The following is a 121,041-nucleotide window of genomic DNA, read 5'->3' on the forward strand; positions in this document are numbered from 1 at the left end:
GACAGAGAAGGCAATAAAAAGTAGGTAAGTCATAGTATCCACTGATCAATTTTATGTTTAAGATGGCTATTATCACACAGATCTCACTACCAGATGTATGATAGTATCCACTTATCGTAACCAACCATATCTAAAGCTTGAAATTATTTAATTTTTAAAGAAATTGTAGCATAGCGTCCATCCTACATTGTACATTCAAGTTGTTTTCTCTAAGCTCCTTCACTGCACTTGTGACATTAGTTTTACTCAAATGTATAATTATACTCAAATGTATAATTAAATGTACATAAGTCTGGGTTTGATGCTGTACAAAAATTGTTGTACATTTGTACAATAGATTATTCATCTTCTGTTAGTCTTGCCTCTGCAGCAGAGCCAATACACAAAAGTTTGTTGAAGGGGGATCCACATAAACCCAATTTCCATTCCCCCATGCTGTTATACTTCCACTTGTTAAGCACCTGTACAATGGCGTGACTTAACATTGCATAGGGGAGAGGGCCCCAGCAAAGAACTCTCCCTCCCTATAAAAACTCGCCTTGGTTGTCCCGCTGTCCAGTGAAACTGCCTCAGTTCTACTGCTTTTAGAACTCTGTGCACAGAGAGGTGAGACAGGATGCAACTAATTCCACTGCTGATCTCTGACCCAGAATAGAATTCAGCTCACTTCTGGACCTCTGCAGTGCTGGAAGACAAAAGTACCATAAAAGCTTAGTCAATAAAATAAACAAAATGCACACAGAGCATCTGTCGATGAAGTGGAATGGCCACTTCTGACTACAAGTGCACCTTAACAGACCAACTTTTAAACTTACTGCCATACCTTTTTCCTCCCCTGACAGTTATGCCAGGAACATTTAGCTATGATGGCTATGTTCAGTGTGGGTGGATGGTCCATTTACTTGACCCAGCACTGAAATCCTAATTTTTTAACAACTAGATAGATCTCACAAACAGATGTATTTTGGAACCCCATCTTAACTTTAACAAAGTGTCCCTTTAAAGGGGGTGGGGAGTAAAAACTGTCAAATACAAAAGGAATGATTCACAGGAGATAATAAAGCAATATTGAAAGTAAAACTGTTACTATTTAGCCAGTTGAACTACAGCACTCAAGTCATCCTTGGCAGCCTTTGTATACTGCAGTCATTACACATTCAGTATTATATTTCATTTCAGAATCGTAAGGCAACATTATGGAACTTTAGCTTTTGCATTCAAATTCAATGTTACATTACAACGCAAGATTACTGAAGTTGTGCAAGTGGTTCCATTTAGAAGTAACTGAGTTCTGCACATACGCAATGAAGAATTTACAGTTAGTCATTTTTTAATTTGACAGTATTTCAAAGTGATTTGAAGATCAATGAACATGTACTATTATGCATATAAAAGAATCTTCTTTAATGAAGGCACTTTTACAAAATCTGAGGTGCACCATCTACCACTGGAGCTTTCTCCATTCCTAGAAACGTGATTTTTTTTTTTTAACGTATTAACAACAAACCTGTAACAAGCACTTCTGTACGAACAAGAGACATTCAAATATATTTTTAAGGGGGATTCTAGCTTAAGTTTTTTGTTTGTTTTTTTTAAAAAATTCACTCTTCATTTTATCCTAGAAAAGCAGTATTAAAAGGAACTACTTTATTCACCATGTAAAATGTCATGCATACACATTTCATTGAAGTGACAGAAAACAGAGCTTCACTCAAATTCCATAACAGCCTTAAATTGAAAGTGTTACTCAGCAATGAATGTCTTTTGCTGAGATGTACTGTGTCAATTTAGTGCTATGCCAAGCTTGAAAAGAATCTGCTACACATATGACAAGTAACTAGGTAGCAAACAACTCTGCTCCATCTTTCTATTGGTTTCTTATAAGTCTTACCTTGAGAAAGTGTCAAAGCCTCACATTTGGTACTGACGTTAATTTCAAGTTTCACTATTCCTGAACTGTATTTTGGATACTGAATAGAGAGCCTAATTCTGACAAGAGAAAACGAAAAGTTGTCTATGGAACATTCAAGGTTTATATTTGATAAGCTTAAAAACAACAACTAATTTTTGTAATTTAACTTATTTGCAATATTCTTTGCACCTTTTCTTTTCCCACAAGGACTGTACTGATTTCCTGACACACCTATTTCAAATAGAGACTAAGTACTGACATCTGATTTACTCACCAAACTTAAATTTATAATGTCTTATGCCTATTTATTATTTGTGTACCAGCATCAGTAGTATCATAGCTCTAGAAACAGCCTTGTCTTTGCCACTAGACACCCAGCAGAAGAAGGCAAGACATAAAAAAAAAAATGGCTAATTTGTTCAAATTAAAAAATTCACAAAAATTTCTTCCCACCATAACATTCTAAAAGATGTAATAAGTAATGTGTATCTGAACCTAGAGGTTTTGACTGTCCCTTTAGCACAGAAAAGCTGGAAATGCAGTTTTTTAAACAAGTGAACCTGTTCACTTTACAAAAATGCAAATAGGGAGAATATACTTCCTGGAAGGAGAGTCAGCATGACAATTAGCCCAACTGAGCAGGAATATATCATACAGCAGATTTTGGGTAGCATTATCTTTGTCACAAAAATTACTCACCAGTCAAAATGGCAGCAGTGCTTAAATAACCTTAAATTTCTTATAACATTGCAAATGCAGTGAAGAAAAGTGGCTACTCAACATCAAATATAAAAACCATTTATAAAAACACATCAGAATTTTATTGCTTGAAGAATACAGCATATGAAAAAAGCACAAGAACTTCCAAAGAAAAGGTCACAAGGAACCAAACATACTATCCCATACATACCAGATGCAGTAAAATGTTAACCTGAATTCTGCATCAGAAAAAACAAGTGTGAAATACCTAATTTTGTTTACTTAAAAGAAAAAGACTAATTTAAAATATAAAGTGTAAGGTGTTACAGTACAAATTAGAAAAGCCAACACTGCACATTAACATTGTTTCACTAGACTAGATTTACTACCTTTGGTACTGAAGTCTTTACAGAAAACCACTTCCTTAGTCAAATCTTGTCCAACATATTTCATGAAAGTTTTTCGACTTAACATTCAACAAACTAATCTTTACTTTTTGAACCATCACTGCAAGGATGCATTTAGAAAATGTGCAAGTTTATTCAATATGTAACCTAACTTCTCTAAAATTTAAATCAAAAGCCACTGGGCGATCCTTGGAGATCTGAATATATGCCAACTGTACTTGTTCAGATCTCTACTTAAAATGGGCACACTGTTTTCTATTTATTTCGCTATGTGAACAGGCTGCTGCACGCAAAGCTTTTAGTCCAAAAATTTTTTCCAGAGAAACTTGTCAAGAGCATACTAAAAGAAAAGACAGTGCATTCTTACACAGCTATCTGATCTGATCGTCTGCACTAGAATGCAAGTGGCTTTTCCATTCTGCTGGAAACAAGAGTACCAGAACATTGGCCAACATTTCTTCATTCAACATTAAAATTCTATAACGGACACAACTATGGTCTATTTCAACACAAAGAACAGCTGCCCATCCATTTATATAAACAGAATTTTCCAATTGTCAAAAAGACTTCTTTTTCTTTCCTTATCCTGATTTTCTTTCCTGATTACTCGTGGGGCATACTTTAACTAAACTTGTACAGAAACATTTGCACCTACTAACCTGTTTGAATGAAGAAAATGTTATTGTATCACAAGGTAGCTGAGGAATCCATTGGTAACCTAGTCTGGAAAATGTTAACATTATGCTGACAACAATAACTAACAAATCAGGGTTAAATAAAAATCCCTCTTTACTGAAAGCATGTTCATTAACTTCAATTTTTGCTTTTGTAGGCTTGAACATTTAATAATTCCCAGTTAAGTCAATGGAACTAATACAATTGCATTTCACCAAGTTCCAGCTTTACATGTGAACAATATGAACATATCTGGACTATGCAAGTAATACCATCAACAACAGTTAACATTAAATTGGAGTGAAATAATAAGAATTATTAGTTCTCTACACTGGTCAGTCTTTGAAATGAAATATTCATTGATTCAGGACTCTTCATAGATATAATAAAATCATGGGTTTATTTTTTCACCCCATACAAAAAAAATGACCGAATTTCTACAACTCCTATTAAACATACCTTTTCCTATCTTAGTGAAAATGTATCTTTTCAAATTTGTAACAAATGTGGTATTTGAGCACATATAATATTTACTGCCATATATATATATCCTCATTTTTAAAAGGACAAAGAATTCAGACTTTACTATGCTGACCTCTTTGCTTTTTTCCATTATGCAGATTAAGTGTTTACTGAACCACTCCCACCCAAAAAAAAACCAATTAAAAATTCTTTATGTAAGATTTTATAGTTTAGTTAAAAGGGAAGAGAAATGCAAATGTGGATTTAGAGCTTCTGTATAAATCTCACTATTTTATAAACTTGTTGTTTATTTTAACACTGTTTATTGATCAAATAAATGACGCACTGCTATCTAAAATTTCCATATACACCATTAAAAATCCAAAGTTGATATGATATTGAACCTTAAATCTTTAAGAGTTCAAAAAAAGACAGTTTTTACATGTACAGCACACAACAGCAGACATCCCTAGAATACCAATGGCCAGTCCAAGATGCATACAAAATTACAGGTAAGCATTCATATCACTGTTTTCATTGTGCAGGAAAGATATTTCTCAGTGGGAATAGAATCTCAGCTGGTGAATTTCAGATATCATCTTCATCATCTTCATCCTGAGAGGATCCTGCCTGATTGGATGCACTGGCTGATGCAGCAGCAAGCTGTGCTTGTTGGGCCGCTTGTTGCATCTGTAGCCACTCCTGCTGGGCCAGTTCTGCTTGCTGCTGTCTAGCCTGAAAACAGACAAAATTGTTAACAAAACCCAATTTCCAATAACCTTTTAAGGAATTAGTATAGCACACTGGCAAAGATTACATTAATGGTCTAGCAGAAACTGCAGGTGCAAAGTACAAGATTTATACCTAAAAATAATCACTGTACATAAAGGGTGTTCAAAATATTGCAATGCTTTGTATTGATATTAACATTTAGTTATTCTTTCCCTCTCATCCACACTCTAAACGCCTTACTATTAATACAGTACCTTTTTTTCTTCATGTTGGCATAACCTATTTTGATGGTATGCAGTTCAACCATCATCTGGAACATTTATGCTCAGAAAACCAAAGAGGTTGAGGTAAATAAAAATGTACTTGAAAAAAAGTCAATTTTGGGGGTTGCACAGGGTCATAGAGGCAACACTTTCAAATGAAAAATTAACCAGGAACGTTGCAGAGTGGCTAGAAGTGCAACAAGTACAATTAGCATTAACAAGTCCCTCCACCACTTACCCAAACTGCCTAGGAAATACTGATCAGGAAGTCCAGGCCGTACTTTAAGCAAGAATTAAATTAATTAAATTAAATGGAAAAATGGAGGGTAAGTAAAGTGAAACATGTGCAATGTGTTATAGTTTGAAAGTGTCAGAACTAGAGTAGTGATGTAACAATATTCTTATTCAATAAGGGCCTAACCTTTGCAGCTGAACCTAAATTCAGCCCTATCATCCTCCACCTCCCAACATCATTTTTGCTTCTTTCCCCATCTCCAAAAAATTGCTTGTTTTTGTTACATAAATATCAGGAATGTTAAGTCTGCTTTTGCTACATGAATTTTCAAGATTTTCAGCAGTTTATTGTGAGTTTATCTTCCTCAATTCAAGGAGAGAGGATGTTTGACATTTGATAGGAAGCCTTTGTTAAGTGATTGTTAGGTACTGAAGTTGAGAGTATAAAAAGTGCAAACAAACTAAAAAGAGTTTGATTAGAAGTCCCTTCTCCTCTCAATTGTCAGCTTTCATTTGCTTGTCATGTCATATTTTTTCTAGTACTTTAGTCACTATAGTCGCCTCCAGGATAGTTAAAACTAGGGATGGGCATTTGCCCAGACCAAAAATAATTGGTCAACTGACCAGTCAAACATTGGCCAAATACTTTAAAGCACTAATTTATTAGAATAGTAATAACAGTAAGAAAACAAAGTAAGCCTTTATGGTCTCCAATCAGCCTAACCTTAGATAGACATTTATTCCTAATTACAACAACGACAAAAGTTCTTAACTGAGCTATTTTAACTCAGAAAAATGTGGAACACAAATAAATGGAAGTTCTAAAAACTGAAAGAATGGTATAATGGTGCAATCAAAAAGGTAGGCCATTGCCTAAATCAGGGTATTCTTGAAGAAATATTTGAGACTATTTGACAGTGGTTATATAGGTGATTACTTGAACAGCTTGTTAAGTCCACTTAAAACCTGAATTTGCACTGTAAAAAAAACACCCAGCAGAAAAAAAAAACCAAAACCTTTGAAACAAAAATATCAGGTCTTCTTTATATATAAAGCAAAAGAGAACAAAAGCTTGTTTCCCCCCTCTATATAGGACACCTTTAAAGTTAAGTGCACATTTCTATTAAAATCCCCTTTTCATTTTGAATTTTCCATAACTGACCTATCAGGAAAAAATTTTCTGAACCTACTATCTACCTAAGGATGATATTTTGGAACATTTCATCAAGGACAATTCAGTCAGTCAATAAGAGTACAAAAAGATACTGTCCCTATTCCAAGAGTTGTGGCAACTCTTTGGAAAGCTCTAGCACAAATGTGCTGGATTAAAAAAAAGTTGACATCTGCAAAGGAAATAGCCCTCACTGAAAAGAGAATTTCAGTTAAAAGTATTCATATGCAGTCACTAGGGTTTGAAATAGAATCAAAATTTGTTCAGTGTCAATACTTGGTACACTTTTAGCCATTTTAACCAAAGTTCTAAACAAATGAAAGCAACACGTGAACACATTAGTAGTGGACATGCATGTCTAAGATACACATTCAATGTGTCAGTGCTCCATAAGAGTCAGTGGCTCTACAGTAGTTTCTCTCAACCTTTCAGATACCAGGGACCAGCTTGCTATCTTCCTAAACTGTGTTAGGGAGATCTCAGGGACGAGAAACACTGCTCCAAGGGACTGTGCACCTTCTGCTGGACAGATAATTCTGGAAATATTAGGTGCCACCAGATTATATAACCACTTCTTCACATCTTTTTTCTTTTGAAAATACTAGGAAACTCCCTAAGGTTGCATGGCTAAGAACTCAGAGTTAGAACTTAAGGTGTCCTCAATCTTAAATCTGCCTCTTCATGCCATAATGCAGTATGCCAGTCTTTAATTGCACAATCAAGTCACTTCTCAAATACTACAACATAGAATTTTTCCTACAAACTTCAGCCTAATGTTCACAACAAATTAGGATGCCTCTTGATTTGGATTTATTCATTCATTAAGGAAGTTATCTTTGTAAATGACGGAAAACTAGGGCCCTGATCTTACCAACACTTATACGCATACATAATTTCTCAGGTGTGTAGATGAATATTTTAAGAAGTGTGATTGTCATTTAAGCAGCCAGTATTCCTTCTGCATATAACCACTGGTAAATTCTGGATCATCTATAGGATTAATCACATGCAAGAGTTATGCACATGTATAAGTATTTGCAGGACTGGAGTGCAAGTACAGCACTTGTTCCAACAATACATCCACAAACTACTTTCATAAATTGTGGAATAAAATAAAAATGCACTGTTTTAGAATCTGATCAGAGATTTTTGTACAATATCAAATGAGGACCATTTTAAGTTTCATTTACTGATCGAATACACAGACTAGTGCAACTTGCATGTGCTAACAATTTTATAATGCATTTTTTATTAAACTCTAATAATTAAAAAATTAAATGCATACCTTCAGAGGACAGTGTCTTCTAGATTAAACAATTTTAAAGTAGGTAAAAACAAATCAGGTCTAAGTTGATAATACCTCTTTAAATGAAATGTCAATTGTTTTAATTCCCCATTGTTTATAATACTCTATAATATCCCTATCCCACCCCTCCTCTGCTGCTTTTGACCCGTGTAGAGTGCAGCTTTTATTTAAGTTATCCACATTAAACTTCATTGCATTAAGCTTAAAAGAACATAAAAACTTAAACTAACCAGTTTGTTATAAAACCAAACACTGCTTCTGCAGCAGCCACATTGGCTTTTTTAATCTTAGCATGAAGGGGAAAAAAGTATCTATGCATTAATTTGTCACAGAACTACACCATTACATGTATTAGCCATGTGATAAATTTCCAAACCTGGTGAAAACCTCAACTGTCTCATCATCATCATCATCATCTATTTAGCTATAATGTACTTGGCACTTTACAACATACAAAAATAAAGTTTATCTGGGTTTTGGCATTACATGAGTTTCAGTAAGGTCAGCGAGGAGGAGGTTGCAACTAAGATGTAAGATCACCAGGAACCTGAATAAGCATTTTCACCATGGGAACAGAAAGAAAGGAAAGAGACATGTTAGAGATTTAGCATTCTTGTGACAAAAACTATTAGAGAGATAGAAATTACTCTTTTCCCCCATGAAGTGATGGAACCAAAACCAAGACAGATATTTAAACTGAAATGATTAGGACACAAAATGAGTTACACCTAGCAAGGGTCATAAAAGGCAATAAAAAGGTTCTACAAATACACAGGGAGAAAGAGATGAAGGAAGATGTAGGTTCTCACTTAGTGGGGAAGGAGAGCTAATAACAGATGACATCCCCATTTTGCTTCAGTCTTGGCTAAAATATTAAATTGTGACTCGATAATTAATATTAACCAGAATGGGAAAGGAACAAGCTAGAACAAGGAAAGAAAGGGTTAAAATATTTCGATAAGTTAGATGTGCTTAAATCAGCAGGGGCCAATGAAACTCACCTGTGGATACCTAAAAACTAGCTGAAAATCTCAACCATTAGCAATTATTTGTGAGAACTCATGGAAGATGGTGAGGTCCCAAAGGACTGGAGAAGGAAAAACATAGTTCCTATCTTTAAAATGAGGAACAAAGAGGACATGGGGAATTATAAACCGGTCAGCCTAACTTTGAGACCTGAGGGATACTGGAACAAATTATCAAACGAGAATTTGCAAGTATGTAGAGGATAAGGTTATAAGTAAAACTGAATATAAATTTGTCATGAACAAATCATGACAAATCAACCTAATTTCCTTCTTTTATGGGATTACTGGCCTAATGAATGGGTGGAAGCCATAGATGTGACAGATCTTGATTTTAGTAAGGCTTTTGACACAGTCCACCTGACATTCTTATAAGCAAATTAGCAAAATGTGGGCTAAATGTAATTACTATAAGGTGTGTGAACAACTGGTTGAAAGACCCTACTCAAAGAGTAATTGTCAACCATTTGCTATCAGACTGGGGGGACATTTCTAGTGGGGTCTCGCAGAGGTTTGTCCTGGGTCTTGTAGTATTCAACATTTTCACCAATGACTTGGATAATGGACTGAAGAGTATGTTTATAAAATGTGTAGAGGACACTAAACTGGGAGGGGTTGCTAGCACTTTGGAGGACAGGATTAGAATACAGAACAACCTTGACAAATTGAAGAATTGGTCTGAAATCAACAAGATAAAATTCAATAAAGATAAGTGAAAAGTACTACACCTAGGAAGGAAAAAAGCAAATGCACAACTACAAAATGGGAAATAACTGGCTAGGTGGTAGCACTCCTGAAAAGGATCAGGGGTTATAATGGATCACAAATTAAACATGAGTCAACAACGCGATGCAGTTGCAAAAAAAGGTATGTTAACACAGTGTCATATGCAAAAGACAGAAGGTAACTGTCCTGCTTTACTTAGCAGTAGGAGGCCTCAGCTGGAGTACTCTGTCCAGTTCTCGGTGCCATGCTTTAGGAAAGAAATGGATAAATTGGAGAGAGTGTAGAGTAGAGCAACAAAACGATAGCAGGTTTAAGACCTACGAGGAAAGGTAAAAAAAAATTGGGCATGTTTAGTCTTGAGAAAAGATGACTCAGAGGGGACCTTATAACGGTCCTCAAATATGTTACGGGCTATTTTAAAAGTTGTTCTAAAGACTGGACAAGAAGTAACGGACTAATCTGCAGCAAAAGATATTTAGGTTAGATATTAAGAAAAACTTTCTAGTTATAAGAGTAGTTAAGCTCTGGAATACGTTTCTAAGAGAGGTTGTGGAATCCTTGTCATTGGTGGTTTCTTAGGACAGGTTAGATAAAAACATGTCTGAGATGGCCTATGTATACATGACCCTGCCGCAGCACAGGGCGATAGGATTAGATGATCTCTCAAAATCTCTTCCAGCACTACATTTCTATGATTATAGTTTAAAGAAAGTGATCATTTTCTAATATATTAGTTGGCATTTCCCTTCATATATACAGTTGGACTAAAGACAACCTCGTAATACACGTAAAGGAATACAAAAAGTAGTTGAAAATAACTTTTTAAAACTCAAACATTTGTAAAAGTTTCTGTAAAATAGGAATACATGATTGAGTGGCACGGCTTTGATATCACCAGTGGTAAAGTAATACATTCATTTAAAACTCAGACTAATAAAACTTACACATTTCTATACAATCTCTCTGGCATGTCAGATCACAGAATTAACAAAGAAAAGTCAGCATCTTATTTATCCATTTGCATTTCTTGCCCTGACTTTGCAAGGTCAGATTCAGTAAAATCTTTCATGGCCATGCAATCCATAAAACAGGGGATTCTTCTGGACTTATGCATGTTTCTATGGCACTAAATCAGGGAGTGTCTAGTTCATTCAACCTCACTGATAGATTTTTGCAATTAACAGGAAAAAAATCCACATTAGATTTCTTAGTCAGAAACATTGCCTCACTCACTTTTGCAAATAACTCCTGTTGCTGCCTTAGAAGTTCTTCTTCAGGAATGCCAAGATTTTCCAAACGAGAACTGGCCTTTCTTCTTTTTAGTGCTACTGTTTTGCACTCTTGTAAGACTTCTTTTACCTCACTGATATAGGAGCCAAAACCCAAGCTTTCTAGTGCTGGAAAAAAGAAAACATGATCAATTAGCATAACTAAAATTTGTAGTCACATCAAAACAATTTCCTGTAATAAGACACCAAGTTGTTCTGTCCTATAGATTGCTTATTTAAAGTGACCCACAACAGTTTTTTTTTAAAATGTGCATCTTTTTACTCTTGTAGTATATAAAGGCCTAAACGAGAGATTTTCAAACTGAGGGGCACAGAGGAACATTCGGGGGGCGAGTGGTGTCCCCAGGAGGCTGGGGCTTGGGGAGGGAGCACCACCTCCACCCCCCTGACTCACTTCAACAGACCATCCAGCCTGTGGGTCAGTGTCAATATCCACTGATGCTCTGCTGATTTCTGCTCCTGGAAGCTTCCAAGCCCAGTGCTGGCTATGTACCCAGAGACTGTCACATGTGCCTTCCCACACCCTGAAAACCTGAGGGGCAGGTGTTGTATCTATATTTGTATGCGTTGGGGCAGCACAACCAATACTTTTAACTCAAGAGGGGTGGGGGGGGCACCTCAGCTCCAAAAGGTTGAACACCACTGGCTTAAGTCATATTTCCCTACTCCCTTCCTGCACCAAAAGTGCACTATCTTCAAAACTTGAGACTATCAAGTGTGCTCTTCTTGGTTTTGCTGGTACTTTTAAATTTCTTAGCTGTATTTCATAAAGGTGAGGGAACTAGTCAGAGAAAAACAGCAAGACAAGGAGACAGTTTAATTTCTTAGTTATACATTTAAAATAATTTCATATAAACCAGACCAATGAATGGAACCAGTGCCATATTTCCCATATTTGCTTAAGAACAGATATATAGTAACATGTACCATACACACCACACATGCCCAAAGTCCCCTCCTTCCACTATTTAAGCATAATGGACCAACCAGAAAAGCACATTTTCTTAATGGGCTGAAGTCAGCACTGATATGCAACAACTTGGCCATTTCAGGAGAGAAAGGATTGCTAATTTAAGTCCCTACTCGCAATGTAAATAATAGTGTGTTGCATACCTAGTTGCAATTCAGTAACTGTCCTCCAACCCTCCCTAAAATGCTAAGACACTATTCCAATTTGTAACATAGCTGGCACCTAATCATGGTATTAATAATCTCCACAAAAGATACAACAGGGTTGGACAGAGCATTAGGGAACAACTGTTGTAACCAAGTTCCTAAAAGTTGTTTTACTGTAGATAGGATCCAACTTTTGTTTATACTGAGCTTTGAACCATGCTTTAAAGTAGTTTGAACTACTGGAAAAAAGGGGTTCTGGATACACTGGTTTCAAACATTATTCAGGTAGCCACTGAAAATAGGACGAAAGCTACAGAAATACTTTGAAAAACTTGCCTCTGTACTACAGAGAGCATCTGCGTTTAGATTGCCAAATTGGTCAGCAGCCATGGGCTTAAGGACTCTTCAATGCTATTAGATGCCCAAACAGCAGCAGTAACAACCATCTGTTACTAGCCAGTAAATTACACCCCATCTTAACAGATAGAGACCTGTCCACAGTGATTGATTCATCAGTGACCTCTATGCTGGATTATTGCACCTCATATCTAAGAATGAAGTCAAACCCAGAAAAAGCTCCGTGTGGTACAAAATACATCTGCTTAACAGAGGCCCTCCCAGTTATCACCCCCACCCGAGCATTCTAGTCTCAGACTCTATTCTGGATCCTAGTCTGTCTTGGTACTCAAAGCCCTCATTGGAACTAGTCTAAGGGCATGTCTACACTTACCTCCGGAGTGATCAATCCAGCGGGGGTCGATTTATCACATCTAGTGAAGATGCAATAAATTGACTATCGAGCACTCTCCTGTCGACTCCGTTACTCCACCGAAGCTAGACGCACAGGCGGAGTCGACGGGGGAGCATCAGCAGTTGACCTACCGCAGTGAAGACACCACAGTAAGTAGATCTAATTACGTCAACTTCAGCTGCATTATTCACGTAGCTGAAGTTGCATAACTTAGATCGATCCCCCCACCCAGTGTAGACTAGGCGATACCTGAGAGATTGCCTCTCAGCTCCATGAGCATCTACAACAGCAACATTCCCCTGAACAAAGAAACAGACGACAAATGAAGAGCGAGCTTGGGAGTGAGACAGATAGACCAGCTGCTGGTAAAGATCTTAGATTTGACGAGAAGGATGACTATGGACCTCTCCACTTTCAAAAGTCAGTGTAAAACTAATTTCTTCAACTTACTGAGCGAAAGCTTAGTTCTTCACACACGAAAAAGGTCTCAAATTAAACTAGGAAGACAGATTATCTGTTTTTAAATATACTTTGGAAGTACTACAAAACTAATGTGATGGTAGCCACATAAGTACCTGGATAAATAGCCCCGGCTCGAATTTGATTTATAAAAGAATAATAAGAGGAAGAGGTTTGGTCCTTTCTTCACCAGCCAAAAAGTGTTTGAAAACTAATTTTAAGCAACAGTGAACTTAATAAGACAAACAAGTACATTTCTTTATTAGTAAAATCTTTGATTATTAAAAATGAAAACTGTAAAAATAGAATTTCCTTGTCACAATTCATGTTCTAGTTATTTTGTACATTTTGCTAATCTTAGACAATGAAAATCTATAAAGACAGTCTTCCTTTTGTTTATTGTCAGTTTCACTTTTAAACTGGCAAATTTAGTTGACAGCATCTTTTATCTAAATTTAATTTTTTAATTAAGTTTATATTCTGTTTTCAAAATTAGTTTTAAAGCCTATTGTAGATAAGGCCAACTGACATACCAGTATTACTTTATTACTGACAAATATTTTCTGATTAAGTTAATGGCACAACCTTCAACAGCTTTGTTATTACTATTTGCACACGTAGATATCAACGTTCTGATCTATTTGGTTTACTTTAAATGCTACAGGTTTAACATCCACCAGATGTCTTAGTTTCAAAGCCAAGCAAACAGGTTTGATATTCTATTTCTAACAAATAATAAAAAGTTTCCATAAATCACTAGATTTAAAAATCTGAATGCATTAATTTTAGTTTATTACTTATCCTTAGTATTTGTATTGCACTAACACCTACAGACTGAGGTCCAATTGTAATTAGGCACTGTACAAACAGTGAGACACAGTCAGGGTACATCTACACAGCACTTTGGAGAAAGTCCAGGTTGACAGACTTGGGTTAGAGGGGCTCACACTAATGCTCTAAAAACACCTGCTACAGCACTTTGAAGTTGCAGCTCAGGCTGGAGCTCAGGCTCTGAAGCCCATTACCTAGGTTTTGAATTTGCCAAAGAAACCTTGGTTCCCCATCATGAAAAACTATGCAACCAAGACAGGACAGGTAACATGCATGAGTTTTTGATTTTGTGATGCCAGTTTTGGTCTGAATATGCAATGTGTGACTTCATGTTTCTCTTAGTAGTATGTTCCAGATCTGGTTAACATACCGAGACCTGGAGGAAGCTTTAGACCCAGTTTTGGCATGACTGACTAATACAAATTACAGTCAGACATCATAAATACCTCACCATAGGGAGAATGCCTGCTATTCTTAAACAAGCGTAAAGGTCAGTATCTTCAAAAAGCCATGTCTGTAGGCTAGAGTTTTTGTCAATTAAAGCCCATTCTCACACTTTGCTTTCTTTTACGGGAATATGATTCAGAAGGCTGTGGTTTTGACGTTTCAAGTGCACTTGAACAACAGTGGTAGCCTATGTAGACTCCAGTCTGACTTAAGAATTATCTACTGGTTTTAGAGTGGTGTCTAATGGCCATTTGGGGTCAGCTTTTAAGTGACCAAAGCTTGTTGTTTCAGTGACTAAGATTACTGGTGTGTCCAGATCTGCCCTCCAGTCATATACAGAAAATAGCAGTCAATCTGCAGTGATCATAGACAATTTAGACCGCGTCCCCTTCAAAGATTTATCAGGTGACTCATTTTATTGAATTATACAAAAAAAGCCTCGGAGAGAGCTCATTTCTGAACAGGTAGGGTATCAGTAAACTGAAAACTAACTCTCGCCCCTGTGGCCTTTAAGTTTGGCCTCTGCTCCACAGGTACAATTGAATTGCTCTGTCAACTAGAGGGGTAAGAGATGTCTCAGAATCAACCCTGGAATCTTGCTGTTGATTAGAGATAGTGTATGTAAAAGGTTCACTCTTAGTCTCTTCTGTTCCTACACGTTGAAAGAACTCTTTCAGAAGAGTGAGTTTGAGAGTCTTGGCATCCATTTTGAACAGCTGGGATCTGAGGCAACTTTAGTTGAGAAGCCTTATTCTTTATGGTGGTTTTTATTTTACAGTTGTATTATGTAATGGGTAGAATATGTGATAATGCAAGCTGCCTTGTGCATAGTGGCCTGGCTGAAAGTTTGTATTTTATTTTTAAAATATTAAATATTTTGTATTTTAATCAATGTACAGAATGTTCCAGTCTTAAGTATTTTATTAAATCTAAAGAAATACAATAAGGAATACATCATCATGGGTGGGCTTGCATTTTACATACTACCTATGCAATGCATTATTTAGAATAAGAAATACAATGATGAAATCTTCCAAATAAGTGTTTTTTCCTAGGATAGGTAGAGACTTGAATACTTTTGAACGTATCCTGTTATTCAGCAAAACAACAGAATTTTACCACAGCATATTGAAATTAAGAAAGATTATACTGTCAATATTGAGTACAATAGTGTGTAAAGCAAATAGCACATCTGCCACTGACTTCAGAGGGCTCTGAGCAACTACAGGGATCAGCCCACATAGATCCAGTTGCACAGGGGTTCTCAAGCTTCCTTGCACCTTGACCCCCCTTCTCAAAACAAAAACTACTACATGACCCCAGCGGCTGGGGGACTAAAGCCGGAGTCCACCTGAGCCCCACGTGGGGGGCCCAAAGCCCAAGGGCTTCAGCCCCAGGCAAGGGGCCTGTAACCTGAGCCCCACTTCCCAGGGCCGAAGGCCTTGGGCTTTGGCTTCAGCCACGCGTGGTGGGGCTCAGGCTTCAGCCCCAGGCGCCAGCAAGTCTAAGCCAGCCCTGGTGGCCCCATTAAAATGGGGTCGTGACCCAATTTGGGGTCCCAAGCCACAGTTTGAGAACCGCTGCAGTTGCAGGATCTTACTTTAAAAACTAAATCAGAACTTCCATTAATTGAAGGAAACAGATTAAATTTGCTTGGGCAAGAAATCATACCAAAATCTAGTAGTGTTCCATTAAACTTCAGAAAGGAGACTTCAAAAAGAGAAGGAAACTAATTAAAAAGACATTAAAATTGAAAGTAAATATATTAGACTCCTTAGACTCAATGGAGGCCACTTAAAACATACCATAACAAAGTCACAGACATCTAAACAGAAAGGACCTAAACAAAAAAACAGTTCAATTACAAGATGGCAATGCACAAGATGTTACCTGAACCAAACAGAAAAGGAGTACTTGTGGGCACTCCTTAGCGACTAACCAATTTATTTGAGCATAAGCTTTCATGAGCTACAGCTCACTTCATCGGATGCATCACGAAAGCTTATGCTCATGAAAGCTTATGCTCAAATAAACTGGTTAGTCTCTAAGGTGCCCCAAGTACTCCTTTTCTTTTTGCGAATACAGACTAACACGTTTGTTACTCTTGAACCAAATAGGTATCTTTTGAGAAAATGACAATCTAACTCCAGCGAAGCCAACAGAAAGAAAGTATGAACTATGGCAGGGAAAATTAGTAGGGTATAAGGGATTTTGAAGAGCAAATAGTCAAAGTCATAAAAAAAGCTACAAGGAATTATTTAAATATATATGAACCAGAAAGGTTACAGAAGAAATGGTAAAAAGAAAAGGAGTACTTGTGGCACCTTAGAGACTAACCAATTTATTTGAGCATGAGCTTTGTGATCTTCTAAAATAGCATATAGCAATTTGGATTTAAAAAAAAAATAGAGACGCTAAATTATTTCTTTTTTTCCAATTTTTCCCCACAAAGAATGTTGGTGATACCTACCCTAAACCTACTCTTTTCAGGTATTCAACTGACATATTGATGTGTCAAAAAAGGTAGTGCAGGAACAAGAGCCATATAGTATGGACCATGATATCTGAAAGAATGAATGAAGTGGTTGAGCTGCCAATAAAGAGATACAATCTCTCATTAAGATTAGCTGCTATACTGGTGCTCTGGAGAGTAGCAAATTTTGAACAAGTAGGGGTGATCCTGGGAATAATCAACCAGTAAGCCTCATTTATGTACCAAGTAAACTGGTTTAAGTGATTATAAAAATCTAGATGACTATGACAGAAAGAGCAAACTGCAGCTTACTTACTAAAAATTTGAGCAGATCAATGAAATATTTCCTTTAGTATGTTGATAAAATAGTAGGCAAAGAAGAACTTACTAAAATGTATTTGAACTTTCAGGAAGCTTTTGACAAAAAGTCAGTCATTGTAGACAACTTAAAGATAGTAGTCAAAAAAAGCAAAATAAGTTTTACAATACAGAATGGGATAGAAATATTTAAATTATATGTACCACATACAACTTAAATAATTTTCTTTAAAATAGTAATATTAACCCTCATGCTTCAAGGAATCACGTGACAGGTTAGGAAGGAATTAGTACCATATGTATTTCTGAAGGATAATGAGGATAGCAATGAAGGTAGATGCAGAATATAAAATTTTATGACTATAACATCCTCCCTATCACATTTGACCATATAAATGGGTAAACATCAACATTCATTTAACAAAATTTCAAGAAGAGCTTTATAACAAAAATTAGAACTTTGAACACACTAGCAATTATAACTTGACAAAATATTTGTTAGTAGACAACACGCTGCAGATACAGTCTGTATGTGGTAATCATTTCACTTCAGCTTCCAACCACATACAAATTTTCTTAATCCGCATTATGAAAAATAATCCACTGGACTAATCAGGACAGTGTTAAGTGAAATCTGCATTTAGAATCATTTATCATAGGCAACCAGTCTTTCATCACTAAATTATTTCTTCCCACTAACACTGGGTTTCCAATATAACTTTGTTCTACTTTTCTTTTGAGATAATCTCTATTAACCTAAAAACTTGTACTGATACTTTTGGTGGCAACTTTATGTATTTAACCAGCACAACATTTCATTCACAATGCAAGTCTGGGTTTTACTTTTTCAAGTCTGAGTTTGAGAGGATTTTTAAGAATCAATTTTACTGCAAGGCACCATTTTCTTAAAATGTTAACTATAACAAAAGTTGCTACATGGTTCATATTTTCTTATATTGCTCTTTATTATAAGTCGTCATAATCAAAGCTTGAAAAATTCACTTCTATATTGCAAACAGGAAACTTTTTCTGTTAAGTGGAGTTATCATACCCCATCATAGTCTGCAGAATCTAATTAATTGAGCATTTAGTACTTATAGTTTCAAAAACAACTTTCCATGTGAACTGATACAAACCAATACTGGATTGTTTTCCTGAGCCTGAAGTTCTACTGCTTATGCCACTATTCACTGACTTGCCAAGTAGCTGAGTAAAACCAAAACTCTGATCACTTTCACTACTACCTTAGTTCACAACTTTGTGGGCAGCAATGAAACTGTCAAGAATTGTGGTAGCTTTCTCAAGTATCTGAGTAAAATTAACATGATTCTTGATCGGAGCAGCCCATGTGGCTTTCAAAAGCAGCTGTGGAAGTAACCCAAGTCATTAGTTTCATTTTGTTACTGCTTGAGAAAGCTATGAGCAGCAGTAGCAGGCACTGGTTCTATTCATAATGAACAAACTCAAAAAAATGCAGGCTGGAGAAGACTAGAACAGCAGATACTCACAAAAATCAGGAGGCTCCGAGATTCGAGAGAGAACAAAAGAAGAATCAGAAAACTTTTCCACCCTGCAGCCATAGAAGGTGGGAGCCAACAGCCAGAATAGGGTGCAACGGCATATTTTTAAGTGTACCCACTTATTACAGTAGAACTGATACAAAAGATGAAGCCACAAAGAAAGTCCAGGGACAGTATGGTAGGAATCCCAGTATCTTTCTTTTTACATCAGCTAGGGGATTGGTTAGAGATCATCAGGGGCAAGAGCCTGGAACTCTCTCGTAAAGCCCACCTCCCATCCCCAACTGTTATACAGTGTCAGCCTCTGGTTTGCAAGTGCTTAATATTTTATTTTATTTTATTTCTGTAACAAACAGGGAAGTAATCTGCACAACCACCCTGAGAGATAGTTCTCTTTTCACAGGTATGGAAACTGAAGCACAGAAATATAAGTGACTCACCCAAAGTCACACAGGAAAAGAACAAGGGGAGGAACTGAAAACTCCTGCCCCCTTCACCACAAAAGTAGCCTCCCTCTTGCAATGCAAGGCAACAAATAACCTTACTCATATTCTTTAAAATATTGACTTTTTCTGCCAGTACTTTTGGAGAAGTCAGTTGTAGGGTCCTAGACCTGAAGAAGAGCTCTGTATTGTTGGAAAGCTTGCCTCTCTCACCACCACCAGCTAGTCAACTAAAAAAAATTATCTCACCCATCCTGTTTCTCCATTATCCCGAGATCGACATGGCTACAACAGCACTGCATTAAACGAAACGGTCTGTCATCTAGCAGATGACTGCCCCCGAGGAACTCACCTTGTATGACATGCTCTGGGGAGATGGTTTTCTTCTCAGACTTATTACAGATCTCATTGGCCTCCGAGGAGATGAGGTGGATGAATTCAGTGCAGCAGTTCACCACCAGCTCCCGGGCATCATTAGCCACCCGGACATTGGGGAGAGTTTCTTTGATCATTTTGTTAATAGCAGCTCTTGGGATGGTGAGGTCGTCGTCGTTTCCAGACGACGAAGCCATTATATTTCACACACACTCTCCGAGACTCTTTGAACTCAAATCTTGAGACCCAGAGCAAGACACGCAGAGCACCAGAGACCCGCTGCTCAGGGAGTCCCGAGGCGGTGTTGCCGGGGCAGGTCCAAGCAGGGGATGAGAGCAGGTGCCGTGAGTCTGCGGGCGGGAGGACGCTGGGTGCGGGGCGGGTGCTGAGGGGACCGCGCGCTGGGGGAGAAAGGGAGGGATCAGATTCACTCCCGAAGGCGGGAGAGCGCTAGCGGGGGCCGGCGCGGGGCCCGCTGCCAGCTCCCCTGAGCCGGTGCCAGCAGCTTGGGAGCAGCCGCGGGAGGCGCTGCCCGGAGTTCAGGGCTCCCTCGGCTACAGCCTCTGCCACATCCTTCACGCGCCGCCGCCGGGTATTCGTGCCATGCCGGCCGCCGCCTTGTGAACGGGAGCCGCAGGAAACCGTCCGAAAAGCCCGCGCACGGCTCGGCTCCGGCTCTGCACTCACCCAGCGGCGGCCGTTCCCTCGGAACCGAGGGCGGCCGGGAGGAGGAAACGAGCCAGCGAGGAGCACAGCCAACGACCAGCGCCACTTCCGCCGGAAGCCGTCCTCGGACACTTCCGCTTCCGGGACCCCATCCCCCGGAAAGAGCTCTGGCGCAAGCCCCGCGCCCACCCTGGGGCGCTCGGCTCCGCGGTCCCCCCGCCCCGAGCCGGGCTCCGGAAGCTGAAGTGGGGCAGCAGCGGGCGGACGGTGGCGGAGGAAAGGGGCCAGGCTGGACCCACGTGCTCAGTAGCCTCGGGGCGCTGCTGGGTGCGCCGCCCGGGGCAAGGCGGGGGCGGAGGCGGCGCCCACACGTGCAGACGGCGCGATGCGCCCTGTGCGGCTGTGCTACCTCTGGGGCCTTTTTTCTCTAGCAGCAAAGGTGGGTTTTAATGTGGTGGACAAGACGTGCTGAAGGCCCCTGTGCACCAGGCGGGGTAGTTTAACCCGCATGAGCAAGAACAACCGCTGCCTTGTCTGCATGCGGATTCTGTTCGGTTAGTTACTACTTCCATGTGAGCTAACACGTGCTAAAACCCATCTTTTTTCCTAGTGGGGGGCACACCTTTACCCCTTAACAGTGCCCCTCGCTCGGGCTCCAGCAGGCCCTACTTCACCGGCTGCAGTGCGTCCCCAATGGATGACAAGGCGTGATCATTTGTTTTCGTTGCATTGAGCGTTGTGACCTGACTAGGAGCCCAGTGTACACGGTCGATACCTTCAGAATAGTTTTGAGTACTTTACAGGCATCAACAAGACCTTGATTTTACTATAGTTTTTCAGGATTTACAAATTTCAAAATAAATCATCTTAAAAATAACCCATTTTGATATCTATACTAATAGTTTCAAAGTTGTATTCTGATGTAGCACACAGACAGTAGCACACAGTATATCATGTCTAAGTTAGGGTTATTTGACTTAACTCACACTGCTGCACAATCTAAATTTAAGCCAGTGGTTTGATTGGAGTTCTGCTTTTAGTCCCACAGCTCCAACATTTATTTTTATTCCCAATGTGATACCATCAGCAATTCCATATTTTAGGTCTACTATTTTAGCAAACAGGAGAGAGTTTCTCAGCCTGTAATATCTGATGTATTGCTTATAAATAGTTAATCAGAAATGACTATTCTGCAATAACTCCCCAGCTAACAAGCCCTTAACTGTAGACCTTTTGGTGGATTCATCAGCAGGTACTACAGTAAACCTAGATTTCTAAATGCATTTCCGGGACATTTTGCAGTTGTCTTTATAAAGCTTTTCAGCCAGTGCTAATACAGTTTGACCCATCTTTAAGACAATTTTTAGCCATCAAGTTGCAGAGTATTCTACGTTAGATAAATGATATGTCGACTTCAGAAAGCTGAATAAGATGGCAATTTCTGGATCTCTTTATGTTACATTTTATTGAGTAATCTAATAATAGGAGCATCTTGTAGACAAAGTGACACTTTTCTCCCATATATTTCACAGATGTAGCAGCATGGTCACATAGAGGTAGGGAATCTATTCCAGATGTCTTACACCCTCCAAGAGGGGTTGGGAACCAGGAGTTGATGAAGGAAAGGAAATGAAGAAAAAACAGAGGAGTGACAAAAACATTAAAGGGGGAAAGAAACAAAAATGAAGACCGGGAAGAAAGAAACGAAGGGCAGAAGTAATAGTGGTCTTCAAGGTGAACGTTTGCCCCACTGGATGATGCTGAATGTAATAATTAGGTACAGAATAAATAAGTTCAGTTATTAGATAAAGGCCACATTCCCCTCATGAGCACTATGCAAACTGCCCATTGACATAGATGGGAGAGCTGTGGATTTTGGGGGAGTACTTAGTCCTAAACATATAGGCTGGGTAAAAACCATAATTAAAAATAAAATTCAGACCTCTCCCCAGAATGAATGTGATACATGTGTGTGCATACTAGAATCATTTAATGTTTTTTTTCCCTATAATCTTGCTAAGTATCAGAAGTAATTGTGTGAACATCAGTGCAACAATACTTAGCATAGAATATTTCAGCAATTTCTTGGAGCTGCTTTTTCTGGACCCGACAAGGAGAGAGGGAATTCTTGATTTAGTCCTAAGTGAAATACAGGATCTGGTTCAAGAGGTGAATATAGCTGAACCAGTAGATAATAGGATTAATGTAATACAATTTAACACTGTTGTAGGGGAAAAAATACCAAAGAAAGTCACCACAGTAGCATTTAACTTCAAAAAGGGGAACTACACAAAAATGAGGAAGCTAGTTAATTGGAAATAAAAAAGAACAGGCACAAGGATGAAATGCCTGCAAACTGCATGGAGGCTATTTAAAAACACCATAATAGCATCTCAAACTAAATGCATACCTTAGCCCAAAAAATTCAACAATGGTCAAACAGCAGAGTAAAAGAAGCAGTTAGATTAAAAAATACAGTCTTTAAAAATTAGAAGCCCAATCTTTGTGAGGAAAATAGAAACTGGTAAGTCAAGTGTAAAACTATAATAGGGCAGGCCAAGAAAGACTTTGAAAAGCAACTAGTTAAGGACACAAAAACCAGCAAAAAATTGTTTTTTAAGGACATCAGAAGCAGGAAGCCTGCCAAACAGTCAGTGGTGGCACTGGATAATTGAGGTGCTAATGGAGCACTCAGGATGAGGTTTTTGCAGAGAAGCTAAATGAATTCTTTGCATCAGTCTTCACTGCAGAGGGTATGGGGGAGAGCCACATCCGAGCCATTCTTTTTAGGGGACAAATCTGAGAAACTGTTCCAGATTGAAATTGATTAAACAAACAGTAATAAGGCACCAGGCCAGATGGTATTCACCCAAGAATTCAGAAGTAGCTCATATTAAGTTGTAGAACTACTAATTGTTATATATTAACCTACTGTTTAAATTTGCTTGTGTGCTAGAGGGTAGCTAGCATAATGCCTGTTTTTAAAAAAGGCTCCAGAGCTGCTCCTGGCAATTAGGGGGCAATTACAGCTTACTTCATTACCAGGCAAATTAATTTAAACTATAATAAAATTATCAGATATAGTTGGGGAAAAGTCAGTATGGCTTTTTTAAAGTGAAAGCATGCTTCAAACTATTAGAATAGTTGAATAGGTGTACCAAGCTATTAGAATTTTTTGAGTGAGTCAGCAGGCATGTGGATATAGTGTACTTGTCAAAAGCTTTCTGAAAGTCCAAGATTCCTCACTAAAGGATCTTAAGCAAACTAAGCAGTCACAGGATAAGACAGTAGGTCCTGTCATAAATCAGCAACCGTTATGTAAGCTAGGAAACGGTAGGAATAAATATTTTCACAATGGAGAGAGGTAAATAGCAGGGTCCCTCAAGTATCTGTACTGGGACCTGTGCTGTTCAACATACTCATAAATGATCTGGAAAAAAGGATGACTAGTAAGGTGTCAAAATTTGCAGATGATACAAAGTTACTCAAGAGAGATTAAAATTGGAAAAAGTGCAGGGAAGGGCAATGAGAATGATTAGGGGTGTGGAGCAGCTTCCATGAGGAGATTAAAACGACCTGCACTGCTCAGCTAAGAAAAGAGGCAACTAAGGGGTACTATGATAGAGGTCTATAAAATCATAAATGGTATGGAGAAAGTAAGTGTTATTTACCCCATCACCTAAAACAAGAACTAGGTGTCACCTCATGAAATTAATAGGCAGTAGGTTTAAAACAAACAAAAGGAAGTAGTACTTCACACGACTTTGTGGTACTTGTTGCCATGGGATGTTGTGACTGTCAAAAGCATAACTGGCTTAAAAAAAAAAAATACGTTCATGGAGGACAGGTCCATCAACGGCTATTAGCCAAGATGGTCAGGGATGCAACCCTACACCTCCAACTGCCAGAAGCTATGACTGGACGATAGAGGATGGATCAGTCAATAATCACCCCATCTGGCACTGGCCACTGTCAGAGATAAGATACGGGGCTATATTGGTCTGACTATTGGTCTGACCCTTTATGGCCATTCTTATGTTCGGTTTTTGACTTTGTTTATATAGTTAAAGTTCTTCAAAAAAGCAGGACCTTATAAAAAGCAAGTGTTATAATAGCATTTCTTGATCTTAAATATGTAATTTGTATGTTTAAATTCTGTTATGATTAATTGATTCTGTTATGTGAAAACCAAATTTTTCATACCCATTTCAGTAAAGCAACATGAAATTTAAAGGAATACTATTGCATTCAGTTTAAACTTTAATTTAGCTTTAAAATTATTCTGTTTGATGACAAATATTCTTTGAATTCTAAATATTAAAAAAAATGCTGTGTAGCTAAGATATTTTAAAAAATCCTACTATGTATAACCAAAGCATGTTATATAGCACAGTCAGCAAATCCTATTCCCAAGAACACTGCCAACCTTATCAAAGCTACTGGTACATCTATGTATGTACATACATACAAACACCCATGCTTCAGACACTCAAACATAGCTGTAAATGAAGTGGAGCTACAAGCCAACATTTTCAAACCTGAAAGCCTAAAGACATTTAGATGTCTAGTCAACTCCTATGAAATTTTCAAATGTGAGTGCCTAAAGCCAGTGTCTTAAATCCACATTTTGACATTTAGATCAGTGGTGGGCAACCTGTGGCCCACAGGCCGCACGCAGCCCATCAGGGTAATCCACTGGCGGGCCACCAGACAGTTTGTTTACATTTGTATGGCCACCCGCAGCTCCCAGTGGCCGTGGTTCACCGTTCCCGGCCAATGGGAGGTGCGTGAAGCAGTGCGGGCCACAGGGATGTGTTGGCCACTGCTTCACACAGCTCCCATTGGCCAGGAACAGTGAACCACGGTCACTTGGAGCTGCGGGCGACCATGCAAATGTAAACAAACTGTCTGGCAGCCTGCCAGCGGATTACCCTGATGGGCTGCAGGTTGCCCACCACTGATTTAGATAGTGCTCTGATTTTCAAAGGTGCTGAACACATGTAACTCACACTGACTTCAATGGGAGCTGCAGGTGCACAGCGCCACTGAAAATCAGATCTCTTCTATCTAGATGTCTAAATCTGGATTTAGGGGCCTAGCTTTAGGCCCTCAGGTTTGAAAATTTTGAGTATATTGATTTGTGTTCCCTAAGAAAGCACAGAAATTATCATAAGCCATTCACCACTATCATAGAAGTTGACTAGAAGATGCCTAAAATATGGATATACATATTAAATACATTTTAAAAACTATAAAAATGCTTGCACTTCTTAGGTTTCTAACAAGTAGTTTATTCTAATCCTTTTAAATAGAAGTATAGCACTATAGAATAAGGTGTTAAGTGATTTAAAAATCACTAGAACATGAGCAAAGCAATTCAATATGTTTTACAATACTAACAAATCAGGTTTTCTACAAATAAGATATACACATAGTACTAATCTTAGTATCTTTTCTTTTTAATTCTAATAAATGCTGAAGGGAGCTGTCTGATAATGGATTTGTTGATGTTCAGAAAAAATAGTGGTCATACATTTCTACCAGGATCAACTCTGGAAATAGAATATATGGCCAAGATTACTGACAATAACTGACGTGGGTGAAACAGTTTACTTCCAAAGCACTGGAAACTTGAAGTTCAAAATAAAAGTTAATCAACATTAATACCTCAATTAAGCTCACTAACCAAACATTTTGAATGTCTTTTTGTAATCAGTTATATTGAAAAGATATTTTTCAAAACAATATGTCAGCAGTGACTAGAACCAGTGATCCAGATGCACACAATAGCATACATATATTCATTGTGAAGGGTTTCCCAAATCAAAGCTTTTTCTGCTTCTCCACCTTAGCAGTTTGATGAAGTTAAGACTTGCACTGAAGATTTTATCATGCTGAAAAACCATTTTGTAGAAGGTATCAATAGGTAGATCTCCATTTGGATCTGCGTATTTCAAGGTTGTCATTGGTGTGTACAGGGTGTTGGTCTGATGGCGAAAAGGTGGATTTTCTGCAAGAATTATCTTTACTGTATGCTGTTAGAATGAGAAATGGGATCTTTAGAGAACATCATTCATCCAAATAGATGTACAAGAATCAACAAACAGAATGACAGAGCAAAGTACCAAAGGTAGCTTTGTAAAATCCTTTAGGAAATATGACCACATTTTAATCAGGCAGTTAATCCATTAAGACTTCCTTAGGATAATTTAGAAACCTCAAAAAACATGTTTCTCTTTAAGACTAATCAGCATAATTTTATTTTCCAACTTTATTAGAAAATATAGCGGAAGTTTATATTAAACAAAAGTAATATATTTACTATTTAGAACATTTGAGTTTGAGATAAGTGGTGGAATGTGTGATTACAAAGCCAGAAATCTGTTTTTTACTCCCACAGGGATTTTTCTCTAAAACTTGCTGTTTGCATCAATAAGACAAGGTAGGTAAAATGGTATCTTTTATTAAACCAACTTCTGCTGGTGGAAGATACAAGCTTTGGAGCTATACAGACATGTATCAGTGACATTTTCAGAGCATCTTTAATACTAATACTGCATCTAGTGCCAACATCAGTCCTATTTCTGAGTACAATCATTTCCTGCTCTTGGAAGTATTGGGCAAGCAGGAATGGGAATTGGGTGCAGTATGTTTGCTTGACCCTTTTATCCTTTAAAAAGCATCATAGTGATTAAATTCTGGCCCAAATGTCTCCTGTTTGGTATTATGAAAGACTTAAGCTTCATTGGGGGTCCAAGGGCTGCATTTTGGTTTTTCATTTTTATTTGAAATGTGTATTGAGGGAACTTCAGCACAGAGTGGTTTCTTAACTAAAGCTAAAAACTACCATATAAACTACCAAAAAAGGCTCTAATACTAATTCCCAATTTGGTGCAAAACAATATTAAAAAAAATACAAAATAAAAATTGCTAGCTGGCTCCAATCTACTGCAGCACTGAACTTGGAAAGGAATAAAGGTAGGAGACCCATCTCTTTGATAGCCTTGTATAGGGTTCCATATGTAAGGGGTTTGTGGCTCCAAGGATCACTGCTGGTTAGCAGTTCTGTGCTCATGCCCAAAGGGTTGTGTCTCTGTATTCTTTAAACCTGTACGTAGTGCTGTATGATATGCAATGCATGCTGAACAAATGACAAGTTCTGTCTAAGACCTTAAGAGTCTTAAAACAAAAGAAAAGCAGAGTAAGCAAGTGGTGACTAAAGCAGGAGCACTTCATGGAGCAGATTTTCAGGATATTTTTGAGGGTCAAGGAGAACCTTCTCAAACATCAGTTGAGAACATATGGAGGTGGTAAGAAAGAGGACATGAAATTACATGTAGGCAAAGGAGAGAAAGGAGGTGGTCAGATAAGCATGGGTGAAGCAAAGAAAGTGCAGGGTGAGATTCAGGGTGCATCTTCACTGCAGGGTTAACTTGGGCTCTCGCTTGGGTTTTGCCCCTATCCCATCTCTCTCTCTCTCTCTCTCTCTCTCTCTCTCACACATGCACCCCTCTCACCCAAGTTTGGTTGTGCTTTGCACCCAAGATACCTGGCTCATCTGGCGCTATACACTAAAGCCGGAGTGGTATGTTCACTCAGGCTGGTAAGCTGCCCACTTTGCAGTGAGGATACACACTGAATCCCTCAAGTGCTGATAAATGTCCAAAAAGAAAAGAAGTACTTGTGGCACCTTAGAGACTAACCAACCAATTTATTTGAGCATAAGCTTTCGTGAGCTACAGCTCACTTCATCGGATGCATTCAGTGGAAAATACAGTGGGGAGATTTATATACATAGAGAACATGAAAGAATAAATCTCCCCACTGTATTTTCCACTGAATGCATCCACTAAAGTGAACTGTAGCTTACGAAAGCTTATGCTCAAATAAATTGGTTAGTCTCTAAGGTGCCACAAGTACTCCTTTTCTTTTTGAGAATACAGACTAACACAGCTGCTATTCTGAAACCTGAAATGCACTATTCCAGTGCACTATAAATGCACTATTCCAGTGCTTTCCCACAATTCCCCCTGTGTGCCCAAAAGGACAGACAAGTTTTCCCACAATTCACTCAGAGAGAATCAGACTGGCTTAGTGTACTGCAGTGCTAAGAACCATGGGATATAATCCCAGAAGTTTTAGCATCTCAAACAAGTGAGTATAACACTAACTCAACGCAAGCGTGGCTTTGCAGCGTGGCCACTCACACCCAAGCTAGGCAAACTTGCATGTTGATCCACTGGGTAAATTCTGCAGTGAAGACATATTATGCAGGTTGAAGTTAGGGCAGGAGTCTGATTCTGATTTAGAAGCTCTTGCTTAGAAGAACTCAGCCTAAAGGAAGGGTCTCTGCTGATTTGTTGTTTGTTCAAACTACAAGCGTTTGACAGAGATATATTTTCAACTTGGCATGCAAAGAGTGAGTTAGCTCTATTTCAGTTGGAGTAACACACACACCCTTATACATCAAGATCAGAATGTAGCTGTAAAGTTCTAGCTGCACTCACTTATCTGGAAGAATTAATTGCATGCATCTAAGTTTTCCAACTGTATATTGCTGTAAAAGCTACTAAAGTGCTTCATCATTTAGAAGTGATTAACTGTGGAATTATTAAAAATAAAATACTAAATACAGAACAAGACTGAATTCACAGATATGGTATCAAATGTGTGAATCAGGATGTTTCATATTTACCAGTTTACAAACAACATGAGATTCAGGAGCCTGACACTATTTAAATCAAATTCAAATTAAAAAAATACATTGTATGGGATTTTCAAAAGTGCACAGTGTTGGCCTAACTTTGCTCCCATTGAAGTCAGCGGTAAAGCTCTCATTAACTTCAGTGGGAGCAGTGTTATGCCAATGCTGAGGGTGTTAAGAATCACACCCTATAGATCTAAGGTAAGACACGAACAAAATCACTGGGACTCTATGTAAGTTTCCCAGTCCTGCACAGGCAGATCCTTATGCCAGGGCAGAGTCTTATTGAAGTGAATATGGCTGTGTAAATGCATACAAATCTGTGTACACAAAACCAGTTGCAGGATCAGAGCCTTACCTAGTATTTCATATATTGGAGGTGGACTGTGTGTCCGACCTTCACTAATGCTGCTCGTAAACATTTAGAATCCATTTCTGCTCTTAGATTCCAAGATGCCCTTAATCACACACTGTCCTTTTTAACTTATGGTTGATCTGAAGGCTGCAAACTTTCCTGTATTTCAACCTCTCCACAGTGATTCAGGCCCTTGTAACCTCAAGCATTCATTTACCCTAGAGTTCTACTTTGGCCTACTTTTGAAGAGCATGTCAGCTGGCACAATGCAACAACTTAAATTTGAGAGGTGAGTCTGTAAGACTGATGTTCCATACTCTACGTTGTCTACCTACTTGCTTCTAGAAGCAGTTCATGGTGTTGGTTGTGCTCTATAAAGTCTCAAATATCAGAGATTGCCTCCAGCTATGTTCTGCTGTGACCTGCTGCTGCATTTCTGTTGTTGGTTCCTGGGATAGTCTGCTGGATTTCACATGGGGGTAGGGGTTTGCAATAGTGGAATCTGAGCAAGAGAGGGGCCATAAACAATGGTAGTAACCCATCTAGATTTCTGGTGGCCGTGCACACTAGTGTCATTCTGACTTCACTGGGTGATTAGATCACATTGCAACTATCCACTCAATGGTATTACAGATTAAGATTCACAGTTGCCTTTTAAAACTGGGAGAACATGATCTTTCTAAATTCTAGATCCAGTAAATGCTTGAGGTTGTGCTTAATGAAGTCTAGTGGGTCAACAACCAAACAGAGCATTCTAAGACTGCACAAAATAGTTTGACTAATTACCTCTGCTATGTCCTCTGCACTCTGTCCCAGGCTTTGGAAAATCTGTTTGTAATTTTTAAGGTAAATATTAGTAAACATGTCAGCAGTTTCTTCATCAGCAGCCGAAAGATCCATTTTCATTCCATCTTCAAACACCTTTTTTTCAAATTCTGTGATCACTGGGCCTGGCTCAATCAGACTTAGCCTGTTACAAGAACAATAACATATTGGTGATTTGTCCTTCTATATGGGAAATGTGTAAAGCTATCCTTTATATAGGTAGTGACTGGCTGCAAATAAATGAGCACTTGTTAACATTTTTTAAACAATAAATTCTTTAAGGGGGAGATCCATACCACAGCTCTTGCCCTGAGTATCTCAGACAGGCACTGGGGGTTTCCATGGGAGAAAGTGGGAGAACAACACTGGCTGCACTGCTGGGGAGCAATGGAACTATCAGTCTAGGGCAGAAGTGGGAGCAGGAGACAAAGCCTCAGCTGCTGGCTCACAGCTGTAGATCTCTGTAACAAAACTTAAAAATGATCGTAAACCTCACTGCCTTTTGGACAAAAGTGCTAAATGGATCTCTTTGCTATCTCTCCTACATAGTAGTAAGAGTAGAAGTATTTAAAAGAGAGAGAGAGAGATCACCCAAAGATTCTCTTTGGTTACCTCTTGGGTGTATATAATTCTGGAAGGCACTCTTATTCTGTGGTACCCACAAAGTACAGTACAAATGCTTAGGCAGAAAGTACAGCTGCCCAGACTTTTGCTGCTGTTGGGCTCGCTGGACCTATGGAGGAGGAGCAGGATTTGCCCAGAAGTGCATAATAGTAAAGCTAAGAAATACTTAAGGTCCCTGCACCAGTTCCTTCTCCAGCTCCATTCTCAAGTTTTAAGTATGAAAAGTCCTTCCTGTTTACAACCATAGTTATCTATTGAACAAGGTTTTTATACAAAAGATTTTTGGCCAGTTCTGTGGCTGGGTTAAACTGTTAACGAATGTCTGTACTTTGCCCCTTATTCCTAAGGGCTATACCAGGCTATTGATTTTTAAGCAGAACTTCCAAATTAAAACTTCTGCACAGTGCTGCCTTTGCTTACATTATCGCTGGTCACTATCATTATCGCAGTTCCACATTTCTCCATGCAACCTTTTTCTTCTTCCTTCTTTCATGCTGCCTCCTATGCCTTTAATGTCCTCTAACCCTATATGCCACAAAGATTTCTTGTCTCCTTTAAACCCCTTCTCAGAGCCCACCTATTTACACATACAGTAATTCTCTACTAAATTCTCATTAGAAACTAATACATTTTAAGTAATGATAATAAAAAAAGTTATGAACTACCATGTAAACTACCTCACAATCTTATTTTGTGCATCCCTTTTGCTCATGCTCTGTTCACTTAGACTGTAGGCATCTCCTCTTTCTGTCTTGCTTTGATTGATTTCCATTGTAAACTCTTTGAGGCAAGGCCCCATTTTTATTCACTATTGAAAGTGCTACATAACCACTATGTTATATAAACGTCTCCAATAATCATTATAATGAAAGTCATTATTGATCATTTTCACTAATGTATCTGGGTACTACAGATTAGAGAAAACATTCTCTTTGAGGTACATGTATTACATGACCACATCCCCATAGTACAGTAGATGAGAGTCCAGGTTTCCAGGGATGTATATGAAAGCTATACATATTTTTTCAAAGCTAAACTTACTCCTAATCTGAATGCTGTAGGTCATGTTTATTTTGTCATTTAAATGTTTGCAGTACTTTGGTAGGGAGGGCAAGGGAACTTCTATAAGAAGGTTTCAATGGCTTCTTGTGAATGTATAGCTTCAATTCAAGAGGAAAAATTCTTCATCCTCTTTCTCCGGGACAGCAGCCTGCTATATAAGGGTTGTACGACTCCTACTAGCTCAAGATATATTTTAAAGCACAGTCTGATATGTACCTCACACCTTTGGGTCAACACTTACTGAAGTTTAAACTTGAGTGCTTGTATGGCTAAACTTTCACAGAATCCTTCCACAGCAAATTTAGATGCAGCATAAACATCATTGAACAAAATACCTGAAGGCAAAAACAAAATAGTTACAGATCATGTTAAGATCATTTTAAGTTTTTGAGGGGCTTATATTTCCTAAAATATAAGCTGTTTGTGGTTATGAGAGCATGAAAAAAAATCCTCATGATTTATGTTGCGCTAATTCAAGTTATGAAGATGTTAAAACCACTCCTATTAAATGCACTGGGGTGACCAAGCCTTTTTTTTTTTTTTTTTGCATACCTGCTGAGCAGCGATTTTCTCCTTTGCACCCTGACTATTATGATCCCTAGGTGCCATTGGCAACTGGCACAGGTTAGAGCAGCCTTCAAGCTGTTCCTTGGCCAAAGCAGAGGATCTAGTGCATGGTATTTATGCTAGATATTTTGTGGTCTAATACAGCGATCTACATGTGTAATACAATCTGCAGCATTTGGCATGGCAGCTGTGTTGCAATGCAAGCAAGAGATCTAAGATTTAAAAGATTTGGATTTTTCACTTCTTGGTGACTCGGAGGAGGCAGTATACAACCCTCTAAGATGGATGGTGAGCATCATGTTGCTCATTAGCAACTCTTAGTAGCCAAGGCCTTGACCCTATAACTGCCCACTCACATGAATAATCCATATGTGAGAGGCCTATTAAAGTTATTGAGAAGATGCATACAAGTAAGTTTATGCAGGGTGGAGCACCAAATTAAGAGCAACATTATCTGGCTCTAAAGTGAGGTCCATTTGATGTTTCCCCTTTGGGGGTTAGTGGCAACACCTGGGTGTCTAGTAAGAGGGAAAGCCTTACAGAAAGGAAATACTGATTTGATAGTCTGGGATATGGAGGACTTGGGACATGGAGGACTCCAATGGAGGTGGGAAAGGACCTACTGATCAAACAATTAGAATATTTCAGTGTAGAACTGTTGATTCCATCTTTTTGTTCTGTTTTTTTTTTGTGGGGGGGGGCAGATAGAGAGAGAGAGCGGTGTTGGAAGACCAACTTTGTACATACTGCTTGGAATATTTTCCTGTGTCAAATATGTGAATTACTAACAGACTGCATATGTACTAAATCTTTTTAAGGCAGAGCTTTTTTTAAAGCTAGTTTCACAAAATACCTGTGCATAAAAAAAGTGTATTAAAATGTGTTGGTCTTTCCTGCATAGTCCCTTCAAGCAAGACACAGAGACAAGTTTCCACATGAAATCACTTTGTGAAAAGAGCAAAGTGCTAACTTTCCAGAAAACTCAGACACCGTTATTATGGTCCTAAATCTGCCAGCTTTACTCACAAGCAGTAGTACTTTACTCTGCAAGTAGTCCCATTAAAATTAAATGAGAGTACTGACATAATATATTACTCAGTGTGAGTAAGAATGTAGAACTGAAGCCCATGTTTGTAAATTGGAAACAGTAACTTCATATACTAGATCGCATTCACATTTTTCTGAACTGAAAAATGTGAGTTTTAAATTACAAATAATTAGTACATAATAATACTTTGCCTTGTATTCCCATTACACTGCTTATTATAACTATATGTCCACTCTTTCTCTTCTTCATATCAGGTAAAATCTCCTTCAAAAGGCGAACCAATCCGAAGAAGTTTGTGTCCATCACAGTTCTCATCTCATCTATGGTCTGGCATTCAATAGGTCCAATGAGCCCCATTCCAGCATTGCTAACTGTACAGATGCAAAACACAATAGTGAGTAGTAAAGGCAATAAATATTAACTTAGCACTTTCACTGGAAAACACACGGTGGTATAAATGAGTGACTGGAATAAGGAATTAAAACACACAAGAGCAATTAGTTATTCAGCTTTTCACTGAAACCTTGAGATTACATTTGACATGGAATGTCTTTGCTTTTACTCAAATACATTTTAAAATATCTGCTATTCTGAAGTTTTTCTTGTTTATTTCTGATTTATGCCTTACTTTTTTTCTTTAAATCAGGAAAAGGTAAGGGAAAAAATGAGCAAAAACTTCCCTATAATATTTGCTTATAATTCAGTATTCAATCAAGTCAAATGGCATCTCAGTTTACTTCACTGGGTATTGGATCAGGCCTTAGTATGTTTGTTTGATATTTTTGGTCTACTTTGTGTTTAGCGCCTCATAATGTCAGTTTATTTTTTTTAAAAATGAACTGGCATTGGTTGAGAACTTTGTCACTATGTGGGGGTCAAAAGAAGATTCCATTTTAGTGCTTGTGGTTTCAAAAATCCAGAATGGTCATGCCATAATATGAACACTTGTTAGTAAGAAGTGGAATGTCAAATTGGAGCATAGTGCAATTTGCAGAAAATCATGTTAATTTTTACCTTGCTGTTCTGCTGCTCCCCTATCATCTCCCCCCAAAAGGCAGGCTCTGCTTCCTCTTAGCCAAGATTTAAAAGCTGAGGGTGTAGTTAGTTGCCATATTATGTTATAATTTATTTTTACAAAATATATTACAGAAAATTTACTAGTAAAGTATAAAATAAAATGGAACTATAACTGTTATTAGAAATTAACCATGTGCATTTGATGATGCATTAGTCTTTTAATTATTTATTCACTTACTTGCTAATTCACAAAGGATCACCCTATTGTTAGAGCTAATAAATAGGGGTCTACTGTGTTCAGAGGGTAGAGGTGGTCTTAGGTCTCAAGTGCAGGATGGAGAATCAGGAGATCCAAGTTCTGTTCTCAACCTTGCCACAGACCTACTGGATGATTTTGTAGAAGTCATTTGATCTCTTTGTGCCTGAATTCAATTAATTAGTATTTGTAAAATGGCTTGAGAACCTTGAATGGAAGACGTTATAGAAGTGTACAATATTATTGGTTTTATTCATATATTTATGTTTAAATCCATAAACATTTTTAGAAAGAATAATATGTTACTGAAACATCTCTGAAATATTTAAAAGGACCCTTCAATTAAATCTTGTATTCTGACTTCTTGTCCATCTTTCATTTGTGTTCATTACTTGCCTAATATATCAATCCTTCTGTCAGGGATGCTACTGACGCAAGTTTTAATAGACTCTTCATTGCAGACATCCAGTTGTTTAATTTCCAGGGTTTTACCCAAGGTTCTGCCTGCAGCTTCTGCAAGTTTGTCCTTCCTGGTCAGATTCCTCATGGTAGCATACACTGTAAATTATTATAAATAAGTAATCAGAAATGTAACTACAGAGAAAGCTTTTCCTTTGAGAATGACAGGAGACACAAGTTACAGTGCATACAACCTTTAAGTCCGTATTTTAGTGCTTAGATATCTTGGTGATAGGGCCTTGATAACAACCTAAAACAGAATGTATTTTAAATTTTTATATAGTGCTTCTAACTTTCCTAAATCAGATTTTGGGAAGGAGCGAATGGAGAAATAAACCACTTATACAGCCACGTTCATAGCTATGTGTTTTTATTTCTATATCAATTAGGGAAGATATGGTAGAAAAACTAAGCCCAAGATTTTAAATAACGGGTGCCAAAGTTAGGCTCCTAAGTCCACATTTAGGCACCTAAATAATGAGTTAGAAGTCTATCTTTAGGCACTCATTTTTGAACATCACAGCCAGTGTATTTAGAAAAGCAGCCAGGATTTTACATGGGAGTGAAACAAATGATTCCTCAGACTGCAGAATTGTTTTGCAAGATATTTATCATCGTATAGATCAGCTTTAATATTACTGTGACTTAATTACTCTAAATTCCATAAATCCATACAATTGTTCCCTGGTGAATAAGACACTTACAGAGAGTAAACCTGATCTGAATTGCTAAATTTATTTAGTCAGCTACATACAATTGCAGCAAATATTTCTGTTTTGTAAGGCAGACAGTGGAACCAAGTTTTCCCTCTCCTCCCTCATGGGAGTAAATGCAAGGAAGAAATACTGAATCCTGCCTCTCAGAAACAAATTGCTAATTTAATTAAGGGCTCCCAGACATAATGTTTCTCCTCCTAAAATTAGGAATTGCATTTACACCAACAAAACTTTGCTAAGTGCCAAGTAAAGCTATCTGCAGTTGTGTGAAGGACTAACCTGTAAAAAGGTACATTTATTTAGTGTGCTGCAAATGCATTTCTGTTTTTTTAATTTAAAAAGTTTCCATTTTTATACCACTGCTACATTTATCATCTGTTAATTCAGATAAACATTTTATTTGAATACAGTTACAGAACTGCCATCTGTTCGCAGAAATTAGTACATTTGATTGCATTGTATCTTCCTGTCAGGAAAGGGAAAATTAATAAGAGTGGCGGAGAAGGGAAGCTAAACAGAATTCAGGTACAGACTGGTGAAAATCTATCCATAAGACGGTGAGACACTCAGCACTTAGTACAGTCCACTCTGTCACATCACAAAATGAAAGTGACTAACAACATGGAAGATGCAGTACTGTGTGATATTAATTTCAGAAATATCATTACCTTTAAATCTTTTCTGTTCATCTCTGGCCATTTTTACAGCCAAGGCCAGTCCGATTCCTGAGGAGCAACCTGTGATGAGTACAGTTTTCTGAGCCATTATTTTCAGCTGGACGGCAGCAGATATAGTGGGAAGCCTTGCTACTCTGATGAACAATCACCTAAATGTTGTGGCTACAACTGAGTATTACTGACCCTTTATGCTTTATTTACAGCTTCACTGAGCCAACAAAACTGAAAATGCACACCTGGACATTGTATGATTAGGGGGATAATCTCCAACTGGACACTAATAAATAGGAGCAGATGCTTCTGCATGTATACATAATCTGGATCAGAGGCTACTCTATGTACAGGCAAACTAGGCAGCTGCCAAGGGCAGTAGATTTGGTGTGGCCACTCCTCTGTCAGGATGCAGGGGCAACTGGGCCAAATTTGGGTGGCACGGAAGAAGGCACACTGACATTTACCTAGGGTGGAAAATTGTCTTGAACCGCCTCTGATGGGGATCTTCAATGTACAGTACATTCAACACAATTACAACATCCATTTTAAAATCTTGCAAAACATTTGTGCCAAAAAGTTTTAGATAGTTGAATAATTAGGCCATGCCTATCGGGGGAGGGAGGTGGAGTCACCATCTCCTCCTGTCATACTCCGCTGCCTCTATCACAGCCCCCATGGGGGAGTACCCACAAGTCATGCACAAGAGAGTGATCTATGCAGTCACAGATAAACTATCCACCCCTACTTTACCCTCCACATTGGGGTACGAAGGGTGCACATGGAGCATAGCTCCCTGCTGTTCCGGCCTAGCTTCCTCCCTGTTTGTTTGTGTAACAGGACAACACTTATCCAAATTATAGTCCAATCTCTCCACAGCCACAGTGGCGGGGTCAGATTTTGTCCCTCAAAGAGGCACACAAGGATTTAACCACACAATGCCAATTGACGATATATTATTGAATGTTTGCAACTAAAAGTCCTAATAGAACATCTGGAAGAAGTGAAATGGAAAAAGGAGTGTGGCTTTGAAGAGAGAGACAGAAAGATGACTGAACGCTCTTGAGAGTTTTCCCAGTGTTCCACTTGCCTCTGCTCCAATCCAAAACATTTTATGTTTTTTTCCCTATTTTTGCAGCTTTCCCTTGTTATTTGCAGTTTGCCTCCTTTCCCGTTAGAGTTTCCAATGCTTTTACCTTTCCTTTTTAGTAAATTTTTATATTACTATTCATTTATAACAAAACATGATAGTCATATGGAGAAAAGCTTAATTTACATGTATAGTCACATATTTAAGTCTTTTACTAAAATATAAAGGTTACTCACCTGTAACCAGAGTTGTTTGAGATGGACTCTGCCTATTTATGCTCATGGGATGTGCCAATTGCGTGCAGTTTAGACAGTGGAATTTAAGCAATGATTGTTGCAACACTCCTCTGCCCTCTTTCTTACTCCCGCCAACGTTTGCAAACATACTGAGGGCAGTTATAAGAAGGGGCATAGAGCTCCAACCACCTCAGTTCCTTCCACCACTCAGTCAGGTTCCATTTAGAAATTAGGACTCCAAGGAAGAGGGTAAGGTGGGCAGGGAATGTGAATACGCATAGCAGATCTCACAGTTCCAGGTAAGTAACCTTCATTTCTTCCTCTAGTGAGCGACTTCTGCATATTCTCACTCATGGAATAGTTTAAAAAACCGTAAGCTCGTAAGGAAGGATATGGAGTCCTAATTAAACAGAGACTGCAGAACTGCTCTGCCAAATCTAGCATTTTATTTGGATACCAAGTCTAGAGAAAGTACGAACAGAACCCAAGGTTGCTGCCTTTCATATAGTAATAGCCATGTTTTACAAACTAGTCGGGGATTGAGGAATTTAAAATGGAAAAGTTCATAAAATTGAACATCTCAAAGTTACAGTAAATGTGCATAAGTTGCAGTATAGTGCACTGCAGCACTTTGTCTTTCAAATCACAGTGAAGCCATTTCCAATACACTGAAGGCATAGGAATGTGAAGCAGTGTTGACTTGTTCTTCATCAACATCACTTTCATATGATTTTTTTATCCCTGCTTTGAAAAATAGTTTGTCACTGGTCTTTTGTAAGACTGGCATTTGTAAAATTAAATCTGTAAGGTATTTCAATGAGTGGGGCATAGATGCTGCTTTGGTTGTAGTGGAATGGGCTCTAATCCCTTAAGGGAGAGAGACTGGTGCTAAATTATAAAACTTGTGGATATATAATTAAACCCATTTAGAAATTATTTGGCCCTTTTTTCTGCCTAAATAAGGGAGAGTACACTAAGATTTTTTAAAATGTACCAAAACTATCTAAAACCCATTGAAGTGTTGGTCTGAAAGGCACTGAAGAGAAGGTTGATGGATTGAGCATTTTCTGAACTGTCAGCTGGATGTGATAGAATAGAACGGAGGGAGCTCAGCTAGAGTGCCACACTCCCTTTTTATAACATAGCTCTCAAAACATTCACAAATGGTGAGTAGAGGGGCACATTAGATATTTTAACTGCTAGTTCCACAGTCTAAACCACACCTGGCCAGCACATCCCATGAGTGGAAATATGTAGAGGCCACTCAAAGTGCTATTAAGTGAATTGAGGCAGTGAATAAACAGCAATTAAGCAAATAAAGACACCATTTCAGAGGGCATTGTAAGAAAGGGAATTCGTAATGCACCAGGTCTAACACAAGTAGTTGTTGGGTATTTGATTAGGAGAGTGATAGTTCCCCAACAGCAGCCGAATCAGAGAGGGGGAAGTAACTCCCTGGTTGATTTCCCTCCATCTTCATCAGTGAAAGAAGAGAAGAGCCACACCCAGAAGAAGTGAAAATAAATAGATATCCTAAGGCGGTTACAAGACAAGCACTGTAGCAGAACAGTTCTAACCGTCACTCAGATGCAAAAGCCCTTTGCGTTTTGCTTCCTGAACAGGCTGAAGGAACTCGCATGCCTTGAGATCTTACTACCAAAAACAAAAAAACTTACACACAAACAGGTTTGGCTGAAAAGTTTGGATTAGATCTGAATTCCTCCAAAATTTGGGGGCATTTAGAGCTGGGAATTTAGTATGGGTCTCCCCTTAATGTTACAATATGTCCATATACATGGTTAACAAATAGATAAATTACAAGTCAGTAAGAAATATTTGAGTGGGTCTCTTGTAACTTTAGAGCTACATAAAATGATACTAACAGTTACACTTCTAAATAGCATTCAGGATGACAATGCTGTCCAGGATACACAGAACAAGAATATTTTCCAAGAATCAATAATCCCATATTATCTAATACAGTTTGGAAAAGTGCACTCAATGTTCCAGTATCGTTAATAACCATTTTATATAGGCATATAAAGAAATGACTTGTTTAGATCCCTACTGAAGTGAAATTATGGTTTGGCACAAAGGCTTTCCCTACTTTCCAAACTAATAAAAATACATTTGCTAATGTAACAAGCAGAATAACTAGCTTTTCAAATAAGGCACAAGATGACATCTAAAATGAATGAGCTAAATGTAATTATAATTTAACCTTGGCTATCGGGTTTGATCCTGACTTCACTAGGGAAAGCAAATGGCCAGATAAAAAATTTCAGCTCACACTGTATTTAGCTGATTCAGCTATTAGACAAAATGCTTCCGCTGTTCATGCACATTTATATTTAGCACCTGTAAGAGGGGCAACCTAGGCTTTATACAACCTATGATGATGAAATTCCAATGATGTGGTAATGCAACTCTAATTAAGGGCTGGTTAAGCTTTCCATTTGAAATCCTGGTTTGAGAGATCTAACGTTTAAAGTTCTATTGTTTTAAAAGATCTGTCTGAAACGTGGCACACACGTTATTAGCCTAGAGGCCTATTGATTTGTTTAGAGGAAAAAAAATGGTTTAAATCTTCTGAACTGTTTTTCTGTTATTACACTGGCCAAGACAGTTCTAATAGATTTTATTGTTGTTATTCTGTAGGGAAGCAAATGGCTTGATGAAAAAAATTTAAAATGTGGTTATTTCCAAAAGTAAACTAAGTCCTTCTGTTACAGTGCATAAATCTTTCCAAACAGCCAAGAACATGTACCTTGTGTATTTAGGCCTTCTCTATATGAGCAAAATCTGTACCTGTATTTCAGGAGCTGCCAGCACCAGTGGAGCAGGTTTTCCTGACACTGGTAAAAATGCCTGAGCTCTGTGTCTGTACAGCAATTTCATTTGCACAGCTGCTGAAATACAAGTGCTAGTTTTACTGGTTGAGATGCACCCTTCATGATTTCTAAATATGCACATTTGGGCCTTAAATTCTTAACTGCATTACACTATTATTTTCTGTTCTTCTGAAACACTTTCATTGCTAATAGCTTTGCTGATGCGTTTTTCACGCAAGTACATTTTTAGCATGGCTCATTCTGAGTGATTTAATACTATAAAGCTTTGGAATCTCAACTGTGTAGATTCAGGATTTCATAGGGGATTCAGACTTCATGCCCTTAAGTCCACCTAGTTCCTGGATTTGTTGTATATGATCCCTATACATCTGTTTGTTTGTTTGTTAACTTTAGAGACTGGGGGCGTAGAGAAGACATTTTTAAGGGCTAAATTGAGTGAAATTTTTGTGAAGTTAAAAACCAAATGACAACTTCATGTATTAATTTACAACTTAAAATAAGACAACTTAAATGCACAATTCTGCTTCCACTGAAGCACATGGGAACTTGTCCATGGACCTCAAAAAGAGCAGGATTAGGCCTTGAATTTCCTTCCCCTAACAGTGAATGAAACTACTTGTGGGAGTGAGACAAGCAAGAGTTTGTTTAAAGTCTTGACTCAATATTATGCTCACCCTATATTCTAAATTGCCTTATATTTGATGGTTTGAAGAAAAGCCTGGTCAGCAACAGTATATTTTTACTACACTAAAGATAAAACGTTCTCAACAAAAATTGCTAATGAAGCAGTGATTCAGGATCACTTTTAGGTAGTATTTAGATATAAAGATTAAGGACTCTGATTTTAAAAATCCTAGTCACAAAGGAGCAGCCAAATTTATCCCTATAATTTAAGGAATTTTTTTTTTAAAAAAAAACAACCCTTTATTTCCAAAACAAAGTTACCATACAAATTATTTCAAAGCAATAATATTAAAACAAAATTGGAAAAACAAGAGGGTTGGGATTTACAATCAATATAAATATATTTAACTGTGTACATCACGACTGAATTAAAAATGTCTTCTTTGAATGCAATGCTGTGTTAAAACAATTTCACTTATGTTTTATTGCTTGTCAGACGGCAATAGTCTTTCTTCACAATCTTTGTCCCTGAAATAGATATGTATGCTAGTTAAAGTAGTATTTGTAGTCAGAATCTTACTTTCAACTTCCTTGTTTAATTTGCCAGATCAAAATCCATTTGCATTGAGGGTGGTCTTGCAGTAATATCTCTTTATAGTTTCTCTTAAATAAGCTCTCTCTTATGGAACTGATCAGACATGAAAATAAACTAGTTACAGCATGTTTGATAGCCACACAGTCTCTGTCTCACATCCCGCAGCCTGGCCTAGAAACATTAATAGGTGTTGCTTTATAATAGTTTCTACCACAGTAAGAGACAACTTCTCTGGAAATCCATAAATGCCAGCATTTAGATACATAATATAGTACAAAAGGCCCACAGACTAAAATATTTCAATATTTAATAAATAAATATATTATAATGTAGTCTACAGATATCCAACAGTTGCTCAGACTCCACACTGACTTATGCAGTACTTTGATAAGAATACAAAAATCTTGTAAATAAGAAAACAGATTAAGCAGAATAATTTGTGAATACTCATATTTATAATCCAATTAAATCCATAACTAATATACATTTAAAAGGAATAATGTCATTAGCAACATTACTGTAACTATCAAAACTGTAAGAATTTTAAAAATCAGATTTTTCTCCAGTTGTGCCATTTGTATTCTGCACTTCACTCAGCTTCAATAGTGAAAGTGAACTAGTCAGTTTCATTTGGTTTATATATCTATTTCACTTTCCATAAGGAAGTGTTGGCTGCTAAGAGTCACTACTAGGAATAGTTATGTTGTGGAAGACTTTAAAGGCACCAAAGTAAAGGCAAACAAAAACTTCACCTCAAAGAGTGTTGTGTTCAAGTCCCCAGTATTGTAGGGGAATTTTTTTAAAAAAATTCTTTATTGAAATGCTAATAAAATATGAATTATGAAATATTTCTGTTGACACAGGGGAAATATCTGCTGTCATTTATGCCAATATAAACTGGGAGCAGTCCCATTAAAGTTAGTGGAATTATTCTGGTGCAACTGAGAGGAGAAGTTGGCCTATTATGTTTTGTGAATGTTTTAAACAAAAAGTTAAATTTTGGGCCTTAGTTACTTGACAGTGTATCTTTAATAAAAAAAACAAAATAACGTGGGTGATCTATGAAATGGCTTCACTAAAATGTGATCCACACCCTGGATAAATCTGGGAACTCGCTGCCATAAATAGATACAAATGTTAATGAACCATCCCTATATAAAAAGTCACAATTAAATTAAGAATTACTGTACCACAAACCACATTCTTGATTCTCCTTTGAGTTTATACTACATGATATTTGTACAGAAGCATTTTCAGCCTGCCTCATTTCTTTGTTGATATATTTTAGCATTCCACTAAGTGTCTGGAAGTCATTACTGTCTGATGTCACATCATCTACAGTGTATGTGAGGGGATCGAATGAAGATTCATTCAAACTGTTTGGTGGAGTATGAAGAAAATCCTTTCGACTCTCTGGAATCATTGAGGGCTGTAACGTAAGCATTTGTTTGAAGTCTTTTAACATGTTTTTTGATAGATCTAGGGAATCATCTTTAACACCTAAGTCACTAGCACTTATAGAACGACGCAGTTTTCTATGTTTGAAGTATGACGTATGAGAATGTTTGAAAGAATCCTGTTCTTGAACATCGAAGAGCATATGATCTGATAATATAAGTGGGATTGGTAGCTTCTTGATGCCTTCTGTTCTCTCATGCCCAGCAATTCTCGTTTGTAATCTCGTTACTTCAGATTCCTACAGTGCAATAAAACAAATATTTTTCATTTTTTTAAATGCTAATGTTCATTAGAACTATCCTCTGTATTCTGTGCCATGTGTAAATATATTTCCCACTACCTCCTTAATGACTGTGGAATCATCATCATCTTGCCTCTCTCTCAATCCTGGACATCATCTTTGACTTGGAGCTCTCTCTAGGTCTTCATGCCCAAGCTAGATCTAAATCTTGCCTATTCTTTCTGCATAGCATCTACATCAGTGGTTCTCAAAGCAGATCTGCCGCATGTTTAGGGAAAGCCCCTGGCTGGCCGGACCAGCTTGTTTACCTGCCACGTCTGCAGGTTCAGCCAATCGCGGCTCCCACTGGCCGCGGTTTGCCGCTCCAGGCCAATGGGGGCTACGGAAAGCAGCGCGGGCCAAGGGACGTGCTGGCCGCCCTTCCCACAGCCCCCATTGGCCTGGAGCGGCAAACCGCGGCCAGTGGGAGCCGCGATTGGCTGAACCTGCAGACATGGCAGGTAAACAAGCCAGTCCGGCCAGCCAGGGGCTTCCTCTGAACAAGTGGCAGACCGGCTTTGAGAACCACGGATCTACAGGGCTAAAACTGTCATCCAGGTTCTGACCTCATGTCTCAATTATTGCAATATCCTTTTCTCTGTCCTTGACAACTAGAGTCTTGCCCTGCTCATATACATTCAGAATGCTGCTGCAAAGATAATTTTCTCAGTCCATCATTAACATCTCCTCTTTGCATCCCCTTCTCTATTACATCAAACACAAGGTACCTGACCTCACTTTCAAGGCCCTTCCTGGCCTATCCCACCCTACCTATCATCTCTCACTCACTATAGAGATGTCAAATCTTGCCTCTGACTGGCAAATGATGCCAGCCATCATCATCCACTGGTCACATTTTCAAACAAGCACCTTCATGCTTTCTCCCATGTTGCCCCTCATGCTTTTAAGGAGCTCCCCTGCAAACATTGACGAAGCTACCTCATTATCTTTCTTCTAATCCAGTGGTTCTCAAGCTTTTGTACTGGTGACCCCTTTCACATAGCAAGCCTCTGAGTGCGACCCCCCCCGGTTATTAATTAAAACCACTTTTTTATATATTTAACACCATTATAAATGCTGGAGGCAAAGCAGGGTTTGGGGTGGAGACTGACAGCTCATGACCCCCATGTAATAACCTCACAACCCCCTATGGGGTCCTGACCCCCAGTTTGAGAACCCCTGTTCTAAGCCCTCCTTAGAGCTCTCCATTGCCCTGATGTCTACAAAAAACAAAACAAAAACTGACAGTGCTTAGGCCACTAATGTGCTGAGACCACTGCCATTCATGCTGACCAATACAGTCTCATTTCCTTGTACTCCTCCAGCCAACAGTCTGTTGCATCTTGGCATGTACTTAGATTGTAAGCTTTCTGGGGCACGCACTGTCTTTTTATTCTGTTTGTACAGCGCATAACACAATTGGTCCTGGTTATAATGTGCTCTCTTAGGCACTATCATTATACAAACAAAATGATGATTCACCTGCAAAGTCCCTTAGTACCAACATCAGGGTCAATTTTTATTTGGTGCCAAACAGAAATCAGCAACAATATGATCATAATCATACAAAGGGCAGAGTTATGATATTTCCAACATATACAAATGCCTGGAATACCATGTGGAAGGCAGTCTCACTGTAAGCATCTCTCATTAGAAAACTGCGCTTCCATTTTTCTGGTTTCAAAGACCCGCCCTTTGAAAAAAATCAATTTCCAAAATGAAGGACATTAGAAAAACTGGAGAACAATTGCCATCTTAAATCTACAGAACAAGAGATTCACACTAAGATGGCCCATTTGGGACATGCTATAAAACAGTGGAAAAAAGACTGATACCCAGACTGGGGGGGAGGGGAATTAACTGCCACCCACGCTCAGCACTTCCATGAAGGAAGCCCTCAGCTAGCGTTGGAGTGTACAAGAGGAGACAGAAGTAACGTTTGCCATAAAAACAGAAATTTTATTAGAGTTGACAATCCTCAGTGACACCAACAGTTCATCAATAAAATTTCTAAGGGAAAAAGAGGACTACTGGGACAGAAAAACCTCCATATCTATCTAGCACAATGTGAATACTTGTGGAGAGAAAAGTCTGAAAAACTCATAATGCTGCATTTTTAAAGAGATATTATGGGCAGTGAAAATCAGTATAAAAGATGAGTCTCTTGCCAGCAGTCACTGCAAAAATTTTAATAAAGAAAATCAAAATCATAAGTTTGAGGGAGTTGGGAAAATTAAGATGAATATAGAAGTAGAATCTGAAAAGCAGTGAAGCAATACCTCAAATGTCAATAGACTTGAACAGGGAAGTGAAACGTGGCTCTTCTCCTTTCAAAGTTGTACCTAGTGGAGTGGGCAGTGTACTAGCAATAAGCATTAGCAGTAAAGTACCATCTTCTCTCTCAAGGGTTTTACACTGCCATCCACCACTAGAGTATCTGAGTGCCTTCTACACAAACTAGATTTAGCAACAGTTATGTTCTTACTAGGCTTCATGGAGTCTCTGGCTTTCCTCCCTTACTGAGGAATGGGAACTCTGCTTGGGGTAGGTTTTCTATTTCTTTCCTGCGAAGAGGAAAAGCAGATGATTGATGTTGTGAATGTCATTCTGTTTATGGTGGAAAAGCTATATCAAAAAGTAACTGTGGAATTATCTTTGAGAAATCATGGAGGATGGGTGAGGTCCCAGAGGACTAGCGAAGGACAAACAGTACCTATCTTTAAAAAGGGGAACAAAAAGGACCTATGGAATTATAGACCAGTCAGCCTAACTTTGATACATGGAAAGATACCAAAACAAATTATTAACAAATCAGTTTGTGAGTATCTAGAGGATAATGGGGTTATAAGGACTAGCCAAGCATGGATTTGTCAAGAACAAATCATGCCAAACCAACCTAATTCATTCTTTGACAGGGTTACTGGACTAGTGGATAGGGTGCAAGCAGATAACGTATTATGTCTTGATTGTAGTATTGCTTTTGACACAATCCATATGACATTTTCATCTACAAACTAGGGAAACATGGTAGACAAAATTACTAGGTGGGGTCAAAATTGATTGAAAGACCATACTTAAAGAGCAGTTATCAATGATTTGCTGACAAACTGGGTGGAGGGTAGGTGGAAGATGGAAGGGTCCTATCTAATAGGATCCTGCAGGAGTCAGTCCTGGGTCCAGTACTATTCAATATTTTCATTAACGATTTGGATAACGGAGTAGAGAGCAGGCTTATAAAATTTGCGGATGACACCAAATTGGGAGGGGTTGTTAACACTTTGGAGGACAGGATTAGAATTCAAAACAACTTTAAACAAATTGATTTCAGACCAATTCTCGAACCAGATGAAATTCAATAAAGAGAAATGCAAAAGTACTATGCTTATGAGGGAAAAAAAATGAAATGCACAACTACAAAAAGGGGAATAACTGGCTAGGCAGTAGTACTGCTGAAAAGGATCTGGCAGGGTTATACTGGATCACCAGATTGAATATGAGTCAACAACGTGATGCATTTGCAAAAAATTCTGGGGGTGTATTAACTGGAGTGTTGTATTTTAAGACATGGGAGGTCATTGTCCTGCTCTTCTCAGGACTGGAAAGGCCTCAGCTGAAGTATTGTATCCCATTGGGCAACACACTTCAGGAAAGATGGGCAGAGAGTCCCGGGAAGAAAACAAAAACAGTAAAAGATTTAGAAAAAACTTGACCTAAAAGGAAAAAAGTTAAAAAAGTTTAATCTTGAGAAAAGAAGACTGAGTGGGATCCGATAACAGTCTTCAAATATGTTAAGGGCTATTATAAAGAGGATGGTGATCAATTGTCGTCCATATCCACTGAAAGTAGGACTAAAAGAAATGGGCTTAATCTGCAGAAATGGAGATTTATATTAGATATTAGGAAAAATTTTCTAACTCTAAGGGTAGTTAAGCTCTGGAAAAGAGTTCCAAGGGCTGCTGTGGAATTCCTGTCAAAGAAGGTTTTTAAGAACAGGTTGAACCAACATCTGTCAGGGATGGTCTTGATTTAGTAGGTCCTGCCTCAGCACATGGGGCTGTACTTGGTGATCTCTCAAGATCCCTTCCAACCCTACATTTCTACGATTTCCTAAAGGTAATCAGATTAATCTAACCTCCTCTGAAAATTCATTCTACAGCTGGATCCCTTCAACTGAGAATGGTTTGTCCTGATTTCTTAAGCACTTTATTCTGGGCTTTATGATCTGCATTGTCCTAGAGAAGCAGAACTGTTTACCTGTAAATTAGAACATCTACTGAAGAAACTTTTATCTAACCTAGCACATTAGAAAAAAGAAACCTGTTAAAGAAGTGTTAGACATCACCATACAGAGCTACTCCTGCTAGTTATACACTAGGTGGTAACACTGGAATTTTGACATTCTGACACCTGTTGTATTTTAGCTTTTCCCTTTAAAAAGAGGGGGGCCATCTAGCTGTTTACATCCTGCACCTATATCTGTATGATCTTTTTACATCTAATTAAAATAAATGGGGTTTGTGATGTGACACCAGCCCATAAGGGGTTAATGGAGCCCTTGGGAGGCTGCACAGGAGGCAGCCAATCAGAGAGGGGCTGCGAGGAGCAGCCAATCAGGGCCAGGCTGGCCCATATAAGGAGAACTGTAGAACAGAGCAGCTTCAGTAGCTCAAGGAGGGAGGACTGGCTGCCTTGCAAGAGGAAGAAAGCTAACACCTTGGACAGAGCAGTGCTGGTCAGGGGAGCAAGAGTGAATTCCCGGCTGACTGCTAGCATGCTGAGGCCAGAGACAACAGCAGATAAGGTGCTGGGGCTGTGGGGAAGTGACCCAGAGAAGTAGACAGAGTCCTATTTAGAGGGGATGCAGCACGTAGCTGTCATCTACAGGATGACATCAGCCAGGACCTGGAGTAGTGGGCTGGCCTGTCTCCACTCACCACTTAGGAAGTGGCTGCACAACGAACTGCCTTTCCCCCAGAAGTGGGGGAGAACCAAGTGCAGCACAGCCAGAGAGCTGTGTCATGAAGAGGATGCCGCGGTCCTGAGAGTCATGTGGGTCCCCGTAGCAGAAGTGACGGCAGCAAGACACCACCAGAAGAGGACACAGAGCTAATTCCCAAGACAGCCAGCAGGAGACGCTGCAGTGGTGAGTCGCACGCTGTCACAGGGTTACATGGACTATTATTATTACAGTATATATTCACAATAGTGTATTTCCTTAAGAATTTTTACATTTGTAAAACACAAAATTGGTCTTTTGTAAAGACATTTTTGCATAAAACAAAATGGCTAAGTTATCAGGTGTATAGATGTATATTAACTCATTGTGGACTGAACGGCTCTCACACAATCCACTCATACAGCATGTGTAATCCTCTGCTGCTCTCAAATCCAGTTCTTCCACATGGCAGAGTAAAACTCAGGCCTATACAGTAACTCTTCCAGGTACTTCTCATTCCTTGTAAAAACAAACATGAGGTAAAACAGGGTAATTAATTTGTTGGCATAAGGGAGCCTTTGTTTTTGCCCTCAGACACCTTAAATGTCTCATGTACAACACATTGCTGTGTTAACTTACCTTCACAAGCAGTGCTTCATTTGCAGCTTGAACCATTTCATTTCTGGCCTCAAGTTGTTGCTGAAGATTATTGACAGTGTCCTGAGCCTCTTCTAACTCCTGCTGCAGCTGCTGCAATTGTCCACTTAGATGATGAGAGCCAGATTTCTGGCTGTCTGTGGACATCTGCCACCTTTCCTGATTGGTCTGATGTGCAAGCTTCTAGAAGTTTTAAGAAATAAAGTGAAAAAAATTATACAGATTTTGTTTTATGCCAACTTTCCTAAATACTATTCTTTCTCATTTCACATAATATATGTATAGACTGGAAGGGGTGCAAGTAACAAATTTCAAAACTCATCACCATTAACACATCCGGGGGTTCTGACTAAGAAAAAATGGTTACTAACCTTTTCCTTAACTGTTGTTGTTCGAAATGTGTTGTACATGTTCATTCCACACTAAGTGTGTGCATGCCCTGAGTAGTCGCCAGAAATTTTTTCCCCCTCAGTGGTACTGGTCAGGGTGGCTTGAGCACCTTCTGCTGATGCGCACTGATAGTGCCAGAATAAAGCACCCAGCTGACCCCGCGCCCCCTCCGTTCCTTCTTTCCAGAAAACACTAATGTAGAGGGGCAGAAGGGCAGGTCGTGGAATGGGCATGTGGAAGACATCTTGAAAAACAGTTACGGAAGTTTAGTAACTTTTTTTTCCTCTTCGAGTGACTGCACGTGCATTTCACGCCAAGCGTCTCCCAAGCAATTGAATAGGTGAAGGAGTTCATGTATACACACACCCACTGCAGAACAGCTTGGCAAAATCTGGCATCATCTCTGGAATGCTGAGTAATGGCATACTGGGAGGAGAATGTGTACACACCAATAACCAGGTCACTGCTTTACAAGTGTCCTGAATAGGAATCTGCACTATGAATGCTGCGGAGGATGCTTGAGACCTTGTGGAATGAGCAGTCAGAGTAGCTGTTGGCGAAACATCTGCCTGATCGTAACAAGTGCAAATACATGAAATAATCCAGGATGAAATTCTCTCTAAAGAGATTGGGATGCCTTTCATCCTGTCAGCCAAAGTTATGAACAGTTGGGTAGACTTTTGGAATGGTGTAGTTCTTTTTATGTAGAATGCTAAGGCTTGTCTAATGTCCAGCTTCGGGTAGAATCAGTAGGCAGACTGCCGGATTGCTAAGAAATTGCAAAAACAGTTTTGGAGGGGAAACTGGGGTGAGGGCAAAAACATCTTATCTTTAAAAGAAGACTGTGTACAGAAGTTCTGAAGTGAGGGCACAGAGCTTTGGCTGAAGTGTTGGCCACTAAGGAAACCACTTTTCAGGAGAGGTATAATAAGGAGCACGTTGCCAAAAGGTTCAAATGGCAGTCCCAAAAGCTTCGATGAGACCAAGTTCAGGTCCCAGGGAAGAACTGCTTCTCTTACTTGGGGGTATGACCTTCCTAGGCCTTTGAGGAATCAGACAGACATGTCATTTGGGGAAGGAAAAAAAAAAAAAAAAACCCACGAGTTACACACCTGCAGGTGGAAAGCTATTATTCCTGCAAGGTGAGCCTTGATTAAGGAGATTGCTAAACCTTGCTGTTTCAGGTGCAGTAGATACTCAAATATGTCTTGTATGGACGAACATGTGGGTGAGACTCCACACTGGGACGCCCAAACAGAGAATAGTTTCCACTTAAAGAGGTAAGTAGCTCTGTTGGAGGGCTTTCTACTACCAAGTAGGACCTGACAAACTTGCTCTGAGCAATCCTGCTCTCTGGGATTTAGCCATGAAGCTTTCAAGCCATTAGATGAAGGGAGTTCAGGTTCGGGTGGAGCAGCTGATCATGGTCCTGGGAAATCAGATCCAGATGCAACGGAAGCGTGATTGGAGTTGCCTCAGAGATCTAGAAGAGTGGAGAACCAGTGTTGACAAGCCCATGTTGGGGCTATTAGAATAACCTGGTCTAGCTTGATCTTTAGCAGCACTCTGTGCACCATAAAGATGTTCCAGCTATGGTAGTAGAAAGGTATCTGTGATAGAACCCAGACTGTGCTCCTTACAGGAACACAACTGGTGACAACTCTGGTTGTACATATTTGCAAATAGGTCTGTCTTAGTCCCCCACTGCTGGAAAATGTCTCTTGCCATATCTGGGCACAGGGACCACATGTAGTGACTGGAAAAGACCTACTGAGGTGATCTGCCAACTCATTTTGCATTCCCGGAAGGTAAGATGCTTCAAGGTTGATTGACTGGGCTATGCAAAAGTCCCATAACTACATTGCTTCATGATAAGAGGGAGGAACAAGCTCCTCCTGGCCAGCTGAGTTAAAACATGGCTGCAGTGTTGTCCGTGAGAACAGCCAAGTTTCTGCCCATAATGTGCGGCAGGAAGACCTGACAGGCCAGGCAAACTGCTTTCAGTTCCCTGATGTTGATGTGGAGAGAAAGTTCCACAAGAAACCAGAGGCCGAGTTTTGAGAGCCTCAGGTGAGCTCCCCACCCTAGCACTGACACATATGAGACCAAGGTCATTAATGGTTGAGGGTGTACAAAGAAAACACTTACACAAAGCGTAAGTGGATCCAGCCACCAATTGAGAGAGATGAGGGCCTGCTGAGGTACCGTGAGTACAGTGTCCAGATGGTGGTGGTCTGGCAAGTACATTGAGCCCAGCCACGACTGGAAGTATCTGAGGTGCAGCCTTGTATGTTGTACCAGGTAATGCACGAGGCCTCGTGACCTAAAAGTCTAATACAATTTCGAGCTGTTGTGAATGGATGACCTTTGAGTGCATTATCATCAGGGATCCAACTGAATGGAAATTTCCCTCTGGGAGGTAGATCCTGGTTTGAGTAGGGTCAAACACTGTCCCAGTTAACTCTATCCTCTGCATCGGAGTGAAGGCAGATTTTTCTGCATTTATCAGAAGGCATACAGCCTTGAATGTTCATAGAATCATAGGAGATTAGAGTTGAGAGAGACCTCAGGAAGTCATCTAGTCCAACCCCAACTAAATCATCCCAGCCAGGGCTTTCTCAAGACAAGCCTTAAAAACCTCTAAGGATGGAGATTCCACCACCTCCCTAAGTAACCCATTCCAGTGCTTCACCACCCTCCTAATGAAAGTGCTTCCTAATATGCAATCTAGACTGCCCCACTGCAACTTGGGACCATTGCTCCTTGTTGTTATCTGCCACCACTCAGAACAGCCTAGCTCCATCCTCTTTGGAACGCCCTTTCAGGTAGTTGAAGGCTGCTATCAAATCCCCCCTCACTCTTCTGCTGACTAAATAAGCCCAGTTCCCTCAGCTTCTCCTCATAAGTCATGTGTCCCAGCCTCCTAATCATTTCCATTGCCCTCCGCTGGACTCCCTCCAAGTTGTCCACATCCTTTCTGTAGTGGGGGGCCCAAAACTGGAAGCAATACTCCAGATGTGGCCTCACCAGTGCCAAATAGAGGGGAATAATCACTTCCCTCAATCTGCTGGCAATACTCTTAATGCAGCCCAATATGCTGTTAGCCTTTTTGGCAACAAGGGCACACTGCTGATTCTCATTCAACTTCTTGTCCACCGTAATCCCCAGGTCCTTTTCTGCAGCCAGTCGGTCCCCAGCCTGTAGCAGTGCATGGGATTCTTCCATCTTAAGTGCAGGACTCTGCACTTATCCTTGCTGAACCTCATCAGATTTCTTTTGGCCCAATCCTCCAATTTGTCTAGGGCACTCTTGACTCCATCCCTACCCTCCAGCGAATCTACCACTCCCCCTAGTTTAGTGTCATTCGTGAACTTGCTGAGAGTGCAATCCATCCCATCATCCAGATCAGTAATGAAGATGTTGAACAAAACCAGCCCCAGGAGTGACCCCTGGGGCACTCCACTTGATACCGACTGTCAACTAGACATGGAGCCATTGATCACTACCCATTGAGCCAGGTGATCTAGCCAGCTTTCTATCCATTTTATAGTCCATTCATCCAATCCATACTTTTTTAAACTTGCTGGCAATACTGTGGGAGACCATATCAAAAGCTTTGATAAAGTCAAGGGATATCTCGTCTACCACTTCCCCCATATCCACAGAGCCAGTTATCTCATCATAGAAGGCAATCAGGTTGGTCAGGCATGACTTGCCCTTGGTGAATCTATGTTGACTGTTCCTGATCACCTTCTTCTCCTCCAAGTGCTTCAAAATGGATTCGTTGAGGACCTGCTCCATGATTTTTCCCGGGACTGAAAGTTGACTGGATGAGTTGAATGTTGGACACTACCTGAGCCCTGGACTGGCCCTTAGCTAGCCAATCATCCAGATAAGGGTAGACATGCACCCCTAACCTCCAGAGAAAAGTGGACACGACTGCCGTGCATTTTGTGAACACCTGCTGAACCGAAGACAGACCGAGAACTGTGGGAGAACTGTGAGTGGCTCACTATGAATCTGAGGAACATTGTGTCCTTGGAATATCAATTTATGAAAATAGGCATCTCCTAAGAGTGGCGTACAAACCCCGGGATCCAGGGAGGGGATAATGGATACCAGGGTGACCATGCAGAACTTTATTTTCTTGAGATAGTTGTTAAGCTGCCGCAGGTCTAAAATGGGTTTGAGCCCACCCTTGGCTTTTGGGATTAGGAAATAACGGGAATACAACCCCTTTACTCTTAAATTCTATGGAACCTCAGCCACCCAAAGGAGAGCTTGAACCTCCCAGACAACAAGTTCTTCGTGAGGGGTCCCTGAAGAGACACGGACGGAAGGTGGGAAGGAAGGGTAGAAATAAACTGGAAGGTGCATCACAGTTTCACAGTGCTCAACACCCAATGGTCCGGGGTGATACGGGACCACACACTGAGAAAGGGGAAAAGGCGATTTACAAATAAAGGCGAAAGAGTCTGGCATCACAGGAACTGGTAGAAAGTCCTCAAGCATCCCATCAAAATACCTGCTTAGAACCCCCTGGATGACTGGGGGGGCAGGTAGTGATATAGAGGTAAAAGTGGGGGGTGGCCTATGCCTAAAACCTCTGCTTCTCTCTCTCTCTCTGCAGATCCTGACAGCCAGACAGGGCAGAATACCAGATGGCTTTTGAGGTCTGTAGGGCTTCCTTGAAAGGAGCAGGTGTGTATAATCCAAGGGATTTAAGGGTCGCCCTGGAGTCTTTTAGGCCATGCAGTTTCGCATCAATGTGTTCTGAAAAGAGTGAAGCTCCTTCAGAAGATAGGTCCCGTTGGAGTCGAGAGGACTGTAGCCACGAACTCCTGCACACGACCACTGCCAAAGCCAGGGACTTGGCTACAGAGTCAGCCGCATCCAAAGCGGCTTGCAACAAGGTCCTCACCACTGATTTTTTTTCCCCTTGTCCACCCATGAGAACTGTTGCATAGTCTCTTGTGGGAGCAAGTTCTTGAACTTCTGCATGGAGTCCTACATATTAAAATAATACCTGCCCAGCAGCACCTGCTAGTTTGCAATTCTGAGTTGGAAACTCCCAGTAGAATAAACTTTCCTACTGAACAAGTTTAATTTGAGTCTTTTGATTTTTGGGGTTTCATCCTGATGACCCTGCCTTTCTCTCTCATTGGCAGCAGCTACCAGCAGGGATCCTGGGCGGAGGATGGGGGTACAGGAACTCATAACCCTGGGCAGGAACAAAGTATTTTTGTTCAGCCCTTTTAGACGTGGGGGGAAGGGACATGGGGGTCTGCCACCAGGTCTTAACAGGGTCATCATAATGGCCTCACTGAGAGGCAGAGCTACTTTTGAGGGGTCCACAGTGGCTAAAATGTCAACCAGGCTATGGGAGGACTTTCTCTACCTCCACCTGTACGCCCAGATTTAAGGCCACCCTCTTCAACAACTCTTGGTAAGCCTTATCATCTGGGGGAGGCAACACTACCCCTCCTGAGACTGCCTCATCGGGAAGGAGGCCAGCACCAGCTGTGGAAGCTCTTCTCTTTCTTCCTCAGCAGGATCTGGTTGAGCTGGTTCATGCAGTTCGGCTCTGGGGTCAGTACCAGAGTCCAGACCAGGCTATGTCCAAGAGGACAATAACGCCTTTCTTTTTAGGTCACCCAATAGGCACACCTGGAACAAGCCCTGGAAACTGGGGAAAACCCCAGGGGTTCCAAAAGGACCACTGGACTGGCATAGGTCCCCAGTGACCTCCTGACCATGCACTCGATGGTACTCCTGTGTCTGGATGCACTGAAGGGTGGAAATGCCTGGAGGAGTAGCTAGAGAGAGGCTCCTTGGATGGGAGGAGTAAGACCCAACCTCCAATTCAGTCTCTCTCCAATGTCCATGGTGGTTCCATTCCTACCAGTGCCAGAGACCGGTACCATGGTTTCCCTTTTGACAGTACCGAAGGCATAGTACCAAACAATGACAGGATCCAGTGGATTCCCTCCTGTCCATTACGCACCAATAACACTGAATCTTGTATTGCCAGTAATACCAGTACCAACAGCAAAAGAAATTATCTAGCAGCAGCAAACGCCATGTGATTGGTACCAATATAGTATCAGTACTGTGCTGTGTGCAGATGTTAACAGCTCTTCCAGTCCTGGACTCGACAGTGCCTGCATAGGCGTCAGAGTCAACGGTGCCAACTTTTGCAGTACCAAGACAGAAGAGTAGAGTGCAATCTAAACCAATCTGATCTCCAGGCCTGGCCATCTTCAGTGCCAGGGATCACCCCCTCTCAGCCATGTGGGATGGTAAATCGGTGCCAGGACTCCAATACAGTAGGAGGAGCACTCCTTACTGATGGCAAGGCACTTGGTGACAAGTCTGACCGGCCTGGCTCTGATGGAGGTCTCAGTGCTGCCTCCATAAGCAAAAATTTTAGCCTGGTCTCATGGTCCTTCTTTGTGCGAGGCTTAAAGTCCCTCCAGATCCGGCAATGGTTCCCAACATGAGCTTTTCCCAGGCACTTCAGGCAGCTTGAGTAAGGGTTGGGCAGGGGCATAGCCTAGTTGCAGGAGGCGCAGAGCATAAAGCCTGGTCATCAAAGCATGCCTCGGCACAGGGGAATGGACAAAACTCTTCTAAAACACGAAGTTACGGAACTTCACTAAAATTAGCTAAAACTGACTAAAAACTAACAAACTAGACAGAGAAGAAAAGACAACTGAGAAAGCTTGCAAAAGCAAGGATAGCAGTTCTAGCGACCGTCATGGGCAGTAAGAAGAAACTGAGGGGGGCGCAAGGGGTGTCAGCTGGGCGCTTTATACCAGTGCTATCAGCGTGCAGCAGCGGGCACTCAAACTGCCTCAAAGGGTATCAAATCAGTTTGCAGTATCTGACAGACATGTTAATGGAGGTATTAATTGATTTCTTTTATGGTAGTTGATGTTCTTTCAGACCAAGCAACAGCCATAGAAAGTTTTGAAGGGGATCAGATCCTCTCTAGAATAGCTTTCCCTATATCTGAGAATGTTTCTGTAATGCCATATTTTATCCATCTTGAAACAGTGGAATTAAATTTTTTTTAAAATAGAGACATTTGTGATGAAAGGACACAGAGGATGATTTCCTAAATTGTTTTTTTCACTTCAAGTATATCTTCATTGCTTTCCTCACATCAATCTTGTGCCATGTTTTCTCTTTCTGGTGTTGGGGTTTGGGCAAAAGTGTGGCAATGCAATGTCCTATGTGGTATGAAAGGCTGTACTGCCTCCATATAAGAATGATTTGTGAATATGAAACACAATCTTGTCCTTATGGAATATGTAGCAGGGTTTACATCTTAGTAAGACAGATTTCTGAGACTTGTCTTGTTGATGTGATTCCTACTAAGAAGCAGATTTTATTAGGTACAAATGATAGAGCCTGATGTCTCTAGTTAAAAGGGGTGAGGTGCAAGGGCTTGTAGTCGGGGGGTGAAGTCCAGAAACATAGATCTGACTGATGTTTTGGATAGGTACACTGCCTTTACAAAACTAGACCCCCAGAGATGGTCCACTAGTGATTTGAATAAGCATGTATTTATAACACCTTCAAATCTCAGGACCTGAGACATCACGATGAAGCAATTAAGACAAGTCCAGACTATCATAAAGAAAATCTAAATGAACTGAAGTGCCTGGTTTCTTTGAGTTAATTTCTGTTTCTTAACAACTACCAAGAGCACTCTGTCCAGACTTGTATAGACAGACCAGGTGGATGGGCTGCAGGAGAGGACAACAGTATTTAATCACCTTGGAAGAGTATTCATCCAGGTTAGATTTTTAATACACAGGCTGTCTGGGTCAATTAATTTGGGTTTGGATATCGGAGCAGACCCTGTGATGGGAGATCCTGCTGGCAGGGAAGATGTACTGGGTAAGCCCTGTAAAGAGAAAAACAGCCTTCCCTGACAATTAGGAGTGAGGAGTATTATCTGGTTTTTATACCATGGTTCCCAAAAGAGAGAATAGGAGGAAAGGGAGAGAGGACCTGGTTGGTCTCTTGGACATTTTCTTTGGTTTTTTTTTTTTGTTTCTTTGTTTGTTTTTTCCTCTCTCCTTTTCTCTTCTGTGCTTTGGATTCTTTACTTTTCTTTGGACTTTTGGAGGGATCTTCCTTTCTGGAAACAGTATCCCCTTTTTCTGGTTAAGGCTTTTCAGTAAGGTCTAGTCTAAGTGAGTGTCTTTAAGTCTTCCCCTTTATCAAAAATATAATTTGAGATATATTGCAAGCAAATGTCTTCATAAGGATTCCCTTCTTATTCCCAAAAGTTCTGGAAGTCTGACAGTATATGTTGGATTATTTCACCAATGACTCAATTACTCATTAAAGCATGTGAGAGGGGATCCCTTCAGATTTCCCTTTTAGACCAGGGTTTGCAGGGATATCCTGACTACCCGTGAAGACTTCCTTGGGAACTTAGATAGACCAGCCTGTTGAGTAGTAAGGAGGCTTTTGGAGGCATCTCCAGGGGAGTCTCAGCTCATAGACCAAGGAACAAAGGCCAAAACCTGCGTTCCAGACTCAGAACCTCTACCCCGGCTGGGCAAGGATAACCAGATTGGGAGCAGTTGTTGGCAAAGTTCCCCATCTGCAGCTCCAGAGAATGTTTATTCTCTAATGGAATACTATTTTAGCTTAGGCTTTTCTTTTGCTTGCTCCACGATGAGGAGGAGGAAGTGGCTAGTCAGCAGTTCCATAAGTGGTACCATTCAGAAAATGCTCCAAGATGGACAGAAAAAGTTGCATTGGTGGGTAGATGATTATTCACTACTGTTCCAAAATAAGCTGTTGAGCACAAGTACCATGGGAGCGCTAAATTGCTGCTCTATCTGCACTGCTGGATGCAGAACACTGACAGAACGGACGTGGCCAAGCCAGAGAGTCTTGGGACAAATTTCAGCTGCCTTTGATATCTGCATGGAAAGGTGTGCAGTTGGTCTGGACTGAGTGGAGGAGAAAACACATGTAGCACAATACAGTAAAAATGCTAGGGTCAGTTCAGTTTTATCTTTTACCTCCTGCTCATAAGCCTCCTTCAATGAGTCTATTTCTGATGAAAGCTTTTTTATCTTGGCTTGCATTTTTGCTTGTAACTGAGCTTCACGTGCTTGGGCAGCACCCAGTTCTTCTGCCAAATGGTTTGCACGAGCTTCCTATAAGATAGTATATAATAAATGTTAGTGGCACTTTGCACTTATATGGCACCTTACATCCAAACATATTAATTAAGACTGAACTTTTTTTTCCCATTTTATGCAGTGGCAACGATTAAACATTTACCTCAGTTGTCCACACTGAGTCAGTAGCAGAGCAAGAAACAGAACCAGAAGCCAGTAAGCCACAACCAGTTTCTTTTTAGGTAGTTTCTAAAGCAAATCCAAGCCAATTGAATAGCACCAGAATATATTTATATTCATTTGACTAGGATTTATTTGTAATAAACATGGTACTGGCCATTGTGTCACCATGGCCAGTACCCCCAAATGATTATTAAATCATTAGAAACAAGGTTTTATTTATTATTCAAATCAGTTTCTTTAAACACAATTTTTTTTTTAAAGTTAATTTGTACTGTTCATCCAAAGCAGTTCTAATAGATTCAGCTAAAACAGTGTGGCTATGCAAGTAGGTATTGCCAGAGACTAATGACTGGCACAGGAGTAAATTAAATTAAATGTCACGTTCATTGAAAATATTTCATCATGACCTGTAAGGTTCACTCTCTCTTGGTATTTCTATGGCCATTATCACTGTAGTATCTGAGCACCTCTCAAACACTGATATATTTATCTTCACAACATCCTTGAGGTAGGTAAACATTATACTCATTTTACAAATGGGGGAGAGAGGCAGAGAGATGAAGTTCACAGGCAAGAGTCAGGACCAGAATCCAGACCTCCTGAATCTCAGCACAGTGTCTCAAGCATAAGAGCCTCCTTCGCCTCTTTAATCATTGGGTCTTGCTTTGCAATAAAGTTACAAAACCCCCTACTGTATACCCAAGGCTCAGTTATAGCTTTTAGAATAATCCCTTCCTGAATTGTCCTCAGTGTGAGGCAGAGGCTAGAAGTTATAACTCAGCCTCATGCACATACAGTAAGGGTTTTTTTTAAAATAGTTTCATTGCAAAGCAAGACAGTGATTAAGGAGCAGAAGGATGCTAATGTGTTTAAGTGAAGCACAATACCTCTGGAGCATGGTGGGAGTGAGGTAGGGGAATATACATGGTGCATGACTACCTCTTAGGAGGATACAGCATGCATGCCCCTCCTCCCCACCCTCTTTGGAGGTGGCTAATACTCTCGGGGCACTAAGAGGGACCAGTATTTTGTTCAGCAGAGCTCAGGAACTGAATCTGAGTTTGACCCCGTGCAGGGAGAAGAAGAAAGAAAGAAAAAAAAAAAAGAAAAAAAAAAGAGGAAGATTGGTTGAAGGCGCCCCTGCAAGAGAGTCACCCTCGATCTACTTCCTAGTAGCTAGTTTCCATATGTAAATATTTCAATTAGTTCCTTTTTGTTTTATGTACCAAAGGGACCTAGATTTTATTAAAAATAAAATAAATAAAAATCTCCAAGTCATTAGTATTTTAAAATTAGGGCATTTTGGGTTCACAGACACCCATATTTGAAATCTTATTGAAAGTCTAGGTTTTTGTTTAGTTGTGTTTCAATTCCAATCTGTCTTTTTTCTTAATTTTATAATAAAAATCAGCACAATACTTCATTGTCAATACAAAACTAAATACATGTATCTGGGCTGACAACTCCATACACCAAATAAACTGTACAGTCCACTTTCTAAAATCAACATTGTTCAATGAGTAATTCCACTCCCACTTAAAAGCAAAGCTATTTTGAGTATGTTACATGTTTGGTCACCTTTTCTCGAGACAGATGGTTCATTTCTTCCAGTTCTTGTGAGAGTCTGTCCGTTTCTCTTTGAGCCTGAACCAACAGCCGGCGAGTCTCCAAAAGCTCCAAGTGAATGTGCTGCATCTGTTCTCGTTCTAGCCTCAACTGCTGACCTAAATCTAATGCTTCCTTGTACTGGTCTGCAATGCACTTCTCCTGATCTTTCACTATCTGTAATAGGTAAATAATTTAAATTCTTAAAGAAAACAGATATTGAATTATTTGGTTTTTAAATCAATGTAGCAACCCTTTTTGATTCCATTGATTCTTGGAGATTACAAAAGAAGATAGCAGATCAGACCTGTGGTCTATGGCAAGTCCCATCTATTCCAGTACTAACTCTCCGAAAATGGCCAGTACCAGATCTTCAGAGGAAGGTGCAAGAAACCCTACAGTGAACATTTTATGAAGTAACTTGCCCATAATAGAAGCTTTTTTCTAACGCACATAAATTAGTGCTTGGTTCATACCCTGAAGCATAAAAGTTTATATCCCTTCTAAAATGAATTAGATAAGATACAATATTTGTGTTCTCTTTTTCCATATAAATGTCTTTTTTTTTTTCTGAATCCTCTATAGCTCTTGGTCTCATTGATATCTTGTGGCAATGAGTTCCACAAACTTTTTTCATGCTGCATAACTAGCTATTACATTTTTAAATTTTTTTAATGTTTTGCCTTTTCAATTGCATTTCAATGAAACCCATTTCCCTAGCTAAGTCTGAAGGTTGCTAGTGCCTAAAACAAGCAGCAAGATTGCCTTAAAAGTCCCACATAATGAAAAGTTTGAGTGTGTGCTTTGGAATCCTAGTTTAATTTATGGGATTCATGATTCTGCAGACAAATACCAGGAGAAAGGTATAGAACTCTATTTTTGAAGCTTATACTCAAATCAATTTGTTAGTCTCTAAGTTGCCACAAGTACTCCTTTTCTTTTTGCAGATACAGACTAACACGGGTGCTACTCTGAAACCTGTTTTTGAAGGGAGATTTTTGAAGTCTATTTAAGCCCATGGGAGACCCCTCCATTTTGTCTTCAGCTGGCAAAGGAGATATCCTTGGGGGTGGAGAGGCTACCTGAAAGAAACTGGAACAAAAGAGAGTAACTACAGGGGGTGTGAGTGATTGCTGGACCCGGACTAGAAGGAGATTAGTCTGTAAAAGGAAGGTTACTGGAACTGGTGAGGTTTTGTCTGTATTCAGTTTTATTAGACATAGACTTGTGGGTTTTATTTTATTTTGCTTGGTAATTCACTTCGTTCTGTTATTACTTGGAAACACTTAAATCCTACTTTCCATATTTAATAAAATCACTTTTTACTGATTAACCCAGAGTATGTATTAATATTGGGGGGGAAGGGGGGAGAACAGCTGTGCATATCTCTCGATCAGTGTTACAGAGGGCAAACAATTTGTGAGTTTACCCTGTATAAGCTTTATACAGGGTAAAACGGATTTTTTCAGGGTTTGGGCCCCACTGGGAGTTGGGCATCTGGGTGCCAAGGACAGGAACACTTCTGTAAGCTGCTTTCAGTTGAGCCTACAGCTGTTAGGGGACGTGGTTCAGACCTGGGTCTGGGTTTGCAACAGGCAAGTGGGTCTGGCTCAAACCAGGCAGGGCACTGAAGTCCTACACTGACTGGGCACAAAAGCAGGGGCAGAAGTAGTCTTGGCACATCAGGTGGCTCCGAGGTGATCCAACCCGTCACAGGAGACTGGGAAGATCTATACACAACTATTTCTAAACAACTGGTTACACCAATACCATGACAATCCAATAATGAAAATACAATAAACTTCAGCCAAGAACTCCAGCAAGTAATTTCAGTAGAAAAAACATACCTACTTGAAAGCATTACATTAAATAAGATAATTTTCTTCCGTTGTTTATTGCTTAGTAAAATAAACAAGTCATTAGACTGAAGACAAAGAATGTTCAACTAATAAACTAATAATTGGAAAAAACACATTTATCCAAGAAAACAACTTACTTTTTCAATATCTGTTATTCTATGTTGTTTTCTTTCAATTTCCTTTTTTAGTTGATTTATTTCTTGATCTCTCTGGAGCAGTTCGAACTCTTTTTCACGAATCTCATCTTTAGAACGCTGTAGCTTGCAATCTAAGCTCTCAATCTAAATACAAAAAACATTTAAAGTCAGAAGAACAGCTTTCCCCCCCCACCCTTACGGTACACCATGAAATCCTGACAAATTCAAAAATTAGAAGTAGTTCAGATACTACATCTGCCTTTGAGTTTCCTTACCAATTGATGATATTTTACCAACACATTTTCCTATTTTAAAGAATGATTTAAGGTGTATATTTTAGGAAGTAACAAGGCTGGCTTCTCTTAATATAGCACAATTTTTTTTTTTTAATTGGTGAACTCTAAATAATTTCTCTGGTTAAAAAAACACACCCAAAAAACAAAGAAACCTCCAAACTATTAATATCATTTTGGTCTTATCCCAAGCCAGCTCTTGCTTGCATCCATTCCCCAATCTCCTGCAGATACTAGGTTATTCATTCTCCCATGCTAGCCAGATTTTATTTTAAAATCATTAATAAAAATACCTGTTTATTGCGTTCTTTAATTTCTAACTCAGTTTTCTCCAAGCTACCTTCTAATCTAATTATTTTTTGTTCCATTTCTCCCCTGTGTTCACGAATAGTCATATCCAACTGGGTAACCTAAATATAAGAAAGAAAGAGAAAAAACAACAACACTGTTTTGAAATAGTATTTAGAAATTTAGAAACATTCTTTTATGGAATATAAAAGAATTCAACACACCTAATGAAACTAATCCCTTTTCGCCCTGAGAATGTGGTCCCAAGTGTAATTAGTGAAACAGATCTAAGAATGGATTAGAGATCTGGCATTTAGAAATCTATTCTTAGAGGCCAAGTAAATAAAGAGAAGGAAAAAACAATTCTAATTCCATAATTTCACACATCTTGTCCATACCTCAACACAGAGAGCACAAGACAGAATGGTTACTCAGCTTTACACTGAGTTATTTGAGTAGATCAGGGTGGCCAACCTGAGAAGGAGCCAGAATTTACCAATGTACACTGCTAAAGAGCCACAGTAATATGTCACCAGCCCCCCATCATCTCCCTCCTCTCCCAGCACCTTCTGCCCACCAGCAGCCCTGCCAATCAGTGCCCCCTGCACCTCCCGATCAGCTGTTTCGTGGCATGCAGGAGGTGGGGGGGGGGGGGGGAGCAAGATCATAGCAGGCTCAGAGGAGGGGGTGGGAAGGGGTGGAGTGGGGGCAGGGGCCGAGGCCTGTGGCAGAGCCAGGGTTTGAGCAGTGGGCACCCCCCAGCACATTGGAAAGTTGGTGCTTCTAGCTCCAGCTCCAGAGTCTATGCCTATACAAGGAGCTGCTTATTAACTTCTGAAGAGCCGCAGATTGGCCACCCCTGGAGTAGACTCCAAGAATGAGGATCTATACTGACAATGTGCCTACATAATGCACTAAAGCAAAAAATGGCCCACAGCTCCCATTGGCCGGGAACAGCAAACCATGGCCACTGGGAGCTGCAAGCAGCTGTACCTGCGGACACTCAGCATCTCACAGCCCACCAGGGGCTTACCCTGAACAAGCTGCAGACCAAATTTGGGAACCCCTGATCTAGTCAAATGTGCTCAGATACTGAGGACAGGGATACCGGTAAATAGATAGCATTTTTCAATGCAGGTCTTCATCCAGTTTATCAAATTCTGACAGGAAGTTGCCTGTGTCATAAAGTTATTACTATAAATGAAGAAAAGTCTTGGGGATTTACAGAAGGGTTTTGTTCTATTAAAGTAGTAGTTATGGGCCCTCTTAGCACCCAAAGTGTGTCACCTGACCATCCCTGGGCGTAGCTTGAGGAAAGTGACCATTTTAGGAATGAATTTGGGAGGAGTATACAATACCACCTTGGCATAAAAATAAAGGGAAGGGTAAACACCTTTAAATCGCTCCTGGCCAGAGGAAAAACCCTTTCACCTGTAAAGGGTTAAGAAGCTAAGACAACCTTGCTGGCACCTGACCAAAATGACCAATGAGGAGACAAGATACTTTCAAAGCGGGTGGGGGGAGGGGGGGACGACAAAGGGTTCTCTCTGTCTGTGTTGTCTTTTTGCCTGGATCAGAGCAGGAATGCAGGTCAGAACTCCTGTAAAGGGTTAATAAGCAATCTAGTTAGATATGCGTTAGATTCTGTTTTGTTTAAATGGCTGATAAAATAAGCTGTGCTGAATGGAATGTATATTCCTCTTTTTGTAACTTAAGGTTTTGCCTAGAGGGATTCTCTAGGTTTTGAATCGGATTACCCTGTAAGGTATTTACCATCCTGATTTTACAGAGGTGATTCTTTTACTTTTTCTTCAATTAAAATTCTTCTTTTAAAGAACCTGATTGTTTTTTCATTGTTCTAAGATCCAAGGGTTTGGGTCTGTGTTCACCTATGCAAATTGGTGAGGATTTTTTAATTAAGCCTTCCCCAGGAAAGGGGGTGTAGAGCTTGGGGGAATTTTGGGGAGAAAGACATTTCCAGGTGGGCTCTTTCCCTGTTATATTTGTTAGACACTTAGTGGTAGCAGCAATAAAGTCCAAGGACAAAAGGTAAAATAGTTTGTACCTTGGGGAAGTTTTAACCTAAGCTGGTAAAAATAAGCTTAGGGGGTTTTTCATGCAGGTCCCCACTTCTGTACCCTAGGAGTTCAGAGTGGGGAAGGAACCTTGACACACCTTATTCTCATATCAAGTTGGGTGAGGAAAGTCAACCCATTTAAGCTTGAAGCTCACAGACCATTTTAGCTGATCTAATGGACATGATAAACAGTCTTTGGGGCAGGTGACAGAGAGAAAATTCCTCCAGAGGCTCTAATAGAGTCCATCAGCTTGGTCAGCACTAGGTTGAAGCCTCACAAAGATACACAGAAAAAATTTAGACACACCCTTTACAAATGCCTCAATGGTAGGCAAACAGACATAGAATCACTTGAACTGGAACACAATATGCAGCTAGGAAAAATGAACTGTATTGAAAAAGTCCTCATTTCTTGAAACGTACCAAGCGGTCTTAGTGATCATTAGAGCATTAGTAAACGCTGGACTTGTTATACTTTAAATAAACACTCCATAGGATATTCTGGTAATATGCTTAGAAAGATCTAACCTGAGCTGCTCTTTGTTTCAGTTCCCAGTTCCTTTCTTTCAATGCCTGATCCATGTCAAGAAGTTCTTGCTTTTTGTCCTCAATTTCATCCTTACAGTACCTGCAATTTCCATATAAAAACAATGTAGATGTTCTCTCTCCTTTATAAAGCTAGATCTCACCAGCTCCCTTCCCAGATTCCAAAAAAATCAAGTTTTCATAAATCTGATAGATGTTATAGTCTAAAACTCCAAATGTTTTTTCTTTTAAAAATGTTTAATTTAATTTAATTTTGATCATACTTAGCATTCTCAAACCCAACTTCCTGGTTGAACAGTTTCTGCCTTGGTGCTGCTCTGATGACATAGCGCATCCCTTCTTCTGACTGTACATCTTGGAGGGGAGAAATCTGAAAGTGGGTGTGATACATGGATACTTGAAAAAGGAGAGAGTGATTCCACCACTGCCTTATCTGGAGCTTCCTTATCTCTTGAGGCCCCTGCTTCTCCCTGTTGCCTGCCCTAATAGTAGCTTCTTCAGGCTTTACTTACCAGTCTCCTTGTCCCCACACTGGTGTCAGGTGCTGTTGCATGCTCCATTCCTGTTTTCATATGGTTTGTATGGGTCAGTGGAGAGGAGATAAGAAAAAGGATGGAGCATGCAGCAACAAATGGTCCAATGGGGGGTGGGGGGAGTGGAAAAGCACGTTTACATGGAAAACAATTAGGTAAAGCCTTTACAAGCCACAACTGTGATAAACAAACAGATGGAAAGAGTAGGTACCTCAGGAAATGAAAAGACTCCTTCCCCTCGCCCCTAGTGGCTTTGCCTAAGCACCAGAGATGGAAGATAGAAGTCTGATGTCACTGGGTCCCTCTGTTCTCTCCTCCTGATAGTGGTGGCATGCTGCACCCTGTGGTTTTCTCCCCCATGTCATGGCCTCCTTTAGGACATAAATGACAGGGCCATAGATGGACAGACAGAGAATAGTGCTGCTGTAAGTGTCACCTTCTATATCAACAAAGCAACTCCCAGGCAGACCCTTTCTCAACCAGGAATTTTAAATTACAGCTGTCAATTTAAAACTTCATTTATTTTATAGCGTACTCATGGTGTAACACACTTCTTAGCTATAGAAGCATTCAGAGTGCTTGACTGAGCAAACTGAATTAAGTTCTCTTTGAATATACACCATGCCAGCCAAAATTTTGCAACTGGGTTATCTAAAGTTAGGTAACTAATTCTGCATTTAAGCACCTAAAACGTAAGTGGCCTGATTTTCAGAATGCTGGGCACCTACTTCTGTGGATGCTTTGGCTACTTAGCACCTCTGAAAATATGGCCACTTATGTTTTAGGTGCTTAAATGTGGATTTAGGTGTGTAACTTTAAGCACACACATTTGCAAATGTTGGCCTCTGTTCTTTATTACAAGCTTAATTATTTTAAAGTATAGGTAAACTTTGAACTGAGCAAAAAAACTTGAATGCTTTTCACGACTATCTTCAGAATGGAGATTTCCCACTAACTTTTCTATTAAAATTATTTCAGAACTACATTGCAATAAAAAGTGTATACTGAAAGTTTCATTAATTTGCTATAGTAAAGGTTAAACAGTTGTATTGTACAAGACCATCATTGTTTTTACTGTCATTTAACAGCTTTGGACTTGGGCAAAATATTAACTTTTTTATTATTGTTATTTTTAAGGCATTCCCAAAAAATACTTTAATCTTAGTATTTTCATTTTTAGAAACTAAAAATAAACTGAAGAGCTACTTCAATGAGTTATCCAAGGACCATGAATTTTATATATATAAAATTTTATATATATATAAAATTCATGTTCCTTGGATATATATATCCATCCATCAGATTATAGGGGACTGCTAAAAGATGGGAAGCACCATCAAAACCAAGAGGCATGCTTCACTGTTCCTAAAACAAAACAAAAAAAAAATCACTGGGATTAAGTCTTCAAGACCTGAATAGGAGTTAGCTCACCTAAGTTCGTCTGTTAGATCCTTGATAGCAGCATACTTCTCCTCCAGAGAAAATTGTGCATTCTGTAGCACATCTCGCAGTTCCTGTAATTGTCTCAAAGTGATTTTTAATTCTCCATGGGCATTTTGTAGTTCAGCCTCTAGCTCTTCTATTCTGTGTAAAGCATCCTTTTGCTCAGTCTCACTCTGAAGCAGTTTATCTTCCAGATCACTCACTGTTATGTGAATAGAAATTGAAAAGAAAGGGTACTCACCAGTAACTGGTTCTTTAAGTGTCACCTCTATATGTTAATACTTGCAGTATGCACCCACCCCCAACGTCACTGAGCTTTGAGGACATTCTAGAAAAGCGGAGTCCCATTCAAGACTGCATGACCAATCCCTCTGTGATGCTATGAAGGTTGTGCACTCCCCAACCTCCTCACTTCTTTTTGCTAACTTGGTCTTTAAGAGAGTTGAATTCTGAGGAAGAAGTGAAAGTAGGTGAATAGTGGGGAAATGAAGAGGCAACACTCAAAGAAAGAATGGTTATTCTACAGACAGAGATATTGGGTTATCATGATATATATAACCAGATAGTAAGATATATATCCAGATAGTAAGTGTGAATCCCACTGTCAGTGCACGTCTTGTATGCAAATACGGAATGTTTTCAATAGTAACGTTCTGGGGCTTTGGGGGCCACGTGTGCCCTGTGGCTCCTCGTGCTCCTGTAAAAGAGCATAAAAGGTTTCTTGATGTCAAGGAGGGAAAAGACTTCAAGTCCTCCTTGAGGAACGGGTGCATTTTCTGCTCTGAGCTGCGTTTACACTTGAAGCAGGTATGACTTTTGGCATCCAAAGTGGATGGCATAAGGTTTCTCTGTCCTGGGGTCGGTGCTAGCACTGAGGTCATTGGTGCTGATGAGGTTGGCAGAGAGAATGCCTACACCAGTGCCAATGACATTGGCATTTTTTAGGCCTCTTCTCCCTGGCAGAACCAGAGATATGGTGCCTTGTTACCCAGTTACTAGGACAGTTATTAAAGATAGCCTCCTTGACTCCAGCTTGGAGGCTCTCTCTTCTCTGGGATCAGATGCTATCTTCAGAGGAATGCTCCAAGAATATCGACTGGGGATATGTCCTTCCCTGAGGCAGGAGAGAGATCTGTTGTGCCCATCAATTAAAGGCATAAGACCATCACACAAAGGACAGGGTATAAACCCTGTGGGCTTAGAGTCTGCCATTACTAACTAAGCACTTTGCTCCACTGTTCAAGGAAATATGTGAGGGTCTCCCCTCCATCTCGCTCTTCTTTCTGGGGTGGAGGGGAGAACAGATTCTCCAATTAAAATGAGAAAATTTTTAATAGGGTGAAGAGGATTTCTTCAGAAAAAGATTGCATATGAAACAGAAGAGCAGACTCAATGTTCCATCTTGATGCCACAGGCAGGGATATGCGGGGCAGCTTGGCCTTTTTGAATTGACAAGACCGCCAACAGCTGATGTAAGGAACACAGCATCTACACAGATTCTGTGTTACCCTAACTACACCAACATAAGCCCGATGCCTCTTGTGGAGGTGGAGTTATTATGTTGGTGTAGTAGGGCACTTACATCGGTGGGAGCAAGGCTGTAGTGTAGATACTGACATAATTAGGTCGACATAAGCTGCCTTACATCAACCTAACTGTGTAGTGTAGATCAGGCCTGAGGGAGGGTCACAGCTGCACTGCCCTTTATGCCCTGGCATGAGAAGAAATAAGATGCATGAATGGCCATTGAATGGTGGACATTCTATTCAAAAGATTCTGAGCTTGTGTACATTAGGGGCATATGCCCCTATAGGGGGACCCATATTAACTGGTTCTTCTTTTGAATGTCACTGCAAGAAATCTACCTTTCTTTGAGTTGGCCTCTGCATATTCCTAAATGTGGGAGTTTAGTAAGGCAGGCTCAGAAGTTCTAATTAAGCAGGAGCTCCAGAATTACCCTCCCAAAGTATGTATCTGATCTAAATACCAGGCTGCTGAGTATGCAGTGCTGCATAAATGTGTCAACAAAATTTCCTGCAGATTTCTATGATGACAATATTACAGAAGCAGGCTCCTAAGATTCACTCTGATAAGGTGGCATTATGTCCTCTAGCCCAACACATCTTGGTACATAATCTAATCCATTTTGACAGGTACTAAGTGGAAATGGCATTCCCTTCACACTGATCCTCAATGGCTACAAACAGTTTAGGTGCCTTCCTGAATGTCTTAGTTAACCCTATCAATGTTGTATAGAAGCCTAAAGATGAGACTTTGCATTGGTAGTGATTTTGTCCCACACAAAAAATACACATACTTTATGAACTCCACTCTGTTTTGTGAATGCCATTTATGAGTGTAACCTTCACTGTGGACTAAAGCATCCATTTTGTAGCTGAGATTGGATACCTAGTGGACAGACGATGGCTGAGAAACTGTGGCAGAGCGGTCAAGTGCCACTGACATTGAACGGCTCTTTCCTAATGGAAAAATGGGTTTTCTACCAACAGGACCATTGATTTAGACTCTCTCTTTACACAAAAGCTGATGAGGGTGGGAGCTGGAGTCTCCCCATCCCAAGCTTGCAGTACATGAGCACTCAAGGGACACAGTCAGTTTTAAGAAGTTATCATTCTCTAAGGAAATCCAGAAGCAAGATAGCCAAGCCAAGAAGGCCAGAAGGGCTGCCTGGCCTAAGGACTCAGACCACACCCAGGACTTACGGGGTGGTGAAATCAACTGAGAGGGACTGCGTTTAAGTGTTTCTTGTTTTTCATCTATCTATCTATAGCCCTCTTGTCCTTTTTTAAGAGCAAAGTGTTTGTTAATAAAAATTATATTGTTTAGTCTGTGTGCCTTGCTTTACTACCATGTTGTCCCTGAAGGGTGTAACTAGGAAACTAGAGGTCCCACAGGTAACTGAACTGTAGGGGAGAATATGTCTAAGCAAATGGGGGCTCAGGAGGGCTGCAGCATTGGTTACAGGGTCTAGCCAGAGTGCAGGGTACCACTGCCCAAGAAGCATGTCAGTCATGGGTATGCACCTGGGACTGCCCTTGAGATCCAGAACTACAAGCAGTGATCAGTCATTACTCAGATGAAGGGGCATAGAAGCACGTGGGATTCAGCAGTTGAATACAATTATAAGAAACTGGTGTCCATCCAGAGAATGAGATTGGACCGAGATTGTGACAAGAGACCTGAGCCAGTTTTACAGGGATACGGTAGGAATTTGAACTTTCTGATGTAGTTGTTCATCATCTTCATGTCCATGATGGAATTTCTTTATTGGAATGAGAAAGAATTTGAAGCTGATATTAGGCCATGATAGCCTGATAATTGGTGACACTGATTCTCAGTGTACCTGAGGCTCCATGGGGGAAAGGCACACCTCACAAATGGGAATATATAGAGGCCACCTAAAATGAAGAAGCCCATATAACTACCCAGATCTTTTCAAATTGCAAGATTATGAAAAGTCAAAATAGTCATATGTAGAGAGTCCCTCGCAACTAACTGCAAAATAAATGGAGGGGGAGAGAATCTACATAAAGCATAAGAAAATGAGCCTTAAAGATTTTTTTTTTTATACACATAGTAAATTATTTACCTTGTTGTGTTTTTTTATTTAGTTCTGACTGAGTCTGCTCCAAAGTCATTTCTAAGTGATTTAACCGCACTGTTTTAGTTTCACCATCTCGTCTTAAATGCACTAGTTCTTTCTCCATACCAATTAGCTCATCCTTGCACTGATCCATCTCCAGCTTAATCTGCCTGAACAAAACACAAAAGGAAAACAGAATGAACAAATCACAATTGGAATAATAAAGACAACACTTTCCCTCACCTCTTTGTGCCCCTCCAGGTCCTTGCTCTACCCCAGAGACTCCTGCAGGAGTCTTCTTGCTCCCTGCAGTTCTCACTCACTAGGCCATAAGCCTAGGAGTCACCTAATAGCTGGGCTCTTTCCCCTGCTCCTCCTACAGGAGCCAACCTGCAGTTCACCAGCTCAACTGAGCTCTGGCTGCCTTTATAAGGCGCAGATGCTCTTCAGACTATCACCTGACTCGTTACCCCAAAGCCTCAGTTGGAAGGTAGCTGATTACCCAGAGGTGAAGCTGAGCCCATCTTCCCTAGAAAGGGCCAGTTATCCTGGACAGATTGCTATCTTCATACCTGAATCAATGCTTTGTGTATGCAATGAACACAAGCAGAGAAATTTATACAAAGGCTGCATCTAATCAACTCTCTACGAGTTGGATACCATTTCAACAGTACTATGTTAAGCAAATCAATTTAACATACTGTATTATTTTAATTATTAATTATTATAATAAATAAATAATTTTATTATTATTTAGTTCAGGTAACAGTTCTGTATAGTTTTCCCCAAAGAAAATGAACGAGTTCATTTTATTATTTCATCCTTTTACTTGTATTTGTAAATTGAGCACATTGGTATGGAATAAAAAAAAAACAGTAAGTGGGGAACCTACTGATGCCTTTTCACAGACATTATTCAGAAAAACGCCACATTTTAAGGGACATGGATATTAATTTTTGTAAACTATTTTTTTGGATAGAGCACTTTTTAAGCTGTACAAATGGAAAGAAATAGATTAAAAATCCTTAAATTATTTAGAAGGCTTTTCTGCTTCTCTGATGTTGACAAGAGTATTTTCGGCATGGAGAGTGGTCAACCCCCAGAGCAAAACCATCCACCATTTATTTTTTAAACCAACTCAAGTCCCAACTTCATGAAAGCACTTAGGAACATGCTTAACTTTAGACATGAAACTGAAATTAGTGTGTTTATGCACTCTTCCTGAATAAGGATGCTTTCCTGAATAGAGGCATATAGAAGGACTAAGCCTGGATATCTGTTTGTAAATTAACAAAAAATAGAAGTGTCCTTAAGCTAGAAATAAAGGCCTGAATTCAATAAGGTATATGGGATTATTAACACGTTTACAAATAGGCACATACTCAAGTACCTTGCAGAATCAGGACCAAAGTATTCTAAAGCTACATATACCTGTAAAACAAACATACTCATTTCAAGAAAAGCATCACATTTTGTAATACAATTTTTTAGTAGTTTTACAATATTGGATCTTCAGAATACACCAAAATGGGGAAAAAAAATTTTTTTAAATGTTCTACACATACCCAATTGTGCTAGTAAGTTCAACCACCTTCTGTCTTTTTAAATCTACTTCCTGAGAGGCTATAAGGAGCTTCCCTTCTGCCTTTCTCAGCTCTTCTTCTGAGTTTTCTTTCTGTTTTTGAAGCTCTTGCTCCAGTTTTGATACCTATTTAAAGTTGTATTTAATAGGGTATTTAATATCTATACTGTTAAAATATATATGAATAAAAATATCCCTCTTGAAAAAAATCACATATGAAGGGTTAAAAATATTTCATTTCTTTGGTTAGATCCTAAAATTGCACATTAAAATCAAATACAAATCTGCAAAGATACTTTTAGAGAATAAATTATTTCTTATCAGTTTAATAAGTGCTACAAAAGTAACTAGACCCAAAATTTCTTATTATGATGTATTGGTTTTTAATTATACACCTGCAGCCTGATTTTCAAAGTACTGAGCATCCACAACTCCACCTGAAATTAAGTGGCATCTCAGACACTCAGAACCTCTTATTCACTCAGGCTACTATAATAATGTCAATTACATCCGATAATTAAAAGATTATAAACAAAGTAAGCTATCAAATAGACAGATATTGCAATGCCATATAAATACATTTAAATATTTATGCTTACCTATTTAATTCTTCTCATTATGAATGTACTTTACCTGTTTTTCAAGCTTAATTTGGCTATCCTCTAGCTCTCCATTTCTAATGGTCTCCTGCTGTAACATTTGCTGCTGCTGCTGCAGAGTTTGCTGTAGGAGGACATTTTGTTCAGTGGTGTCCTGAAGATTATGATTTCTTAGTTTTATTTCTTTTTGTAACCGGTGCACCTGAAAAATACATTAATTTTCTTTAGAATGAAACAAAGATATTTATGCCTTATCTTGCTTCCATTTAAGTCGGTCATCCTATTGTTCTTCAGGAGAGGATGATCAGACCCATAATGCAAAAACAAACATACAAAAGAAGGCTCTCAACTCTACTATGAGGAATAACAGGGAGACACTAGCACTGGCCGGCAAGGAGCTGAGACTGGTATCTGTTGCTTGGAGCATGGGCAGATGTGTGGGATCAGGGTGGGGGAACAGATCAGATCCTTCACACCCTGATCCCTGCACTCCAATCCCTCCACCAGGACATGGCCCTCTCACACACCTGCTTGCGTGCCAAGCACTGGATCCTGCTCTCAGCTCCTCACCAGCCAGCCCTATAGTGTTTCCCCTGGACCTGCTGGGGACTATTGGGCTGGGGAGGGTGCGGGGAAAGGGAATCCAAGACTCCTAATAACTGCACTTTGTCCGTCCTGCCCCTTTCTCCCCACCTGCTAGTCACGAAGCAGCAGCAGCAGCAGTCTGGGTGAGAGCTGAGTGCAGCGTGAGCTAGGTTTAAAATCCCTGTCCTGGGCCACACTGGGCCAGATGTCTGGCGCCATCTGATGAGACACCCCCCAATACCCTCTGGCTTGCCCCCCTCCTACTCGGAACGATAGGCCCCACTGCCTCCCAGCCTGGCAACCCTCCACAAGCAGCTGCAGCCTTAGCAGGGAAGTGGAAGCTGAGATTGCCACTTCTTCCTCTTTGCTGCTGGGAAAAAAAATGCAGCAATTTTCAGGGATAGGAGGAGGCTTGGCAGCTGTACACATCCCATGAAATTCAAAACATTTATCCGTGACACTGCTGTTAAATTAAAAAAAAAAGTGATTTACACAAAGTCTTATCTATAGGTTATCTTTCCTATATAAAAAGAGGTAATGTAAAATTAACAGTCGATCACTCTTCCTCAGCTTCCTATCCTCTCTTGGCTTTGCAATTTTGTGGTGGTTCCTGGTTCTCTTTCTATCCTACTCCTTCAGCGGTTCATTCTCCCCTCCACATTCTGTCCTGGTTCCTCTCCTCTCCTCTATTTTTGTAACCTCCATCTGTTCCCCTCTCCTCCAATTACTACCAATACGCAAATGAGCCAAGATTTTCAACGATTAGTGACTTTCGGTACCTAACTTGAGACACATTGAAGGAACCTAATTTTCAGGAGGTAGATGCTCAACATTTTCTGAAAAGTCATGCCTCTTTAAAGCATCTCAAGTTGCACACCCAAAAATGGAGGCACCCATTATCATCAGTCACTTATGAATATCTTGGCCATGATTACCAATCTTTACCTTTAACCTTGCCCGACTATCCAGTCTCCCCATCTCTAAATACCAGTTATAGATTTTAAGGGCAGAAGGGATGAGTAGATCATCTGGTCTGACATCCTGTGTATCACAAGTCATAAGATGTCATCCAGTTATTCTTGTACTCAGCCAAATAACTTGTTTTTAGCTAAAGCGTATCTTCCAGAAAGGCATCCAAGAGATGGGGAAATCCATCACTTCTCTTGGCAGTTTGATCAAATAATTAATCACTCACTGGTAATATTTTATGCTTTATTTCTAATTTGAATATGTCTGGCTTTAATTTCCAACGACTGGTTCTTGTTATGCTTTTCACCACAAAATTCAAGGGCCATTTAGTACCTGTCCCCCCTCGCCCCCCAAATGAAGGTACTCCTATACTATAATCAAGTCACCTTACTAAACTTCTTTTTGATTAGATAAACATTCACACAACTACTATAACCCTCTCAATCTCAGTCATTCCATAACTGAATGTATCTTTCCTCCTGATCCTGCTTCTCTGGCTCTATTAACAACTCCCTTATATTGGATACTACTACTTTTCACCTACCACACCCACTCTCATTTGCTTCTCCCTCTTGGTCACAAAAATTTGCCCCCTTTTCACAATCCCTACTGCTAAAATTTTGTTCACCTCTCTCCTTGCCTACTATATCCTTCTTTTAGACACAAATTCTAATATTTCATAATAATATTTCATATTTCTCTGTAACAGAGAAAAACTAAATTGACAAAACAAATTCAAGTTTACCTCTTCAGACTTCTTCTTTAACTGCTTTTCAAATGACTCCTTATTTTCTTCTACTTGACTCAGATACAATCTAAGTTCTTCCTTACAAATGCCTAGCGCTGACTCCAGTTGTCTGACCTAGTTAGGTGCAAGAGACCATTTAAAATAAGCAATGACTAGTTGTTCAGAATTGATCAAAGTCTAAAATAATTCATTAAAACCGGTTTGTTAATTCAGCCATTTTGAGTGATATAACTACAAAGATGGATATAAAACAAAAAACAAAAAAAACAAATTTCTCTGAAATTTACTAACATTTAAATAATGAAAAATATTCATATAAAACCTTATGAAATGTATGTTTTTGTTTAAATCATGCAAAATCATCAATTATGCAAAGACATTACAATACCTGTCAACAGTTACAGCTTAAAGGACTCTATAGATAGATAGATATATTCACAATTCTGAGTCAGCTATCCACTTGTGCATCATTTACAGAGAAAGTGATAAAAAGGCTATAAAATGCCAGCTTTATGTATGGGATTACCTTCATAAGGTTGAGAATGATACATTCTGAGTAAATTATGACAAATCAACATTCAAAAAAGTAGATTAATATCTAAAACCAAAACATTTTATTGTGCTATTACAAAATAGCAGATCCACTTATTTTCTTCATTGAGACTGCAGTTCCTGAGTTTCATCAGGAGGGAAAGGACAAGGTAAACATAAAACAGCATAGCATGACGATGACAACAACAATTTAACAAAATGTATCTTACATTTATACTACTACTAATTTGGACTTCCACCCTGAAATCACAAACTTAGACAGATATACAATTTATATACAACAATAACTAGGGACCTCTCCCCCAACTGAAGCGCAACTATCTCTCGGGTGAAATGCAGCAATTGGAACATTAAACAGCTGTGGGTAGGAAGCGACGATTTCTATATCAAATTGCAACAGACATGGAAAATTTAGATAGGCAGTCTGCAGTTTTCCACACTAGAATTTTACTAGACCATAAGGTTAACACACACATACTATTTTTTCCCCTCCCTTAAAAAAAAAAATTCAAGTTTTCTCTGATTAGAAGTAGTCAGGGACTTTCATTTTATATTTCACCTGACAAACATCACTGGTAGCAGTACCCTATAACAGATCACTGGTTCAGTACAAACTCAGATGGAAGCAAGCCACCTACTGAATCACCAACACCACTCCTTACAGCTCCTGGATGATATTGGTTGGCTTCTCATCCCAACCAATATTAGGTTATGAATTCAGATGGTATCATAGCACAAGATGGTATTGCTTGGTAAAACTACTGTTGCCAGTACTGCATTGAAGAGGCTTGCCAGATGGACACCAATAGGAGGAGTAGACACGCTAAAGAGGTTGAAGAAGTCAGTTTACTTTTACAGTTACTATTGAGCCTAAAATAAATACTGCATCTTTAGTGAAACCTGGGGGAGGGGAGTGACGGGACACTTATTCATCACTCTTTTGTCTTTACAGACTCCCCAAACTATCTCCAAATGTTGTGATTCCAATTCTGCTCTACTTGTACTACGAGAGCAGCTTAGCAAGGCAAATGATCTTTGTTGGTACATACAGCAGTCACTTAAAGCAGGTTTCACTATAATTTTTCTCTTTCGTTCATTCTTTCTTAAATGAAGGATGAGAGAAGGACTGGAAGGTAATGACACCTTTTGGAATATTTACATGAGCTCTATAAGTAACTTGGAGGTGTCTCATCCAGAGGGAATGGAAAAGAGCTACATAAATATTGCAATTCAAAAAAGAAAAAAGGTATTAAATCAAAAACAACAAAAATCATACTTACTTTGATTGTTTCTTCTGTTAACTGGCTTTGCAACATTTTCAAAGCTTCTTCTTCCTTGATATTTTGCTTTTCCATTTCCTGTTTGCATAGATTTACCAAGAGAGACAAGATGTAATATAACTGCATATATAAAAGTTATACTACTGGAAACCAGCATACTGGAAAACGGAAAAAAGATTTGGTTAGTGACAAAAATGTTTATCTTTATATTGTATTAGCATGCACTTTACTTCTAAGTGAATTTGGCCCTGATTCTGTCATGTTGTGGTCCCTTTACACTTCTCCAGTGGCAGAAAGGGGGTATAAAGAGTAGGCTGCTCCTGCAGAATATTCTTAGTATAGGTAAGGCCCTACTTGAATTGCAGGATGATTGTCAAAAAAAAAAATTGCAGCCGAGTTGCAGACAAGCCCATTATTATTTATTATTTGCAGTAATAAAGCCCATTATTACTTTTCTGCAATTTTCCAGTTGGCTGAGAGTGGGCACTCCCGCTGTTGGCCACCTAGGTCTGAGAGCAGGGGTCTGGGGCTGACAGCGGCCACCTTGGGCTGACAGCAAGGGCTCCTGCTCTCAGCTCTGGGGTGGCCAGGGCTCCCACTGTCAAAAGTGCAGTGGAAGCCTAATATTGTAGAATCCGCAATATCACAAGGTACATAGGGTCTTAATTATAGGCTAGTTCTTCACCTGACACACAGCTGATGTAAGGCTCTATGCTGGCCTCCTTCCCTGTCCCTAGTGGAAGTGGCATATTGAGATGCAACCCAGGATGTTTCTGAGTGCTATTCTATGCTGGAATAACGAGCCATGGAGGGTCATTGAAGTCAGAGCAATTTAGAGGAGCTCTGGGACTGGTCTAGGTTGCAGCAGGTACAGAGGCCAGAATTAGGGAGCAGGCAAAGATGGCTTCAAATTAAAACAAAAAATCACCTTTGTCTAACCCCACCTTTCCTGTACCCAGCAAAATTAAAAGAGTAAGATAGAACCTGGCCCTTCATCTCTAAAAATTAGTCAATCAACATTTAGTCTGCTTTTAGAGAGAATAAATACTCAATATTACCTCTTTGCTTTCTATCAGCAGCCGATCCAATGATTCAAGGTGACGCTGTTTACATACAATATCTTCTTGTAAAACAAACATGGTCTTCTCTAGCTCATTAATTTGCTGGTGTTTCATGGCCAGCTTAGTCTGAAGCTATACACAAAAAAAAACCCATTATTTATTGTTTTCATGTAGTTTCTTATACAAGCCTCTTGAGATTTAAAAACATCTGCACCTATGGGTCCATTTACCACCAAAATGCAGTCTCCCCTAGAGTGAACACAAAAATGATCATACGGATGCCATCAGAAACAGTGTACAACCTAGGAACAGGTATAAAAATTACATTACTGATTAAAGCAACAGGAGAACATAGGCAGAATATAGTTACTTTGCATGCTGAAATTGGTCAGGTCAACAAGACATACAACTCTACTTTTGCAAAATATGACATGAAATCTTCCATGACTGCAAGCAGTAAGGGTTTCAGTTTCAAAAAATGTCATCTGAAAGTTATTAAATGTTTCTAAAAAAACTGGAGGAACGTTATCAAAGATCACCCTGACCCCCAGGACCCATGATGGGGAGAGTCTCAGTGGAAAAGAAAATACTGCCTGGGGCTCTATTATTTTTGCCAGGGATTCTCCTCATGGCTAGAGGAGAGATGCTCAAGTCAGTCTCCACCTTCTCCCCACCTTAAGGACCCTGGAGAGAGGTCTTCCTGGGGTCCAGGGAAATGGGGTGATGGTGTTATAAAGGTGTCTTACTTTCACTTCTATATGGCAAAGAAGAGAGTCACAAGTCTCCGGTGGACAGTCTTTATAATGCTGAATGCTAAATAGAGGAGATACCATGAACTTTTTAACCCCAGAATTACTGAGGAATGAAGATATGGAAATTAAATTTACATAGAAAACATTAGAGATATATAAGACACACACATTAGTGCACAATCTTACTATTTCAATCTGTTTCTCCATCTCTTTGTGCTGTTCAAGATGAATTAACTTTGCTTTTTCAAAGGCTATAGTTACTTGCTCATGTTCTTCATTGATATTTGTTTCCAAGTTGCGAATCTGGCCATTCTTTTCCTGGAAATATTTTTTAAAATCCTTAATAGGAATATATAGATCTTTTGATATCAGGTAATGAGTTTTTTGTGTAAGCAGTAAGGAAGTTTGAAAGCCTCAGACTCATAAGAACAACAGATAAAACTGAAAATTAATATTAATGTTTTATATTTATACAGCATCTTTCACCCTATAAAATCTCAAAGCAGTGTACAAAAGTATAGTGTATACATGAAGCACCACTGAAATGCATCCATCTCAGACATGGAGGGCAGCTGCCAGATGGACAGCTGGCACAGATGACGGCACACAGTAGTGAGTGAAGGAAAATGTTGGCCAAGGACACCAAGGCAAACCCCTACTCTTACAGGAAATATCATGAGGCCATGAAAGGAAAATAAAGTAATTTTACTGCAGGGAATATTAAATATGAAGGAAGTTAAGAGAGCAATCTTAAGAGAGAGTATAAAAACTAAAATATTTTAATACTTTGTACTGTAATTCCTTTTCAATTTAACAATGCAGGAAAGATTTGGATTTTGAATCATTAAATATTTCTAACTGACAAATATTTTCCTATACTGCAAAAAACTGTAGAAAAAAAGACAATTAAAAAACTGCTTCTTGGATTTAAAAAAAACATATGAGTAAAATCCTGGCCCTACTGAAGTAATTGGCAAAACCATCATGGACTTCAATGGGTTCAGGATTTCATTCCACATGTAATATAAAGAAAACTATTTATATCCATTTAAGAATTTTCATGGGTGTTTAAGGGTAAAAAATGCCAGGATAGTCTATTTAAAGCAAGATTATTTGCGTTATTAAAATTGTGTGATATGTACTAAGAGATCTTGCACTCTATCTGGTTTGTACATGTATAATGCCAGCACAATAACTAAAAATATATAGTAACACACCAAATGTGGGTGATTTTACACAATTATGACTTCTCAATGAAAATTTCTTACTATGAGCTCCTGATCCAGCTCAGTACATCTTGCAGCAGCAGCAGAATAAGCAACTGTCTTTTCTTCCAACTGTTTTTCAAGTACTGAAAGCTGAGAGGACTTCTTTGTTATCTGAAAATAAACAGAATATAAACCATTAAAAGAGATCTATTTTTCTTTCCTAAATGTAAGATTATAAAGACTTATACATGTATATATTTTTCTAACTGTGATGTTGATATAATGGTGCCTATGTACTGTAAGTACAGCCTGCTAAGAGCAGTATGGTAGGTAAAGATTATGTAGGACAACTGATTTAAGGTTTGTTCAGTTATTTGTGAATGCTTTCTTGAAAACTGACTTGTTATTAACTATTACTTTTTATTAGTTACAAAGAAAAGAAATTGTAAGGCAATTTATCTTCAATGTGTGCAATTTACCATAAATTACAATGACACAACAGTGAGTCAAATCTTCGAAAGCTATAATATTTGGGGTCTGTCATAAATATGAAGGGAAGGGTAAACACCTTTAAAAATCCATTCTGGCCAGAGAAAAAACCCTTTCACCTGTAAAGGCTTAAGAAGCTAGGATAACCTTGCTGGCACCTGACCAAAATGACCAATGAGGAGACAAGATACTTTCAAAGCTGGAGGGAGGGAGAAACAAAGGCTCTCTGTCTGTGTGTTTTGCCAGGAACAGAAAAGGAATGGAGTCTTAGAATTTAGTAAAAGTAATCTAGCTAGATATGCATTAGATTCTGTTTTGTATAAATGGCTGATAAAATAAGCTGTGCTGAATGGAATGTATATTCCTGTTTTTGTGTCTTTTTGTAACTTAAGATTTTGAATCTGATTACCCTGTAAGGTATTTAACATCCTGATTTTACAGAGGTGATTCTTTTACTTTTTCTTCAGTTAAAATTCTTCTTTTAAGAACCTGATTGTTTTTTCATTGTTCTTAAGATCCAAGGGTTTGGGTTTGTGTTCTTGGTGAGGATTTTTATCAAGCCTTCCTCAGGAAAGGGGGTGTAGGGTTTGGGAGGATTTTGGGGGGGAAAGACATTTCCAAGCGGGCTCTTCCCCTATTATATATTTGTTAGACGCTCGGTGGTGGCAGCAATAAAGTCCAAGGGCAACAGGTGAAATAGTTTGTACCTTGGGGAAGTTTTATCCTAAGCTGGTAAAAATAAGCTTAGGGGGTTTTTCATGCAGGTCCCCACATCTGTACCCTAGAGTTCAGAATGGGGAAGGAACCTTGACAGGGTCAGTAAAACAGCCATTATAAAACAAATTATGCTGAAACTGTATATACATGTTAAGAATCTGAATGCTAATGCAGTTTAATGCCATTGGTGAGTAACAGCTTTCATTGCCTTAATTTCTCTTGTGATTATCCAGTAATAGTTCTGGTCTCTGGCAAATATATGACATATTTCTCATTAAATACATACTCAGCATTTGGGTATCCACTAGTAGGTTTCTCTCTCTCTCACATGTGTCTACCACAAGAGGGCACACACTGACAATCTAAATAGCAACAATTTAAACTGCAGCTTTATAACCTGGGATTTCTGATGTTATTAACATACAAAGATCTGAGTTTTATCTTCAGATTTTCCTGCACCCCCAATAAATTTACTAATTCATATTCTCTCTAAATAGTCTTGCATCAGAAAACAAACATGGCAATGAAAATTTTCAAAAAAGGGGAAAATCTATGTCCACTATTACATTTAATTCAGTGATCAAAGGTTATACACTTTTCAGCCCTCCTAACAACTTACTTCTCGCTGCAAGTTAGTAGTTTTTGCAGCCTTCTCCAGTAGTTCTTCCTGTATAATTTGAAACTGACCGGCTCTTTGGGCCATGCTGGTCTTTAAAGAAGAATTCTCCTCTTCTGCTTTTGACAGCTTAGCACGTAATTCTTCTATCTCTCTTGTGAATCTTCGACGCTCTTTTTCAAACTGTTTACTGATGAGTTCCAATTGTTGACATTTTCTCTCTTCTTTTTTTAAAAAAGTTTTATTTATAGATGACAATTAAAATTAGAGATAATCAAGTTATAAAAAAAAAAAAGACATGCCTGATGAAGACAAGGACTAGTTTGACAGTACCATGTTAAACTACCACATGATCTCCAGGGCTCAAGAGTTACCTCAGAAAATTTTGCCCTCAGAAGTCAGTGCTTGTTGTGGAGGTTACATTTAGGCTTTGGGAGCAAAATGCACTGCTCTGAATGTACACCTGAAGTCATTTTATAGCACAGCACTGAGGGCAATCAGAACCCTACTTTTCTAGAGCTGAAGAGCCCTAATGATGGTAGAAAAAGAACAAAAGAAAAAATGAATAACTGGAGACCCCATCGTAACAGAAAAAAGGGAGAAACCTACGTTTTCCATTTGTAATATATTTTGAGTCTGGGGCCAGGGCAAGCAAGGGAGAGCCCATTAGCCAAAATAAATAAATAAATAAAGTTAAAATGCACATTGAGCCTCAAGACTATAACAAACACCAAGGTAGCTAAACCTTGCTCTCCATAAGGGCATCTGTTATCTTGTTACAGAAAATATTAAAATAGCAAAATTAAAACCCACAAAAAATGTTAACTTGCATTCTGCAGTCATTTTTAACTAACTAACTATGTCAGAAGGTATTTTATAGCTTTTAAGTGCACTATTTTTCACCATGCTCACCTGTTTGATTTCCAATCAATTTTACAGGTTCTGTTTCTAGGCCATGTAATCTGCCACTTTCTTGTCCCTCATAATCATTAGAAAGATGTTGAGTTACTTTACTGACAGTTAGGTTTGCCTGAAGCTTCTGAATTTCTGCTTCTTTCATTGCCAGTTTGATTCTAGCACAAAGAAAAAGATATAAAATGTTATGAGAAAGTATTCTTTGAAAGTATTTTTCTCCCTTTAGAATAGTATTCAGGAGGTATTGCTACTGGCAAAGTCTTGTTATGGTTCAGGACCCTTAAAACGTACCTTAGGTCTGCAATCAGGGATTTGTCTGATTCACAACAAGAGGCATACATAGCTTCCTTTGCGGAGGAACTGGCCATTTGACGTTTAGAGTGATGCAATGTAAACTGCAAGTTAAGAAAAAAGAACTAATGAAAAGATAAACTTTTTCTATGTTAAATTCACATACTGTACAAGCAGAATGTTTTGCAAGGCACAAAGATTTGAACATCCTGGCCTGAGTGGGTACATAGATACCAAAAAAAAAAAAAAAAAAAAAAAAAAACACATTTGGAGGGGGTAAGCATCAGAAGTCCCATCAAATCGAGCTGTGAGCAACAGGCACCTTGAAACTCAGGTCATATACTTAGATGCCTAAATTTAAATTTAGGCACTCAAATTTGAAAATTTTAGCCATTAAATATCACACTTACAGAGTATCAGTAATGGACTCCAAAGTTGAGCTTGTTTTGAACTTTTCACTTAAAGGAACGTTAATTCTGCTTTATTTCAATGAGCGAATGTAATCTCCCAATTTTTCACAATTACAGTTGAGAGTACATCTGAATTTGCTATTAAAATTATTCGGATAAAATAATTACTAACTCTCCCCCCCCCCCAAATCCATTCAGTTTGAAATTGGCATTATTACAACATCTCTGAAACAGCCCACTTTGGAGATTCAAAAATTACAAAGAAACAGTGTTATTCAACTTTCTTCATAACTCTGTAAATTTATGGAATGAAAAGCAGATGGAGAGATCAGCATCCACCACGTACTCCTGCTCTCCAGTGCTGCCTCTCTGGCTCTGCTACCCAGTCCACCTCCCTCTCTGCTCATCAAATTACCCTCCAGACAGCATCTAATCTTAGGTTTCTTTGTGACTCCTTCCCATCTATGCTCTACCCACCAAATTTCTTGCAGACCTGATAAAGTTCACAAGTGCAAGTCCCAGTTTGATAGGCCAGAGATTCATGAAGTTTCTTCTTCTTCATCATCATGTTCCCATTACACCTCTGGCATCTAGGGAAGCGACAAAGCTCCTCCACTCCTGTCTGTTTCTGTCAAGTCTTTCAATGGTTCCCCAGCTGTGCCCCAGGTTTTTCGGTGCAGCTTCCACAGTTCTTCACCATGTTGTTTTCAGGAAGCCTAGTTTTCACTTGCCTTCAGGTGTCCATATTATTGCTACTCTGGTGATGAAATCAGTTTCCATCCGAAGCCATGGTCAATCCATTTCCAGTGCCTCCTAGCAATGATAGTCCTCCTAGCCTCTTGGCTGCACTGTGCCAACAGATCTTGGTTTGAGATTGTTCTGGGCCAAAAGATACGGAGGACTTTTCTGAGGCAGGTTGTATGGAATGAAGACAGTTTGGACATGTCATACAGTCTCATTCCTCAGCATTCTGCACTATAAAGTAATATTGAAAATACACAGCTCTGATAAATCCTGGGAGTTTGATTTTGGTGTTGTATTTTGATGTTCTCCAGACTTTATTTAAGCTCCTGAAGGTGTTCCTGGCTTTATTGATTTTGTTCTGGACATCCTGGTTTGTTCCACCGTCCTGGCTGATGGTACTGCCCAAGCATGTGAATGTTTCTAATTGGTGAGAACATTATCCTCGATCCATACTGGTGATGGTGAGGCAATATTAAAAGGTCATATCTGTCTTATTGCAGTTGATTTTCAGTTCATTTTGCTGGCTGAATGCATTAAGTCGAGTTGTTTTTTCTTGTATATAGAGTTGGGTATGTGATCAGAGATCAAGATCATATGTGAAGTCCAGGTCTTCAAGGGATGAGAAGGATATCCATTTAATGCCGCTTGGCGCGTCTTCTGTTTGTACACTGCATTACCCAGTCAATGGCAATGTTGAAGAGGATTGCAGATATGACACATCCCTGACATACTCCTATTTTGACTTCAAAACTGAGCTCACTGTGATCAACACTGCATGTAAAGCTGAAATAAAAGCTTTTGATTATGTTGATTATACGGACAGGGATTCCATATGCCTGCAGAATGTGCCATAGGCTGGTCCCGTGAATGCTATCAAAAGCCTTCTCAAAGTCTATGAAATGTATGTAGAGTTGCCATTCTAAGCACTGTTCTATCATGTTTCATAGAGTCAAGATCTGGTCTGTGCATCCATGCCCTTTCTGAAACTAGCTTGCTCTTTTCTGAGAACGCTATCAACTGCCTCTGATATATGCTGGACAATGATCTTACACAATCCTTTACTTGGCACAGATAAAAATGTAATACCACGCCAGTTATTACAATCACTGATAGTTCTTTTCTTTGGTTCACTCATCTGGCACTTTTTCCCTTTTCCAGACTGATGTAAATAGAGGGGCCAGGATAGATGCTGCTAACTCAGGATTTACCTTGAACAATTCTGCATTCAAGTTACCCTTGCCAAGAGCACCCTCATTTTTTAAGGATTTGATGACTTGAATGATCTCTTCCTTAGTTGGGGTGTCTGTGCTGATATCAAGATCTTCTTCTGCCTCTTGGATGTTTGCTTCCTCTTTAGGTGACTCCCTGTTCAGCAATTCTTTGAAATGCTCTGTCCAGCGCATTTCTAGTTCTTTTTCTGGTAGTAGGTGGCCTTATTTGTCCCTGATGACAGTGTTTGTTGGGGTCTGCCGTTTACCACTAATAAGCTGCATCATTTTATAGATGAAAAAAACAAACAATGAGGAGTTCAGTGGCACCCTAAAAACTAACGGATTTATTTGGGCATAAGCTTTCATGGGTAAAAAACCCACTTCTTCAGATGCATGAAGTGAAAATTACAGATGCAGGCATAAATATACTGACACATGAAGAGACGGGAGTTACCTTATGTGACAAAGTTCCTCCTCTGCCTTGGTGGGTCCTACGCTTATTGGCAGATTTTCTCGCTTCAGAGGTTCATGGCAGCCCTCAGTTTGGCCATTGTGTGGCTCAAATCTGCCGTTCACTCAGTTAACCTCATCACTGGCCAGCATGGGGAAAGGAAGAAGAACAATCTCCGCAGTCTCTGCTGATCCACCTAGCGGATCGGGGAACAGGCCAGAGACCTTCTCCCCTGGTAGAACCCACAGTCCAGTTCAACTCCTCCGTTATCAAATAGGGAATTGGGGGGGGGGATGGAGGGAACCTGGGCCCGCCCTCTACTCTGGGTTCCAGCCCAGGGCCTTGTGGATTGCAGCTGTCTACAGTGGCTCCTGTAACAGCTGCGTGACAGCTACAAATCCCTGGGCTACTTCCCCAGGGCCTCCTCCTAACACCTTCTTTATTCTCACTACAGGACCTCCCTCCTGATGTCTGATAATGCTTGTACTTCTCAGTCTTCCAGTAATACACCTTCTCACTCTCAGCTTCTTGCACCTCTTGCTCCCAGCTCCTCGCACGCATACCACAAACTGAAGTGAGCTCCTTTTTAAACCCAGGTGCCCTGATTAGCCTGCCTGTCTTAATTGATTCTAGCAGCTTCTTGATTAGCTGCAGGTGTTCTAGTCAGCCTGTCTGCCTTAATTGTTTCCAGAAAGTTCCTGATTGTTCTGGAAGCTTCCTTGTTACCTTACCCAGGGAAAAGGGACTTATTTAACCTGGGGCTAATATATCTGCCTTCTACCACTCTCCTGTAGCCATCCGGCCTGACCCTGTCACCACTTACAAGTAGAGAACCAGTACTGACAGGGCCTATGCTTATGGGCTTATGCCCAAATAAATCTGTTAGTCTTTAAGGTGCCACGTGACTCCTTGTTGTTTTTGTGGATACAGACTAACACTGCTATCCCTCTGATACATTTTATAGACCATTCCTTGTTCACCACAAGCAGCTACATCCTCTGCTTGTGTTGCCAGATCATCAATATAATGTCGTTTGTCCGCTCTCACAAGGCATTTGACCTCCCGGCGTGCCTTGCTATACTGCTCACAGTATCTGTCCTTTACCTTCTGGGATTTTGTGTCTAAACCTTTTTTCTTCAGAGCTCATTTGGTTTCTACAGTGTTCTATGTGCTGGGTATAATCCACACCTTCCTTCTGCCTGTAGCCTAGACAGGCTTCACTGCTCTGTTTATGAATTGCTGTTACTTTGTCCCACTTCTTGTTGATCTCCTCATCTGCATTCCCCTCCTTTTCATCAAAGTCTGCAAGTGCCTGAAACCTGTTCTTTAACTACAGAATGACAAGCTAAAGTCCCCTGAAACACAGAAAGCCTTCAATGTCATAAAGCCTATGTCCCTTGTTTGGTGGACCCACACTTCTCAGTTTTAGCTTCATGGAGGCTGTCACAAGGTGGTGGTTGCTGCCAACATCTGCACCCCTTCTCACTTCCACATCCGTCAGTGAGCGTCGCCATTTGCCATTTATCATATGGTCAATCTGGTTCTTATCTCTGCCATTTAAAGAACACCATGTCAGCTTGTGAATTTCACAATGTTGAAATGAGTTCCACCAATGACTAGGTCATTCATATTACAGAAAACAACAAGCCTCTCTCCGTTTTCATTCATGGTGCCACACCCATGTCTTCCCATTGCTCTGTCCTTGTTTGTGTTGTCCTTACCTACCTCGGCATTCAGGTCTCCCACGATGATAGTTAGATCATGGCATGGTACCCTCCCCAACTCCGTCTGTAATGTAAGGTAGAATTTGTCCTTTACGTCTTCATCACTGTCATTTGTCAGAACATAGCAGTGAATCAGGGTGACATTATTGTGTTTCCCTTTCAGTCTGGCTCTCATAAGTCTGCTGCTGATGGACTTCACTCCTTTCTCAAATGCTCCACTCCCTTCTTCAAAAGTATGGCAACACTCCCATGGTGTTGTCCATCATCCCATCCAGAATACAGCAAAGTTTCTCCTGAGGCTGTTGATAATCTTCCTGATCCCATCCATCTGCTCTTGCTGACACCCAAAATGTGTAAGCTGTAGCGTCTCATCTCTGCTGTGACCTGAGCTAGCTTTCCTATTCCATACATTGTCTGTACATTCCAAAAAACAAGTTTGGTTTTTGTCTTGGTGTTGAGCACTTCAGTCTTCATGCCAGTGGCTTCATTTTGGCTTTCATCACTGGCAGTCATACGGGTCATTGACTCCTGAAGGCCATCACACACAGTAATGGTCGAATTCTTCATCACTGTTTCCCAACATATTGTGTTTTTTATAGGACAGGGTTGTTAGCCCAGACCAATCCAGCATGGTTGAACCTATTAGGAGCAAAAAGCGCCCCCCCACACACACACTCACACAGAGTCTGGGGATCATTAGAGCACACAAGCTGTCCCGCCATGACAAGGCACAGACACCAGAAGTTTGCCATTCAGAAAATGTATCTACAAGCTCCGTTTGTCAGCAAGTCTCTCCCTTGCTCTCACTGCTCCACGCCCCCTGTTGAGGCTGTTACAGAGGATACACCTTCACCATCTGGTAAACCTCATGCTGTTCAACAGACAGTAGCCCCAGTATCACACTGTATTACTTAGTTGTGTTTTGGAGAGTAAGTCTGCCACTGAAGAATCAGTGCAGGCCACAGAAGGAGGCAGGGTACAAAACTAGACAGATATCTGCTCCAGTACTGCAGTTTCTACATTCTTGAGAGTTCAGACACACACTTTCTTGATTCAGCTAAAGTAAAATGTTTAATTAAACATTACTGTATCTTCATCAGTGCATTTTGGAAGCAGAAAAAACAATATACAGACAGCCCCTAAGAAGATAAGCAACATTTCCAGATAGTACCAGATTAGGATTCTACAAGGTGCACAATACAATTTTATAATGATTTATCAATTACTGTACCTCTTTAGATGTACCTAGCGACAACTGGGAGATAATAGTTTCCAAGGTGCTCAGTTCTTCTCTTGAATCCTCAATTTCTTGATGACATAATTTTAGGCGATCATTTTGCTGTGCAATAAGTGCTTTTAGCTCTGCATTTTCACTTACTAGGGCACTTTTCTCTTTAAGTACTACTACTTTGTCATTAAGTTCACCCTCAAGCTTCAGGATCTTCTGTTCAGACTGTGTAAGCTGTGACACAATTTCAGTGTTTTTTGCCTCTAGACTCTTCATCTCTTCTTTTGCACTACGGTTCTCATCCTTTAATTGGCTACAAAAAACAAAACAAATAGATATAGATACATACACACACACACACACACACACACACACTATAAAGGCTAGTTCAACAAAAACTCTAGAAGGCTGGAGTTTTGCTAGGACTTCGGCTATCAGATACTGGCAGAAAGGCACCCCACACAAAAATTGATTAATTATCTTCATTCATCTGGGAGTCTAAAAGAGACTAACTTCTCAGTAGTCTTTTCTCAGTGCCAAAAGCAGAGAAGCTAAGGAATAAAACAACATGGAGACTAGATTATCCTCTCATTCTTGGGATTGGTCCCTCCAGTTAAAGGCTGAAATGTTGTCAGGGTGCTGAGAGATATGCCAAAGCCACTGTAACTATTTTGAAGATAGAGAAATCCAGAAACATGGTAAAACAGATATATCAATTTAAAAAAAATAAGAAGAAGAAACACTTTTACCTTAATTGTTTCTTTGTGATTTCAAGTTCATTTCTATAGGCAACACATTTTTCATGCAACTTTTCTTTTTCTTTTACACAATTAACTAATTTTTTCTCTAAAGTTTCTTCTTCAGCTTGAACCTTAAAAAACGTTGTATAATGATGAAAACAATGATTTAAGCCACAAATAGTCAAAGAATATTCTGACAAAGAATAAACAAATTAAGCTGCTTTATACTGCAAAGATTGCTACTATCTCATTTCCTTTAGAGTAGACAGACAAGTAACCATACTGAGTGCTGTTCTGAGGCATGGGAGAGCAAGAAAAAAGCTTTTTCTTTAGTTGACAAGGAAAAAAAGGAAGAATCTCTTTGGTATTTTAGGGCCTACTTTTGGTCAGCAGTAATGTCAAGGTATGTAGCACAGTCTTGCCAATCTCCATGACCAAAGAAGCTTAACCAATGGCAAATTCGCCTTCAGGGGCAACTGCTGAAGGCTTATGTGATTCCTTGACTCCTTTTCCTACCCAAGAGAAAAAATTACAGACTTACACCGTAATAGCCATGGAAGGTAAAATTAGGGACAAACAGTTCATGCTCAATTTCTCCTCAACTTTGCTCCCAGCATGGGTTCCTCTGGATGATTTATAGACAGCCAGGAGGGACTAAAACGTGGCCACCCTAATTTAGTACTCACAGCTAAGAGAATGCAGCGAACGTGAATAAGATAGTTTTGTTTACATGTCAGATAAAAGGGGTTTTCAGCCAGCAGATTCCACATGAGAAATAGACTACCTAGCAAAAATGGCCATACTCACTATTTTTTTAATTTAAAACACACTATGGACATATAATCTACCTATGGAAGCTATTTGTTTTCTTGATAGCTATAATGAATAAGTAGGTATTCCTGCTGGAGGCATGGGATGGATTAGTCAAGCCTAGGTTTCCCTTCATCCTAATTTTGCATTGACCTCCTTAGAATTTTCAAGGCATATTCTTGAAACAAAAAGAAAAAGCTTGGTTGCAAGAGTTCAGAGCTTACTTTATAACTAAAAGGAGAAAAGGTGAGTTGTGTGTGATAATATATTTGTATGATAGATACTGTTGTTGTTTGGGTTAAACCTCATCTAAATTGTTGTGACAGCCACCCCTCATTTAAGATACCTGTGAAAGACAGCTATGGAGCTCCAATTAAGACAAAGAGGGTACGTGAGCCAACGCAGTAAGCGGATGTAGTGAGCGAAGGGCTCCATATAGTCTCTGACTAAGGGGATGGGTGTGAGGAAGGAAGGAAGAAAGGAAGAAAGACACGCAGGTCAAACTGAAGGACCACAGAGACATGCAGAATGAATTCCAGACACAGACAGCCTGAACAAGCTGTCTGAAAGAGTTTGGTGCTATGAGCAAAGAAACCATCTCATTTATTTTGTTCCTTCTATGTTGAGAGAAACAGGACTTTGGACATTCTTTGTAAATAAACAAGATTACATCAAAGCCACCAGACCATTGTCAATTTCTCCACCCAACTGGAACAATCCGCAGGGCCACAAACTTTGACTAGTCACTTGGGTCAAAAAGGGTAACAATACTTATCAAGCACTCTAAATGACAGTTTTTTCCAAAGTCTCCCTATATACTGTTAATGCTGCTTATGAGAGTTGCTTTCCCACTGTAGCCATGGCACAGGGAACAGAAAACCTATTCTAATAGTTTGTCCCTACCATGGGTACAGTGATGCAGCAAATTCACTTAAGCCTTTGTGATTAAAAAAGTATAAATAAAAATTTCTTCTGCTAACCCTTTGAATGTGGGGCTGGCTACAAATATGTTTTATTCACACACTTCAGAAATGTTGGCTAAGTAAAATAAGTTACAGTAGGCTTCCTTCTACCCCATTTCTTATGCAATGGAACCAAGGCTGTTGACATTTAGCATTTAGATATGACCAAATGGATTCCAGTTTCCATTTTAAATCCAAATTGTGTGGCCAAAAACTACAGATAATCAAGTCTTACCTTTTCAAGTTTTTCAGTTATTTTCTCTCTGTATTTTTTAAAAGCTTTCGTCAACTCTTCAGCATTAAACAGAGCCTCGTTTCTTTGCTGTTCAGCTCTACAAAAAAAAAGTGTCATTTTTAAATACTGGTACAATACTGATATAACTATCTCCCAAATTACCCAAACTTGAAATACAAAGAATAAATTAAATAGCATAGGGTAACTGAGCTTCCTTTCAACTTTCCAGTTCCTTTAGATACAACTTTTTAAATAAAATGGACTTTAACTTATCACATGAATTACTGCTTCATGTTTAAAAAAAAATTAGGCATATCTGCAAATATATTAAATAAGCTACATCCAAGCAATAATAAGGCTAAGAATTTAAGAGCAAAATCACTGCTGTACCCCTTCAAGCCCTGGGTCCACATGGCATCCACTACATTCAAATCCAAATACATCTTTGATTGTGAAAGTGCAATTATATAAACGGATTAGTGCCTACCCGTTTTATTTCTTCCTCTCTTTTGTCTTTAAAAAAAGAAAATACTATTACTGCACTGTTAAGCCTGAGAGATGCTTCCAAACCTCTGGAAATTCAAAAGATATTATACCCACAGCAAGACTGACTGTCACATTACATTTAAGTGGTATTTTTGATAACTCTTTATGATCTCAATCTGGCAAAAATTTACATATGTAAAGAACTTTACGCACTGAGTAGTCCTAATGACTTCACAGGGACTACTCTGAGTGTGTAAAGTTAAACAGATGCATAAGTCTTTGCAAGTTCAGGGTCTATATTTTTACATTTATGCTTCCATACAAGTGTAGTGAGGATGAGTTAAAATTATTGTAGCAAAAATAGACTTTGAACATGTATTTCAACTTTCACCTGAGCATTGCATCATCAGGGGTTTTTTTGTATTTACAAAAAAAAGAAAAAAAGTTTATTTAGCTAACCTATCGCTGCCAAATAAAGGTGTGTTTTAATGAGTGATACTGGGACAGGGATCATTGGATATTGCCAGGATAAAAACAAAAAACAAAAAAACAAAACAGACACCGTTCAAATTTAAATTAAAAAAAATAATAATAATAATCTTAATCTTGCAGGTCACCTTTAAACAAACTTGATTTTCCTCCCTTTTTCTTCTACAATACACCCATAAAGAAAAGACAACTTGGTGGCAGAAAATAATATTTAATAATTGGAGAGGGGGAATTTGCACATTAGTAAAATATTTTCTACTAGAAAAGTTTTGCTTGTTTTTAATTATATAAATCACCTCTTCCCTTGCTTGCTTCGATCAATTAAATCCATTTTCAATTTTTTATATTCTTCTTTAAACCTTTGCAAAATGTGTTCTTTTTCTACCACCATTTTCTGGCTTTGCTCTAATTTATCTTCTGCATCTCTAGAAAAAGAAATTAAGAATTATTAGACCACAACTTTTAAAAAAAAAAAAAAATTAGCAGGTAGCTTTTTATATCAGAAGCATTTGGTTTGGTGGATAGATATCAAATAGCAATTTTTTTTCCCCTTTTCCATATATGAAGTTCAATAGGGGGACTAGCTAGTCTGATATATGGGAAATCATTTTACCAGCCTCTCTATCCAAAGAAAGCAACAATCCTGTATTTGAGCTAATACAATAAGGACTAACCCAATTAAAGATATTAAAATTAATAAAGTTACTTATTTTGTAAAGTAAGTTTTGCCTATTTTCATCCTTATTAAACTGCATATTGAGATTTTAATCAATTTGTGGTAGGAATTTTCATTTACTATCTGTTTGTACAGCTTCCAGCACAGTGGGGCCCTATCTTGGTCCAGGCCTCTGGGTACCACTGCAATACAAATATATAATAATAAAATAATAATAATCAGGAAAGTCACCTTACACAAAATTCAGAGTCAATTTATAAGCAGGCTTGGCAGAATTTGATTTATTATAATTTTGAGAGATAATATAAATATTTAAGGACTTTCTTAAATCAATTTTTATTGATTTAAATTTTCACAGTTGCAGAAAATTATGTGGAGGAGGTCAGACAATTATTTAACGACAACTTTTTGAATCTCAATGTCTTTTAAGAGTTTTATAAACCATTACCACACAAACTGTCAACATCACATATCAAATATCATTAACTCAACAAATCATACCTGTTTTTACTATTCATTTGCTAGTCCATTTCTAACAAGCCTAATTCAAAAGTCTAAATCACTGGATTTTGACTCTAATAAGTTCTCAAGCAACATTTTTCTTACTTTGCCGATCAGAAAATTTCAATCATCATCCATGGAAATATTTTTTCAGTGATTTGTGTGTGTATGGTGAAATTGATGTTTACCGACATTAATTGATAAAAATTTGATCCTTCCAAATCTATTTATAAGACACTGCCTTCATTTGTATATAATCATTATAGAGATACATAGTAGTGACCAGTGGAATATCTGTTTTATCCTTAGCAATGCAGGGGACAGAGGACTGAGTGTGTTCTTGTGATAGCCCTGCCACACTAAGTGCAAAGGAGATCTTAGTGCTCTATCATGCATCATTACATTTGTTTAAAAAAAACCCACAGACATATAAAACAATGTAAAATATATTTGCAAAGAAAGTGTCTCAACTTGCTTCTATAACAGGGTTTGCAACAGCTGTGTATCTCTCTGTTTTATGTGGATGAGAAAATGAAAGTGTTATTGCGAAAGTGGAGGACTTTTTGTATTTGTTTGCCAGGAGAAATTTTGTCTGTTTTTTTAAAGTATTCTATGGTTTTGAAGATTACAAGTGTGTCCAAAAGGGCCAAATCTAATGCTACTTACACAGACAGTGAAATCTGCTTCAGCAGATAGATCAAGTTCTTACAGTATACTTAAGCAAATGAAGCATGTAAGTCAATGTGTGGCTTTAGTGACTGACAACTTTCGGGGACAAGCAGGACACTTTGCTTAGGTAAGTTTTATTTGGACAGCCATGATTGATTCTAGTGTAGTAAGTGGATATATTTGAGAAGACAAAAAGTTTGCTCATTGTACAATGGGCACAAATGTCTATATTTCTGCAATGTATATATAATCTCAATGGTAGGAGCACATTTATGTTTACCCCAGGTTATAAACTAGTTTGTTTATTTTACCAAATCTTCATCAATTACTTTTAATTCTTAGAACACATTTCATCATATCTTACATACACTAATATAAAACACCAATATAACACACATAAATCGGCAACTTCTCAAGGACACATTTCAAAACTCCGTAATGGTTCTGATGAAAAGCACTAGATTTGGAAGGAATCAGTTTTTCCCAGGAACAGAAAATATGGTGAATTAAACAAATAGACCAAAAGTTTTATAAGGGAGGGGAAAAGAACATTTTCTACCTCAGGACTTTATCTTGAGCCGTAACTTCTGCTTCCAAATTTGCAATCTGTTCTTCTAACATAGGAATACTGACTGAATGTGTACCTAAAGCTGATTCAAGAAAAGAGATCTGAAATATAAACATATTTGGGACTTCATTAAAATTTGCAAACATACCCTACAATGAATTGTGCCAAAAGGTTGTTGCATAATTGAATGACATTGTCTGCCTAACCCTGCTATAGAAATTGCCAGGATATTTCCACACCATATTCACTCTGACTTCAAGCTTTCCCTTCAGTTTTGCACAATACCATTCCATAAATACCATTCCTCTCTGAGACAACTGTAAACAAATTCTTTTTTAACATACCAAAACAATTTTTTCCTCCAAAAATTAATATTCCTCCATTTTCCCCTTACAAGCCAGAAAAATGAGTACCATATATACTCGATCATAAGCTGGTTTGTTTATAATCCGACCCCCCCACCCACCCAAGATGGCGAAGTAAAAATGGGCAATTTTTATGACCCATTCATAAACCGACCCTATAATTCCGGGGTCGGCAAACTTTGGCTCCCAGCCCATCAGGATATGCTGCTGGCGAGCCGAGACGGTTTGTTTACCTTAAGTGTCCGCAGGCACGGAGGTAAACTAAAGTAAACAAAGTGTCCCGGCCCACCAGCTGCTTACCCTGACAGGCCAGGACAGCAACTGGTGGGGAAATTTTTTTGGGAGGTGGGGGGAGAAGCTGGGGGTCAAGGGAGTAACCCCTGTGACCACCCCCCATATGACCCCACCCCTAGCCCAGGACCCACACACTGTTCCCATCCTCTCTCTTCCCACCTTAGCTGGGGCGGGCTAGGGGATGTCATCTCTGGCCTGGCCAGAGCTGCTCCGGCAGCCTGGGCAGCGTGGCCGCAGCCTACCAGCCCCGGAGCTGCAGCTGCTTCAAAGGTTGGGGGAGAGCAGCATTGCCAGAAGTGGAGAGACTCTTGCCCCACCTCTTCCCTTCTGGCTGTGCTGCCTCTCTTTACCCCCTCTCTCAGGGGAAGGGGCTGTGTCCCACCTCTCCCACTCTATAACCATTCATAAGCTGGCCCCCTTCTCTGATGCTTCCTTTTTTACTAAAAAAAATTCGGCTTATGAATGAGTATATATGGTAGTTTGTTCTTTGCCCTCTCACTCTCACTAGCTGTTATCTCTTCCTCTTTGTTTTTTCTCCAGCATCACTTGTCCTCTGCATAGAGTCTGAGAAGCACAGTTGCAAATTATAATATACTATAATATTTATTCTGCAGACCAACATGCACACAATAGAGTGGCTTACTTCTCAGTAACTGCGTTTCACAATATTCCTGCAATGCTGTAGTCTGCAAAGATTTTAGAAAGATTCTGTGTAAACAAGCAAAATAGTATTTCTTTAATTCAAGTATCCGTATTTTTTAAATATATGTGTAAATTATATTAACAATCTACCTCTCTCCATGGTCTGCAATATTCCCTCATAACTCATCTTCACTTTCTCTACACATCAGACATATTGCTCTTTATTTAGAAATAAGACCAGCCTTCTTCAGTTCTCATTGTTAATATGTATATAGGAGCCCAATTCGGCTCAGGCAGATATACTGCAAATATATTTATGTATAATGCTAAAATAATTTATCAAGTTACTTCCTGTATAGGTTACAGGGCATCTTTATTACTAGACTTAGATTGTAAGCTTTTGGGGGCACAGACTGTCATTTTGTTATGTTTGTACAGCACTTAGAACAATGGGTCCTTGACTAGGGTTCCTACTTGCTACTACTATACAAATAAATAATAGATTATTTATAGATTTTAAGTAGATTAATCCAAGGTGAACCGGTATATTCTACTCAAAACTACAATATAGTTACCAGTGATTTATTTTTCTAAGATATTTTGTGTTGCTAGAGACCACGTACTCATCCTTTACTCCTGGGGGGGATTCGGCATTACTATGCGCCTGCAGAAAACGCCCCCCGCAAATTCCTGCGCTTCCCTGTAGAAAACAGCAGGGAAGCAAAGTGAAGAGGGGGGTGGAAGAGGAGGAGAGATGACCATGGGTGCAGGTTTTTGGGAGGATTGCCCCCTCCAAACAGAGGTGAGGCATGGTAGGAGGCACACGGGTTTATGTGCCACTGCCTCCTGCCCCCCCATTTCTGCAAGTGCAGAGCTGCCCAGCTGAAGGAGGATGCCTCTCTGCTCCAGACTCTGCGGCTGAACACTGACTCCTGGGTCCTAGTGCCAGTCGTGCTCCCCTTCTGTGTGCTGGGAGCCTTCCTGTTTTCTGTGCAAAGTGGGGCTAGGGGAACTGAGAGAATGGGGGGGGGGGGGGGGGAAGAGGCAGTGGGGAAGAAAGGGAGGGTGGAATAGGGCAGAAGGAGGAGAATGGGGGCAGGGGGATAGAGAAGAAAAAGAGGATAAGACAATCATGGGGGAGGGAAGCAGGAGCCCTCGGCAGACAGCTGAGGCTACCCCCTTAAGGAGGCTCATCAAACCCTCAACCCTGACAAACCCTACCCCCCCACACACCTGGCCTCCTCTGACAAATCCCCACCCCCAATCCCCCACCCCACTGATCCCCAACCAGCTGCACCTGGATCCTCTGCAGACCCTCCCATTGAGCCCCCCCACACCTAGACCCCCCGAACTGAGCCCCATATTTCCACACCCAGACCCTGCCCTGTGCTGAGCCCCAACCACCTTCACCTGGATCCCCAGCAGAGTCCCATTGCCCCTGTGCATCCAGATCTCCCTCTGAGCCACCTGCACCCAGATAGGTTTCTGTGTGGGGCAATCTCCCCACACTAAGCCCCTCTACTCTTGAATCCTGATGGGCTGAGCCTGCCCACCCACACCTGGCGCAGAGCCCCAGGGTGTTTCTGGGGCAGGTCCAGCCCTTACACTGTGTCAGGGTCAGGTTCAGCCTCACTGCCAAGTTTGTGATCAGAGGAAGGGGGGGCTTCAGGGTGATCTCCCACCTCAGTGCAGCCAGTGGCCTATGCGCCTCACTGCCATATTGGAGCCACATTTATTTATTTATTTGACAAATAAAATTTGCAGAATTTTAAAATATTGTACATATAATTTTTAGGCACAGAATTCTCCCAGGAGTAATCCTTCTAAGATACTCACTCTCGTTTTTGACTGAGTCAGTTCAAAGTTGATAGTTTCAATTTTATTCATTAGACAGTGGTTCTGGGAAGTAAAAGATGCATTTTGCTCTCGAAGGGCGTTCAGCTTCTCTCTAAGATGCTCATTTTCTTGTTCCATACTTTTATTAAAAGGAGCGGACACTGGGTAAGACTTGAGGTTAAAAAAATATATATATATGTATATCAACAATGCATCTTTGTAGGCCAATCTTACTTAACTTTTTAAAACATCTTATTTCTATGACTTATCAGCAATATGTTACCATGCTTAACTCCCCAGTGCTTACTATATATTAGCTGAGAAGCCTACAAATGAAAGGGTAAAGTCAAATGTTCATAAAAATCACAAATGTGTAAAACAAACATGGCACCAAAAATAAATAAATACTTACTTTGGTTTGGGATTTTCTTTGAGAATCCCTGCTCTGGTGGGACATTTTACCAGCACTCTTATGAGCTGAATAATTTTGAAATTCAGTGCAGCTCAGCTCATCAAGATCTTCCAATGTTAGTCCAACAAACTCACTGAAATGAGAGCTGTGGACAGATTGTTCACTCGAACTAGTACTAGGATACAAAAACAAAACAATAATAAGCATTCCCCCTCCAGTAGTGTTTTTACCAAATATAACAGAAACAAAACACAAAGACAGACAATGAGTTACAATAATATAGTGAATAATATAGATTTAAACTACTGGAAAGACTTACAGCCTAGTTCTCTTCTTTCTTTTAAATACACACGTACCTGGAAAGCTCTTCCCCTAGATTTTGTAGATTTCTCTCAGTCTTCCTCAGTTGATTCCTTAATGCCTCTACATTTGCAAGCAAGAGTTCTTCATCATCATCTTTTTTATGGTAAATCCATAAATTGGATTCCATTGGTACTCTACATTTGTCTAAAATAAGTTTAATATTAAAATTTAGTTTGTCATCATTGTACACTATTTCTAGAAAGTAGCAGATATTTTTTCAATATTTTAAAAGGTTTTATGTATATTTGTTTTCCTTACATACAAAGTCTCACTTATTGCCTCCTTTCATACCAATAAAAACTTGAAAGCATATCTATATACAATTGTTTTTACTTAGCTATTTCTTTATTCTCTTTGTTAACAAATATATTTGTGTTTTAATATGCACATCTTTCCTACGCCTGAGAAGTGACAGGAATGAGCATACTAGGGTTACTAAGTACAAATAGCTGAAGAATAGGTTTATTTTCTAAAAAAGAAATAGAATAGAATGAAGAATTGGCTTATGATCTAGAAAATATGTACCGTTGATAGTCATTAGGCACATCTGCTCTTTTCAATTAAAGAAACACTGCACAAAATAAAAAAATATTTAACTCTCAGTGCATCTCACTTACTTAAAAAAGTCCTGGAGCATCAGGGTGGATAAAAATCAATTATTTAAAAAAAAAATTGGATTTTATTTAAATCAGGTTTTTTTGATAAAGTGCTTTTTGAGGCGGGGGGGAAAACCTATCTAAAGATAGTTTCAATTAAGATACATTATAGCTCAAAGAGATCTCATCATGGAATAGGAATTATAAATTCTAATTCTATAGTATGAAACAATATATTCATTTAATGTTTAAGAAAAGTTTTGAAAGTAAGTTCCAATAGTTCATGGATCAGGGACCCAATTTTATGGAGTTCCAGGGGCTTCTGTATAGATTATTTAGGTTAATCTTTCTATCTACCCAATGGGACTCAGTGCTCAGTCTAGAAGATACCACCAGAGAGGCTCAGTTTTGCAGTTCTCAAACTGTAGATTTGTGTCTCCAGAGATAACATGCTTGTTAAACAGCAAAAATGTTTTAAATAAATAATATATAGAAGTGAGAAACAACAGACAGAGCTCAACCCTATTCTCCCTCTGCAAATTTGTGTACAGAGAGTCAATCCCTTACCTCTCTCTAAAAGTGAAAAGTTTCAAAAAGTTCAATGAATAGAAGATTGTTCAGGGTGGTATAGATCTGGACAAGGAGAAGAAGCCTGGAGAGAAATGTGAGAAGGGAGGGACAGGCAGCAGAAACAAAAGTGAAACTGTTTGAGCAGCATATTCCAGAAGTCTTGAGGTCTTTGAGTGTAGCCTTCATTGATTTGAGATCTACCATACCATTCTCTCACTAGAAGGGAAAACCTAAAATGGCAGCAGGCCATAAGAGAGACCCAGTTTGGGAATATTTTAATGAAGTTCCTCTACCTGTGGGTAACACAGGCATGCATGCAAAATGCAAACAGTGCAACAAAGAAACGCAAGGCCTGGCTGCCCGAATGAAACAACATCATGAGAAGCGCTCCTTCTCAGGAGGAAGCTGCGCTGAAGATTATGAAAGGAACATGTCTGAACATGCAGGATCTTCAGGTGGTTAAACTTTTTTTATTTCATACTTCTTTCTTAAGGACTGCCCATCTTCCTTCTGGACTTGAATTCTCATGTTTGAACAAAAAAAATATAGCTGTTACTCTAGTGTACTACCATTTTAGATGCAGTTGTGATAAAAAATAAATAGCTGAAATAGGCAGAACTTCCTTTTACAATTTCACTTTTAAAGTAGTACGGAGTGTCAGTGAATGCAATGAGGAATACTAAATAAGCAGTATGGTAATAATAATTAAATAACTGCATTGACTTATTTTGTTTACGAGAATCCATCCTCAACATACAGGATTCTGAAGACTATCCACCTTCAAGATCGCCATCATTTTCTATAGTTTCAGAGTTATCTGCCAATGATAGTGTTTCAATCACATCATATATTTCACATAGCCACAGTAGCAAAAAGAAAAAGAATTCTCCATCATCCAGAAACAACCACAGAAAAATTTGTGATAAAACCCAGCAAATTACAAAAAGAGGTAATTGATGAAAAAAATTGCCCGGTTTGTTTATGCAACAAACTCTCCTTTCCGTATGATTGAGAACCCACACTTCATTAACACGGTTCAGTCATTAAGACCAGGATACAGTCCACCCAAAGGAGATGTCACAGGCAAATTGCTGGATAAAGCATATGAAAGAGAAACTGAGCAGCATGCAAAAGGTCTAGTGGGTAAAACTGTTAACCTGAGTCTTGATGGATGGAGCAATGTCCACAATGATCCTGTTGTATGTGCTTGTGTGACAACAGAAGAAAGTAATGTCTTCCTTACAGAAACAATTGATACATCAGGAAATGCACACACAGCAGAACACTTACAAGAAGTAGCAGTAAAAGCTATAACAAACTGAAAAAAAATTCAAATGTCTAGTACGCAGCTTGGTCACAGACCATGCTGCAAATGTATCCAAGATGAGAAGAAATTTAGAAGAGAGTCCCAAGCTAATAACATACAGTTAAAGTGCTCATTTGATACACCTCCTAACCAAAGACTTCAGTGTTCCAGAAATAAAGGTTAATGTTGTTGAAATTGCAAAATACTTCCGTAACAACCACTTTGCAGTACCTGCTCTGAAAAAAGTGGAAGGAACCAAACTAACTCTCCCACAAGATATGCGATGGAACTCAGTAATGGTCTGTTTTGAGCACTATATCAAGAACTGGCCTAATCTGATGACAGTTTGTGAACAGAATCGTGAAAAAATAGATGGCACTGTCACAGCCAAAGTGCTCAGCATTAGGCTTAAGAGAAATCTTGAACACATGCTGAGTACCCTGAAGCCTATTTCTATATCCTAGAACAGTGGTTCCCAAACTTGTTCTGTCGCTTGTGCGGGGAAAGCCCTTGGTGGGCCAGGCCAGTATGTTTACCTGCCGCGTCCGCAAGTTCGGCCGATCGCGGATCCCAGTGGCCACAGTTCACTGCTCCAGGCCAATGGGAGCTGCTGGAAGCAGCAGTCAGTACGTCCCTCGGCCCGCGCTGCTTCCAGCAGCTCCCATTGACCTGGAGCAGCGAACCACGGCCACTGGGAGCCGCGATCGACCAAACCTGTGGATGCAGCAAATAAACAATCCGACCCAGCCCACCAGGGGCTTTCCCTGCACAAGCGGCGAAACAAGTTTGGGAACCACTGGCCTAGAACAAAATGCAAGGAAATAGCTGTTCTGTTGCTGACACTGTTCAGAATTGGAAGGAATTGAGTGAGATCTTAAAAGAGAAATATGCAATGACGGAATTAAATTACAAGCATTAAAAAAACAAATGGGACAAACATGATCTCCAGCTCATTTTCTTGCAAATATTCTCAATACTCAGTACCAGAGTCAAACTTTAACTGCTGAAGAAGAGGAGTTGGCTATGACATGGATATCCAGCAATCATCCATCCATAATGCCAACTATAATAAACTTCAGAGCTAAGGGTGAACCATTCAAGAAATATATGTTTGCTGATGATGTTTTAAAGAAAGTCAGACCAGTGAACTGGTGGAGGTCACTTAAACTCTTGGATTCAGAGACTGTTGAAGTGATCATCTCACTTTTAACAGCAAAAACAATAAGGAGTCCTTGCGGCACCTTAGAGACTAACAAATGTACTTGGGCATAAGCTTTCGTGGGCTTTTAACAGCAGTAGCTTCTTCTGCCGGTGTAGAAAGAATACATAACGTTGTTGTTTTAGCCCTGGTCTACACTAGGACGTTAGGTCAAATTTATCAGTGTTAAATCGATGTAAACCTGCACCCGTCCACACGATGAAGCCCTTTATTTCGACTTAAAGGGCTCTTAAAATTGATTTCCTTACTCCACCCCTGACAAGTGGATTAGCGCTTAAATCGGCCTTGCCGGCTCGAATTTGGGGTACTGTGGACACAATTTGACGGTATTGGCCTCCGGGAGCTATCTCAGAGTGCTCCATTGTGACTGCTCTGGACAGCACTCTCAACTCAGATGCACGATTGTCTGCCGTTGCTCTGACGCAGGGAGGGGCGACTGACGACACGGCTTACAGGGTTGGCTTACAGGGAGTTAAAATCAACAAAGGGGGTGGCTTTACATCAAGGAGTATTTCAGGCAGGACTTCATGGAGGGTTCCAATAAGAAATGGTGCACCTAAGTTATTGTTCTTATTGGAACAAGGAGGTTAGTCTGGCCTCTGATTGATACATGGCTAGATTTACCTCGCTGCACCTTCTCTGTGAGTGACTGCAGTGTGACCTAGAGGAATGAGTCCCCTAGATGGGGGACGAGGGGGGGGCTTGCAAATGAGTACAAAACAAATCTGGTCTATTTCTTGTTTTGATACACTCCATCTATCTTTTACATCTTTGGCTGGCAGCAGATGGTGCAGAAGGACTGCATGCCATCCACATCTCAGGGCTGCTCGGCAGAAGATGGTACAATAGGACTGCTAGCCATCCTCATCTCTTGCCTGCCTGGCAGAAGATGATGCAATACGACTGCTAGCAATCCGTATCACCTGCCTGCTCACCATAAGATGGTTCAATAGGACTGACTGCAGGACTAAAGAGAATGACCTGATCAAGTCACTCCAAATTTAGTCCCTGCGCCCATGTCTGCCCAGGCGCTCCTGATCGACCTCACACAGGCGACCAGGAGCACCTCGGACATGACGATGACGGCTACCAGTCCTATTGCACCGTCTGCTGCCACAAGGCAATGGGTTGCTGCTGCTGTGTAGCAATGCAGTACCGCGTCTGCCAGCACCCAGGAGACATACGGTGACAGTGAGCTGAGCGGGCTCCATGCTTGCCGTGGTATGGCGTCTGCACAGGTAACTCAGGAAAAAAGGCGCGAAACAATTGTCTGCCCTTGCTTTCACGGAGGGAAGACGGGAACGGGGTCCTGACAATATGTACCCAGAACCACCCGCGACAATGTTTTAGCCCCATCAGGCATTGGAATCTCAACCCAGAATTCCAATGGGCAGCGGAGACTGCGGGAACTGTGGGATAGCCACCCACAGTGCAACGCTCCGGAAGTCGACTCTAGCCTCGGTACTGTGGAAGCACTCCGCCAAGTTAATGCACTTAGAGCATTTTCTGTGGGGGGACACACACTTGAATATATAAAACCAATTTCTAAAAAAACGACTTCTATAAATTCAACCTAATTTCGTAGTGTAGACATACCCTTAGTTAAATAAAACAATTTAAATGTCTGTCTGGTGATCTTCTCTTCCTAATACAGCATGGCAAGAAAATCCTCCAAATATTAATGATTAACCTGTTGAACTGGAGATAGTTCACCTCCCAATGACTTCATAAATACCTGCTCCAATTAGCTTTGATAAATGAAATAACCAAACAATTATTCATTTTCTGATATAGCTGTAAAAGTATTCTGAAAAGTTTTCAAAATAAATCACTTTAAAAATGTATAGGGTGTATCTTCCAAAAATGAAACCTACATCTATCTGTGAGTTGTGAAGAATATATATTAAAGGTTGTAACAACCAAAAAAAATGCACTTTTATGTAGAAATCCATGATTAAATCAAGTCTTCCTGACTAGTGATTTAAATTGTAATTTAAATCAATGTGATTTCAAATCCACCCTGGTGAACATGGACACTGTGAGGTACCCTAATTTTTTTTTTGATCAAAGGCAGAAGTGAATTTCAGAACCCAGACCTCTCATATAGAAAACACAATGCCCTGAGCTCTCACAATTCAGATGGGGGACCATTAGCAAGTTAGCAACTACTTTCAGTGGTCAGAATGGTACACAAGGAGAGAATCGCCAGAACCCAAACCACATAGGAGTTTATAAGTGGAAGACCCATGCATTACATTTAGACCAGAAAAAAAACTGATAGCCAGTACAATCTACACAATACAACTGTTGTGTGTGTCTCATGCAAGTATATTTAACTATGCTTTTATCACCCAGGTACCTGCATACCTAAGAACATCACTAATGGAACAAGATGTCATATTCTCCACTAGCTGAAGTTTCCATGTGATCTTCAACAGTAGCCCCACACAGAGTGCACCAGTGTCGTCCAGCAGCTCCCACTGGCCCAGAGCAGCAAACCGCGGCCACGGGGAGCAGCGATCAGCCGAACCTGCGGACGCGGCAGGTAAACAAACCGGCCCAGCGCGTTAGGGGCTTTCCCTGCACAAGCGGCGGAACAAGTTTGGGAACCACTGGTATAGTGGACTGACCTCTCATTTCATCCTTAAAGTGGCTCCTCCCAGTCAGACTCAAGACACATTGGCAAGGAATTCTGGGGAGAGGGGCCTTCACCAGCGAGCATGCCCAGTGCCACTACACACATACACAGATTAGACAGGCAAACAGAAGCAGGTGGGTGAGGAGGAAGAAAGCTTTATTCATACAAGTATCTGCAACAGCAGCAGAGAGGAAAGAAACCTTGCATGGTGCTTTCTTTACCCTTGTGTGTCGTCGTCCCCGGATCTTCTGCTCCCAGTACCAGCCCTGCCTCTAGGACTGAGCCCCTCCTACCCAGCCCATAGGAGTTTTTTTAAGCGCAAGATCACTTTCTGAATTTAAGTGCAACCCAAGATCTACCCTGCCCCTTCCCTGAGGCCTTGCCCTGCTCACTCCATCCCCCCATCGCTTGTTCTCTCCAACCCTCACTCACAGTTTCACCGAGCTGGGGAAGGGGGTACTGGAGGGGGTGCAGGCTTTGGAGTGTGGAGGGGGCTCCGGGCTGAGCCTGGGCAGGGGTACAGGAGGGGATGAGTGTGAAAGCTCTGGGACAGACTTTGGGTGCAGGAGGGGGGCTCTGGGATGGGGTGGAGGTTGGGTTGCGGGAGGGGGTTTGGGGTACAGGCTCCACCAGGGGGCTCAATGATGGGACAGGGGGTTGGGATATGGGAGGGGTGCAGGCCCCTGTTGGGCAGCACTTACCGCAGGTGGCAGCGCAGCAGGGCTAAGGCAGGTTTCCTGCCTGCCCTGGTCCCGCTCCTGGAAGCTGCCGGGACATCCCTGTGGCCTAGGGGGGCTGTGTGTGTGTGTGCGCGCACATGACTCCGTGCACTACCCCTCCCCTCCCGGCCAATGGGAGCAGAGCCTGAAGGCAGGAGCAGCGCCTGGAGACTCCCTATCCCCACACAGGGGCACCATGCTGGCTGCTTCCGGGAGTGGTGCAGGGCATGGGCAGGCAGGGTGCCTGCCTTAGCCCCGCCGGACTTTTAGCAGCCACGGGTTGGTGACCACTTAGGTTTACCACCTTTCAAATGCAAAAAGCCCAGCACCCCCACTACAAGGCAAGCCCGCTGCAACCTCAACCCCCAACCACAAGGCAACTCTGCAACTCCCCCTTCAACAGCCACTTATAGTATTTAAGGAGATAACACATACGTAAGATTGAGAACATCCCAGGCTCCTCACTCTAGCTGACTCACCCCCCGCCCCCCTCCCACACAACACACACGCGGTGGGCTTGCGCGTCGGTGGGCCCACAGCTACAGTATTATCAACAGTTATGATCTGTTATCGCTTAAACTGCAGAAGTGGGACCACTGCTGCATCTGTAGCTGGGCACAGAAACCTGTAATATTAGCTATCCCCGTGTATTGTCCGAATAGCGCCAGGCTTTAGACCCACGGAAAAAAGCCCAAATTACATTATTTGTCTGGCAAATCCGTTAAAAAACACACACACACACACCACCAGCCAAGCCAGTCAAACACCAGCCCGGGAACCCACCCCGGCTCCTCGGCCCCGGAGCGCAGCACGTCGCGTCGCTCAGCAACGCAGCTCTCCACTTCCCCATGCAGCCCCCGGCTAGGCAGGACCAAGAGCAGCAGCGGCGCCGCCACCGGCCCTGGCCTGGGGATCCCGCCGAGCCGGGCTCGCACTGTCCCCGCAGAGTGAGACCCGGGCCCACCTTGCGGGAGCCCCGTGACCGTGCAGCCCAGAGCCCCCCGCCTACCTTCCCCAAGTAAGGGGGTTGGCTCACCGCCAGGAAAGCCCCTGTAGAGCAGCGTCTTCCCGCACCCCCTCGGGGCGCGCTGCTGAGCTCTCTCGAGGGCACTTCGCGCTCTAAAGCGGTCCCGAAAGGCGCCCCGTCGGCGCCCGTTCGTTCGAACCGCGCGGGCCGTTACATTCCGAGGACAGCAACAGCCCTAATTCTCCTACTACGCATGCGTATTTCACCGTCCCTCCTCCCCCCCCCGCCGCCTTTTCCTTCCCGCCTGGCCCCCAGGGAATGGAAGCCTGATGTCTGGGCACATCCGCCCACTTCCACGGGCATCGAACTACATTTCCCACCACATGAACGTTGGGGGCGGTCCTTGAAGAAAAGCCTCCCTTCCCTTTGCCGGCTGGCAGCGCGGTAGCTTCCTCCCTGCCGCGGGAGCCTGACGGGGCGGTGGAGGGGCGCGCTCGCCGGGCGATGTTGAGAGCGCTTCCGGGGCGTGGCTGCCGCGACGCGATTGGGCCGCGGGCACGGGCTGCTCCGCCCCGGGGCCGGCTGCTCTCGGCCGCAGCCGCCTCGGGGGCGCTCTGGCAGGCTGGACTCACGCCCGCCTCCGTATCCGCGAGAACGTCCTGTTCCTGTCAGCCGCGGGCTGGGCAGAGCCGGAGCGCGCCGTGCCAGGCCCAGCGCTGCCCGCGGGGATGGGGACAGCGTCCCGCCTGCTCCTCCTCCTCCTCCACAACCTGCTGCTGCTGCTGCTGCCGCCGCCCGGCGCCTTCGGATTCGTTCCCTCCCTGGACAGCGACTTCACCTTCACGCTGCCCGCCGGCCGCAAGGAGTGCTTCTTCCAGCCCATGCGGCAGGGCGCCTCGCTGGAGGTCGAGTACCAGGTGAGGGGACCCGGCTCGGGGCGAGCCACAGTGGGCGGAGCCGGCCCTGCATCCTCAGCTGCGAGCGTGGCGGAGAGCAGCTTTCCCGCCCGGCCTTCTCGGTGTGCCGCCTTCGCTGCAGCCGCCTCCTGCGGCGCCAGGCGGGAGCGGGCCCTGCAGGCTGAGCAGGGCTGGGTGCTCTCGCGGCGCGGCCTGCAGAGGCTACCTGGCTCCGTTGTCAGGAAGATTTATTAGCCAGGCATAAAGCTCGTTTCCGGACCCCGCGTCCCAGCGATTGGCAGTAACGGGGTAGGGGGAACCCAGGAGTCTTCCTGCCTGTCACTGGGGTTACTGGGTGGGCAAATAGGCCTGGGAAAGGCAGACGGGACAGTGAGGTTCAGCCTAGGGTTTTATCCCTCCAGGATTGTCCTGGAGTCTGTGGGAATTAAAGGCTATATCATGTGATGAAACCTCCAGGAATAAGTCCAACCAAAACTGGCAACCCTAGTTCAGCCATCTCAGAGGTGCGTCTGGAAACCAGCCCCCACCACAGGATGGAAACTTTTAGCCAAGGGGAAAAATCAAGGAAAATGCTAGATGGGCCTCTAATGTCCACACTGGACTGCCAGGAGCTCAGGTTCAAATGTTATGCAAACGATCCTCACACAGCAAACTTCCCGACCTAACTATGTGTGTCTTCCAGAGTTTGAAGGACTAAGCAGATAGTAGCAGGCAGGCAAAAAGTTAAGGTCCTTTTTATGCTGCTGAGGCAATTATGTGTGGAGGTCAGACTAGATGATCATTGTGGTTCCTTCCGACCTTAAAGTCTCAGTCTAAAAGTTTGTTAAAGCAAAACAATGATGGGGTCTGTTTTAGGCAGCAGATTGCGATGTATAGTCCAGCAGGGTTAAAGTTAGTAATCAGCCTCCTGCAGTTCCATGCAAATATGTAGTGTTCTCTGCTCTTGCTCAGTTTCTGTTGTTTTTCCCCTCCATCAGTCTGTATGATCAGCTTTATAGCTTGCCATACTTCTATAATAAATTAGCTGTTGACTTATAGGGTCTGTTTACACAGATTTTAACAATGTTTGCAACTAGGTTCTAACTAATACAGTTGACTCCTTACACACTGTGTCCACCCACAGCTCACTAGTAGGTAATTCCTAACTGTGTGGCTGTGCCATCTTTTAACCTTGTTGTCACACAAATGCCAAGATGCAATTAAGGCTAACACAATTCTTCTGTATAGCTAGGACTGCTTAACTTTACTTAAATTAGCAAATCCTCCTATATACAAAGGTATGTTGAAATGTGAAAAAACTCTCACAATTCTCAGACCTGCCTTCAGATTTCTGTATTTTTTTCAGATGCACTTACACAATAAATGGATAAAGGACAAGAACAGTTTCTTTCTGACTGAAATTCTCCAAAGACATGTTCACAATATAGTAAAACAATATGAAATTGATACAATGTGCTCAGATGATATCGCTATATCAAAGTTATATCACTACTTATCTTTCATTCTGGTCACCTTTTTCCTTAATTATTTTCTTCCTCCTCCCTTTCAGTAAACCTCCAATCTTGCATCTACTGAGGTTATTGAAAGTTGTGCTATTGACTTCAGTAGGAGCAGGATTGTGTCCTGAGTGAGGAAGGTCTAGTCTGCACTTAAAAGTTGTACCAGTTTAACTCTTTTGAGTAAAGGTGGTGTTTATAAATAGTTATAATGATAAAAGCCCTAGTATGGACCAGTAATACCAGTATAAAGATGGCTTATACCAGTATATTTATTTTCCTTTCCATGTGGGAATAGCTATGCCAGTATAAAGAGCCCCTTTATACTAATATAACTGCATCCATACTGGTATAGTTAAAGCAGTACAACTTTTTAGTGTTGATAAGCTCAAAGGGTTTGATCCTGTGACATACTAAATGCCTTCAATTCCTTTTAACTTTGATGAGAGATGAGAATGCTCAGCATCTTGCTGGATTGGGATCCTAAATCTGCAGTACTTCCCTGACAGGCAGAAAACCACTGGAATCTCCTTTTCTGTGGCTGTAACTAGCGTGGTGAGTGTGCATGTCTCCTGCACTACAAACTCTGATCCTGGAATTTGAAACTGTGTAGCATCTTTCTGGCAAAAACCTGGTTCTGGTTAACTTGGTTTGAACTCTAGGGTTGATGAATTCACCCTTTAAATTCTCTCTGTATCGATTCCTTTACATAAAGTGTTTCTTTTCAACAATTCAAACAGGAGTTTTTCTTTTTTCTTTTTTTTTTTTTTGGCTGACTGCACAGGTTTTAGACGGAGCAGGATTAGATGTTGACTTTTACTTGGAATCTCCAAAAGGTGAAATTCTAGTTTTTCATCAGAGAAAATCAGATGGAGTCCACACGTAAGTCTAAAATCTCCAAACTTGAACTCAGTATTATATACAGCAGTATTATAGTTGCTTCAAACAAATACAAAACTTAGAATTGAGTATTTAAAATCATGGTTTTTCTTAACAGTTGTAAAAACTGGTTGTATTGTTAATCTAAATAATTTCATGAATGTAGACTATAAGAAGCTTGTTAGCTTGTAAAATGCTTGATAAATTCACATGCTTCAATTACTTAGTTTATTGTTATATTATAGGCTTTTTTACTAAGCAGCTTGAGCACACAAATATTTCATATATAGGTACTCTTAATTTTGTATTAGTCTATTAATACGTCATAGATAGGCTCCTCCAGGAGTGAAGGATGTTTGACTTGCCATAGTGGTGGTCTGTTTATTGGCAGTCAACAGCCAAGCTCTCCCTATTGTGGAGTTCCAAAAGGTCTTTGCTGCAGGGTATTTTCTCTACTAAAGTAATCTGTTCACTCTTTCAAGTAATCATTTATTTGGCATACTGGCAGTCTGATCTCTTTCCAGGGTTTGGTTTGGTTTTTTAAACTTTGATATCAAATGTACCTTCTCAAATATTTGGGGCCAATATTCATACAATTAAAATTAATTAACTTCAGTGGAGCAGGGACCATTTGTAAAGATGAAGATTCTATCCCCTCTGCTCCTTTTGCAACCAGTGGTCAATTTAAACTTTTAAAGGGTATTTCTATTTTCCATAGCTAGAAGAAGTGGCTGCTGTCTTTTATTTTTAAAAGTGATTGTGAGCATTAATCTTTCAAAGCTTTAATTTTTAAAAAATAAAGTGAAGGAAAGCTACTACTCATCATACTAAGATTTAAGATCATCTGAGTTTGTTTTCTTAGAAAAACTTGTAATTTTCGGTTCTGCTATCTCATTCCCTAGTGTGTCCTTGCATTTCATTTATTTCTATTTATGTATAGCATATCTAATTATTTCTGTTTGCATGACTGTCATAATCACATAAGGAAGAATGTTAAAAAATGTAAGTTTAGAGCCAGCATTAAAAATACAGTGTAGTTTAAAGATGTATGTTTGCTCATATACAGGGTGGAAACAGAAGATGGAGATTACATGTTCTGCTTTGACAACACATTCAGCACCCTTTCAGAGAAGGTGATTTTCTTTGAATTGGTCCTAGATAATATGGGAGAAGGAGAACAAGAGGACTGGAAGAAGTACATTACAGGCACAGACATGTTGGATATGAAACTTGAAGATATTCTGGTAAGTATTCTGCTCTACAGCATCAGATGGTTGAGGTTTAAGAGAATCTGAAAAACTCATATCATCATTCTGCCATGGGAATATGCCTTAGTCTTGTTCTATGTGAGGGCCTGAGCAGCTGGGAAAGAGAGTGATCAGCTGCGTTCCTCATAGGACATTATGTTCACTCTGTCCCGTATTGAGGGGGGCCTGTGGTTAAAGAGCAACATTGGGAATTAAAAGATCTGGATTCTAGTTCCAGCTCTGCCATGGATTTCCTGTGTGGCCCACCACAAGTGATTTAACCTCACTGGGTATGTCTACACTGCAGTTAGACCCCCATGGCTGGCCCATGCTAGCTGACTCGGGGTAAGGTGCTGTTTAATTGTAGTGCAGGTTTGGACTCAGGCTGGAGTCGTCTGGCCTCTCAGAGCCTGCGAGGTGGAAGGGTCCCAGGACTTGGATTGCAGGCCGAGCCCAAATGTCTACACCACAATTAACAGCCCCTTAAGCCCGAGTCAGCTAGCACAATTAGCCTGAGCCCTGCAGGCCCAACTCAGCAGGCATGGGCCAGCTGCGGGTGTCTAATTGCAGCTAGACATACCCTAAGTGTCTGTGAGTAATAACTATCATAGGGGAGCTTTGAGTCTTTGCTCAGTGTGATTTAATAAGTTCCTTGGATGAAAGGCACTAAAAAGTACAAAATATTACTATGGTTATTAAAACAGAATCCCAGTGTGCGTGTATAGTGGCAGGTTTTTTCATTGTTTTGTGTCTGTGCTTATGGTGACTTAAGGTTTATTTTCGACCTGGAGCAATTAACTTGATCGTGTACATATAGCATTTGGGATCAAGCTCAAGCTCATTTTGAGTGAGCAAGTGACTTGAAGGCACAAAGAAAGTCATAAATCTGACCTATTTGGTAACTATATATACACAAATGTAAAGTGGCTACCTCTTCATCTTCATAAGATAAGCAAACATATTTCCTAGAGGAACAGCAATAGTGCTGCTGCTGTACATCTCAGTGATGGCTGCATTTCAATGATGGGCAAAACGATTACTACCTACCACTTACTGCATAACATAGTATGAGGCTTAATTAGCTGACATTTGTAAAGTGGTTGGATGATAACTTCTGTATAAATATATATCATCATCATTCTTAGGCAGAAGAGAGAGAGGGGAAGAGAAGTGATCAAACTCACATGCATATAAGCTAGCCCCCATTCCCAAAAGTTGCCCTGAAATGTTGACAAATTTCTCTGCTTATATATGCCTATATACACGGTACTCTTTTGCTTTTCTTCCATGTGGTGTTTTGGTTAATCACAAAGTATATACAGTCCTCGATCTGCCAGAGGATAAATCAGTTTTGCATATTGTTTCATCTAAAGAATCTTCTGTAGCCCTGAGGATTCTTCTACTTGTACGCGTCCACTACCCTGCTACGTAAGGTCCAACAACACAATTTTCTTCCTTCCAAATGAGAGATTGGATGGGAAATATTTCAGTGTGTGTTTATGCCTCACCTTGCACAGTTGGAAGGGACTGTGTATGCAGTAGTCTGAGTCCTTTCACTGGCCACCTGCCTCCCTTCTCCACATTGGAAAAGGGACAAACGAACAATGCCTCCAATAGCTAAAAGGTGGTAATACTTCTCTCAAAGGGATGCTCTGCTCAGTCTCTGTGGTAGAGTCAGAAGCACTTGTTGGATATATCCTTTGATGTGTCTCATAATTATGCTGTTGGATAACTCTTGTTCTCATCTTGGCTTAGTGCCCTAGTCACTATATAGTAAATGGGAATAAATAGCAATTAACAAAGATGGGGAAAGAGGAAATAAGTAAAGCTTTAATATAACTAATACTTCTAAACAGTGGCTGAGCTGTTTATCTGAGTAATACAACTGAGGACTCAACCTTGGAGGGATGCAGATGAGAGTTGAGGGAGAGCAGTGTTAATCCACCAGTCAAGCTAATGAGCATGGTATTTTGTTGATGATGAAATACAATGAAGTCAACTGCAGGGAGTGGCTTCCGTAGTTTGTTGAATTGGCAAAGACATTATGCTATGCACACACTATGTCCCAAGGCATTGAGAAAATACCTGGGAGGGATATTATTTTCATGGAGCCCTTGGAAATGTTTCTGTGTCAGTGGCTGGCCCTCATGGCTGCCCAACTATCCTTCTGCCCCCTCCCTCAGCGGGGCGTGCAACTCATAAGCACACTGGAGCCAGCCTGCTCCTAGTTCGAAATCAGAATAACTGAAAATCCTAACGACAGGCACTCCATACACCATTTGCTTTAAGTGGTATCACTGAAACCATATACTGGCTTTACCCTGTCTCCACTGCCTGCATCCCAGTCATAGCCTTTTCCACCTCCCTCGCAACAGCATTCAGTTCACTGTGGGTGTAGAAGCTTGCTCTCATTGCTGTGACAGTTTTTTCAAACTGTTGTATAGGTTCCTCTGCACAAACTTTGAAGCAAATACTGAGTCCTGGACAATAAGGCTATGCCTGTGCTCGTTTCAGTAGCGCTTAGCAGGCTACAATACTGAGCCCTGAATTTACTGAGAAAATAGAGTCCTTCCAAAAAAGCAGAATCAGCATGCACTAAAAATTTATTTACATACCATCTGCTGTCCCACAGACTACTCATCCATGTAGAAAATGATCTAGTTTGTGTATCAGGTCCTATTTCCTATAATAAATGAAAACCAGGTCTTTCTTTCCTAACACAAACCAGAACTTAATAGAATGTTTAAGATGCCAAATCCTTTCCGTATTTATTTTAAATACATTTTAAAATATTGAAAATTAGATTATCCTTCACTTCCCAACAGAAGATAAAGATTATAATTAGAAATATTAACTCTTAATTTCTAAAGGAGTATAAAGATGCAGAGGTGGGATGTTAATGCCACAACTTTTACAAGCAAGAATCTGAGTTAATGTTCAGACAAAGTCTGCCAGTCCTCCTTTTTAAACAGGGGGCCATACAAATACATAGGAGAAACAGTCAACAGTATAAGCAGTAGGAGAACACACTCAAGAAATAAAGTTACCTATTACCTGAACACAGTTTGACTGCTGTGTCAATAGGTGCTCTATAAATAAATAAAAACAACATACTGTATGCTAATGCTAGCTCATTTTGTGTTAAAGGGTATCTTGGTCAGATAATCCAGCTGAGAACAGTTAGCTTTGTTTTGCAGTCCAGTAGTGCAGAATGGAACTGTTCATGAGCCACCTGATACAGATAATGGACCACTCAGATATCTTAAAGATACAGATTTGCAATGATGTTGGTTTGAAGCTGTACATTGTGAAATAGCTTGACTAATTTTGATTATTAAATCTAAATATAGCAGTTTTGGTTTATGTCCATCTAGTTCTACATAAAGTATAGTGCTGGTTTAATCTAAACATTTAATTTAATCTAATTTAATCTAAACATTCAGAGGACAACAGTATGGTGTCTTTCCTCTAATAATGTAGTTGCCATATCAGATGCTTGCTTGACACAGTATATTATAGGACATGGTCACATGGTGCTGGTTGTGAGCACCTCATCTTTGGTCTTCATGTCCCACATGGGTCTGACATAGCCCAAATTTGTTTACTTTTAGGGCATTCTGCTCTAAGTGTCTCTCTTTCTTCAGCGGGTGGGGTCTTCTTTTGTGAAATAGTTGTGGATTATTTTTAATGGATTTGTTAAAATGTCCAGAGCCTGGGATAAATATTACGTATTTAAATTCAAACACATGAAAATATACACAATAAGGCTAAAAAATATTAATGAAAAGTTCATAATGTGTAACATTCATCAGTGAAGTAACTGTTACCTAACCACGAAATGAAAAAATGGTAGTGACACATGCACAAATAAAAACCAGCAATGTGAATGATAGTGTGAGAAGTGTGATATGTATTTATATTAGCAGAAAATGTACTTCTGTTTCCTTCCAAATGATTTTACATTCTAAAAAAACACTATTCTGTTTCTTACCAGGAATCCATCAACAATGTCAAAGCCAGGTTAAGCAAAAGCCTCCAGATTCAGACGCTGCTCAGAGCATTTGAAGCTCGTGATCGAAATATACAAGAAAGCAACTTTGACAGAGTGAATTTTTGGTCCTTGGTCAACTTGGGAGTAATGGTGGTGGTTTCAGCTGTTCAGGTTTACATGCTGAAAAGTCTTTTTGAAGATAAGAGGAAAAGCAGAACTTAACAGCAAGTGTGATCATAGCAATAACCAGAGAGGAGGGGAAAATGCAATAAACTGCTACAGCAAAAGGGACTGGTGTTACCTTGCTGCTTGTTTTGAATAGACATTATAATCAGGTTCTTGATTCACATATGACTAACATGAACAGAATACCTTTGCCCGCATCCTTCCATCTCTGCAAGCGTTACTAACAGTCTTACTGGTGCATCTGTTTTGTTGGTTTGTTGCATTTGTAATGATTCTTACTAGATTATGCATAATACACAGAATGGTGGATCAAATGCAAACCAATGTTAATACCTGCCAGACAGTCATCTTTTCATAGTCACTTGAAAACCTTTTTATGTCCGCCTAAATAATAATTTGTTTTTTTACAAGTTTTTAAATAAGCATTGAGTAAAGTTACAGATGTGCCAAAGGATTGAGGCCCACCTATGTAGGCTATAGCTATTGTAAGTTCTCCGTAAATGTACAAAATTTCCTTGAGTCTTTATTGTATAGCATAATACAGAAACACTGGGTTAACATTTGTGAAGTGGTTAAAATGAGAAGTTATTTTTTCACTTTTATATATATATATAGTTATATATCTCTCTATATATATCAGCACTTTAAAGAGACAGTTAATGTGAAATTTAGTCAATTTATAAACTAATTAAAAGTAGCATCAGACACTATACCTATCCAAGTCCTTCTGCCAGTTGTTGTGATTGTACAGTCCCATTTTCCTGTTTAGTTGGTTGTTGCTGTGTGAAAGGTCCACTGGAACAGTGATAGTGACCATACAAAGTACAGTCAGATGCACAAAATAAAATGGCATTATTTAATCTTTAGTTATTGTAATCTTAGATATTATAACAGTAGATACATTCAGACAGAAGTGAGTTTTTTCAGATGACTGTGTTCCTTTCATAGTTTTTAGGTAAAATTGTCTGGAAACATTAACTTGACATTAAATGTTTATATACTTCCAAAATCCTTTCTATATTACTAATTTTGCTAAGATGTTTTGCTCCTTGAGGTCAAGCAGGTTTATGCCACAATTTGTAGCAGTTCACAAACTTCAGAGCTAAAGTTGTTTAGCTAAACCCGCCCCACAAAAAAAACCCAACAAATCTGTAGTCACATAACTATTTTCATTCTACTCCCCTGAGTAGTCCTATGAAATTAATGGGACTACTTGCATAAATAAAACAGAATTTGGCCCTAAATTTTGAGATTTATTTGGAGCATGAATTGATTAAGCAAGGTAATGCTCAATCATAGAAGCAGTTTGCTATCTTTCTCAATAAAAAGGCAAGTGGCTTGCATCAAACCTACCATTTCTTTCTGCTGAGGGAGTGGAAAAATACGTCTCATCTGTGCATTTGTCTTCTTTTGTCATAACCATAGTATTTTGAGTGCAGTTTAAGTATTTTGTAATCAGCCTAGATTCAAGCCAAGTGCCAACCCAGTGGAAGTGCCCATAGAAAATTGTGTCAGCTCTGAAAGTCCATGTTAAAACTGCTAGGGCTGTACCACTGTTCACATCAGCTGTCTTTAAAAAGATTTAAAACATTTGGTCTAGCCTAGGTATGCAAGTGTACTGCCTGTCTTTGAACTTGGTGTTAAGAATTGAAACACTACAACTAGACTGTCTCCTTTGTGATCACATCTGCCTGAAGGTCATTATGCTGGAGGGCCCAGCATTATCTCCTATAAGAGGATGGGAAAACATTTTTCAGTGCATGGACTTATTAAAATGCAGTCATTGTGGCAGAGGTGTATTGGCCACTTTTCTCTAGCAGGGGCTATCATATATAGAGATTACACTTTAGTTTCAATTTCAGATGTATGAATGAAGACTAGCAATAACCCTTTTAAATTACTGCTTTTAAGAAAAAAATACTTTAAAAGGTGCTACTGACTATATGACTTCAGGGGCAGCTGGATCTGCCCTCTGTTAGTCTGGGAACATAATATAGTAAATTCTCATTCGATGGGCAAGTTAGTGATAGAAAGGTCTAAGGGAGGTGTCATTTGATCTGTACAAATTTGCAGAATCATAATTTCAAGGTGTTACCCTCTGTGGTGTGGGAAGAGGGATTCATTGTTCGTCCCCTCCCAGCTCCTCCAATTGGTGGACATTTTGATCATAGTGTCATTGGAAATGGGTCAGGTTTGGAATCACACTTCACAGAAGTTGTGTGAAATACTATGCGCTCCCAAATCAATCTTGCAGCTCATCAAATGCTCACAACCCTGCAAATGTTTGGCCAGCAGCCTGCCTTGTACAGAGATGCGGGAGGGTGGCACAGACAAGGATCAATGTGACATGTCTAGCAGTGCTGCTCTAGACTGAGACAACACTGAGGATGACTTTGATGAATAAATGTTTTCAGTTATAAGTGTCAAGGCTAGATTCTTTATGATTGCCAAAGATCAATCTCTTTACTTAAGCCATGCATCCCTGTGTTAAATCATAATTAAAAAAATATTTTCTCAAATATATACATAATTGTTCTAGGTTTGGTATGTTGATGCCATTGTGTTTGTGAGAGAAAGGGCTTCCAAATGATACCCAACCCGTAATCCATTTCAAATGACTTTTGTATTATCAAAATTCCACCAAGTGGGGGGGGGGGGAGGGGGAGCACTGAGTCCCTCCTGCCATGTTGCAGAGGGTGACACCATTGAACTTATGAGCCTGGAGATTTTTACAAATTGAATTACACCATCCTTACCTTCCTTTCATTAACTTGTCCACAGAATTACACATGCTCCCACAGTGTATTGGATACATCTGTAGTTCTCACCCTTTCCAGACTACTATATCCCTGAAGCCCAAGCCCTGCCACCCAGAATTGAAACATGTAACTTAGCTGTGTGAGGCCCTGGGCAATTGCCCTGCTTGCCACCCCTTAACACTAGCCCTGACCTTGCAACTTCCCTAAACCTATGCCATGTCCCCAGGTTGAGAAACTGATGTAGATGAGTTAATGTACCCTGGAAGACCTCTGTGTACTCCTCAGGGGTATGCGTATCCCTGGTTGGGAACCATGGGATACATCATTCTTTTGGGTAGGACTCCCTTCAGAGCATTCTTTTGGGTAGGACTCTCTTCTCCCTTAATTGATGAGTGGGGCAGTGGTAAGCACCATGAGGTATTCCATTTCTCCAGGGACTTAATGCCCTATACCTAAAGTATTTGCAGAACAGGGAACAAGTAGTAAAAAGATCTCCTCTAGGCCTGGTCCAGAGCTCATCGAAGGCTTTCAGTGGAATGGCTCCCACTGACTTCAGTAGGCTTTGGCTCAGGCTCTTTTGAGTACAGGCAGACCCATGTTCCTAGGGCTCTGTCCTTTTAATAGAAGATAGAAGTGATGCGGCCTTAAATGTAGCACCACAAATGTGATGCTGCACCACAGCTGTGAAATGCTGCATTCTTTCCATGAAGCTGTGACTAAGAAGTCTACCTCTGACGTTAGGCTACTGTATTCTAGCTCTTAACTCGGTTATTAGAACAACCCTTCCTATTGTAACTTCTTCTCCATAACAAAATCCCCATCTCATAACAAAAAGTTTTAAACAGAGGATATACTATAGATGCAGCTGTATGAGACTTTGTCAACTGAAAAATATTTATCAGTGGCCATGGGTGAAGGATATGGGGTTCAAACTTAGACACAATAAATGACGTTTTAAATGGGATGTTGGAGTAAATTGTTCTTGTGTTTTGTATAAAAGGTACAAATCAAATATTAACTGAAATAAGGAAAACAAATCTAGTGTGTAAGATGAACTGTTTTTATTCTGTGCTAAGTAATGGTTAAAGTCTGAGGATGTTGAATAAAATTATATGCCAGAAGTTTAGATTTTACAATAAATAAGTCTAAATTTGTGTTTGTGCACACTAATTATAACAGTTGTAGGAAGAGCACTGCATCTTTGCACACTCTACCCTCCGGGCTTGATCCTTTAAAGGGCTAAGCACTCTCAGTTCATACTGACTTCAACAGGATTTGAGGGTGCACAACAGGTCCATGACTGCTCAGTATCTTGCAGGATTGAGCCTTAAAAAGAACAAGCATTGTAATACAGACTGATTGCGTAGCACACAGCAAAGCTTCATGACTTCCACAAGGTCAAAGCAAGTCCACAAAGCAAGTCATTCAAAGATTGAATTTCCAGAACTACTTGTTCTTTTAAGAGATCGGGTTTCACTTGATAACCCTAGATGGTAACACCTGTAAATTCAATTTAATGGTAAAAGGATTAGGAATGAAACCTGTGCAAAAGATGATTATAATTTATTTTCAAGTAAGATCAATTGACCTTTGAGTTTCTGCCTTGCTTGAAATATATACCACGTTTCTTCTCCAGTGTATAATACTCCCTTGTGACATTTCTTTCCTTAAGAGATGTCTCCTCTAAATTTAGTGGTGAAATTCTGCTCTCCGTTACCCTAGTGCAGAAGCAAACTAACTGACATTGAGCACAAACTCCAGAGTTACAATGGTGTGAGATCAGAATTTGACCCATGTCCTCTAATTCTTTAAACAGTAGGGGGGAGAACCTATAGTTTTGAACCTACATAATGTACAAATCCTGATTGTCATCATGCTTAAAACTTTAAATATTTACATCTTCATTAAATGTTAACAATCTTCCACATATGCATG

General features: G+C 40.1%; 4 protein-coding genes across 25 annotated transcripts; 2 read left to right on the top strand and 2 right to left on the bottom strand.

The window, feature by feature from the left end:
- Positions 1–1,372: 1,372 nt before the first annotated feature.
- Positions 1,373–20,430, bottom strand: DR1 (down-regulator of transcription 1). The gene is made up of 3 exons (XM_073357039.2): positions 19,612–20,430; positions 10,846–11,009; positions 1,373–4,890 (listed from the first exon to the last, which is right to left on the bottom strand). The coding sequence occupies exons 1-3, from the start codon at positions 19,829–19,831 to the stop codon at positions 4,744–4,746; spliced, it is 531 nt and encodes a 176-aa protein (XP_073213140.1). The 5' UTR covers positions 19,832–20,430; the 3' UTR covers positions 1,373–4,743.
- On the top strand, positions 20,000–81,114 carry LOC144930791 (uncharacterized). 11 transcript variants are annotated; one of them, XR_013636189.1, is made up of 11 exons: positions 20,000–20,739; positions 21,833–22,077; positions 26,701–26,742; positions 29,582–29,648; positions 32,434–32,547; positions 33,740–33,879; positions 43,287–43,434; positions 47,893–48,879; positions 50,904–50,999; positions 53,486–53,719; positions 54,350–54,825. XR_013636189.1 is itself a non-coding variant. In XM_078854085.1 (11 exons), exons 2-6 carry the CDS (start codon positions 21,983–21,985, stop codon positions 33,741–33,743), a joined length of 363 nt encoding a protein of 120 aa, XP_078710211.1. In that variant the 5' UTR covers positions 20,000–20,739; positions 21,833–21,982; the 3' UTR covers positions 33,744–33,879; positions 43,287–43,434; positions 47,893–48,879; positions 50,904–50,999; positions 53,486–53,719; positions 54,350–54,825. The 11 variants fall into 11 exon arrangements, 5 of the variants coding, with proteins under 5 accessions (XP_078710211.1, XP_078710214.1, XP_078710212.1 ...); XM_078854085.1 differs by having other exon boundaries at positions 29,541–29,648; XR_013636191.1 differs by lacking the exon at positions 32,434–32,547 and having other exon boundaries at positions 20,001–20,739; positions 21,833–22,034; positions 29,541–29,648.
- CCDC18 (coiled-coil domain containing 18) lies at positions 35,232–108,067 on the bottom strand. 12 transcript variants are annotated; one of them, XM_073357037.2, is made up of 29 exons: positions 105,675–106,862; positions 99,610–99,760; positions 99,254–99,428; positions 98,842–99,012; positions 95,696–95,805; positions 93,587–93,715; positions 92,316–92,412; positions 90,318–90,439; positions 89,572–89,881; positions 83,801–83,904; positions 83,507–83,667; positions 82,598–82,818; positions 80,833–80,943; positions 79,751–79,882; positions 78,810–78,944; positions 77,752–77,829; positions 75,917–76,033; positions 73,652–73,819; positions 73,002–73,144; positions 71,443–71,606; positions 67,821–68,034; positions 65,839–65,938; positions 63,239–63,355; positions 62,653–62,796; positions 60,630–60,833; positions 58,767–58,904; positions 49,312–49,512; positions 43,189–43,694; positions 35,232–35,316 (listed from the first exon to the last, which is right to left on the bottom strand). In XM_073357037.2, the coding sequence occupies exons 1-29, from the start codon at positions 105,682–105,684 to the stop codon at positions 35,247–35,249; spliced, it is 4,503 nt and encodes a 1,500-aa protein (XP_073213138.1). In that variant the 5' UTR covers positions 105,685–106,862; the 3' UTR covers positions 35,232–35,246. The 12 variants fall into 12 exon arrangements, with proteins under 12 accessions (XP_073213138.1, XP_073213129.1, XP_073213128.1 ...); XM_073357028.2 differs by lacking the exons at positions 35,232–35,316; positions 105,675–106,862 and adding an exon at positions 108,012–108,067 and having other exon boundaries at positions 42,289–43,694; XM_073357027.2 differs by lacking the exons at positions 35,232–35,316; positions 105,675–106,862 and adding an exon at positions 107,701–107,920 and having other exon boundaries at positions 42,289–43,694.
- A 129-nt stretch (positions 108,068–108,196) lies between these two features.
- TMED5 (transmembrane p24 trafficking protein 5) lies at positions 108,197–120,693 on the top strand. The gene is made up of 4 exons (XM_073357038.2): positions 108,197–108,548; positions 110,829–110,926; positions 111,990–112,167; positions 116,165–120,693. Exons 1-4 carry the CDS (start codon positions 108,360–108,362, stop codon positions 116,381–116,383), a joined length of 684 nt encoding a protein of 227 aa, XP_073213139.2. The 5' UTR covers positions 108,197–108,359; the 3' UTR covers positions 116,384–120,693.
- The last annotated feature ends 348 nt before the right edge of the window (positions 120,694–121,041 follow it).

The sequence above is a fragment of the Lepidochelys kempii genome, chromosome 8 (genome assembly GCF_965140285.1).
Source record: "Lepidochelys kempii isolate rLepKem1 chromosome 8, rLepKem1.hap1, whole genome shotgun sequence".
Classification (NCBI taxonomy): domain Eukaryota; kingdom Metazoa; phylum Chordata; order Testudines; family Cheloniidae; genus Lepidochelys; species Lepidochelys kempii.

Coding starts and splice junctions, on each gene's coding strand:
- DR1 (XM_073357039.2), bottom strand. CDS start 19,831: ATGGCTTCGTCGTCTGGAAACGACGACGACCTCACCATCCCAAGAGCT. Junction 11,010..19,611: donor CCCAGAGCATGTCATACAAG/GTGAGTTCCTCG, acceptor TCTTTTTTCCAG/CACTAGAAAGCTTGGGTTTT. Junction 4,891..10,845: donor AACAGGAGTTATTTGCAAAA/GTGAGTGAGGCA, acceptor GTCTGTTTTCAG/GCTAGACAGCAGCAAGCAGA.
- LOC144930791 (XM_078854088.1), top strand. CDS start 21,983: ATGAAGACCGGGAAGAAAGAAACGAAGGGCAGAAGTAATAGTGGTCTT. Junction 22,078..26,700: donor ATGCTGAATGTAATAATTAG/GTACAGAATAAA, acceptor TTACTCCCACAG/GGATTTTTCTCTAAAACTTG. Junction 26,743..29,540: donor GTTTGCATCAATAAGACAAG/GTAGGTAAAATG, acceptor ACCTCTCCACAG/TGATTCAGGCCCTTGTAACC.
- CCDC18 (XM_073357037.2), bottom strand. Junction 92,413..93,586: donor CGAAGCAAGCAAGGGAAGAG/GTGATTTATATA, acceptor TTTTTTTTGTAG/AGCTGAACAGCAAAGAAACG. Junction 83,668..83,800: donor TCCCTGATTGCAGACCTAAG/GTACGTTTTAAG, acceptor TCTTTGTGCTAG/AATCAAACTGGCAATGAAAG.
- TMED5 (XM_073357038.2), top strand. CDS start 108,360: ATGGGGACAGCGTCCCGCCTGCTCCTCCTCCTCCTCCACAACCTGCTG. Junction 108,549..110,828: donor CGCTGGAGGTCGAGTACCAG/GTGAGGGGACCC, acceptor CTGACTGCACAG/GTTTTAGACGGAGCAGGATT. Junction 110,927..111,989: donor AAATCAGATGGAGTCCACAC/GTAAGTCTAAAA, acceptor GCTCATATACAG/GGTGGAAACAGAAGATGGAG.